Source organism: Boleophthalmus pectinirostris, unplaced genomic scaffold (assembly GCF_026225935.1).
Source record: "Boleophthalmus pectinirostris isolate CB_2022bp ecotype Guang Dong unplaced genomic scaffold, ASM2622593v1 HiC_scaffold_16, whole genome shotgun sequence".
NCBI lineage: Eukaryota > Metazoa > Chordata > Actinopteri > Gobiiformes > Gobiidae > Boleophthalmus > Boleophthalmus pectinirostris.
In genome coordinates, this window is record NW_026571095.1 from 14,168,495 (window position 1) to 14,312,673 (window position 144,179).

General features: G+C 39.9%; 2 protein-coding genes across 4 annotated transcripts in view; both read left to right on the forward strand.

The window, feature by feature from the left end:
- Positions 1-1,155: 1,155 nt before the first annotated feature.
- On the forward strand, positions 1,156-71,712 carry gpc1b (glypican 1b). 2 transcript variants are annotated; one of them, XM_020922404.2, is made up of 11 exons: positions 1,156-1,506; positions 1,594-1,890; positions 37,210-37,368; positions 53,505-53,732; positions 54,425-54,588; positions 64,014-64,179; positions 64,286-64,416; positions 66,015-66,143; positions 66,329-66,462; positions 68,476-68,651; positions 69,747-71,712. In XM_020922404.2, the coding sequence occupies exons 2-11, from the start codon at positions 1,728-1,730 to the stop codon at positions 69,959-69,961; spliced, it is 1,665 nt and encodes a 554-aa protein (XP_020778063.1). In that variant the 5' UTR covers positions 1,156-1,506; positions 1,594-1,727; the 3' UTR covers positions 69,962-71,712. The 2 variants fall into 2 exon arrangements, with proteins under 2 accessions (XP_020778063.1, XP_020778055.1); XM_020922396.2 differs by having other exon boundaries at positions 1,156-1,440; positions 1,543-1,890.
- A 14,959-nt stretch (positions 71,713-86,671) lies between these two features.
- LOC110159937 (ephrin type-B receptor 1) overlaps positions 86,672-144,179 on the forward strand; it is a 282,975-nt gene continuing 225,467 nt past the window's right edge. For both annotated transcript variants that reach the window (XM_020924537.2, XM_020924544.2), the window contains exon 1: positions 86,672-86,895. In XM_020924537.2, coding sequence (XP_020780196.1) covers positions 86,835-86,895 — 61 coding nt within the window. In that variant the 5' untranslated portion in view covers positions 86,672-86,834. The remainder of the gene's footprint in view (positions 86,896-144,179) is intronic.

Here is a 144,179-nt window from a genome sequence, read left to right on the forward strand (position 1 = left end):
CCATGTTTTACTTTTTTCTGTCCTATCCTCGCTCAGTTTGAATTAAAAATAACATCTGATTTTATTTATTGGTCTGTTTTGACTCAAGATGATTGAAGTGGCGATGAAAGTGCTCTAGGCCAGTATGTCTCAAACTGAGCTCCTTCAGGTGGTACTTGCACAGCTCTTCAGTATGTGCGTTTGTCTTATTTAGAGTTAATTTTTTCCACTTTACTCTCCTCTTTGGATAATTTCTTGTTAAGAACAACAGTGGAAATTAGGTAATCACTTTTAGACCTGGTTTAGCTCTATTAGACCTGGAGTAGTCCTGTTAAATCTTTTCTTTGGTGTGTACTTGTGAACATTTTGAGTCTCTGGTATAGGCTGCATCCAGCCAAGCCAGAAAAAATAAATACTGGAATAACAAAGAATCGCCTTTCCCTCTTTTGATATAAACATAGTTGGTAGAGCAGTCAACAACTGACCCACAGATTGGCAGTTTAGTCCTAGCTGCCACATATGAATACTGTTGTTGTGTCCTTGGGCAAGACACCTAAACCATTTTTCTCCCAATGTCTGCATACATTGGTGTAAATATAAATATGAGTGCGCTGTATCATTTACTTTGGTCCAAAATGACTGAGAGAAATATTTCACTATCACAGGCCAATTCAGGAGCAAAAGATTTCATGTCTGGACTTGGTCTCTTCTTCAACATATATTGTCAGTTTCACTAAATATAACAGTTTATACTTTTTTGGGCTCAAGGATAAATAGTAATATCAGATAAAGATCTCTTATACTGTCTTATTATGTCTTAGCATGTCATGTGAATAATCAGTCTATTATGCTTCTATTCTTTGTCCATAGGGAGTTTGACAAATGAGCTGAATCAACTCTTTGACAGTTTTTTTTGTTGGCCTCCCATTCTTTAGCAGCCCTGTCCAAGTTTAAGTTCTTGGCCAAACAGTGTGTTCACAGGTATAATAGAGGCATTCACCACCTGACAGGTAAACTCGGAAGAACAGGCGCGCACGGGCTTGTGGAACGTCCGTAATTGCACCCCGAAGAGTGACGCTGGTTACGCTCGTGCTGGAGAGGGCGAACCTGCGGTCACCTGTGGATGTGAGGGGGCGGGGCATGAAGCGACAGGACACGCCCACAGTTCATCAGCGACACCTGGCCCGGGGAGTTAAACATGTCCCTCGCGAAGAGACTGTAAAAGTAGATCATTTCAAAAACTTGTGAGAAGAGATATAACAGTGACGGGAGAAAGACGCCAGCAGCTTTACGCACACACTCCCTCTGTCTCTCTCCCGCCTCCTCCTCCTTCTCTTGCCCGCCTTGTCAGTCCGCTCTGTGGCAGCTCTGGCATTGCATCGCTCCAAACGGGACACACAGTAGCAGGCAGCAGCGTGAGTCCGCACGTCACTAAGAGCCGGGTTGGTACAGGCGCGCTCGGTCAGTACAACAGTAGACACCAGCAGCAGATACATGTGCCTCTACGGCTGCTGCAGTTATAAAGCGGTAATTTGGCTGTGTGCTTTGCCCTTTCTGTCGTAGGTGAAGGCGGACAGAGGAATTTATAACTGTGGACTGTGAATCTCCGCGCAGGGCTCTACTCTTGGTGTAAGAAGAAGAGAGGAAGAAGGTGGAAGGGTTTTCGTGCTCTTGTGCCCATGACAAGCGGCTGTTGATCTGGGACTCTTCGCATTTGCACTTGTCTCGCTAAAACAAAAAGACTCGTGATGGATTCCTACATCGTGGCATTGTTTTTGGCACTGTCCTCTCTTACAACAGCGGTCCTCGGGGAGAAAGGCACCAGCAAAGCGCGGAGTTGTTCGGATATCAGACAGTTTTACAGCGGGAAAGGCTTCACGTTGGAGGGAGTGCCACAGACTGAAATATCAGGTAAACCTTCATTTATTTTATTATTTAATTTCAAGTGGTCTTGTAGCCTACATTTTAACGATGTGCCAAAATCCGACGGCTTTCCTCCCTTGAGTCTATCGCACCTGCAGCAGTACAATTTATTGAAAGATCCTCTTGTGTTGACACATTTATATAACTGCGTCTTGTTTGACTTCTCAAACTTTTTTGCACTCCTGTGTAAACAGCCATTAAGCTGTAGAGTTGAAGGAGAAAATTGTCTCACATCAAACAAGGGTCTAACGTTGACTTGTGTCAGCGGTTCTCAAACTGTGGTGTAAGGTCTACTGCAGGTACGCAGGCATATTATCTGCTATAGGTCTAGTACATGGCACTTAACTCCTGCTTTAGTTTATTCTGTTGTCCATGTCTTGTAACCCATTGTTTTGGTCTGGATTAAGGTGTATTTTAGACGCACATTAGTGTTTTAATACTCAGACACAGACATGGGTTTAACAGACACAGATTTAGGTTCATATAGTCCATGACTGGGGTTGACCCAGTGGTTTCTAGATGTGCCTGTGTGTGATTATATAAAAGTAGGCTATAGGCTATAGTTTAGTTTAGACTGGCCATACACTTGCAGCTGCTTGGTGCATTTATGTGCTGAAAACTGGCTGGTCACTTGACTGTGCTGTAAGCGCACAGATCTGATGTGTGCGCTCTATCACTGATGGTCTGATGTCAGTCTCTCACAAAGCCCTTCTCTGGAACTCACTTGATTACATGTGTGCCTTCCTAGGAATTCAGCCCAGCAGTCTCCACAGACCAATAGCTCCTCACTTACAGTATACTGTGTGCAAGCATGGACAAAGCAGGAGATTCTCATGAAAGCGAGTGTTAAATAATGCATTAAAGACAGCTGTGTGAATGTGGAACTAAACAAAGTTCTAAAATATGGCATACTACAAACATTATTTCACTATATTAAAATTTTGTACTGTTGATTAAACTTTGTGATTTACCACTGTCCTGTACTTCCATCAATAATACTTCATCCCTCCCTGAACTATGGAGTGATGGTGTTATCTTTAACATGCAGGATGATGAGGAAGAGAAAGGGATCCAGGCTCCACTTGGTTTCACACTTCCTCCTATAGGGGGCATTATACCCTCCAAATGTTTTTGTATGTTACCTGCCATTGTTCTGTTAAATATGACTTGTTAGTATTAGGAATGATAATTATGGAAAAGGTTACACAAGTTGCTTTCACAGAAGTTTATCGCAGCCAAGAGAGCCTTTTCCAAGGAGTAAAAATGTCCAAACTTTCCTATAAATAACGCTGGTGCAGCCGGTTTAGCCCTGGCCAAGCCATGTCAGGACCTTAACCTCTGACTGTCTTTAACATTCACCTGAAGGGTGTTTGGAGTGAACTCAAAGTACAAATCTTTGTGTTCTGATACAAACAGCACTGAAGCGGCCTGCACCCAGCACGTCCCCTGTCTCCAAAGCCTCATAATTACTGGTACTTAAAGGGGACATTAAGACACACTGTAAAAATCTCCCGCAGGTCCATCTGAGTGATTATGCTGATAGGAGATGAGACTTGGGCGGGGCGGTAATGTGATGAAACTGTTAGTGCATGTCGTTGCGCTGTAGATCATAAAGTAGTCAGCGCAAAGTCGTAACTGGACACTTCTAATTGAATTGATTGACCGCACTGAATAAATCATCCCGCTGAATTAATGCCAGACCGGGACCTCTTTGAAATCCCCTTTTGGGTCCAAACGCCGGTAATCCATAATGCTTTAAAGAGCAAATCTGTCTTGTCAAGACACCGGCCCGTTCCTCTTGTTTCAATCAATGACGCGGAGCTTACTTAAGCCCGGGGTCAATGCATCCTTTGTGAGAGAGAAAATACTCGTGTGAAACAGCCACTAGAATTGTTACAGAGATAGGAGCAGGCTTGTTGCTCCTGCTCATCTGTGCTTTGGAGCATAAACAATGTGGCATATGAAACACCTCCCCTCGGCCCAATATGAGGGCTTTCATTTCCACCTTGAGTTATGAGCCTCGGTGTTGTGAATGGCATTTGGACAAGGACGTTTCCTGTTGTGGGAGAGGCGTGATCAGCCTAATGCATGGACAGGGTCTAAGTGAAGGTCACACACAAGCTTCCTCTCCCCCAATTCAGTGTGTGTGGGACCCCAGCCCTGCAACCCCCCTCACAGTAAAATCATATTAACATGTTTGAGTTACACCTCCTCATTACCAGCACTTTGTATTTATGAGACAGTTTGCTGGCACAGATCTCTATGATACACACCCCTCTGAGATCATATCAATCCATTATCAAAACCATCAGCTACTCTTCTCTACAAATGTTCTATAACTCTGTGTCATGCATCCACTGTGGGCTTATCTTTGTTTTTCTACAAGCCATCTTTGAAGGAGCTGTGCTGTTATCTTAACTTATTGCTAAAGCTAATCAGCCTGCTGAACAATGTCACATGACTGAGACTTTTTACGTCAGACTGCGCACACATGATCTGACTGGAGGTGGGAGGCATGTTGAAGTCAGTAATGTCGCAGTTCTTGTGGAGATGTGCAAACTTTGATAATAGTAATGATGCATTCATCTTATACAGCCCTTTTCCAGATGCTCAAAGTCACTTTACAATTTTGTGCATTATCATTCACTCTACGATCAGTGACGGTATTGTATATTGATAATATTGTAGCCACAGCCTACCTGGGGTAGATTGACAGAAGTGAGGCTGGAAGTCTTTCCTAAAGACACAACTTCAGTTTTTACCACTAGCGCCCCACTGTGGCACCTGGAATTCCCAGCGGTCTCCCATCCAAGTACCAGACACAGCCTTGTTTAGCCTCTGAGATCTGACGAGAGCAGGCTTTGACAAGGAGGTTGGCCACTGTAGGTATGAGCCAAATATTTTTCCCTCACATTTTATACAATTTTTTGTCTAATTAAAAACAAGTGGCTCAATATTTTGATTTTCATTTATTCTCTAAATATAAACATGACAGACTTTTAATAATTACTAACTGAGAAAAAAAGTCTACAATGTGTCAGTGTGATCCATCCATAGATCTGACATCTGCTCATTTCACTTGAGTTGATGTTTATTTTTTAGGGCTTCAACATGTTAATTGATTAATTGCAACTAATCAGTGATTGAGATAATAATTTATTAAATGAGTAATTATTAACTGGTGGATAAACACACTGAAAACAGGCCATGAGCTGACAGAAGAGTTTCATGACTTGTACAGAGCAGTAATTACATGAAAATGACTTGAGAATTTCGTGCTTTAGATGAAATGGTCTGCTTTCAAAGGTCGTCATCTAGACAGTGTTTTGAAATCGAGATGAATCGACTGCTATCCAGAAGTGATTTTCATGTCCATAGGCCAAAATTACCTCAAACGCCTTCATATCAGCTTTAAGGGGACTTGCGTGTTCTAAACAACAAATCAAAATGTCTAGATTAATCAATTACCAAAATAATTGTTAGTTGCAGCTGTATTTCATTTAGAGATGTATAATGATTTTGAAAGCCAGTTTTCTCACTTTGCCACCAAAAACTGTTTCTGTAATCAATGACAGTCAGGAAGAGTAGGTCAGGCACAGGGATTACTGCATTTATAATAGTAATTATATGAGGGTAGAAGTTAAAAGATGTTCAATGACACTGATGACCACTATACTTGATATTACAGTTTCTGGCATTAATTTTAAGCCTTTGAGTCAATAAGAAGTAACTAACATTTTAGAGAAATAAACTGAAGAGTGTCATTCAAGAGGCTTTCAGTGAATGAGTGCTGGGAGCACAGGACACATGACGAGTAGCGCAAACCATAAAACTGTCTAATGGTCGTCTTTCTGTCATCATTTACCAAAAAGATTGATTTGTACGAGACTCATCTGTCTCCTGGTTTACTCCCCTGTCTGCCCCTTCCCATTACACTGCCCCATTGTCTCATCTCTTTTTCTTGGAGTCTCACCATTTACCTTGTTAGTTTTCTCTGCAGTTGTGGAAAGGGGATGCAGCATGTCATGTTTTTCAAGGGAAAATTAGCTGAAGAAAAAATCAGAAGTGATCATATCATTAAACTAATTTCATCTTTGAGCTTTAACATCATTTTGTAACAGCGACTACACCATTTTATAACATCTGCTGTTCAAATGAGAAAAAAAATCAATTAAATGAATGTTGAACCTCATCTAGCTAAACTGTTGCATTCCTAACTGTGGGGATCCATGTAAGAGCTCCGGCGTTCCTTTGCTCTCTGTTGTTGTTGATTGCTGGTTGCTACAGGCTCTCTGCTGTGAAGTGTCATCCCTAACCAGTGTTTGGCTAATGATACAGTGGGAATGGTGCTCTCCAAGCAGGAACTGCTGCTGTCGAATACACAGCGGCTTGTGGCTGGAAATCTGGGCTGTGACAGGACGCTGTTTGCCTGTGAAATGTGTGTGTGAAGATTGTGCAGTTCATATATTCTGGATGCATCTTTGAAGCTCAACAGTCTAGTTCAAGTCTGTGGGCAGTGGTGTACTTTATAATACTATGATGGTTATAGTCCATTCACGTCCACTGCAGTTTTACATTTCATTCCTCTAAAGCGTAAAGTGCCAGAATTCCAGCTAAGTAGGGTTTGTTCAAGGATTTGAGAGCAGGAAATGGCAACCATAGCAACATGTTTGATCTTCAAATGTTGATAAAGAAGTACACAAGTACACATTTAGACATTTTCTTATACTGCCTTCTCCAAGAGGCTCCAGCCAATCAAGGTGCTCCCTTAACCCGGTCAGAATCTCTATTAAGACAGTTTCACCAGATTTTCAATAGAACCATTTGTAAACGTTCCCAAAGTACAGTAGCTTAGTTGCTTGGAGTGCTGCACAGACCCCTGCAATACTGACCTGATGATTCCAGTTGAGTAAACTGCAAATTCTCATGAAGGCTGCAGTGGTTGTTATTGTTCACCCATAGACTGTTAAAAGCAGCTGCCCTGTTGATTCTGAGTCCTCACGTGGCTCTATAGATCAGTGCTAGTGCCCTGTCTCTCTGTGGGCTCGCTGGCCGCACAATCCGCTGAAGTCAGTAAGAATGCTCCTGAAGCATTAAGCTATAATGGAGTCCAGAGAGCATGAAACCAACCACAGTCTGTTTGATGTGCAGCACAGACAGACAGAGAGAGAGAGAGGAAAAGGCCAGTGCGACGAGGCCAGCCATGCCCTCGGTCAATCCTATAATGACACAATACAGGAAGAAACCAAAATAAACCAAAATATAAATTATCCCAAAAAGGAAGCTGCACGTCGCCTGATGATTTAAAAAAACATGTGGCACATTTCCATTTTTAATTACTTTCATTTCCAGGTCTGGAGAAGGCATGAGAAAATGTGTGAGGCAGCTTATCCAGAGGCATGCATTTGATCTGCGCATGTATATATCATTTTGATTGTCTCTACAGGGTGCAGCTCACTTTGAAGGGTCTGGCAGAAGTGGAATGAGACAAATATGCAAAAGCGTGCCCGTCATGTGCATCTGCAGACGGACTCAGAAGTATTACAGCAGGATGAATGTAGGATTCTGTATGTGAATGGTTTCTTGAATAAAATGGATGGATGTGAAGTGCTTTGTGGAGCTGTAAAAATGCTATATAAATATGACAAATGCCATTTACCATTTTATTATGTCTTCTGTTCTCACTGAGTTCTGTTTTTTTATTTTTTTCATGTGTGATGAACAATTGGACCATAAGAAGAAATCATACTTTATACTGAAGCGATCAATTGGTATAATAATCACTACTGAAATAATCATAATCATATTTTGACTCTAAAACACAAGCCAGATGACAAAATGTCAAAACAGAATATGCAATTTGTTATTTTCATCAGCAGTCCACTTTATACGTAAATATTCTATATCTAAAACTGCCATCTGTCACCTTATCTCAACATGTTTTTGATTATATATGTAGAAAAAAAGCTTAGTATGCAGCAGAAATAATCTTTTAACTTGTCAGCTATTAAAAAAATAATGTTGACTACTAAAATAATGGTTAGTTGCAGCCCTATACAGGTAAAGTATATGTGCTTGATGATGCTGTCTCATGGTTGTATGGTCTTCTCCACAGTTCATACCAAACATATGCTGTATATATCGAGGCCAGTCTGTCTGTCCCATGAGCCCGCTGTGCCATGTGACCAGTGTGTGCATTCAGTCAGAGGCTTGCTTCCTCTGGTTCTCCACGTGCTGTTTAAGACTCCCCCTCGCACACGCGCGCACACACACACTAGGTCGATGTGATGTCTCCGTAATGCACTTTCTTGGATGTGTGTGTCCCAGATGCATGTCCTCTGTGTAGAACATGAACGCGACCTATTGAATCCACAATCTGATTGTCATCATTTTAAAAGGAGGGCAGATATGGGAGGCCTATATAAGCCTATGGAAGATGCACTGTTTTTTGAAAGAACTAACCATACTTTACAAATTTGTTTTATGGGTTGGATCCACAGACTTGCCATATTAAAGGTGCATTGTGTAACTTTTCTGTGGAGGGTCCATCACCTGCTTGTTTCTATGGATATGTCTTTACTCTGCCTTGAATGTTCCATAGTGTGACATTAAATAGCTTGACATTACATTTATTCAACTACAGGTGTTTTTTTAGCTCTAAAATACGTAGATAAACAGGCATTCTGACTGAGTGGGGTTCCCTCTCCACAGATCTGACCTATAACTCGATCTGTTTTGGTCTCCTTGAAGATGGGAAGGTTTAGTACCATACTGTGAAACATCTCAATGGAGAAAAGCATTTGTCCCCCAGAAAAGTTACATAATAGGGATGTAACAACAACCGAAATATTGTTATATTGTATCGTCAAAAGTCTCATAATAATATTGTTGACAGTCACAATATATCAAATCAGTTTCCTTTGCTTAAATGCATGGTTTTATAGTAGCAACAGCTTATAAACACAGGGAACTACATATCCCATGATGCATTTCAGCGCAGACAACATGAAGACATATGTTTTTTACTTGAATTCTTGGGATTATGACGGTAATAATTCACACCAAAATCTTGTCAAGGTATTTTAAATGCAAAAAAGTGACCTATCTACAATTATATTATCCTCTTTAAAATATTGCAATAAATATCGTACCGTGAGATTTGGATATCGTTACATTCCTGTTACATAATGCACCACCATCTTATAGCTTTCAACTGAAGACATCATATTTGGAGTTGAATAATGACACCCATTTCTGAGGCTATTGTGAGGAAAAAAAAAAAAAATCACTTCTGTTCCATTATGCTGACAGATGACATTGGACTTTGAACCAGTTGTTGTTTCACGTGGATAGCCCAGAAATTAACCATAAACCAAGTCAACAATTTTGTAGTCTCAGTGTAAAACAGCAAGTTTCACCTGAGAATTTAGACCTGTCCTCCAGTCCAGTTTTCTAGAACTCTATGAAGCCACGTGAACACAACAAAACATCTCTTTTGAATGGGAAAAAGTCCTCACTACTCAGAATGTTGCAGTACAAGAAGAAACCCACGAGTAGAAGGTCATTGATGACTTCCATTCCACTGGCTGTCATTGTGTTTGATGTATGTGTTCGTATTCTCTATGTAAATCCATGAGGACCGTGTAGCCCCCAGCAGTGGACCATGTGGGTATCAGAATTGGCTCACTGCTCCCTCTCACCCCCCGCAGTCTGAGCAGATGGCATAGATCCAAACCAGGATGCCCACCGCTGAGTTAAGTAAAGGCAGGCTGCAGGAGCTGTTCTGGGCGTCACACCACGTCCGCAGCTGTGGTCCACTTTTTGTTGGGAAACTCCTTGGCATCTTGTGTACACATTGCTATGGCAACGGGACCATCACAGCAACATAAACACATTACATCTTATTATAGTGTCACAATTAGGGTTATTTTCGTGTCCTGCATTGCTCTGACTCGCCCTGGTTTATTCTTGTTTTAAAATGCAGATGAGTTGCAGATTGTTCAACCAAGTATGTCTGCCTAATGTTTCTAATACGAGAAGTGGACCATATCCTATCATGAAGTACGCCTTATATTTAGTGGTTTTAGCTGATGGAATAAAGTGATTTTAATAGTGAGTTTGCATTCTCAGTAACCCAATACAGTATTTTAAAGGCCTTACATTACACAAAATGGACCCTTGTGAGCTTTAAGTCATGTTAAAATGACGTTAACTCCTCAGAACATACCTGAAACTGTTTTGTTGCATCCACACGTTTGAGTAATCTTTCATCATTAGTCTGTCTACATCTTCAAAGCTAAAAATGATCTGTTGAATCTTGTGATATCATGTAGTGGTAGTCTTCAAGTTAACCACTACCTTTTATCTTTTGTTCAGTAGGGATTGGCAATTACAGAGCTCAAATCCTCCAAATAATTCCAGCGAAGGTGTATAGAGTTTAAAAACAGTGGAGCACTTCCTGTATTACCACATGACATCACAAGGTGGAACAGAGCGTTTTCAGTTTGAGAGAAGAACTTAGCCTAAATCTGTAGGGTTTGTGTGTTAAACATGTGTGAATGAACCAAAACACAACTCCAGATATGTTTTTGATAAGGAAACATTAGAACACAGATTAGAAATGTCATAATATGGGTCCTTTTTAACTATTTCATTGCTTCGAAACATTTTGTAGGAGCAAAGTCTTGTTGGAAATTATAAAAATTCTGTCAGGAAGAACACAAGTGCTGCTATTGAATGTGTGGAAATGTCTCGGTGCCAAGGCCCTGCAAACACAGTCCAGATTTAATAAAGACATTTGCTGATGCGAGGCCCAGCAACACTTCCCTTTCAAAACACATCAGTAGTTTTGGGCTTTGTTTTACTCTGACCTTTCCCCACACTTGGTTATTGAAAACTTTACAGGTCACACCTCTTTGTAGCAAAACAACACAGAAGGCGCTTTTGTCAGGCTGAATGTGTTGGTGCACGAGTGAGGGGCTGACGCACAGGTGTTTGTGGACTGTGAATATACTCTTTGTCTCGCTCCTTTTCCTGAGGTGTAAACATCAGACTCCCTAATCTGTTCCAAACCAGGGCCTGAATCGTGCTCAGACCGAAGCAATGTCTACGTTAGAGCTACAATATATCGAGCATGACCTCGTGTTATTGTACAGTGCCGTACACAGCTACAGTGGCGTCTAGAATCACTTGAATAAGATGAATTGCCATCGTAATTTTGACTCGAGCACAAATTTATTCACTACAGAAAATATCCCATATTACGCTATTTTCTGATCTATGTTATAATGTTTCATCATCACAAACAAATCTGGAGTTGTTTTGTTTCATTCACACATGTTTTAGGCTTCCTCTCTCAAATAGATAACACTCTGTTCTACTTTGTGATGTCATGTGGTTATACAGAAAGTGCTCCACTGCTCTATCAAACACCATACACCTTCGCTAGAATCATTTGGATCATTTCAGCCCTGGAGTTGCCGATCTTTACCGGGACTAAAGGTAGAAGGTAGCTGTTTTAATATTATTGTCTGGTTGTGGTTTCTTTGAACTTCAAACTGTTGCTACTCAACAGAGCTGCATGAAAAATACGCCATATGTAACATCATTTGACTGTATATAGCATGGATATTAAGGCTTCTTTTTGCCTATTGCAGTTGAACAGAATTTATGTAAGTACTTGTTTCTGAGAATATTTTCCCATTTTCAGTTTTCTCCTTCAGTTCTCGGGAGGATTTGAACTCCTGCATTCATAACTGGTGCATTTCCATCGCTTATGACAGCAGGCTGAATCACATTTCTGCAATCCATTTGACCATATTTTTTTTAAAACCCGGAACATAAAAGTGCCTCTTAAAAGGGCCTGCCATTACATGTGATTTAGGGATTCCACAAAGAATTCTGAACAACATTACCAAGGCGCTCCGCTGGGAATTCATTTTCTCACACTTGATCCAACACTTTTCCAACTTCCTCCTTGTACTGTTTGAAAGCGAGGTTTTATTAGCTTCCTGTGCTTGAGCGACGTCGACTTTCCATGTTTTGAGTGCAGCGCGATGCTCCTTCAAGACTATCTACTTTCAGCTCCTCTGGCCTGTTTAGTTTAGTGCGTTCTAAGCACATTTCACAGTAATTAGATAGCGAGGCTGGTTTTGTGTGACATGAAGCGTTACTTGTGGTGAAGGAAAGCCCCCACGACTCGCAGCGCTCTGAGTCGGCACGGCTATTTACCGAAGGCTGAGTGACCATGTGGAGATAGGGTGCCCGGAATGACCAGCCTCTATATTAGACTTTCAAAAATAAACTCTCATCTTTCACTTATAATAGAACAGTGCAACTTCAGGTGTTGAAATGTGTGTACAAGTTAATGTAAAAATAATGGCCCACTGCAATTATGACGGCTGCTGCAACATAAACCCTCATTAGATTTATCAGTGCAATTATAGCGTAAACACTGAATCATGTATCCTATTTTCTTTCACTTCTACCTTGGCCGAGTTTATAAAATGCCTTGGTCTATTTCTGACCATAAACTTTTACTACTTTTAATGGGTCCATATTAGAGCTGTAACAATAACTGAAATATCGTGATATCGTATCGTCAAAGTTCCCACAATAATATCGCGGACCATCACAATATATTGAATTCACGTAAATTAAGAGTTATGGTGCAGCAATAGCTAAAAAAAAAAAAGAGGGAACTACATAGACCATGATCCTTTTGCTCCATTTCAGTGTAGACTACATGAAGAAATAACAGATCTAAGCACTTTTAAGTCTTAGTTCTTTGGATTAAGTCTTGTCAAGGCATTTTAAGAGGAAAAAGTAACATATTAACAGTTTTATCAGCCACAAAATTTTGCAATAGCGTACCGTGAAATGTATGTCATGAAAATATTGAGAGATTTGGATATCGTTACATTTCTAATCATGGACCTCCCCACCATATCGTGAGCTTTCCCACGATACAATAAATATCGTACCGTGAGGTTCATACCATGGCAATATCGTATCGTGAGACTTGGATATCGTTACACCCCTATTCCATATGATTTTTTTGGTCTATTTTTATAATGTTATCTCACCACAAACATACCTGGAGTTGTGTTTTCTTTCATCCACACATGTTTAACACACAAAGTCCTGCATTTTTAGGCTGAGTTCTTCTCTCAAATAGAAAACGCTCTGTTACACCTAGTGATGTCATGTCATACAGGTAGTGCACCACTGTGTTTTTAAACTCAATACACATTCACCAGAATAATTAAGATGTTTTTAGCCCTGGAATTGCCCATCTTTACTGAACTAAAGGTAAAAAGATGCTAACTTGAAAATGACTGCCTCATGACATCACAAGGTGGAACAGAGCATTTTGAGCTTTGGAGATGTAATATTAATAATAAAGAGAAACAAAACACGACTCCATGTATGCTTTTGAGAAGGTAAGAGCATTAGAATGTGGCTTAGAAATCACAAGAGTCAAGTTTGTGTAATATAGGACCTTTCTGATACGTATATAGTTTGTACTTTTTTTAGGATTTCTGGTCTGTTCAACTTTGTAGTGCAACATTTGCTTTTACACTTTGCAGATAATTCCTTATATAAAGAATTCCAGTGGAGCTCTACTTGCTGACCTGTTCTTTCCCACCATGTGAATATATATCTCCATTACCGGAGTGTCCGAGAGGGTTATTCCACAGTACAAACACTCCTCTCCGTGCTCCCTCTCCTCTTCCCAGGAGGCGACTGCAAGCGGCGAGCTAATGAACTTGAAATGACAATGACTTATTTAGCTCTGAGTTTTCTCTCTCTGCCAGAACCCAGGGCAGCGCACCCCAGCATACCGCCTCACCATTTCTGACGTGCTTTCTCTTCCCTCCCTCTCCCCCTCTCCCACTCTCTCTCCCTCCCACCCACCCATCCTCCCCGCAGAGTCGTCTTCTAAATATTTTACATCTTCCAAATGAACTCTGTCAACTTGGGCTTGGCTCCTATCTCAGCGCCGTGTATGTGCGGATGTGTGCATGTGATTTGAACTGTTGCAGATTAGTGCATTACGCAGACACTGTTGTACAAATTGCTTTTGCATCATTTATGGCCTGTTATTTTGGCACAAGGTGAGCAAAAACAAGCTAATTATATGGGTTGGTTAAAGCATTGTCGATCGGGCATTATTATTTAATTCCATTTAACTGGCCGTGGCAGTAACGGCCTCATTCAAAAGGCTGGACAGTGCACTGCAAAATAGACAAAAGCTTTTATCACCAATGCTCTCTCGGCCTTCTTTTCCTGCCGACCTTTTAGCCCCCTCCACCTATTCCAAAGTGAATGTATTCCGACGTTTTTGTTCTCCGGCCTAGGCTTTTGTTCTATATTCTGTGTTAAGTGCACTGTCTTGGAGCCTGCCTCTGTTTTAACTAAAAGCTTCTTCCATTTTGAATCTTTCATGCTTTAGCTGTATCCTGGGATGAGGGAGATCCTAAAAGGGACATTAGATGAAGAAAAATACCCCTATTGTTTACTTAGGCTAATTTTGTTTGTTCTGATTATTTGCCAAGATGCTTCAAAGAAATATTTGTTTTTGAAATTACCCCAATAGGACGCCATTAACGAGTAAAAAAAAATTACAAGATTTTTCATAATTCTGAAATAGAGCCAAGTGTGCTAACATCGGACAAAAGATGGTTTCCTTCCAGTTTTCATTTTTACCTCCGCCAAGGAGATTATGTTTTTGCCGGCGTTTGTCTGTTTGTTTGTTTGTTTGTTTGTCTGTTAGCAACATAACTCAAAAAGTTATGGACCGATTTTGATGAAATTTTCAGGATTTGTTGGAAATGTGAAAATGAAGAACTGATTTCATTTTGGGGGTGATCCGGAAGAAATCCTGGATTCTGGATCACTTTGAAATTTTAGTTAACATTGTGGTAAATGGGGCCAAAAATTTGGTTTCTCAATTTCTCGGTTAATTATTGACCAAACCCCATGAAATTTGACTCAGGGATGGACAATGGGATCCTCTTTCATATTCCAAAGGCTGATCCGGATCTGAAGACAGATTTTATCGCAATTTATATAAAAAATGGGGGTAGTCCTTGGCGGAGGTCTGCGCTCTGAGTGCTTTTCTAGTTGTTTAGTTGATTTAAAGATGCACTATTAACTTTTTTTGTTTGGAGATCCGCCACCTGCTTGTTTCTATGGATATGTCATTGCTCTGCCTGGAATGTTCCACAGTATGACATTAAACAGCTCTATCTATTTATTTATTCAATTACAGATGGTTTTATAGCTCAAAACACATAGAACAACAGGCATTCTGACTGTGGTTGCCTCTCCACAGATCTGACCTGTCACTTGGTCTGCTTTCCTTGCTGTTCTCCATGAAGATAGAAAAGTTTAATACCATACAGTGAGACGTTCCAGATGGAGAATAGCACTTGATGGAGCCTTCACCAGAAAAGTTACACGATGCAACTTTTAACAATAATTAACCTCTAAAAATGCATTTGTGTATTTGGTTTTACATCAGATGCCCTTCCTTACAGTGTCTCCTCCTCTTTGTGAACATTTATCATTGCACGTCTGTTTTGGTGGCAGCGGTTGAAGTTTGTCCCTTACCAGAGCCCGTACCCCGCCGCCCCAGGCCTTCAGATCAGTCAGTCAAATTGAATCACAAATCCTGTTTTGGGCTGGGAGGGCTCGCTGTAGACGGCTCTGCTTTCTCATTTGATGGCCACTGATGAATGACCAGGCCTCAGGTAGCGGCCAGATACCCAGAGTACACAAGGAGAGCTCTCCACTCCCAAACTCATCAAAGCCAGTAAACTTTGTGCCCCCTTGTGGCAGATACTCAACAGTAAATCATAACTTGTTGAATAATGGATGAATTCGATGTTGGGGCCTTACAAGAGGTTGCAGGAGGTGTGAAGTGGATTGGTTATTTGGGCTGCATCACAAATATAAAAGCAAATTGGTATGTGTCTATGTCAGATCTTAAACGATGTTGGAACAGGCTTTAGTCTCATGAATCAAAAATATTTATTGATTAGAGATAGACTGATATTTTTCCGTTTGCTTTTTCCATTAGGACCATAATTGGACTATATGGGCTAACCTTAAAACCTGCACAGGGCGATGTTCTGTTTCGGTCAATCTCATGCCTAAAAAAATACACACAAAGCTTTATATTAACACTTTAACATGAAGAGATAACTGGCGGCAGTAGCTCAGTTGGTAGAGCATTCGCCCACTGACCCACAGGTTGGCTGGTGTGATTCCAGCTCCCACAGATGAATGCTGCCGTTGTGTCCTAGGGCAAGACACTTAACCCACCTTGCCCACAGTGTCTGCGTACACAGGTGTATGAGTGTGTGTGTGAATGGGTGAGTGGTTCCTTGTTGTAAAGCGCTTTGAGTGCCTTGAAGGTGGAAAAGCGCTATAGAAAAATGTGACCATTTACCATAACTGCACAAAACATGACTATGAGCTCTTGGTGAGTTTGTAGTGAATTTAAATTATACAATTTGGGGAAAATAATCAAAACCTGCCCTATATATCAGCCCCAAAATATTGGCAGAGCTCGTCAGCCACCAGTTGCTGTGTAGTCTAAACAATCAGCATTGGCCATGGAAAAACTCATATCAGTCAACCTCTAATATCGATGTAATTTAAATATTTATTAAATATAAAAATGAATCATTTTGATACAAATGTTCAAATGAGTTATTTTTAATATTTTCCTTTTGCAGCTATTTCAAATTCTTGCATATGTCTAATAAATACTATTAATAATTTTGATATACTGTCCTTTTTTTTATATATATTTCCTCCTCACACCTAAACATAAAAAAAAAAAAAGATAGAAAATCACACCTGCTACAAAAGAAATGAATGTTACTGACCAAAATGAGCATGTTTCCAAGTATACACAGTACCCACATTAGCCAGGCTTTGATGGCTCATTTTGGACAATAAGTGCTTTGTATCAAGATGTACGTGTTGCTCCTATGGCAATAATATAAGTACGATAAAACAAAGGTATACTTGTGGTTATCCTGACCGCTCTTCCCCTCCCTCATCCCTCTTTGTATTGGCTTAGTTCCTGTGATCGAGCGCAGCTGTCGCACTCATTGCAAAGAGCGTTTTTGTAGCATGTTGTGTTGTATAAATTGGCTGTGTCTCTGAGGCCCAGGGCTGACGTCAAAATGTCTTGTTTGCACATTGGACACATGTTCAGACCAGACAAACACCATTTTAAATACTGAAAAGTTGAACTAGTTTACATTTCATAATTGCTGCATAAGGCACAGGGCCTTTTCAAGTTTTCTGAAAATGTCACGTATAAATAGCGCTCTTAGAATTCTCACCTACCTCTTGAAATCACCACCTTTTTCTTCTTTGTGTCTGGTCTGTTTGAGTTGTTCTTTGAGTTCTATCAAATTTGATTTCCAACAATGGAGAGTAAATACAAGACATTTCAAGTTTGAGAGACATTTCTTGTCCGTGTCCATTATACCTGTCAAAGTTTGACTCTTTTACATAGAGCTATGATGAGCAATATTGACACATAGGAATACTTGGTTGTCTATTACCTTTTTGGATTATCTCTAACCATAACTAGACTGCATAGCACACATTTAGGTTTGATCAATTTTTTTATTTTTAATTCACTCTAAGAGCTGCATTTGAAATAGCTTTTTATAATAAACAATACAACCAATTTAAGAATAATACCAATTCTGCATATCTTAAAAAAACATGAAAGACCCTAATGATAATTTGATGCATTTTGTCCCTCCTCAAATTCTACAAGAGTGCAATTGCTACCCTATAGTCAGTCTATTGGTTGAGTAAAATATTTGATTAGTCTGATGTAATATATAATCTAACAGAGCCTATTTAAGAACACCGCTTTAGAATAATTTTGTGTCAACTGTTCTTTTACTGAGCGATGGTGTAGCTGAATTCAAACAAAATGACATGCGTCGCTTAGAACGGCAGCTCCACTCCTCCCACAACAACCATTTTGCAAATAGTAGCTATCTGTGTTTCTCAGAAGAGCCCAGGCCTAATGCACCATAGCACTGCAATAAATACAGCTCTCCCAGTCAGCGCTCCCACTTTCACCGTTTTATTGTACGATCATTTGCACCCACAGTTTTCCACATCGAGGCCTGTTATTACCATAAAGGACAGTGAAAGAGCAGTGCAGCTGATTGCTTTAATTGTATACCAGTGGTTACAGGATTATTCCACCATAGTCAGTTTTGACAAAGTGAATTTCAAATGGTCTGTATTTTATGAGTCCCAGTTTAACCTTGTATTAGTTCCTTTTGTTGTTTTGACAGTTCTGACTTTAATCCATACAACAGTTTTATTGCACTTATTGCTACTTGGGCTGTGCTTTGAGTAGAGGACTAGAGTGTCTACTGTGTTTTGCATGTTACATTGTTCTAATATTCCAGATGCAACTGTTTCATGTACTTTATCACGTAGGGTTGTGATGGTGTGGTCTGATTTTATTGCACTTCGTTTCTATAATTTTTAATTTGCATGTTATCATTTTTTTTAAGCACCACTTGACATTACACCAAGTTTTGCTGGCAGTCTTGTTGCAGCTTCAGTGGTTTTGCAGAAGACCATCTTCTCCCCCGAGTGCTGGATTCTGTGGATCAGGATGTGATTTATGAACATATTCACAAAGGCAGATGGATCACACAAGCCACAGTTCCCAAGGGGCTCCTGCTTATGTGCATAGAACCACACCATACCGCTGTTTACCAACACTCTCACTGACAACACAACCACACGGAGTCATTCTTCTGACATATCACATTGCAGAGAGAAGGCAGCTCAGGTTAGATTAAAAGTCGTGCTTAGATCCCGCAGTGCATTTCTTGCCTTCTGTGTTTAGCAATTTTAACTAAGTGTCTATGCAAGAGACTGCTGTCACAGAAATATTGCTCATGATTTGATTTACTTGGTTTTTGGCACAACCTTAGTTGAGTTAATTCAATTCATCCATGTTTTATGCTGGTCACTCTCTGTAGCAACTTAAAATGACTCCATTTGATGAGTCAGTTTTGTGTGTGTATTGATGTAGAATACTCATGAATGTCCTCCCTCAGGATCATGTTTCTTTTTGCCTTATCAGCCATCTTCCAAAATCCCCTTCTACAAGTATATGAAGTAATAAATGTGCAGGGCAGTGTGGCTCATCTCTGGCCCTCAATGAACTCCTGTGAGATCTCTATCAGCTCTAATAGAGGATCTGGGGAATGCTCCATAAACATTGCATGTTCACTAGCATCTGCACAAACCCAGCCTCTTCCTCCTCCTCATTTAGCCCCAGTAAAGCTCGCTGACAACAGCGCCGATGGATAAGTGTCTTTTAAACTGTAAACTGTAGTCCATTCAAAACCATATTATTTTTATGAGGCTGCAGAAAGGCTTTAATGAGAACTTACAAAAGGCGATGCTGGGATGCGGACTTGCTCTGCCCTGTCCTTGACGTCTGTGATATTCTCTCGTTTAGCCAACACACTCTGCTCTGGTCCTGGGTTTTCTCATTGCTCCAGGTGCTTTGGTTTTGTTTGTGAAGTCTGTGTGTGTTGTGTGAGATTGCATTGTTGTAGATCTCAGGCCCTGTCCTTGTAGTGGAGTAGCCCGTGGCCCTGTAGACCGGCCTCAGTGGAGTTCAGAGATGCAGACGTCTGCCCTGCCGTTTACTGGTCACTCCCTCCAGTTATTATTGTAGTGTGTAAAGAGGCGGCACCGGCCCCTCTGCAGACTTAATAACACTGTCAGCAGCTCACAGCTCTTTCTCTCTTTCTCCCGCTCTCCCGCTAGCTGAGGATTTAGTTCATTGTCTTTTTTTTTACTTGTTTTCAAGTCCGCACATCTCTAATAAGAAGTTAAGTTTTCCAAAAGTCATTAAAAATTGGCCTTTTTACTTTTAACTCCAAACTGGGGTACCTGATTTTAAAACCATGCAAGATATTTCAGTCTAAGCAGCACAAACCCTCTGGCCCTTCAGCGCGTGCTCAGTTTGAGAAGAGCTTTTTCATACGGCTGTGAGAAGCAAGGTGGACTCCAATGCACAACCAATCAGCACTCTTCCTAAAGTCACACAGTCACACACGCAGCTCAAGCAGATGGTGGCCCCCCAGTAGAAAAGCTACATAGTACACTCTTCATTTTGTTCATTTAAAATGATTCCACTACTCTTTGTTTTGATATTTTGCCCTGGAATTTTCTATAAAAAATCCTGGAGATGAAATGAGTCCAGCTCTGACATGCTTTGGCAGGGCGAGGTGGTAGCTGACAGATTTGAAGTTAATGAAAGTGCTCTTTTGTGCTCTGACTGATGTTGTGCCGCCGGTGTGGGCCCGGTGCGACTGACGTGGGCGCAGCCATCAGCTGGACCACACAATAGTGCACTCTGTAGGTGACTGGTTCAGACCTGTGCCACTCACACCTCTGGACATTTTTGTTTAGGTAACAGTAGCAGATATGTGTGCCAGCATGGAAAATGTTGCTGAATCTGATATCAGCTAAAAATCGATTCAGCCGATATCTTTATTGTTCGTATAAATTGATGTAATAAAACTATTTACTGGTTGTAGTTGGTCCAAAAATTCTCATGATGTTTGAATTTTTATTTACACAAAGTTGTTCAGTATTTACTTGAGGGATAAACAATAGTTTTGTAGCACATTTGGATTGGTTTTGTCTTTTAATTTATTTTAGTTTAAAGGAAGTAAATGTCCCTACATAGGTATCGGTTGATATCGGTACAGACAGATACTTAAAGGTGTAGTAACAGGGTTTGTGTCAGAACTGAAAAAAGCTAGATTGGTACATCCCTAGTCCAAACACAGATGGACAAGTCTGCTCTAAAAACAACTGAGCATTCCTCATAGGACTTTTGTACACCCAATGGTCTGCATCAAAAGTCTTTCTGAACATGAGGGTCTAAACTGTGTTGTTTACGAGTGGAACTGTGCACTGCTGAACTTCGCCAATTATCTGACCTCATTTCAGTATTTTGTAGTACATGAACTACTTTAGATGGATTTGGCATTCATTGTGCATACTATCATTCCCCACTGTCCTCCTGGTTGATGTTGCTGATAGTTGTTCCATGTACAGCCAGCCGTGCCTTTGTCCAGTCCGTGCTTCACCCTGGTGTGGTCAAGGCTGCAGATCTTCGAGTCGCACACATCGAGGAGGGCAGATAACGGCAGAGGCACTTTCTCTCCCTCCCTCCCTGTGCCACTCTCCCTTTCTACTGCCCTTGGCCATAAATCCTCCCGTCCTCTCCTCTGTGGTCAGGGGGATAACCATCTAGCCTTTCAGCAGAAGTCACCGGCCTATCGCTCTCCTGGTGCTCCCCCCACCACACACGCACCACACACACCCACCAGTGCCTTCTTCTGCCTTCATCTTGCTCTAGGGGATAACCATCTACCCTTTCAGCACAGGCCAGCTCTGTCTAAAGACCATTTCCAGTGAGGCAAGACAGTGGAGAAGCTTTGTCACATTGAATTTCAGCACAAGTGAATATCTAGTCACTCTTTAAATCTGAGTCATGCGTCACAGAACTTTCACATATCAGGAAAAAGTTCACTTCGGAACTGTTTGTACACACACATACACAATTTTTGCTCTAAACTTTGCCAATTAAGTGATCCTCAATTGGATAATTATTTTGTAATGTCTAACCATAAATGTTATGGTTTATATCTTCTTAATATGCGGCACAATTTTTTCAAACATGCAACATTAACAGAAATGATTGGATGTCTTCAGTAATAGGCCTTTAAATGAACTGAATGTAATAATTGGATATTGCAAGTTAGTCCCTCCAAAGTTTCCCAAACTCATATGTCTGTTTTTAATAGAGTCAGCTTGTCTATTGGCAGGGCAGCATTAGATAACCTGACCTGATCTCACTGGCCGGACACTTATTTACTTGCCTGTCACAACTTCTGAAGACACCAGCTCAACAAATTGAGTTTCTTGCTCCAACTTTCTTGTTAAATGAAATCAAAATCTCTCTATAAAGCGTCCAACTTTGAAGTCTGTTTGGATGAAGTAAAGGCATTAAAAGCGATAAGTCAGCGAGCGGTTGGAGCCTGGAGAGAGGGGTTGCGTCAGGCTGAGCGATGGCTAAAGAGAGGCTGGATGTGTTGAGTTCAGGAGTGCACTTTTGACAAGCGTTTAGGGCCTTTTCCGCACAAGACACTGTGAAAAGCTCTCGTTCACACACGGACAGGGGGAGGATTACGCACAAGCGCAGCCAGTGAAAGACACAAACATTCCTTTACACATCTCCTGCATTTACCTGTCAGAGGCCTCCACAATAAAGCTGCTCCCAAACGGGCAATATGCCAACGTCCACAACCCCGCAGGCCTAAAGGGGCTACCTGTCACAGTGCTACCGCTACGGGGCATCTTTGGAAACTTCAGAACTGCAGTGAAATGATAAGTGCTCATCGCCATTATCACCACTCTGTTATTAAAGGTACATTGTGTAACTTTTCTGGTGGAGGGTCCGCCACCTGTTTGTCTCCATGGAGGTGGTACTGTTTGGCCTTGATTATTTCACAGTGGAAATAAACAGTGGTCAGATCTAAGGAGAAGCAAGCCTGCACATGGTAAGAATTCATGTTTTTAAAGGTATTTTTGAGCTATAAAGCACCTGTAACTGAAAAAGATATATTTAATACCCTACTGTGCAACAAGAACATTCCAGACAATTAAAAATATCTATGGAGCAAGAGAAAAATATCCATGCAGCAAGTACACTCCACCAAAACAAAAACAAAAAAAAACATTCATTAAAAAAAAAAAAGAAAAAAAGTGTCAGTTATATCATTATGTAAAACAATTGGGTAGGACATTATAAGTTTTTTTTAAAAACTTCATCATACTCCTTTTGTAGCCAGACTGGGGCCACCTAGTTCTTTCTCTCGGAATACAATAGACGGTTCGCAAAACCCCGGAAGTGCAGGTTTGGGCACTCAGCGAAGAGCCATACATTCTGTGTTGGCAACAATTTCTGAGATCGAGGATTTAAAGCCGGAACAAAGAGAATGTTTGAATTTTATCAAGGGGAAAGACGTTATTGCCCTTTTTCCTATGGAATTTGGGAAAAGCTTAATATCCCAGTTCGCCCCGTTAGCGGCGCATTACATACGTCACGACCAAATAGTAGCGACTGGTTAAATAAAAAAGTACCCGCCTACCATGGAGCCAACAAATCCTAACACTGCAAGGTCAGACGGTTTCTACGACATGAAACCGGCTGACCGGCCGCTTTTGAGCACCAGGTCCCAAATATGTACATGTACGTATCCTTGTTTTGTTTTTTGTTAGTGTTGTTGATTTTGTTTTATCTTGCTCAAACAAATACATAAAATGAAAAAAAAAAACTTTGAAGTTACACAGTACACCACCTTTTAGAGACATATTATGCTCTTGTCTACTTTCTTTATTTATTACAACAGTAATTTTGATGTATTACGAATGCCAAATATTATGATTACAACATTCTTTAGTGGTCTAATTGGCCTGTCACAGTCATTCAATAAATCATAGCTAGAGCTGGTACGACATTATGACTTTATACATGCTAAATAATGACTAAAATATTTCATTCTGCTTTTTTTTTTTTGCATGTCCTGTTTCCCCCCCCTTTTTTCTATATATATTTAGAAAAGGTTTTACTGGGATTATCCTGCATTAGGGAAACTGTGCCAGTCTGACATGAATGCTTCTTGATCTTTTCTGTGTACACGTATAAATGTATTTCGATGTATAAATGTATCACCCTTTTAAAATGTTATTCCAAGCCTACTATCTCATGTTAAAATGTTCATCCAGTGGCCATTTTCCTCAACATTAATTGCCGTTGTTAAATGTGTGATCAGTCAAGCCTCACACTTTTCATATTAACAAGCCCAAATCCGTGACAAACTTAAGTGTTCGGAGTTTTGGCATCAGCTGTGGAATGCGCTAAATCCTTTTTATGTCCATGTTTTTATCCGGCTTTTTGACACAGATTAAATGATGCGCTCTGAACCTGCCCAGGGTAAATCTCTTCCATTCTGGGAAGGCCTTCTCTTTCTGCCTAATGATTATAGTGGCATTGTGCACTCAGATGAACTGGTACTGGGTAATATGGGGAAAAAACCCACAGTCATGTCTTTAAAGGTGAACTATAACTTTTGTGGTTGCTGGTCTGCTGCCTGCCTGTCTCTTTTTAAAGATGATACTTTTTACTTTCCTGGGAATGTTTTACAGTAAAGTAGGGCCTGACCGATATGGATTTTGTTGCAGCCAATATGATACCGATAAATTGAGAGTTGGAGCTGACGATAGCTGATATAATTACGATATATTTAGTGATGTAAAAATTCACTGTAAATCTGAAATTGTTTATAAATTTTGATTTGGCTCTAGTGGATTTTAAATTGGGTTTATATTGTCAACTTTTATTGTTGTTCTGCCTCTTTACGTCATATTTACAGACAGTAGATTGATTGCATTTTTGCACGACATGCTAGCTACTAGTAAAGAAAGCAAACTACCACTATTAGCCTTTAGCTGTAAATGCATGTGCGCCACAGTAATTAATTGTATAAGTAATTAAATGTATGTAATTAATTGTATGAGTAAATGTCGATCATTCACACCTCTATTCACAGCTCATTTACATAACAATGCAGGTCCAGTAACACATATATACGCCCAATATAGTCACTTTACAATAGGCCAACAGAAGCGAAAACAACCTGTTTATGTGTGGGAGCTACAGCAGCTAATCGCTAACTAAGAAAAAGAACCAAAACTAGCTGCAAAACAGACACATTTCCAACACTCACCGCTCACACAGGCTCCTCTCAGATCACAAGTCTGCACTAATAAATGTCCTTTTAATCCAGACTCAAACTGATTGTCCATAAAAAAAATGTAGTGTTGCACATGGATTTATGGCTGTGGGTTTAAGCAAATGCACGTGGGTGACAGGACTCTGGGGGTGTGTTCAGGGACAGTGCGGACAAAGACAGACAGACACAAATTACTTTGCAGATAAATATTGATGCGGAGTCACATATTAGGACATTTGTCTGTCTGTAAATTGGATTAAATTAACATGATGTAGAGAGTTAAAGCTTTATAACAACGTATAACATGCCCACGTGAAATATCGATCCATATCGGCAAGATTTAGGCTGATGTGTTTCCAAGTGCCCATATCAAATGACCAATCGGTCGGTCCCTACAATAAAGCATTAAACTTATGTTTTCTGAGTCGCCTCTCCACAGACCTGACTTGTCATTTGAAATGTTGGAGTCACCTGCTATTTTACATACATGCAGATTGAAAAATATAATGGTTTACTGTGGAACATCCCAAGCCTTGCAATAACATGTGCGTTGAAAAAACAAGATGGCGAACCCTTCATCAGAAAAGTTACGCAGTGATTCCTATACTTATTGGCCTTTTTATCTTTCTTTAAAATTATTATTATTTGAATGTATTTTCCCGTTTTACAGACCTGGTAGTTAAGACTCCACCCACACTTGCTCTTGAAGTTGCTTGACAAAACATACCCCGGGGAAACTGCGCCAACAGTAAATGAACAGTTAAACATTACGGGTGCCACTAAATGCATACTATAAATCAAACGATAAGTCACTATTAGCATAACATAACAGCTTAAACACATATTACTGCAGGGACCCATACCAGATGCTAAATGTCCATGTAATTAAAGCAAATATATTTTATTACTCCGCGATTCCTTGACATCTCCATGGTTGTCAAGTGATTCATTTTCCTTGAGACTGCACGTTTTGTCCAAGGACCGAGTGGGAGGCTGTGGTTGTCCTCTTATCTATCGGTCAAGACCCACGCTGCCTTGCATCACGCAGTCTGACATCACGTATGGTGGCCTAGAAAGGACAATGGTGTGCTGGCCTGGCTTTAAATTGTTCTATTGTGTAGGTTTGAATTGTACAGCATGTATAGGGGCTGAAATGAGGTCTTGAGTTTATGGTTTGTCAAATGTTCTGACCTGTCCAAAGTTACAAGAATCGACTTTTCGTTCAATATATGAAAGCTGGAATAATATTTTTTGGGTCAATCTTTATCGTGTGTACTTTTTCCTAGCAATAGTAGGACATTTTTGGTTATTTTTAGGCTATACGGTAAGATTTAAGACCTAAAAGTTTTAATTAATCACTTCTATGCCTCATTAGAGATACGAACTAAGTACTAAAGTGTTTGTTTCTGCTGTTTAGGGTTTCTTTTTTACGATATTGTAGATTTACAGTAGTTTTTGTGGTTTAAATTTGTGGGTTCAATATCATTGTTTATCATATTTACATCAGCAATATATCACACTTCCAAGTTTCTGTGGAAATTTGTAGGCCTGTCACAACAGATCTACAAATTTCCACTGAAAGTTTCATTTTGACATAAATAATTTGAAAAGGTTTACTGGAAAAAATAAAAAAAACATGTCTCATCTCGCAGTGACAAAGATTCAGTGTCCTGACCTGGTGCTAAAACCTAACTAATAAATTAAAGGACAAACGCATGCTCTTTTGTTGAAAACTTGCGTTGTTGTAAAGAAGAAAATAACAAATTTAAATAAAACTTAAATTAAAATAAGAGTAAATATGATTATAGAAGTGAAAAATGACAATAGGGCAATTTGGCAAACGCAAAACTCGTCAATTTCGAGGAAGAACCCAGCTTTGGTAAATTGCAAACAGCGGGGGCTTTTAACTTATTTTTTCATGTTTTAAACCTGGATTCAATGACTCAAAGTTGCTGTGAATATTCCAGCTCAGAAAAGCTTGACTTATTATACCTCCGCCAGCTTCATATCTCAGTAGCTGCCTAAACGTCCACAGCGGCGCTCTTCTTTGCTCGGAGAATTTCTCGTCACTTCGACACCATCCTCCTGGCCGCGTCTGTCTGCCTCTTGTCAAACCTTTTTCTCATTGACTCAGTGTGACTCAGAGGGGCCTGAAGTGCGAGCCTGTCCTGACCTGACTTCAAAATAGACACTTTGGCACGCACGTTCGCATCTCCAAAAAAACAGGGCTTTCCTTGTACACAGCAGCGCCCAGTTCCCATGTCAAACGCTTTCTTTCACTTCCACTGGCACCGTGAGTCACTGGTTATGAGCCTAAGAACAATCCGCCATCGTTATAATGCTGCCGATTGTTGGGAGCACACACACACACACACACACGAGTCTTTGTCAGATAACTGCACACACACACAAGCCGACTTCACAACACGGGCTCAATACAATTCGAATGCGCAAGGTCGACAACTGAAGATACTACTTATGAAGATTTATAACCCGAGACAAATGGTATTAAATTATCCAAAATTCCTGCAAGGTACAGATAGTTGTCTCGCCGTGAATAAATCATTTGAGGATTGGAGCAAGTAAAGATCTGTTCTCTGGAAGCACAGTCCCTGGCCGCATTCCCAGCCGCAGGCAAAAGGGGGCGTGGGGGGGGAGGTTGACTGGAGATGCTTTGATGTCAAGACGCTCAACATCTTTTTTGTCCCTTCTGCGAATCCATCCTCCATCAGATTATCTCACATTTCTGACTTATTACTGCAAAGGCTAAAGTTGAGCCTGTGGTGGATTTGATAGCCCTTTCAGCCTCTTTGAAAACTGTTGCTCTGGGAGTGGCCTGGGTGTATGCTGCTGGATTTCTGAATGGTGATTGATGTATTTGGTCTGAGTGTATAAAGATATGGATTAAATAAGTGACACTGATCCCATGATTTCCTTTTTTTCTTAGAACTTTCTCTTTCATGCAGTGTTTATAATGTAGCCTCACCTGTAGATGGATTTAAATGGGTGGTAGCTATTTCCATTACTTTCGAGGTTAATTGCTTTTTACTTTTGTGACTCTTTTTGTTCAGATTGTTTGAAGTTTTTGTAGTAAACTGATTTATGTTGCCTCTATTCAGAAAGTTGTACTGTCGTGGGATGGGAGGTGATATACATCCCTTGAAACAATAAACAAGACATACAAGACAATAGTGGCTCCACAAAACAAGTTTTCATTATAAAAAATTACAAATGCTGTTTATTTTATATTAGTGGTTTATTAGAGTTTTACCATAACATATTTCTCATGCTATTGAATAAAAGAATATGTTCCCTGGGAAATTACTCATGTGATTATTGCAGTTGGCTGTTTCATGTAAACTAACCTGTACTGGCAAATTCCAAAACGAAAAAATATCACAAGGGGACAGGTAATCTTGAGGTATTTTGATCTTGTCCTTGCCCTGATCAGCTTTCTGAATACAAACTTACTTTTAAAATGATTTGTTGTTTTCATTCTGCTTTAAGACGCTTTAATAAAACTTGAAATATGAAGAGGTCCGGTCATCTCCAGATCGACTGGCCAGTAAAGCTGTTGAAGTATTCCTAGAACTGCATTCTTTCATTCATTCATTCTTGTCAAATATGATTTCTTCAAAATAGTATAATACTTTGCACTGCACTAAAGGTTACCACATTCTTTCAAAAATTATAAGTATTATTTTACGTGGTTGAATATTTGATTTAGTAACAGTATCTTGTAAGTTACAAAAATACATACTTTTCCTTGACTCTTTGTGTGGCTTGCTGATACACCTTTTGTCAGTTGTGTCTGTCCACACTCAAATCCCTCTGCGTGTGGATACGTGTGTGTGTGTGTGTGTGTGTCTGGGGCTTGGCGCATCCCTTCTCTTGTCACTGTGACAGGTCATGGTCTCCTCGTCACCCTCACAGCTCAGTGTTTGTTCTTCAGAGCGAGGAGACAGCTCTGGCACAAAGGAGAGCTTACAACTGATAGTCTGCCGTCATAACACCACACTGCAGATACATGCACGGCCCTGTCCTGTCTGCCCACGGGAGTTGGAGATGTTCATGGAAAGTTTGTGTAGATTTTCAACACAATTTCAAGTTTTGTGTATTAGCAAAACTACTGTAGTTTGATCTGCCTCAATACAGTTTGAATGAATAACTAGATTCAGTTAGTTTCTGTATGTATTTTGGAAAGCCCTACTGCAAATACTCTGCAACATTTGTTTTTAGAGCCGCTCCGATCTAGCTTTTTCAGCTCCGATCCCAATACCATTTGTGTTATGTAATTTATCCTGCAAGTAACTACTGAACAGCTTTTGTATGAACAAAAGTTCAATCATTATGGGATGTCCTCGGTCTACATCAGTCAGACAATAGTCTTTGTACATCAAGTATAAGGCCCAACCAGGAACCAGGTCCAAACCAATATCAAGAGACCAGTATCCGATCTGGCAAAATTTCCCGGATTGGCATCGGTGCATCCTGATTTGTTTTACAGCCTAAAGCAGAGATAAACATAAAAGAAATCCGTTAAATGCCTGTCATTTCATCCCTAAGGCTTTTAAAAGATTCTGACAAATGATCTTTTGATTATATTATTGACACACCCTCATTCCAAAGTTTTATACTAGGCAAGGAAGACCAGTGCAATGATTTTAGCCATTTGTTTCAAGAGACAAATGATTATAATTTTCTTTTAAGAGCTAATAGATTCAAGGAAGACTGAACAGTTAAGTGTGTGAGTCATGGTACATTTTTGTCTAATCTTTGCTGTACCACCAACACCTACAGGCCAAAACCCATTCCTCCAGACACTGAATGAGGTCAGGTCTGCCCCTTGTCTCAGTATAGTTTAAAGACGTCACTGGGATTCAACTTCACAACTCACGCATTTGAAACTCACACATTCACCTTCGATGTGTCAATGTTCAAGTTAAGACCTGCTTAAAATTCTAATGCATTTTTATTAGACCGTGCTAAAGGCCAAACTGTTGAATACGCAGTGTAATAATAAAAGAAAGGTCTTATATTATGCAATATTCTGTTTGGCATTGGTATAACTTAAAATAATATCTTTCAAATGCCTTCGAAGGCTTAAGTAGACATAAAAAACAGCAGCAGTGGCTGTTTGGACTGCATCTGCTTGCATACTGAAATGTCTAATAGATTGTATGAAGCTCTAATAATGTCAGTCATTTGTCCAAAATGCAACTTGGGGTATGCGTTGGACTTTATAAAATGGTTGAAGTTTGTGTGGGAAAAACAGATATGGTTGGTCCAAACATGAACCCATGTGACAGCCATGCATAACACCTGCTAAGTGAATGGGACAGTTCACTTGCCTGTTAGATTTGTGCAGGCTCCACCGAATAGACAAGTGAAAAATCCCACTATATGAATTTGTGAGCATGTCTTTCTGTAGCAGTATTATCAGAACGGGCAGTCAAGCATGTATCTCAAGCTACAGCAAATTAATTACAAACCTGTTGTAATCCATCACACCCCTTGCATTGCAGTCATGCACAGTCAAAGCAAAACTGTTGCTCAGTGTTGCAAGACTCTCACAACACATAATTTCCAGCGAACGAGATGTCCTAAAAAGTTTATGCTCTAATTGTTTGGTTAAGCCCACTAACATTTTCAGTTCTATAAAAAAGGAAAAGCCATTGCTGATTCAGTCCAATGGGTAAACAATGACACGATCGCTGTTGTTTTGAGAGCAAAGTGTCCCGGCATCTGGCGCACATCTGTTGCTACAGGAGATGAGATAAACCATCAGAGAAACACAGATATGAAGCATAATGATTTTATTAATTTCCTCCGCCTCGAGCAAGAGCGGTTATAAAAGTTGGATTGCTGTTATTGTAAGCTTTTTCAACAGATTATACGCATGGATTCCTTCTGGACTGAAGAAGTGCATCTACATTGTCATCAGGGAATGGGGAAATTTGTACATTTTGTTCCTGTTAGTGATTTTAGAAGCTATTAACATATCTTAGTTTTTATCTTGTCTTTTATTTGGTTTGCAACACTTGTGATCTACAAACAGATGAAGAGGATTTAATTGTACCCAGGACTATTCTTGACTACACTTATGGGGGCAGTAAGTAGAGACATGCACCCGCTAACCTTACCACATGCTGTTGTGTGTCCTTGGGCAAGACATTTCCTGCACCTTGCATGTGTGTGTCATTGTGATTGTACAGTTACCTGTGATTGAAGGGGCAGTTGGCATAAACCAAAATAATAGAAGCGTGAAAAGTTTACAGTATTGTTTTTTTTTACCAGGATCTGGATTTTGTTCAAACTCGGAGTGCACATTCTAAACAAGTCCAGGGTTAGGTTTAGCCTTTGAAAGAAGAAATATGAACTGCTTAGCCATCAAATGCATTCCAGAAAACGTGTTTTATTTGAACATTCAATATATTTCAGATTTACATTTGTAGTAGACAGAGAATGATTTGCTAGCTGTAAATTTGATTGCAATACCTTGACAGCCCATGCATGTGTGTACATACACTTGTACAGTGTCACCTGCAGAGAGAATGAGCTGAGCCTGTCTCCGGGTGTGGGCTGCAAAGGGCAGCCTGCAGATCAGCTGGCCTCAGTTGTGATGTGTTATTAATGTGTTGTGCGGCCGCCACCTTGTCTGGCTCTGTGCTGCTATTTCTGAGACTTTGGTGTGGGCTCACATTACCGCTCTGTGCAGTGTTTAGGGTCTGGGGTCACATTACCGCTCTGTGCAGTGTTTAGGGTCTGGGTTAGAGGCACGCTGCCCTGCGTCGTGTTCTTGTGTGGGAAAGTGAACACAACATGCACACAGGAGGCCTGCACTGCTCAGACTGGGCCCTGTGACCATTTGTCTGGTCAAAGTGCAGCCGTACAGTCAGTGCAGCTGACCTGTACTTTTTATGTGGACAGCCTAAGCCAGCGTTCAAGTGTGAGGGCGTGTGTGTGTGATTCCTGCTGCTCCATGCCTGTTTTCTTTGGCATTGGCAATAAGCCACAGAGCTGTGGACACACATGTATGCATTCTCACCAGTGACTGGATTAGGCTGCTAATCTCTTAAATCCTGGAGAATGTGTGCATGTACATGCAAAATCACACACAATGGACACTTGGATCATGCCCAACAGTTGAAGCTGTGGCTGTTATGCAACAGAGTTATTACAAGCAGCTATCAGTCCTACGTGTCAGTGTCATGACATTTCTTCAAATGCTCTCGAGAAAGGATCCTGGAGATTTGCCATATGTTCAGGAGTCATTTATTAAATTCTCTGTGACAAGTTTAATTGTTTGCTTGATAGCACAACACTGTAGTTCTTTTGATTTACCATGTATGGCACTATACAAGTCTCATGTTGATGTATATCAATCAGAATCTCTAAATGCACACAATCATTTCACTTGTAGATTACAGAGTTGTCATTAAAAATCAGTCTTTAACATAAATAACCCACCCACTGCCTTATGTAATCCTTGAAGAATGACATGAACACCAGACTCATATGAGCCTGAGACTCTGGGGTTGTCCTGAACTGCCCACAGCTGATTGTCTAGACACTGTTGGAATTTAAATACTTTGTAGCTTTGACTTTTAGGAAATCATTAGCAAAGGCAAACATTACATCTTTATTAAGGAAGGGAAGACTGCAATAATGTTTTCTTTAATTGTCCTGCTACTCTTTAAAAGCCTCCCTTGCTTCAAATCCACTTAAAACACCTAGGTATAAAAGTAAGTTGGCATATTCTTTTGACGGCTGCAGTCACGGTGGCTTTGTCTGATTGCTGATTTCCTGTCATGTCTCAGATTCCCCAGGCTCCGAATGTCACTCCTCTGGCTCTTTATCACAGCACGCCCACGACCTTACCATGCCCTTCCAGATTGGTGCTTAAATATGAGCCTTCCTCCCTGGAGACCACTGATAAGCTAATGGTTGTGGAATTGCTTACCATTTCGTTAGCCTGTCTGTCACCAAAAATAAAAGAAGACGCTACTGTTTGTGTTTGGGTTGGTGCGTCGAAAAGAGGCTGGAGTATTGTCTGCTAAAGCTGATTGGACTCTGAAGGTGGTTGATTAACACAGAATACCGACTGTTATAATGGGAGCATGTTTGAAGACCTCTTGATTTTTCAAAGAATTGTCATGCCGAGATTTTGTTTTTAACGCATGCTGTGCAATCACTTTAAACTAACAATTCACCTCAGTTTACCTCGAGAAGGACATCGCCTAATCTGGATCAGACAGTTATTATTGCGGACACATTTACGAGTTGGTCATGCATTCCACTGGGTTTCTAGGGTTCAGGAACAATAAAGGCAGGAAATGGAAGTAGCAGCATCAAAATTGGTAAATGTTAAAAATAAAGCAGCAGTGAAGAGGCTTGAGATGTGATGAAAAGATGTTTTCAAAAGTGGGATAATAATGATTTGTTATTGTAAATACAGAAAACTCTTAAATGTTAGTATTGGCCTGGTCAGCTGGTTCAGTCTCTTAGCCTGTTTGTTTTGCCTCCTCCACTGATTGTTGAAGAATTCTTGAGTCACAAAACTACAATGTGAACCAGAAGGAAAAGATTATAAGCCAATAAAGTTATTGTTGTGCTTTTTCTCATGAACATTTTTGTTTGGATTTTCAATTGTTGCATGGGATGGATGAGAATAAAATTTTTTTATAAACACTAATCTCCTAACTCCAGGAGTCCAGTGGGTTGTGTCATCATCTACAAACTGCAAAACATATTTGCACATCAAGAAACAGCCCTTTTGGACTTTTGCTGTAAGACTGTATAGGACTGATCCTAATATGATTTGGCATTCTAAAGACTGTATTAGGAGTTTCAAATGTCATATGCTTTTGCAACTCGCTCAAATTCTTGCTTGCCAAAGATTGAACCAAAAGTGCAAACATTGTCTTATTGTTATTGTTTATTGATAGGATCCCCATTAGTGCAGACAAACTGACGCTATTCTTCCTCGGGTCTGAATAAGATTGTCATTTGATTGATGAGCTGGTTAGAAGATGCCAAAATATCAACAAAATACTGCATATCAAGATGTTTGCCTTCAGAATGTATTATATTTGTGTTGATAAACCTCCTTTTGGTAATGATGCTTGCTATCAGTAATGTAACCCCTTCCTCTTATTTAGTCCAATATCACCAATAGAACAATCTCCCCTCTACATGTGACAGGACTATTGGTCATACCTGGCTTGACTTGGATGCCTCCCACTGCTCTTGTGCTTGGCCCATAGCACACAGTGCTCTGCTGTCCTTCACACATCAGCCAGAGACAGACTGTATACCTGTGCCCACATGAGCCCCCACACCTGCTCAGGCTGCTCAGACTGCCCAGCTCTGTAATGGCCGTCCTGTGGGCTGACAGATTGCTGCTGACCCCTGATAGAACTGCACACTATTCCCCCATCAGTCATCCTCTCGCTCACAATTCTATTTTTCCTCTGTTCCAGTCTGGACTGAACAGCGCAATATAAGAAAGCATGCAATATGCAATAACTGAGGATTGGTATAAACACATAACTGATGATGTCTAGATTCCATTTTAGGAAGTGCACATGAAATTTAAAGAGAAATTTCGGCTTTACTCATTTACCTGGTCAAACCTGAGGTCAACTGATGAAGCAATCAAATATGAATGATACAGTTGCCTACATAATGTACTCTATTCTAGCCTTCCCTCTTTAAAAGGCCTATATTACACTATTTTTTGTTCTATATTATGATTACCTCATTACAAACAGACCTGGAGTTGTCTTTTGTTTCATTCATTACATGTTTAACACACAGACCCTACATATTTAGACTGAGTTTTTCTCTCAAACTGAAAACAAACTATTCCACATTGTGATGTCATGTGGCAATATAGGAAGTGCTCCACATTTGGATAATTTCTGTCCTGGAATTGCCAATCTAAAGGTAAAAGGTAGCTGCCAACTTGAAAACTACTGCTTCATGACATCACAGGGTGGAGTAGAGTAGTTTGAGTTTGGAGATGTAGACACACAAATAATAAAGGGTTACTCAAACATGTGTGAATGATACAAAACATAACTCCAGGTATGTTTTTGATGAGGTAACATTATAACATGGCTTAAACCTAACCAATCAATTTAGCATAATATACATTTTTAAAAGATCAAATGTCTGTGTACACTTGCTCTGAGTACTGAAGTGCTACTATTACATATCATATCACTTATATTTAATTAATTAAACATTAAATTTAATGTGTTAATCATAATGGAAATCCCTTTCTGGCATGTCTGCTTTTCTATACCCTCCTCCTGATCCACCTCCATATGTCCAGACTCTGTGTGCAAATCAATGTCAAGATGGAACATTTTCTGAGCTGCTTGTCTTCCACTTGAGTTTAGCTGAAGTGGAAAATTACCTCAGATTACAGCACTTTAAAGTTGCCCTATACAAAACACTTGGAGGACAGTTGGAGACGACTTTGACACCCGATCAGTAGAATGCGCGCGCTCTTTTCAGGGAGGAGAGATGCATCGGCAGGTCGGTACACAGTGATTAACTCGGGTTTGCGCTACAGTAAATAAATGTGTATCTCGTAGAGGCAAAAGGACAGCTGGATCGATAGTATCAATAATGTCTACAGAACAGCCCCTTCTGTGGCCTCTGCTGCTGCATCGTAATGATACACGGATATGCTCCACTATTCATCTGAATCTACATCTTCTCAAAATTCAAATAGGAATGGTGCCAGTGACCTCCCACAGTTTCAAAGTTACACTATACTCTGGTGACTTGAGCTACTTAAGATGTAAGTATGTAGGTAGGAAAATGTGCTGCAAATCATCATGCGGTAAAGTCAGCTAAACTTGTCGTATAGTGATCATAGCTAAATGTTGTATTCTTTCATCCTCTGATTAAAATGGAAACAATCAAATGAAGTTTACTCAGTATTGCAATCTTTTGGGTGTTGGTAATTGATTTATTTTCCATCCATTCCTAAAGTACACATGATACCCTGGTTGTTTCTCTATAGTTTTATAATGTGTTGGAAATTTCTTTGCTTTGTTTGAGTTGCTGTCCCTCATCAAACAACTATCCAGGCTAAAGACAACAACAACAAACCAATTTCCACAGAATAGCATGACAAATGAGCCCACTGTTTGTCAGGCTAAACGTCCACGAAGCACCATGTTGCATTTACGTCCTCCTATTTCCAGCTTCACTTTGAGCACTTTTTGACATCCCTTGTTTAATTACCCTTCTTTGGACTCCTCTTTGGCATTGGCCCCTCCCTTCCATGAAAGCACATATTTCCAGTGTGTACAGCACAGGCATGCGTGTCCGACAGCTCATTAAAAGTGTATGGGAGCACTGCTGCTGTACTCCAGCTTCATCGCTGCACTTGTCACAGTTGAACCCAGTGGTGCCAGGTACTGAAGAGGGCACCCGGCCATTCAACTCTGCTCACATGCTTTAGAATCTACTGTACTCACATGCCCACCCACAGCTCTTTGATTTGTATAGGCAATTAGGTTTTCAGCTCTGTAGTTAGGGAAACGCATTGTAAAAGTATGCACCAATATTAACTGTGATTAATACTACAGCTATTACTACATATTTGCTAGTACCTCCAATGCTATGTATTGCTTCTCCTACTGTTATTACCATATGTACTATCAGCAGCACTAATAGCTTACTTCTGCAGTGCACTTACCATCATTAGGGATGTAACAATAACTGAAATATCGTGATAACGTATCGTCAAAAGTCTCAATAATATTGTGGACTGTCAGAATATATCGAATCACAAGTTCCTTCGCTTAAATGTATTGTTTTATAGTAGCAACAGCTTATAAACATAGGGAACTACATATCCCATGATTCATTTCAGCTCAACAACATGAACAAATGTGTGTTTTACTTGAATTCTTGGGATTATGACAGAAATAATTCACACCAAAATCTTGTCAAAGTATTTTAAAAGCAAAAAAGTGTCCCATCTACAATTATATTAGCCTCTCCAAAATATCGCAATAAATATCGTACTGTGAGATGCATATCGTGATAATATCGTACCGAGAGATTTGGATAATGTTACAGCCCTTGCGGTCACTGGTACCTCCACCACTACTGCATTAGAAGACTACTATGTCAACATATATTTTTCAGTTGGCCAAGGAAAAGTGCTTATACTTAAAAAGCATACATTCTATAAAATGCGGGTGAATGTATAATGTGGGTTTTGTAAAATGCTAACATGACTCCTCACCTGTTTTCACTGCCTTGTGTTGTGTGTAGAATAAAACACCACATTAATTATCCTGAATGCAGAGCTGCTTGCTAACTCAGTGCTTTGTTCTCTCTCTCCCCCCTCCCTCTCTCTCTGTGTCCCACCTGTGGGCTCACCCTGTAGGAGAGCACCTGCGGATCTGTCCCCAGGGATACACGTGCTGCACCAGTGACATGGAGGACAACCTGGCCACACTGAGCCGCAGGGAGATGGAGGGGCTGCTGAAGGAGGCAGGGCGCGCTCTGCACACATCGCTCGCCGGACAGTACAAGGCGTTTGATGGTAGGTCTCATGGGACTCAAGTGTGGGACAGGACTTCTTTTGAAAGTAAATATCCCACTTTTACCCAAACTGTAGAAATATGACAATGTGGCTTTTTTCTTTTTTTTACATGTGTTCCAAACAGTAAACTACTCAAGGCAAAGGTCAAAATTCAGAAAAAGCATATTAGAAACTGCTACCAGGAAACCTAACATTATAACATGATTATATTCAACCCAAAAATATGCCAAGTTGAAAAATCTAACTTTACAAATAGCCAGATTTACCAAAGTGCTCCAGGATTTAAAAACAACAAAAGTGATTAACATGTCTGTGGATTTCATAAACAAATTTCAGAAGAAGTTATCACGAGTTATAGCCCCCATTGTGCTTTGAAATTCAGTATTTTTTGAGTCTATGCAAAAAAAAAAGACAATTGCAAGCATAAGTCCCCACCCACTGCTGAGCTGCATTCGTTCACTCTATTATTTTAGGACTGATTTGGCAGACACTGCATTTGTTGCTAGAGAAATAATCACATCTGAAATTATGTCTGCAAACAGAAAGTCTGAGAAAAGAACACAACATGATTTGATAATAGCATAATAATATGTTTTGGTTACAAACAAGATCATGTTATAGTAGTATAAATTGCATTTTTTTTGTTTTGTTTTGTCAGATACATAGAAATACATAACAGTTTTAACTAAGAGCCAGAGACATAGCCCCTTTAGTCAACAAATCAATGCACAGGTCTTTTGTCAGCCAAGAATTTCTTTAGTTGACTACATCCCTAGTCTTCTGAGAGTTTCACGAAGTCATTACAATTTGGTTTTATTTGGTTTTACTTTTCCGCTCAAATGTAATCTGATAAAAGCTCACTATTTTTCTTGTTAATAAAATGTTTCCCAACTTCTCCTTGTTCACTAGACAAGTCTTGGGCTCAGAGGTGCTTAAGGTGAGGGAGAGGACACAGAACAAAGTCAGGATGGATTTTCAGGCTGAGAGCAGCGGCACGGCGAGCCCATTATTTGTGTGTAATGATCTGCTCCAGTTAATAGAAGCTTGTTCTTCTGTTCCCACCGGCCGATCACTGACAATGCATTTGTCAGCGGGCACGGTGATCGGGGCTAGTTAGGCTGACCTTTTCACATCAGTGATTAGTGACATTTGTTTACTCTTCTTCACTACACGCTCCAGCTTTTTTAGAGTCCCTTCTTTTCGCACAAGCCACTTTCTCCAAATAATGATTGTGCTGAAAAAGTCACTCAAACAAACACATAAAGCTGTCCAAGAGACCCACATCTCTCCAGCAGAGATTTGTCCGTCCTCGATTTGTTGAGCTGTTGTATTCTTTTGAAAGACTCCCCTGTTAGAATGGCTGTAACGGTAAACGCTTACGAGCACTCAAGCACCACTCAAGCTTTTGTTACAAACACTGATGCGTGCACCAAAACACTTGTGTGGGTCACTGCGTTTCTGTTTGCCATATACATGCCAACATACATAAAAGCTGACCTCAACCAAGGCACCAGTCTGTTGCAATAGGGGAGTAGTTCCTGACAGTCACTATGTTTTTTATGTACAGAGAATTTAGCTCCAAGCAACCAAATTCAGATTGTTGTTGCCCCAAAACCTGTGAGACCACTCTTCCCAGTTTACATGCACTTTAAAGTTCTCATGATTTAGCATTAGCACTAATACTTTGCAGCCATACTCATAAAAAACTGCTATCACACATAAAACCACACTTTTGGCATACACATTAAGCATATGTTATAAGTTGTAGCAGTCTGCAGCACCAATGGACACAGTGAAGCTCTGGTAGGTTTTACTTTCACTTTAACATAACGGACCAAGACAGTGACACAGATGTGTTATTGGGAGTGGTTTCAGCTGAACTAGGCCAGTTATCCAGTCTTTCTGGCATGCAATCTAATGTTGTTAGTGACTCAAACTTACAGCAAAGGGTAATTACACTGAGATTTCAGTGAGATAGAGGGGAAATCATTGCAATATTCCACAATATACTTACAACTAAACACGTAATATTTGTTTTCCAAAAATATACAGCTCATATGTTTTACTAAGTTTTATCATGTTGCCCTACTTTGAGTTTGTATTTCCCTGAAGTCTGCGTGATAGTGTAACCCTAAAGAACCTTGGATGTAGCACAGCCTAGCAATGAACTTTGTCAGTGGGGGTTTGTGGTCCAAAATTTGTTGTTGACTACACCCTCACAAGAGGAAGAATAGGCTGGGCTTAAATGGACCACGGTAACCATTGGCACCTCCGTTAGAATAGGCTATTTCCACTGAAGACATCCTGCTATTAGCCTGCGTACTGTGGCTGTGATGGTTAGCACATGTTTGACCAAACAAGGTTACCTTATCTTTTAAAGCTCTAATGTTATGCCAAAATGATTTGCCATACTGTAGATGGATCATTCAAAACACTTCTAGAGTTGTTAGGACTTCTTCCTTTCGAGAGCTCCAAAAGCTTGAGCATATTACTTCCTGTATTGCGCTGAGCCAATTCGATCAGTGACCAGATTTAGCTTAGATGATCTTTTATTGGTCTGCAACAGAGCGGAGTCATGCTGCCAGGTCATGCACATCTGGCTGCATTTAGCAGGGTGTGGGCAATAGCTGGCTCCATGTGGCTAAATGCAGGGTGTCACTGCTCCAGCTCCGGCAGCCCAGGCCTTTATAGTTTCAGGAATCTGGGAGAAGACCCAACCAGACCACAGATTAGAGGACCTGAGTTCACATACAGCTGCACCGCTGCATGTGTACAAGCTATACAGTGAATAATGCATTGTATGTACAGGCCAATGTCTACAATGTAATTATGGCTCATTGTAAACCAAAGTCCATCCACCTAAACAAAGTAAACAAAGAGATGTGCTTATTTAGGCTTGTTCTCTGGATTGTTATTTCAAATCAATATAAAATGGTATTGTGATGAAAATGCTTTGTTCACGTTTTATTTACACAATTTATCCATAAGTACTGACAAAAGAAGTATTGTTCTCTTTTTGCAATACTTGGCATTGACCTGCCTGCGGCATACTCTAATTTATAGTGCGCGTTACTAGTTTATTTAGAGATTTAGTTGATGTGTAATGCTTTTTGAACAATAAGTAACAGTAAAATGTGTGTGTATTTGAGTCAGATAATGTACTTTGAAGAACCTGTGTGTTGTTAAAATGTTGTGTTTTCATATTTGTGTGTTTATTTAATTTGTTGTAGAGTGTATTTGGTGAAGGTTACTGCCGTAGTTGTATTTGCTTTGACTAATCTGTTTTTATATAAAGAATGGAGACAGATGGAATGATAAAGCACACCAAGGACAAAGTGATAAGCACAAATGGTGTCCAAAACAGAAAGTTGGGAGAGCCGAGTGCAGATGAAGCGGATAGGGCGAGAGGACAGGCAGAGTGATGGAGCTAGGCTGTCGGGTGGCAGGGGCAGCCAGGTGCGAGAGGCAGACAGGGGCAGAGTCTTGGCAGGTACTCGCGTGCGTGTTTGTGATGGGGACGTCTCTGGCATCTGGGCTCTCCCTCTGCACTGCTGTCTCACACGGCTTAAGACGTAGTTCATTTGGATAGACCTGAGACTTCACTGCAATCAATAACAAGACTTCATTTGTCCAGGCTTTCTTCTGACTTGATGAACTTGAAAGGGCAAATGAGCAGATTAGTTTAAGCCTAATGCTATCTCTATGGACATTTAAGACAACAATAGAGCAACTTTTACGATAGAGCTGGGTGATAGGGCAAAAAAATCTTTTAGTTTTATTAACTCATTAAAACCAAATAACATTGTTTTGAAAATGAGACTTGTTGTTTAACCCGTTCAATAGCCAATGTTTTCTTCTTATAACGTCCAACTTCTGCTCCAAACCACATGATTACAGACACTGGATAGGCTGCAGACCTTTCCATTATACAGACTCAAGAATATCATTGACAATTTGAAATGAATGAATGGATCACTCAAATTTAAGCATAACATACTTTTTGCTTGGATTTGCATTCCCGGTTCTGTTATGTCCATCTCTGATCAGTCGTCATCGTTACATAGATCATGTGGTAAATGGTGATCAGTCGTCCTAGATACAGTTACTGCAGTAGTCATATTGTTTTGCCTGGTCGAGAGCTTAACAACCAAGGAAAAACAAATTTGGGAAATCTGTTAAATGGCTGAATACTGCTCCCTTGGTTTATAAAGTCTGATTTGTCTTCCCCATGTCAGCGTTCTCATGCATGTTTAACACTGGTTAGTTTAGCGTTGCCAGATTTTAACTTGAGGGTATTTAAACATACCAGAAATGATGAAATCTTGGCTTCGTCTCCTGATTATCTAAGCAATCAAATGATGGTTCAAAACAACTCAAACCACATTCACATTCCGACTAGTTTGGGAGCGATGGGACTTTTATTGAACCAGAGTCCTGGACCATCACACGCTGCAGTCTCTCTTTGATTTACTGGCACAGAGAAAGAGCAGCTAGTCTTCCCATCCGTGGTTTTGGAGTGTAATCTCATTCGAAGTGGACTGGTCATAGCTGGCTCAAGAGAAAACCAGTTTCTCCTCGACCAGGCAGAGACTTTCTGTTTTATTCATTTACATTGAGCTCTGAATTTCTCCCCTGCATCTCCCATGTAACACAAGACAGCCGAGCCAAAACCGTGGTCTCGCATCAGCAGCAGAGTAGGAGCATGATTTAGTTTAAATACTGTAGGCACCGGTGTTATTTCTGTGTACAGGGTCCGTCCGGGTATGTACTTGTAAACAGCTTCGGTCTTTGTTCCTTTTGATGTTCAGACGCAGTTAAAGCTATTTGCAGTTAACATAAAAGGGCCAAATTAGAATTCATTTCAAGTTACGTAATTGCCAAGTCTAATCATTGCCATTTTACAGTATGCATTTACATGGCAATTTAGGCGGTCAAAAGCATCTATTCATACAACTGTGACTGCTACTTCTGTTACTTTTCAATCTACGTAATTTATCCTATACTATATAAGCAAGACTGCAGAACCATTACCTATATGCACTATTAGTACAATGCTTGCAGTTACTACTTCTTTAAAGGTCCTTCCATCGCATGTATTTGACACATTGTTTTTCCATTTCCTCGTTAGCCAGAGACTTGGAGACGTGTGGAAACACTTTTTAAAAGAATCCATCCAGTCCTTGTATTTGCAGAGGTCGCTGGTGCTAGGCTAGTGCATGTCAATGGCCATAGTTAGCCTGCAACTAAAAACAGTCTTACCCACTCCACAAAGCACCCGAAGCAAATCTATTATTATGCCAGACTGTTGATGTAAATGTCTGTTGATAGAATAATGTTTGAAATAAAACTAACCTTGCATCACATGAATCGTCACATGCTGAGGGACTATTTTCTCAGCAGCAGTGGAATTTTACTTTGCCAGTGTGCTAGGTGATATCAGTCTGCCACTGCCGAGCTTTCTATCAGGAAGTACAACTCGTTGCTGCTGCTCAGACATAAATGCAAGGTTGGTTTTACTTCAAAAATTATTGTATTGACACACATTTACATCGATAGTCTGGCGTAATAATAGGTTTGCTTCGGGTGCACTGTGGAGTTAGCCTGATTCATCAGCCGGTTTCACTTCATGGAAACCGTCTGACCTCGCAGCATTAGGATTCATTCGCACCACAGTAGGCGGGTACTTTTTTAAAATTTAACCAATCGCTGCTATTTGGTCATGACGTATGTAATGCTCCACTAATGAGGCCAACTGGTATATTAAGCTTAATGTCTATACCCTTGATAAAATTCACCAAACATTCTCTTTGTTCTGGCTTTAAATCCTCAATCTCTGGAATCGTTGCCAGCATAGAATGGATGGCTCTTCCGTCTAGTGTATTCCGATTCCTGACCTAGTCACTGGAGGAAAATGAAATTGAATGGAGGCACTAGGTGGCGCCAGCCTGGCTACTGTGGAGTAGGTAAGAGTGTTTTTAGTAGCAGGATAACTATGGCCATTGATGTGCGCTAGCCTAGCACCAGCGACCTCTGCAAATACAAGGACTGGATGGAATATTTTAAAAAGTGTCTCCACATCTCAACACACTGACTCACTAGGAAATGAGGTCCTATGTCCAATATTCCATCCCTTTGAGCAGCTCTTGAGGTCAAAATGAATATTCAGTGTATTTTTATCTTAAGATTGTGTGAAAACTTCTCTCTCTCAATCTGTCTCTTTCTCTCCTTCTATATCTATATTCTTATGGATTTATTTATTTATTTTGGCAATCTAATCGAACCTATTCTAAATAAACATTGTAACCAATTTAGAGCCTCAAAAGAGCAACCTCTGACCTGGAAATTTTACTGTTCACCAACATTTGTATGTTCGTGTGTGACACATACTTTTAAAATGTATGGCGTATCGGCAGGACTGTAGCACCTTGCATTTCATTAGGCTCCCCCCTCCATTCTATTCTCACATTACAGCCCGCCCTATCACTCACTCTTGTGTCAAAATTCACTCTATTATCAACAAATTGCATTCGTCGCAACTTGTCTTTCATGGTCACCTCTTGACAACACCGCAACTGACAAGGACGTCCGCTCCCATTGTGGCTCTCAATTGGCCCATTTTCTCCCATATGCAAATCAGAACCTGAATATATACGCCCCAATTACTCCAAACACATTAGTCATTCAAACCTATGACTCCTCAGAAGGATGAACCCAGAGAAGGGGAAGAAGAAGAATGCTGTGTTCCTGAATCGTGGGCACAGGACTGGAAAGTATGTCAAGATAAAGGAACCAAATGACACTCGGGTTAGAACAGTGTGCGGTCCGTGCGGGGAAGAAAAGGGGAAAAAAATCTACGCAAATGGTTTGAAAGGAGAACCAGATGGGCAGGAGCGGGCTGGGTAAATGGTGCATGATGCCGTGGAAGTCAAAGCGGAGAATAAAGACTTCCACTGGGGGGCTTGTTGATAGATGATGTGCATTATGTGACACGTCAGCTTGTTTAATACACGGGACTTTTTAATAGCGGCTAAACGCTAGCTAAGGAGCGCGCGGCGTTCCTGGGGGCCCGGCCTGTGTGTGATAAGGCTCCGTTATGGATGGGAGCGGCAGAGTGACACAAACAGTTTAATGGCTCCCAGATCGGCACGCTGCAAGCAGAGGGCACCCGTGTTTGTTTGTGCCAAGTGCCATGATGAGGGTGGCAGGTACAGGAATGTAAAGAGAACACAGGAGGAGACTCGGAGCGCAGAGACGTGAAGCAGAACCTGATCTATGACCTGAATGAGAAGAAGCCAGCCGTCCACAGCAAACCTTTCTCAGTGCTGGGGAAAAACTGATCACATACTTGGTCTCTTGTTTTGTTTTGTTTTGTTTTTTTGTTATTCTCCCCAGTATTATTTTGTTCAATTTGTACAATTTGTTTTAATAGTCCTATTATTAATCCTTCCTTCCCACTCGAATCACCTGAACACCTGCCCAAGGGTTGTCAAAAAAACAAAAACCCAGATGCTAATCGATACTTAAAATAGTACTTGAAAAATACTGAAGATGCAAATGAAGATCTCATCTCATTATAGGGCAAAATTTGAATAAAAATGAAGTTCTCTTGATCTGTATCAGAGCTAGTGTAAGACCATATGTTTATATTGACACTATTATTTTGTATTTCAAATGACATTCAATGGTCTCTGTAGTATAGGGCATTGTTTCCCAAAGATTGTGTCGCAACCCTCAGGTGGGTCGTAAGCAATTTTTTTTGTGTGCGTGTCACGATCTGTATGTAGGTCTGGAATATACAGATCTGACACATGACATTTTCTGTGCTCACGAAAATGAAGACAAAGCACAGACACCGACTGAATGCTGCACCTGATATGCAAGCTGCTCTGTCCTCTTGCAGCCGGACTGGAACACACTACACAGAATGCAGACAGGCCCACCTATGTCATTAGAAATGTTGAGATGTTAAGACATGTTTTGTATAATTTCTAATCTTTTTGTAATTATTTTACTGACAATTTTGTTCCAATTTTGCACTTTCAATTGAATGTTGAAAAGAAAAAGAAATGAGCTACAATTAGTGTCCAAATAGGCGACTTATGCATATCTTTAATTGTTGATTCTATTACTGTTTAACTTTTTTGTTTTTTTGTTTTTTTGTTTAGAGAGACGGTCACTCACTCAACAATAAAATCTCCTCATTAATGTTTAGTAATGGTCAAATCCACCTTTATTTTGTGATTTACAAATAACGTCTATTGACTTGAGTCACAAAGGTTTGTGACTTTTAAAATATGGGTCCCCAGAAAAAAGTTAGTTAAACACTGGTATAGAGGACTTCTAGGACCCTGCAGTCCAGGGCCCTGAACCTGTAGCTCAGGAGCTACCAGCTTTCTGCCTCCTTACAAATACCTCGCCAAGGGACTTCTGAATTATACATATTGCGCTGAATTACTCAGATTTGATGGATTAAATCGTTTTGATGCCTGTTTTATAGGCATCTAACTGTATCTCATCTACGGCTTGCCATGACTTTTATATTTACTCAATTTCTGGCAACCGTTAAACTGAGTAGCTCTTTAGTATTTTCATTTTACAGAAAGTAGCTCACTATAGGAAAAGGTTGGAGACCCCTGCTTTAGGTACCCATTCAGTGCTCAAAATCTTTCCACTATGTATAGCTTTTATAGCACATAATTAACTTTTCAATGTGATGCAAGTATTTCATATACACATGCCTTACTTTGTGCTTTACACCAGAAAATGGCAAGACTAGTGGTCCGTAGTTGTTTAAAATGTTTAATACAAAACCAAAGCTTGAACAATGCATTGGTAAAAAGTACCACTGTTGATTCAATCTGCAGCCCTCCTCATATGTCCTACTTTCTCCATATTTCATTATGGAGAACAATCCCAGATGCAGGTTTGTCCGGCGCTCGATAACAAATGGTGCGGGCTGCGTGTGCCCTGTTTTATTGAATGCACATCAGTATCACATTGTGCCACTCTCAGCGCGCCTGCCCATAATTCACCCTGCTCCTTTGTGCCTCTCTGCTCCCTGCCCGAGAAGACCGCTGCTAATCTAATAACACTGCACTTGTGAAATGGACAAACACAATTAGAACGTCCAGATACGAAACAGATCTACAGCCCCTGCTTTTTGTTCCCGTTTTTTTTTTTTTTTTCTATTCAGTGCAGTACTACCTTGTCAGAGTCTGGCATAGCTCCAACCGTTAGCTCATCTGTCATGTTCGTCTATAGCTGGATACCTACCACTGTGCCATTTGATCTTACAGACACTTTTGCAATTTGTAACTTTAGAAATTTGGTATATTCACATCAGCTCTGACCTCAGGTGCTTTGAAATGATTTCTGCAATTAATAATTAAAATCCATTTTTGTGTTAGGACAGGAGTCAGCTGAGATAAGACAAGTCGTGAAAAAGGTTGGCTCTGTTTGAATTTCAAAATGGAAAGACAAATTAGGTTTCCATCACATTATTTGATAAATGGAAAAAAGTGAAGCAACTTGGGCTCTTTTGCACAGCCAGAATGTATGAGAGAGTAACCTGCAAAGCTTAAATGTCCCTATAATACTAAAGATAGATTTTAAGCTCAGAAATGGACTCTGAAAGGCCTTTTGAGGAAAGTTCTTTGAGCTGTTAAGAAGCAGTCATAAGGATATAATCATTACTTTTAGCAAGTATATGTGAGGTAACGGTGAGACCCGCAATGCTTAGAAAATTGAAGAAAAGAAGGAAAAAATAGATTTAAGATGTACTTAAGATATTAGTTTTTTTGAGTGAGAGTGAGATTGAAGTGTGTACATTAGCGAATGATTGTGCTATTTATAAATAAAATCTTGAATTTGTTATAAGGGATGTAACAGTAACCGAAATATTGTGACATCATATCGTCAAAGTTCTCACAATAATATCGTAGACCATCACAATATATCGAATTATTAGTCATTTTGCATAAATTAAGAGTTATGGTGCAGCAAAAAAGACAGGGAACTACATAGACCATGATCCTTTGCTCCATTTTAGTGTAGACTACATGAAGAAATAACAGTTCTAAGCACTTTTAAGTCTTAGTTCTTTGGATTAAGTCTTGTCAAGGAATTTTAAGAGGAAAAAGTAGCATATTAACTGGTTGTTTGTAAGCGTCCACAAAATATCTCAATAAATATCGTACCATGAAATGTATATTGTGAAAATATTGTACCGAGAGATTTGGATATTGTTACATCCCTAATTGTGAGCCTCCCCACCATATCATGAACTTTCCCACAATATCACAATAAATGTCGTACCATGAGGTTCATACTGTGACGATATTGTATCGTGAGACTTGGATATCATTACACCCCTATTTGTTATTTATTTTATATCCAGATTATTGTCAAGGAAAGCAAATAAATAAGAATGATCACATATGTACATGACAGTATGTGTATTTGAATCTTTGCACATACAGAGCGGGGAGTGTGAATAGTATGGATAAAAGGATGAAAACACTTGTAGACAGGGTAAAAGGGCCAACACTTTAGAGATGCAGTGAAAATAGTTCGTGGAGAGAAGGGGATGAAACAGATGATGTTTGTTTTTTGAAGTGTGCTCACCGGTGGTTTAGTTGTTTAAGGCGTTAGTTGTTTTAACTCCTGGCTATGACCTTGGGGGACATCTTTATACTCTCCCCATTTCATGCTGTAGCTGCCCTGTACTGTAAAGCCTTTAGACCAGGTCATTAAAGGTAGAAAATTAGACAAGCTCCCACACTAGAATTTCATGACACATTCATGATACTCTCAGGAAGATGGGAAACTCCATTACCAACTCTGGCACTTTGGTAACACTTTTCAGCCATTACGCACTTCGTATAGTTGTGTAATCCCCAAAATATCCTGCAATTTATGGGTTCCTACACTGCACAGTAGAACTTTATTTTATTACTGATTCCGAAAGTGCCGTGGCAGAGTAGATAGGGCAACCATTAATGGTGTCCAGTAACGCCATGTGTGAAAGAAGGTGACACTAAGTTGCTAATGAATGAATGAAGGTGTACGTGTAAAGGCTAGTCACCGGTGATCCATTAGTAGAAAGTATCTGCAGAGGAAAGGAGTGAAAGATAGAAGCTGTCCAAAACCCCAAATATTTGCTGCCCCTCTGACCACATAAGGAATGACCAGCGCTCTGTCATCAGTCGTTTTGGGGGGGCAGGGGAGCTGGAGGTGAGGCCCATGAGTGATAGAGGACTCAGGAGCAGGATGCATTGTGGGTAGAAGGGAAGCTTACTCTTTGAAGACAAATGAGAGGAATGGGAAAGGTCAGTGGTACACACAGGAGCGAGTGGGCACATCGGGGCATTGTGTCAGCCTAATGACAGCCATTCTTCAAGTGAAGGGCACAGCCTGGTGTGGCACTGCTCAGGCCTGCCTACCTCCTGCCCACCTCCTGTCACACTGCAGCGGGTAGCAAGCGTTTTACACTCATTTCTGGATCCAGAGGGGACTGGGCTATTTTATTGTAATGTTCTGAATAAAATGCATGATTATTTAAATGTTAATCTGTTCTATATTTGTAAATGTACCAGGTTAACTGGCCATAATGCAAGAAGCTTTGTGTAGGCTATACATTTTCCAAAAATTAGATTTACTGCATGGACAGATGAGCTGATACTCAAACAGGCTACATGCTCGGCTCACTCAGTTAAATGATACAGCAGACAACATTCATACCATACTATATACTCATGTACAGGAAACATATACTTATGTATCAGATAACCTTATGTCATGTTAAAGCTCACATGTCTGTCTTTGCACTGTATTTCCTTACCCCATCTCTTGTATATAGCCACCCTTTTGCTCACCCTATGACCTTCACGATGAAGTCACCTGAAAAGGTTTTCATTTCACAGGTGGGCCCTGTCAGGGTGTATTAGTGGAATGCCAAGAGTGTGCACATCACAGCAAAGCTAAGGCTGCCTATTTTGAAGAATCTAAAATACATATGTTATGTCACTTTTTATTTACTCCATTCCATGTTTGTCCATCCACACTTTTGATACATGCAGTGAGAATCTACAATATAAATATGAAAATGAAGAAAAACCTTTGACTGAAAAAGTGTGTAAAAACATTGGTAGTATAAAAATCAGATTTTATTCATCCCCTTTTTGACACTTGCTGGTTACTACTCTTATTCAAAAATGTGTTGACATTCTATTTGTTAAGCAAAAAATAAGAGTTCAATATGTAGTATAAATGATAAACTAGAATTACATCATGACTTTATAAGTTGTGTCTGTGCATGCGCGCGCGCGTGTGTGTGTGTGTGTGTGTGTGTTTGAGCCTGTCCAGACATGGCTCATGTTCAGTGTAAGTCAGTCATAGACTGTGCGCTGCAGGGGATTAAAGCTGCACTGCACCTGTCACAGCATCTCTACCATGTAGCCTGTGTGCGCATCCATGTGATCCTCACATACACCTGTCGTCACAGCATCCGTGCACACACGCACATGCACATGCTTTGGTGGGTTTTCATGCTTTGTGGGGACTTTGAATTGACGTGTCGTTTCCTTGAGACTGATCCTGACTTTTACCATAGTCACTACAAAGTTAATTTAATAGTCATCAGTCACAGAATTTTTTTGCAATTTGTCGACTAGTCAAACTATTATTTCTGTTGCAACTTTTTTAATGCATTATCAACCAAATACAGTTTGAAATATGGTCACTGAAGGCTTCGTCACTTACGAATAAAGTGTATTATTAATGAAAACAAAAAAAATCTGGCATCTGGATTTAATAATAAAGTATTTTCGTTTTAATTGTTAATTGTTGCCAAGCTGAACCCTAACTTTACCCTGTTAACCTGACCTTGTCCCACTAAGTTTAACAGGTCCCCATGATGTGAGTGTGTGTACAGATTTTGGTCCATGCAGTATGATAAATATACCTGCACACACACCCACGCACTCCTCTGCTGACTCGTCAAAGCAGCGTTCAGAGCCTGTGAGAGCAACAGTTAGATTTCCCTGTCTGCTTTGAAGCCGGGCCCTGAGAGCAGTTTGGAGCCGTGTGAGTGACAGGAGGTCGGGGACTGAGGGAAAGATCCGTGGGCCAACATGGAAGTCTGACGGCCTAACCACCACCAGACACACACTAGCGTCTCTTGCTCTCTCCCTTTCTCTTTCCCTTTCTCACTCTTCTCAGCATATTAATTCACAAATCGACACAGGCAGCCCACACTAGTCTATGCCACTCTGCAGCCAAATCCTGTAACTATAATTTTCCTGCCAGGATCGCTATAAATGTATGTCACTGCTGTTTGTTGTTTCTCCTTTCAATTTTACGCTGACGGGAACATACGTTTCAGCTTTGAATTCAAGAACATTTCTGCTTTTTGCTGTTTCTTCTTAGGTTGTCACATCATCTGCTGTTCGTATAGTTTGCATGTAGGATAGAAGAAGATAGCATAACTCTTTTCCAACTAGAGTGCTCATTATAAGAGTACCCAGGTGCCAATGAAAAGATCCAATGGAAAATCTTGGTCTTTAAAGGATCCGTTTTATGTTACTGTATTTTATGATGTTGTGTCCTCATCACAAACATACCTGGAGTTGTTTTATTTCAGATGTAGACTAACTAATAATGCAGGTTCTCTCAAACATAAGTGAGTGAATCGCTATCATCCTAAGCCACAAACTTATTTAAAAATAATTGAGACTATATTTAGTGTGCACAAAATCCTTCTGAATTAGCAGTGTTCTGAAAAAGTTAATAGACATAAAGCTGTTACTACTTTTTCCAAGGATAACAGAAACTCATCATCCACAAAGTCCTCAAGGTAATTATAGTCTTCAAACTGGACCATATACTTCAGAGTAAATGTCTTTATTTGTTTAACCAAATGACTTTGTTAGAAAATTGTGAATTCATGAAGCCAACCCACAGTCTGGCAGACACAAATCATTAATTCCGCCTTTTAAACCGGAGAATCAAAGCATTAGGACGCAATTAGGCAGAAGCCAGCACGGCAGTAAAGTGTCTGGAGTTTCTGTAAATGGATTTATATTTGTTGAATAAAGAGAAAGTGGTTTTGTAAATCCACTTGAATACAACGACCAAAGACAAGTGGTTGGAGACAAGAATGTGACCTAATGTTCTGGCCTCCAAAACTTAAGGAGTGTCACTTGAAGTTTCCAGCGAGAAGAACATTACAGATGAGGTAAATGTCTCAAGTATTCTCTTTCTGGAAATGCCAGCGTGCCACTCTAACCCTTTGTCACATTTCACTCCTTTGATGGTTGAATTAAAATAGAAAGTGTTCGCCGAGATGTCCTCAATTCTTAAGGCTATACACATTTTTAAAATCAATATCCAAAAAAGGCCAGAGGAAAGTGGCGCTAAAGAGGAGCTCACCGTCTGGTGTTTGCTAATGAATACAGAATGGAGGAGGACGGGATGCAATAAGGCCAAGGCTGAAACTACTGGGGCACAATTAGCTTATATTATATGACCATAGCGGTCTCTGATGTAATTAGTCCATATGTAGAATCGGAAACATAAAGGAATAGTAGATTACTTTTTGGAGGTGGCATGTCATCTTGGAAAAAAAAAAAAAAAACATACTTTGGAACATAGGTTATAACAAATGCAATACATTTTAATTAAAGGTTGAAGTGTCTTGCCCAAGGACAGAATCAATCACATATATATCATCTCGCATATCCACATCTACAAAAACTGTATTTTTGAAGCACTCCTTTTTCATCCCATTTCCTATTTTCTGCAGTGATGTACCTAAACATTGCTGCTTTTTTGTGGTTGACGGAGATAAGACACGCGAGAAATAAACATTTGCCCAAAACAAACCCACAAGCCCCTGCATTAGGTCTGCTTCATTGTGGGGCTGCTGCATTGTGGGGCTCTGGGTTGGATGGACAGTCTGGGCTCAGAACTACAGCTATTGTTACTGGACTGAACCTGCTCCAGCCGCGGTCTTGGCAGAAAGCACGCCCCATTTGAATAAACATTGTAGACGACACACAAGCGGATGTAAAATGTTTATGCCTCTGGCCATAGAAAGCAGAGATTCATTTAAAAAACAATGTGATTCATGAATACAGTGGATGCACCTTAGAGGAGTCTCTCTTTACCCATAATGCTTCAGTGGTGCTACCGCTTACGATAGGGGCTGCATTTAAGAGAAGATTGTGTTTCCCTGCAGATTAGTCATCCTGTTGTGTACACTGAAGAGAATAAATAGGCTGCTTTTGCCCGTCTCTTTTGCTTTCTAAGCCTAATGCATTTGGTATTTATATTGACATTGAAATGTCATTTCAATTATTTGCAGACTCATTTAATGTAACTTAGTCTGACTTGTCATTAAAAAATTTATTGTGGCTATGTTTTCTATAAGGGATGTTTTTGACATATTTCAGTTGTCAGTTCAGTGGTCGAGAATTTAAATATTTTTAAATCTATGGCAAGGTCCACAAATTGAAGTGTAGTTGTGGTAAACATACAGACACCTATTTAGCTTCATTGCTCTCCTTTTTCAAAATGTGCTTTCTACTTCTGTGGCACATCATATATATTACCTCCTATTTACCCAGTCAGCAATGATTAATTTAGTTTATTACCATCACAACATCAAGTTGTCAATGCTGTATCAAGCAAGCTTTCATGAAGTCGGTCATTAACCAAGTGACATTTGTTTTAAAAGACATTTTCTGCGATTGCCATAAGATACTCTTACTACTTTTTTTTTTTTTTTTTTACATCAACACTTAGAATATATATATATAGAATAATATCCTTCTAACATTGTTAGATTAAATCTGTAACATTTTTTCTTTACCTTCCTGGCCAGGTCTACACACTAGCAGGTAACCCTCATATATGCAGGGGGTTATATAATGTGCTCTGAGTTCTTTGACATCTCCCAGTGGAGCAGCAGCTCTCCTCTCTCCAACTTTAGCTCATCTCTCCCCATAAAACAGCATGGCACCCAGATTCAAGACAAACGATTCAAGAATACTGCACACAGAGGGAACAGCTCGTAGAAAGCGGTTTCAATGGCGTAATACACTGTGATAAGATTTGAATGTGAATGTCACTTTTTGTAGGTTACTTCCTGGAGTTGCTGAACCAGTCGTCCACCTCGCTACATGAGATGATGATGTCGACATGGGGCACGCTGTACTCCCAGAATGCACCTCTGTTCTCAGACCTGTATACAGACCTGAGGCACTACTACAGAGGCTCCAACATCAACCTGGAGGAGGTGCTCAATGAGTTCTGGGCCCGGCTCATGGAGAGGGTCTTCCACCATGCCAACAAGCAGTACAACATAGGTACTGTATATACTGTATACATTCACACTCAGATACTAATCAATACCAACTACTTACTTTAGTGAAAATACAACATGTAAATAGCTTTGAATGGTCTTGCTCTACCTATTTAATAAAATCAAGTTCAAAATGTTAGTATTTTGACATGTGGACATTGAAACAACAAAATATTTTAATCAAATCTTAACACAAACACTTCAACTTCGGGGCTGATATAATGCAAGACATATTATGCAAAGCCTTTGTTTTATCCTTGTTATAATGTTATTCACACCTCACAAACATACCCAGAGCTTTGTTTAATTCAGTCCTATTTAAGTAAGCCTTAATGCCATTGCCATCCATAAATCTTCATCTATCAGTGTTTTAAGTGGCCTTCAATATAAAGCAACATGCTCCTCTCTCCCAGCTATTACCAGAAATCGCACACACGTAAACCAAATGTTTTCAGTCTGGGTGAAAGCATTAAAATATAGTAGTGAGTTTAGTTGAGTTAATTGGTTTATTTTAACAGGAACCATGTGCAAACACATCAACCTCATAAAAGAAGAAATACTTTACACCAGATTTAGCTAAAGCTAGTTTCCATCTGCAGTCCCTAGGCAAATGAACCATACTATATAAGATTATACTAGTGCTAATTATGAAAAAACATAGAAACCAATTGACTTTAATGTTAAACTTAATTGTAGGGGAGGACTACCTGGAGTGCGTGTCCAAGCAGATGGACACGTTACGGCCCTTTGGAGACACTCCCCGTGAGATGAAGCTCAAAGTCACTCGGACGTTTGTGGCATCGCGTTCGTTTGTCCAGGGGCTGATGACCAGTGGAGAGGTGGTGCGCAGGGTGTCACAGGTAAGGGCTCAAATATGACTGGGGACAGGGGGAGACTGACAGTCTGTACATTCTGGAAAAGTCCAGAATGGCCGTATGACTGTGGGACAGAGTCGGGCTGCCACTGCGCCCCTCCCCCCATCCTCAATTGTCTTTCCGTGGGTCGACTTGAGTGGAATGCTCCCGCATTAGAGCATTAGAAATTCTGAGAAAAACTGGCTTCAGTAGGATTTAACAATTTAACAGAACAGTTGTTAAGAATAACATGGAATTCTTGTTTAAACTGCAGTGGTGTAGGCAGGTTTTATTCATATTACTGCTATATTTTCTTGTTTACACAAGACATGATTTTACTTCTTGCAGCTTTTGTATCTGCCAATTGCAATCCTTCAAACTGTTATTAATCTCACTGCCTTTATTGATCCTAATCTTCTCTTCCATTTATAACAGACAAATCTGACTTTCAGTATTACTTCCATGAACATGACAGACATCCAAATTTAAGTTGTAAATGTCAGAAATTGAGTACCATGTTGATTAAAAAGCCCCAAGTTGATCAATGACAATTACTTTTAATTGTGAATTCCTGAGCCTCAATTAGTTAAAAATGTTAGTTACACTGCCCTAAGTCCATCTCATGTCAGCATCAAGAGAAAGTCACTACACAATTAACATACACATCTTAACAGATGTGGTGTGTCTGAAAATGACTGCCTATTGAACTATACAGATAGCGATGTTAACTAATTCCTCTCTCCTCAGTCGTCCCATTACTCCATATGACAGCACATGCACATGCACACTCACACTCCGGTCCTATAACTATGACAAATGCATGTCGGTACAGATGAGTGGCTCCATAAAGCACGGCCCAGGGATCTGCCAATCAGCTCCTGTGACCACATAATGTCAGGTGCACTCTGAAGAACGTCTGTGTGCGCCGCGGGGAGGGTTAATGCATCCCCCAAGAAATAGTCCCCTCGGAGCAGCAGACAGGAGCCAGGTTACGATCCCTGCCGCATCACAGAGAAATCATGCTAGTGAGGTAGCACGCATCGACAAAAACTCTCCATACTCATCCATGAACTCTTGAGAGAAAACTTTTTATATATTTATTTATATATTTTGTGTGTGCATATATATATATGTGTGTATATATGTATATATATATGTATGTATGTATGTATGTATGTATGTATATATATATATATATATATATATTATGTGTATATATGTGTATATATGTATGTATATATGTGTATGTATGTATATATGTATATATATATGTATATATTATGTATATATATGTGTATATGTATGTATATATATGTATGTATATAGTATGTATATATGTATGTATATATATATGTATATATGTATGTATATGTATATGTATGTATATATATATATATTGATAGAATAAATCGTCTTTTAAATGGAACCTACCTGAATGACTGATACTGGGGGATTATATATATGTGTGTGTGTGTGTGTGTGTATATATATGTATATATATATATATATATATATATATATATACATACATATACACACACACACACACACACACACACACACACATATATATAATCCCCCCAGTCATTCAGTCATTCAGGTAGGTTCCATTTCAAAAGACGATTTCATTCTATCAACAGGACAAAAGTAAATAGGGGTGCCAGCCACATGCTTGCTTCTATTCAGATATTAATGCCTGGAATGCTCCACAGTAGGGCATTACATATATCTGTCATTAAATGCATCCGTTTCATTAGGAGTGTCTTTACTACTCAAAAGTAGCTTGAAATACCTATTCTTAGAGTTTGTCTCGCCACAGATCTGGCCAGTAAATTGACCTGGTATGACCGCCTGCTTTCTCCAGGGAGATTAATGCTGTACTGTGGAACATTTGAGGCAATCTTCATAGAAACAAGCAGTTGGCGGACCCTGCTGAGAACTTACACCATGTACCTTTAACACAAACAAATCCATAACCTAAAATATTAATAAAAACAAAAACAGTGTGAGCGAAGACTTCAAAACCAAAACTCAAACCGCTTTAGACAAAAACAAACCAAAACTATTCCGCTGCTCTACCACTGCCTCTACCCCACCACTGACCCTTCCCAGCATCCCCTCAGCCCCCTGCTGCATTCTACACCATCCACTCTTTCTACAGTTTGATCGCTGGCATGCTTGGCTCTTTCCTCATTGCCAAAATCACACACAAGTCACCAGCCCAGTACTTGGCACTCGAAAAGCAGTCTTGTTTAAATATGCCACTTGTCCTTTGTCCCCCAGTATATACACAAGCATACACACAAGTACACACAGCCTAGACGACTGGGCAGGTCACGTGGCCACCAGCCCTGCATGCAGTTTAGTATACTTTGGTTCATATTGGAGAGGGCAGAGGGCACTCCCATAGAGCATGTATCTGTGCTATTCTGCATCTAATAACATGAAAAATTAGTAATTGCACAAATTATGTTAACACTCTATTTTGGGATCCGCTTGTTAACATCTAACTGTTGATTTGTATAAAGTGGTTCATTTGGTGTTTAATATTTCCTAATAAAATGAATGCATGTTAGTATTAGGTTAGGAATTATTGTACATGACTTATGGTAATAAAGCTGTTAAGGGCTAGTACCACAAGTAGTTTTTTTATTTATTTTATTTATTGTTGACCCTTTCCATGTACAAAAAAGTCCAGACTGAGTTTATAGCCTTGACGGTGTAAAATAATACTTTAAAGATGCACTGTGCAACATTTTTAGTGGAGGTTCGGCCACCTGTTTGTCTCCATGGAAATACTTTGTCTATATATACTATAACTTTGTCTAGAATGTTCCACAGTATAGATTAAACCTGTCACCTATCTGTCACAAGGAAGTCAAGCAGGTTACAGCATTACACTGCATTACAATTCAGATCTGTGGAGAGTCGCCTCTATTCACAGAAGGAACTATTGTATTTTTGAGCAATAGAAATCAAAATAAATGGATATGTTCAGTGTCTTACTATGGAACATTCCAGGTAAAGCAATAACATCTCCATGGAGACAAGTAGGTAGCGAACCCTCCACAAGAAAAATTTACCTTTATAATTTGTTACAACTTTGTACTGAATAAATTTTCCCGGTGCGTCTCTGACAAACCCTCCCGTCATCTGATACCTCTCCCATGGAGTTTTAAGGACACAGACAAATGCTACAAGTTTAGCCAGCTGAAATATTGCAAGGTCAGACCATGTTTTAAACGTTAAAAAAGCATGACAAAGTAGGCGGTGGAGATGTCTGCGCACAAGGCCACATGTTGGGTTTGAGAGATGGATCAATGCTCGCTGTGATGGATGCGAGTGGTACTGGCCGAGCTCGCAGACTGCATCAAGATGAGGGAGAAGAAGGCCTCCAAAGATGTGCCTCTGCCTGCAGCAAGGTCCCAGGGTGCAGGATCAGAAAACATGAGGAGTACAGTGGATACAGCTGATGACAGTTCAATTACAGGCAAGTGAGCAGCTAAAGGAGTTGGAGATGCTCTGTGGAATGCCCATTAAAGACTGCTGGCAGAAATTAACAAGATTGTCTGTAAGATAAGTGGAGTGAATGTATATATATAGCAAAACAAACAGTAAAAGAAAAGTAATGGATGATTTATGATGGTGCATAGTGGTAGAAAGTAAAGATCTAAGATTGGACTGAAAAATGTAAGTGAATCTTTGTGCATGTTTTTCAATGTATTTGTTTTGCTATGAGAAAAACAAATAATGACATGGTATAGAACATTCCTAGCCTCATTCATCAGCTGGTTTCATTTCATTAAAACCATCTGACCTCGCAGTATTAGAATTCGTTCACTGGACAGTAGGCGGGTACTTTTTTCAATTTAATCAATCACTGCTATTTGGTTGTGATGTATGTAATGCGCCGGTAATGGAGCTAAGCTTTTCCCAAATCCCATAAGAAGAAGGGCAATAACGTCTTTCCTCTTGGTAAAATTCACCAAACTGGTGCCCGGACTCACACTTCCGGGGTTCTTGCAAACAGTTTAGTGTATTCCAATTCCTGACCTAGTCACTGGAGAGAAATGAAATTGAGCGGAGGCACTAGGTGGCGCCAGCCTGGCTAGAACATTCCATTCAAATTTCCATGGAGACAAGCAGGTGGCTGGACCCTCACCAGAAAACATGCTTCTTTAAAGCCCCATTCACACTAGTATGTATTAGAATCCGATGGAAAACAGCTCCAGAGATGGAACAATCTGGTGCCGCCTCAGTACGGATCTGATCCGGCACTGTGTGGACACCTGAAAACGCTGATGTAGGTCTATGCACTGTGAAGTAGCTAATTCACCGCCAAAACGCTAAGAGGCTAGCATATATTCATATATATGGTCTATGCGTATGACCTTTAGGTGTATAATCTCTGAAAAGTTTAACATGAACCATCTCCAGTGCAATAGAAGCACAGATCAGACCACATATATTGCACTGAGTTGTGTCCTCTACACAATAGCGAGCTGTTTTGAGCACTCTTTTTATGCAAATTAGCCAGTTTTGTTTCTGTAAAATGCAAAAATATATGCTATGTAGATAAGGAACGATTGCGGACACAGAAATGACGATGTGTGGACGCAAATTGTTTCTGATACAGTGATACACCGATTCGTTTCAGTGTAAACGGGGTCTAAGTTACACATTTACCTGAATTGAATTTTGAGGGAAATTTTCCATTAAGCATTCATTTTTTTATTATGGCAAAGTACACAAATAATGTTTAAAAAATTCTTCCCTTGTGAAAACATGTCTGGTTTATATAAATTGTAAAAATCTCACCCAGATGAAATTGCAAACAAATGACATTATGTAAGAACATGCTTTACAATGTTGTATGTGTTTTATGTATTGTAACACTGCAAATGTGTTACTATAGCAGAGATTCTGAAAACAAAAAAGTACAGGTTTTTGTATTAAATCCATACATTTTCTAACAGCAGCCACATTATAGCGTGGCTATGTGAATACTGGAGCTTTACAGAATGAAATCCCGGCACAGCAAACACACTTATTATGTTGAAGTGTTATAGACTTTGACCAACTGTTCTGCTTTATATTCATAACTGGGGTGTCTGCCCTTAGCAGTGTCCTTTGCTTATGCAGATTAAAATGCCAGAGATAGGAACAAATGCAGGAGTGACAGAACGCTGGGAAATTAAAACTCTGGAAGAATAACTATCTTCTCATCGTCCTTTGGATTTTTTGTGTGCAAAGAATTTTTCATGGGATTGTGGAGGTCCGTCCTGGGCTGCCCTCGAAATGGTGTGAATGTGGTACAAATTAAAAGCTTCCACCATAAATGTATCTGATTCCTTCATTGATTTTTTTCCGCTGTAAAGAGACAAACCAAACCTATTTTTAGACTCCTAGCTTTTAGATGGCTGACACGCTATTGAACTGCTCCCATAAAAAGAAGAAATAATGGCACACATCATTAAATTGGGATGGGGTGAGAAGGTCCAAATTCAGTATTGTAATGACTTGCAAATTACAATGACAATTTTCTGGAATATTTGAATGTTTTGAAGATAAGAACAAATCTGAGTATTGGGTATATTGTTAATGAAAAAGCAACAACACAAGTAACACAACAAGTAACATTTCACATTTGTCAGACACTTAAACTTCTTCTTGGGTCTGGGTCTTCGGGCTGCATTTGAAAGCACCTTTACTATAGGCACCAGTGCTTTTTATCAAGACTTTACCAAGTGCTATTCGTTTTTTTCCTAGTCTTAAAATCCGTCTCTTTCCAGTAGTTGCTGTCATGCCCTTAACTCTCTCCTCTCTCCTCCCTGCGGACAGCTTTATTCCCAGTGGAGGGGGAGTGGGGAAGTAGGCCACGTGCCACATGCATAACTGGCTCTGGAGGCGAAGAGTCTGGATCAGCTGGCGGCCGAACACAGGGGGAGAGGTCGACCATATATCCTTACTAATTAGAGGGGAGACAGCGGGAAAGACCAAACCCAAAGATACAGGGCTAACCAGAGCTTAGCATTTCTGAGGTTATGTCGAAAATCAAATGTTGCATGGTAACAAGTGAATCAAGAATCACAAATGTACATTTCATCAACTCTTGACCCAATGTCTGTCTGTTATATAAGCAGCACTTTGTGACAAAATGTTTGACAATTACATCCAGACAGTGTAGTGGTCTGACTAATGATTGCAAACCTGAAAAAGTATCCAATCCATTGCTTTGTATGTTTGGAGATGAGATGAGAGTGGGTTGGTTATATGGAAGCTCACCGGGATTCTTTAACCATCTGATAAATCAGTTCTAAAGCTGTGCTCGTGCCCACAGATTGATGCATAATGATGTGCCAAAAGTTTTGTGAGAGCCAGAAACAAGTTGGTCAGTGGAAGCTTTAAACTCTTCCAATCTTTTTATCTTTTTATCATTTGAAAATTGTGTACCTCAGCTTTAAAGATTTAAAGTAGGCATGGGGTGATACAGAAATTTGTTGTCTCCATTATCGCATATCAACAACAATGTTCTAGAAGAAAACCACATGGATAAGTATATTTTTTCAGCACATTCTGGCGATAAAATGGTGATTCTCAAGATTATATAAAATGCATGAACGATTATTGTCTCCCCGTTTTTTTATCACGATGAATTATATTGTTTATTTTCTACTTCAAAATCAAATATATCAAATTTGGATCCTAAGAGCAGGATAATCTGGCAGTAGTGGAAGGATTTTGTTAAGTAAAAGTACAGATACTGGAGTAAAAAAAACAACAACTCAGAAGTATCACATGATAAATCTCTTAAACCTTTTAAAAAGTAAACTTATTTTGTACAGATTTTGAGATCTAATGAAGCTTCAAATGTAGTGATTTTAATAATGATTTGTATTTATTATTGTTGAACAGAAACAACTGAATTGTTTTTTCCTCAGTTTCCGCAGTTTTTATTTGTGTTTTTTGTTTGCTCAGACTAAGTGTTAATGTGTGTTAAAAACAAACCCTCAGCCTTTTCAGTAGGTCTCAGACAATAATACAAAAAACTAACTTTTCAGACAAATTCAAAAATATAGAGGAGTAGAAAGTACAGATACCTGAAAAAGTATCCACTTTAAAATGTACTTAAGTAAAGTACAGATATCTAAAATGTATTCTAAGTACATTACTTAACTTTGTTACATTCCACCACTATCTACAGGAGGAATTGATCTTAAGGAAGTGAGGAAGTGCATCATTTCGTACTTGCACAACTGCGTATTTCTCTGTCAAGGACACAACTGTGCAGGACTGATGATCCAATGACAACTTAATCAGCTAATAATGAAAATGATGATTAGTTGTCAGCCGAGGTCAATGAGTCCTATTACAGTCTCATTTGAAGAAGCCCCTCCCCGCGCTCTCCCGGCCTCACCACAACTCCAAGGTTACAGAGGAAGTTGTCAGCATCCGCCCCCAATTAGCTTCGCCTGGCAGTGTTTGATGTCACGATCCCCGCGTTAATACTGTACTGCTGATGTAACCTCAGCGTAAGATTAATACAGCTCTCTTCATAACTAGAGTTTGATTAGGAACACAGCCCAACCCCCTTCTGCTCTGTGGATCATCCTCATAGATTTGTGGACTTCTCCCTCTTCACAAAAATGTGGCCTGGGTCTGAGTCATGTTGGGCTAATGAGCAACAGGCTAATGGAGGGCGGAGACACACTCTGACTCATCCCACTTTGGAGATTGTTTGACGCTGATCCGCCTCGTCATATCCCACTGAGAGTCAGTTTTTAATGATCATGTGCAGTTAACACTACAAAGCCCGCCGCTGGCAACAGTGGGATGTTTAATGATCTGTTAATATGTCGTTATTTAATACAATTAGCACATAGCAGAGGCAGGAGATGTATCAGGGGGAAAAAAATGACATTGCAATTGTTGTTTTGTAAAGTTAGAATATTGAGTACAAGGTTCATAATAAAAACTAATCAGTGCAGTGTAATCTTCCAGACCGCAAATTAGAAGACAGAGACTGTTCTATTCAAAAAGCCTGATTAAATAACGGAAGGAATGGTGGTATCTGGCATAACCGTGCTGAGTCGATATGCAAATCATTGTATAATCATGAATTTAACTGTGATAACCTGAGAAACGTCCCCAAAAACGTGTCACCGTGACGACTTCTGTCAAGTGTTCTATAGTGTCCCTGTGATTCCTATTCTTATCCTGTTTCAGTGTAGATTATAGTAAATCTGATCTGAGCAACAGACTTTTCTGTTGGAAGAGCAGTTTCCAGGAAAAGCATCAGGCTGGCCCAGATGTCAGCTCGGAGCACTTTTGTATGCGTAGCTGGGCCTCTTCCACACATACACACACACATACACGAGCACACACTTCCTCCTGGTTCTGTATGCAGAGCCCAACTCTCCGGTGAACAGAGCTTACTGGTATTAACCCAGTTTCACTTTTCACGCACGAAGGCCTGTTCCTAGGGGAGCAGCCTTGTGGGATGGGAGAATCGGAGGAGGCAGGAAGGAGGATGCGGCGAGGAGGAATACTTGTAGCCCATGAATGTCTGGGGCCTTTTCATCTCTTGGGAGACCAAAAGCAAATTCTCTCAAACTGGTTACCGCAGCAACTGTACAGAATAAAAGTCCATGGGAAGGAGAGAAGTTTAAAAAAAGGTCACTCTGGGAAATGACCTCCCACTACTTTAAGTCTGTCACTTTGTAGACATGTACATGGTTATACACTCCTAGAACTGAGGAAATTGGACATTTCAACATGCTTCAATCACTCTTTCCCTTATCATGTAACAGTGTGGCTAAAATTAGAAGTGTGACTATTAGCTTATGGATGTTATAGACTTGCCTGTTAACATTTTAAACTTGATTTTCATACTGTGGAAATACTTCAGTACTTGATATCTGTACTTGTGCAAATGATGTGTTTTAGTGTCTTTTAGTATCTGGGTGTTGTTTTCTGTGACAATAAAAGATCAATTGTCAAATGTTTTTGCACAGCGACTAACAATGTCCTCTATTGGCTCTCCTGCCATTTTAATGATACCTTTTCACCTTTTAACTTCTCCCTCTTACAAAGAGGAAGGAAGCACAGGCACACATCTCAGTTCTGTTCTTTATCTCCTCAGTTCCTTTATTCCTCAGTTGTAAATTCTACCCACTGAGGTTTAAGGGCAACATAGGAGAGAGATGGATTATTTCTGATTGGCTCTCTTCCCATTGTAAGCACACGATTTACAACTATGGCAAAAGGAAAGGCAAGGAAACTGAATTAGCCCTGATGACCAGCTTCAGATTTCACACTGAACATAAATTGCCTTAACGAGTTTGCATTATGATGACATTAGACTTTTAGAATTTTTATTTAGGCAGGTGTTGGCGGTCGTTGATGTATGGTTACTTCCTGCTTGTGTCCAGGTGCAGCTGAGCCAGGAATGCATGCGGGCCATGATGAAGATGACGTACTGCCCCCACTGTCGCGGCATGGCCTCTGCTCGCCCCTGTGCCAACTATTGCGCCAACGTCATGAAGGGTTGCCTCGCCAACCAGGCTGACCTCAACTCCGAGTGGAGGCATCTGGCAGGTGGGCACCTCAGCAGCATATGGAGCTAAGCACACTGTTAATTTAGTAACTGGAATGAGCCCAGTGATATGTTACTAAACTCTCACTTGCAATCTGTGTTTTGCAGACACACTAATACAAGTGGCCAATCGCTTTGAAGGGCCGACCGGAGTGGATGTGGTTGTCCTGTCTCTGCCTTTTCGCATTTCAGAAGCCATGTACACCATGATGGACAATATCGAAAACATTAACAGCAAGGTACAAGAATCCCACAATATGATCTGCTCACATCATGCACGAGTACTCTCCTTTTTGCTTGATCTTAATAATGTTGAATAGATGAATAGTTGAATAGTCATTCTGAATGAAATATGAAAAATAAATCTTAAGGTCATGCAACGGTTAGGAGTATAACAGCATAGGGGCATAGAAGGCTACATTTCACACAGTAACAGCTGTGCAATGCATTGACTCTCTCCCTCAGTTAAGTTAAACCTTTAAACCTGATTCTATTTCTGTATGTGCCTCAACAAATATATCTAGGCTGATTTGGAACATGCCTGTGCAAACACCTAATTGAAAAAGTAACACATCAGCTCCCCTGTTTTAAGTCCAAACTAGTGAATGTGAGACCTGGGTGTGCTGCAGCTCCTCTTCACTACCTAATGTGTTTGAGCTACGCTTTTATGTGGGCCTTAAAAGCCACTGCAGCACTAAAGTCTGACTGATGTTTGGTGAGGGTGGGAAACAGTTGAGATTGGATGGATAGGAAACAAAGGCGCTTCTGTGCCGCGCTACTGTGAGCCATACCATGGACTGGCACCACGACCTTTGACCCTATTCAATACGGTAATCACTGCAGCTTTGGTCAATGCTATCATTACTGCTACTCATCTCTAGTCAGCCGATGTCTGCTTCTCAGCTGGTACAGGACAAATGGACAATCATTTTCTGTGTGGGAATGTCTGTTCAGTTATATGGGTACATATTTACATGGCTGCTGTATATTCGTTTTCACCTAAAAATATTAATTAAATGAATCAACTGATGATTCTCAGTATTTGTATTATGTCATGAAAATGTTTTTAACAACCAAGCATGAATTTGTAATAACAATATATTTTAGTAAATTAGACTGGATTAAACACCTTTTTACAATAATGAGTGAAAAACGAATTCTGTTCTGTAACATAGTGACTCCTCCCTTTTGAGCCATATGTTCATTTTCACTTTGATTGCGAGCACCAACCTCTTAGCTTCTGTACGCACTTTAACCTATTCTGAACCGCTGTGCTTTAGAGAAATGACTGCAGGCTAAAGACAGGATTAGTTTGCGGTTGCGTCCGAAGGCTCAGATGTTGATGCTGCCGTAAACAGGCCAGATTGCATGACAGATTGACTGCAGTTTTCGAGCGTATTCCTGAGCTCTGTTTATAAAACGTTAAGGCCAATGGGGACACGTAGTTCTTTCTAAAAGTGTGATTCATTCGCTCGCTGTTCTGTGCCATTCACTCCCGGGTTATGTAAATTTCTCTCATAACTTGTCCCAGTTGGTTAGCAGATAAAGTTTGGCCAAAATGTTCAAAGTTTTCTTGCAAAAGCACAGATGAAAGTAAATTGGAAGCAGGGAATTGGTATATGAGTTATTGTCACTTATCCAAAGACGTGATGTTAAAACTGCACATAAATGGAAATATGCAATATGTATATGGTGTTTCCCCTCTTCAGTTGAGCTGTATGTTGAATATTGCACACATAACAAGCAGGCTAATGACAGGGTCAAAAACAAGACTAAATGGTTTGGCACCATTTTTATTCTAATGAAGATGCATGAGTCTTGTTCCTTGTCCCTGTAGTTGTTCCAGAAATGTGGTGACCTGCGGACAGGGGGCAGCAGCGGCACAGGAGCAGAGGAGGAGGTGAAGAGAGCCAGGATCACCGTGGAGGACAGCCTGGGCCCCAGCTCCAGCACACTCAGTGTCTTGGTCAGTTCTCTGACTGCTTTTCATGCCCTTTGTATCATTTGTTAGGTTCACTTTTAGGCAGCTTTTTACTCCAACAACTGCATAGCCAGAGATTAGTTATTTTTATGAATAAAAATGTAGACAATATTGGGTGCTTGTTGACCCCTGTTGAAAGGCTGAGCTGATGTGCAGATGTTGTGTTGTAGGTGTCAGATGTGATAGTGAGGCTGAGGAACATGCAGCCGTACTGGGTGACTCTGCCCACTGTCCTGTGCAGTGACCGTATCGCCACGGGAACAGGAGCAGAGGATAAGTGCTGGAACGGCATGAGCCGAGCCAGGTACTACTCACCAACAGCTATGCACTGAGGAATCTGAACCATAAAACATAATGGTTATTATCGTAACACAGTACTTTTGCAAAATGAAAATATTTTCCAATTAAATTAAAATACCTCAAACACCACTAAAAAACTAAACATTCATACTTTTTACATTCATACTGAACAAGTTTTGTGTGCAAGATTGAAATGATTCAAGTTCTGTTTCAGAGAACTGGACATTATTATATGGCTATGAGTGCTAACATAGTTTAACTAGGGGTGTCAAATTATCGCGTTAATTGCGATTAATTAATTACAGTCATATTTAGCGCGTTATGTTTTTTAATCCCGTTAATCTCATTTTTAATCTCTAACTTTACTGTTTCTTTATGCCAGTTGCTTTATTATAAAATCTGTTTTTATAACACATAAAAACAGATTTGGGACAACAACACACACACACACACACACAAAAAAAACACATTTATAACATTTTTTATTTCGGTAATTCCACTCATTGCCGGAAACCCACACAAAACGTGCGCAGTAAGAGCGATGCAAACGTCATGTTAACATTGGCGGCGTCATTCGCACAATGGACGAGGTGGAAGAGCCAGTAGAACAGAGGCAGCAGTGCACAGGTAAAAACACATTCGTGTCTTAGAAATTATTCTCCCGACGTGAAATATGAAAGAAAATAACAAATATAAAATCGCCTACAACTTAAATGTCACTGGTGAAAACAACCTGCATAGGCTCATGATGTCTGCACTACTGTCCTATAGTGACCTGCCACATGAGGGGACACACACACAAACACACACAAACACACACACAAACAAACACACACCTTCATCATCGTCATTAACCTGAGAATGCGCGGACCACGTTTCCTTCCGTAGTTACTGCGCGGACACCACTGTCCTCTCGTGTGTTTTCTCGCGTACGCTCCGTAAACCGCGCTTCCTCCTGTGCGCCTCTAAACCAGAACTAACACCAAAACTAAAACCGGAACTAACCCAGTCCAGGACTAAACCAGAACTAACACCAGAACTAAAACCAGGTCTAAACCAGGACTAAACCAGAACTAAAACCAGAACTAAAACCAGGTCTGTATCCAGGTCTATACCAGGACTAAACGAGAACTAACACCAGAACTAAAACCAGAACTAAAACCAGGTCTAAACCAGGACTAAACGAGAACTAACACCAGAACTAAAACCAGAACTAAAACCAGGACTAAACCAGGACTAAACCAGGAACTAAACCAGAGACTAAACCAGAACTAAAACCAGGTCTAAACTAAACCAGGACTAAACCAGAACTAACACCAGAACTAAAACCAGGATTAACCCATTCCAGGACTAAACCAGCTAGGACTAAAGTAGGACTAAAGCAGGTCTAAACCAGGACTAAAACAAGGACTAAAACCAGTGATCTCATATATAAAGCATTTCTCTATCAATAATATTTTTAATATGGTTAAGGAAAGACTGGACTTTTTATTGTCTTTAAGTAGACAAAAGTTATTATGTTCAGATTTCCTCGTCTTTGCTACTTTACAGCAAACAGTTTCTTATTCATGGAGACTTGGGCTCAACAACCAATTTGGAGAGATTTGTTAAACAATAAATGACTTTATAAAGGCACTTTTTTTTGTTCTATATCAGTCTTTTGATCTGCCACAATAATGCAATAATGAATTTAAATGAAAATACCTCAAATTGAAGGCTTTTCTCAGCAATTTTTAGGTGAGATTAAAAAGAGATTAATTAGATTAATTAATTACAGATCATAATTAATTAATCTCTCAATTTTTTTAATCGCATGACAGCAATAAGTTTAACATAACATTTTAAAGGAATACTTTAAAATCCAGCTTTTTATAACACTGATTTCAGTTCACTCAAATGCGCATAGTTACAATCATAATGAATCCCCAAGTGACCAAACACATGCATCTATTTACATATCAAAAGTCTAACTCATGGACATGGAAAAGAAATTTAATAATATTCTTTTGTGTGTCAGATACCTTCCTGAAGTGATGGGCGACGGCCTGGCCAGCCAAATCAACAACCCCGAGGTGGAGATGGACATCACCAAACCAGACATGGTTATCCGGCAGCAGATCATGCAGCTCAAGATCATGACGCACAGGCTCAAGAATGCCCTTAACGGGAATGACGTGGACTTCCAGGACACCAGTGAGTGCCTCCACCACAGACCTCTATACTTTAAAGACCTCAAACTTTATCAAAGCCCTACTACATACTTTAAAGGTCTGGATTAAAGCAGATAAACAAGTCAGCAGCTCATTCCGTAAGCGAAAAGGCATCCAAAATGAGATTACATTTGAAAGGCACTGAGCATAAATTAGAGACTCAATTTGAATTATTCTGTTTGTGCATCATGGGAAATGATTCATAGGAACAAAATTAGTGGGTGCAGCATGTAGACCCTTGCTGCCTTGTTTGGTAAATACTCTAAATCTTTCAACACTTCAGCCTCCACAAAGTTCTCCTGTAAATTGTACAAGAGTTTGTTTCTCTTGTTTGGATCAAGCTTGTCTATACTTAAGTAGGTGGTGAGTTCTAAAATGTAACACCTTTACATATGTCCTCAACACAGAAAATTCCATCTAAAATGCAGAGGCAAAACACACACGGAACACTTTTTTTTTCTTTTTGTATGTAACAAAGTAAATATGTGACCATTTATTTGTATTACTCTAACAAATGATTGTGCGATTTAGATGTTTTTGGGCTTTTTAAGGAATTACCGCTACATATCTGTCCAACCAGGAAGTCAAATTATAGACTTCACCAGAATTGTAAAACTATACAAAGAAACTAGATAAGATTTTTAGCAAACTCTTGAAATTAGTAGTCTAACCTGTCATGTGGTTTAAGTAACATCAACAGTATTCGAGTGTTGAATCATACATATTTTTACTGGGGTTGGACAAGACGGAATTTCCAAGACAAGAATTTGGCATAAATTTATAATGACTAAATTGTGTAGTTCAGTTCAGAATATTGTCCCTTACCATTTTTGATTTATTTTTACACTTTTCTAGCACTTTTTGGAACAGCAGCTTCCCAAAAAGTAAAAGGTTAACTTGCCGGCATTTCGACCTTTTCTGTACAAACCAAAGGCTAAGACATAGGGGAACAAATCTCTTGAGATAATTTTCCTCCTTTGTGAACAATTTTGTGGCAATTTAATCTCGCGAGATCGTGTCCCGTCCCAAATTTTTACATATTCTTTAAAATTTAACCATAACCCATTTTCTCTCACAGGTGACGATGGCAGCGGATCGGGGAGCGGCATGTGCGCCGACGAGCTGTGTTCCCGGGGTCCGCGCCGAGACACGCCCATCGCCACCCAGCCCAAGCACTACCCCAACCCCCCAGAGGACGGACGGGCTGTGAAGGCCTCAGCCCACTGTACCCTTCCCTCTCTGTCCCCCGTCCTCCTCCTCGCACTGCTCACAATGCTACTGCTGCGGCGATAATGGACTGGAAAGCGCTCCGAACTGGGACTAAGTACGGAACACGGGCGCGGGAGGGGGAGGAGTCTGAGAGGGGGAAGGGGAGGAGTCTGAGAGGAAGGAGGAGGAGTCTGAGAGGAAGGGGGAGGAGTCTGAGAGGGGAGGGAGGAGGAGATGCCAAAAAACGGAACAAGAAGAAAAGAACTGCTTCAAGGATAAAATGGATGAACTTGGAAGAAATAGAATTCTTCAGACTTTCTCTTGCTTTGATTTATTTTTTTTCCATTAGAGCTGGTCTTTTTCACATTGTATACCATTTACCGGTGTTTGGGCTCTTTCAGAATATATTTGTACTAAAAGATTGTAACGTGTTTCTGACGGTACGTTGGTGTTGACGCCATGAGAAAAGAACAATTTGAAAAGATGCAACCGCCTTTGTATCGGCCACTCCTTTATAACAGCACTTTCAGTAAATCAAGCCATCTGACATTTCTGACAAACTGCAAAAGAAGGTTTTATTTAGGTACATTTATTCTACATATTTGTTCATAGAGTTCGAGTTTTGCAAATATAACATTTTAAAGTTACAGTTTCTAAAATGTGTAGCACAGATTCAACAATTTTGTTATGTAGCACTTTTTTTCAGTAGTAAATCTTTTCCAACATTGTTCTGATAGTTCTGTGAAACATGCAGGTTACCCATCTCACCTCACGCTTAGTTTGCGTTGCATACTTTGGCTCAGAAAATGGCTCACATCCAAATCTCTGGTATTTTTGCAAAACATCTTCAGGACACCATGATTTAAACTGCATGCACGGATGAGAAGAAACTGTTTTGAGTAAACAAATTTGATGTTTGTTTTTTTTATTGAAATATATTGACTTGGGAGTACAGCAGTGTGTGTATATGGAGAAATATGACTGTAGGAATTGTAAGTGAGCATTGTGAATCTTGTTTGAGTGGCAAAAGAAATGTACTGGACTGATTTAAAATACAGAAAGAAGGAATGTATAGTTTTGAATGGAGGATCTGCTTTAATGCAACAGTGAACTGATATTAGGGATATACATGAAAACTCTTCATCAGGATACTTCAAATTCACTCTGCAGATGGTTTGACACAGCTCATCTCAGCTTGTCATTTTAAACGTATGTTGTCAGAACATTATTAGAAAACCCTTTTATTTTCCAAGTGCTTTAGTCGTGTGTTTTTCTCATCCTTGCTTTGAAACTCGACTTGCCTGTGACTGCCTTTGCCACTTTGTAAATGTGTGATCATTTCTGGGAGATTCGAAAGTTTGTCGATGGACTCTGCAATGGCGACATTCCATTTTTTTCCAGTGCGCGGCCCGTGACGTCATCCGATGAAATTTGCACAGCTCCTCCTTCTCTCCTGTCCTGTCCATGTGTCCCCCCCTCCTTCCCCTGAATACAAACTGCACTTTTACCAGGTCTGCACAGAGACACCACTGGTCCTGAGCTTCCACAGGCCACTATGGGCTGCTGTGGATGCAGACACTGTACATAAATGGCACGTGTGGGCCACTTGAGCCACACCTTAAATGGGAGAATGCCAATTCATGAGGAAAAAGAAAACTTTGATTAGTTTTTTGGGGTTTTTTTGTTTTTGTTTTATTGCTTTTATTTTGTTCAGAAATCTATCAAGAGTTTGTGCTTAACAGTGACAATAGATGCCAGAAAGGTTCAAAATACAAAAATGTCTCATTTGCTGTTGTACCTGAATTCTTGTGTCAATTATATACATTTTAAGATTTTCAAGATGTCTGTCATCATTCAGTTTGTTTGGGAGAAGGAGATTAACCGGTTCCCAGAGTTCATTGGGTTTGTAACTAAAGAAAAGCTAGTGGTTTCGTTTGTCCCAGTGGCTTCCCAGAATGCATTGGGGCAGACTGCCACCTAAAAAGGGCTGGACGCTCTAGTGATGATGTCAGAGGGACAGCTGCTTTTTGGTGTTGCCACTTTGAGCCATTCTGCCACATGTTTGGAGCGCAGTACACTGTGCTCTTTGTGTGAGGAAAAGACAAATTAGAACACAGATTATTGTGAAATCAACTATTCATACTTAATTATTACAGATCACTGTTTTCACCACCAATTCTTTTTTTCAACCAACATTCTACATGTCTGCCAGATGTTTGTTTTTAATTCTGTTTTTAAAGTTCTGTTTTATTCTCCTAAACAGAACTTTCTCCAATAGGACTTAACTATATGTAAGTATTCCATTATAGCAAAATGATAAAAGTACATTTATTATTCATTTTTTATTAATTCTTACGAGATTATCTTTTGTTTATATCCACTCTGTTCGTTCTATTCTCAGTCTATAACCATGCATACACTGCCATCTACTGGAGAACATAACACATTACAAATTAAAACATAAAATGTATTTCTCCACGACATTGTTCAAGATGTCAGAAGCAAGGCTGAATAATAATTATTAGTATTTTAAACGGATCTATACAATGAAAATACGTCAGCTCGTTGGCCGTAACTTGTTGCATAGGTGATATCAGTCTAGAATGATCATGCTCTAACTGCATCAAGGACATGTAATAACACAATAAGGTGCTTAGATGGCGCTGTTGATGTACATTATGAATCTATATTAGAACGATCCTTTTGGCCTCACACAGTTCACCTGGAGCATGCCAGGCAACATAAACTGAGGATTGTCACAGTGTCAGCGGGCTCCCTGGTATCCATTTGACATTTATGAAGCCTCCTGGGAGTTTAGCGCCTCTGTCCAAAAGCAATCCACGATGACCTTTGACCCTTGATCTCATTTGTAGCATCTTATGAAATCTTAGCAACAGCAATTTACAATGACCTAGTTTCTTTAAAGGTTGAAGTGCATAACATGAGCTGGTAAATGAACAAACAAAGTCTACATTCAAGCCAGATGAGTTCTTGTTTGGTCCTTCAGACATTTGGAAAAACTTTACATATTTACATTATATCTACTACAGCATGTCTAATAATTTACTGTCAATTCATCAGCCCTTCAGAGAGCTCTGGGGAAATATATTTAATAGTTTTTTGTGATGGAAAGGCATGCATTTATGCATGTCATAGTTTAAAACATTAAACATAGACTATTTCATGTGATGAGTCACGGTGCATGCTGGGAGAAACCATAGCCTCGTGAGGTCAATGTTAATAGCAGGTTAACTGCAGTATTTATGAGCAGAGGAGCAGCTCTGTTGTGTGAGTGTGTCCTAAATGAGGCTATCAAAATGAAATAGGACATGGTCGTTCATTCCCACTACAATGGAAAACAACACAGAGTGTGGGTTGTTTATGCAAAATTGATTGGCTGTAATTAATTGTTCACTGAACATGGGAATTCAAAATAAATTGGGGACATAAAATTAGTGTTGCAAAAATAAGTCATAATTGAACTATAATTTTCTCAGCACCCTGTGAAAAATGACAAACAAAAGAGCTGTACAATTACACTTTAATAATATCTAAAATTCTCGAACAATGAGTCGTTTGGTCAAACACTGGTTTATTCATTTTATTAATACATCATATTTTAGGCCTACAACAGCACACATTCACATTCTTTCATTGTAAATGTGAATACATAATATAAACCTATAACCACAAGAGGCCACTAAACAACTGGACAAGTGCCCTGGTGAACATATGATATTCTGGGGGTGCTTGGTATGTGTTTAGGTGGAGGGTCTAAAACCTTCTCTTTTCCATGAACATGTTTCATGGATGACTTAAAGCAACAGGTAAATACAGTGACCTGAATGAGTGTGTGAAAACCAAGTATAATTTGAATATCTGAAGATATGGCAGCATTACATATCAGTAAAACATGTAACTCCATAATGTAAGCATCACCGCTGACTACATCCAAACAGTCTGGCCTTTGTGTTCCTCCTGTCTCAAATCTATATTCTGAGTGTTCCCTCACGATGAACCTACTTTTGGATCTCCTCTCTGGAGCTGTGACCCAGAAACAGCCTCTGTGAGTGTGTGCGTGCGTGTGTGTTTGGGAGTGCTACCTCTTTTTGGGGTAGACTGCTCCAGCACACATCTGTATTCTGGTCCAGTCTGTGTGCTCATATTGTCAATGGCCTGCACCCAGACTGCACAAGATGGATGGAGCTAAAGCCCAGCCTAATAACCAGTCCATCCCCGGGGGCGGCTGAGGCGCTCCTCCTCTGTCACCTGGGTCCCTGCACTGTCCCTGTATTGACTCAGGCATTTTATTTCCAACCATTCATATTCATCAGAACATCCCCAGCTACCAAAGACTCTAGGAAATGTTTTACCATTTTCTAGGTTGAGTTATAATAATAATTTGGCCCATTTCGGTTCCAAAGATGTTTTCTATAGAGTTCAGGTCTTTTATGGGGGAATATATAACAGACACAATGTTCACACAAATAGAAGTGCACTGAACATTTAGTTGATAAACAGCAGTATTTGTGCTTTACAGTTTCATCAAACAGACCATTCATTGTGTCATCCAACTCATCTATAGCAGAAGTGTGAAGAATGTGAATTGTTTTCAAAAGCACTGCTATAGTACAAGCTTATGCAGAAATCATAGCTTTAGAATTGTAGGAGCATTGACCAAGCATTGTTTTTTGACATTGTTGTAATACAATACACAGCACAGTGGCAGCTGCGTTTGCATTTTCTCCCTGTGTCTGGGTGAGTTTCCTCTGTTCACTCCAGTTTCTCCCATCAACCCAAAGCAGCATGCACCATATAGATAAACTCCTCCAGTCCTGGCCAAGTCCAGCTCCAGATCTGGAGATGTGTGCCCAAGCTCAAACAACAGCAGCTCACTGCTCCTGACAGGCTGGCCTGGCAGCACTGGGTGAAGGATGGGTCAACTGCAGAGAAAGCATTTCCCTCAACAGGGATCCATAAAGTACCTCAAAACAGTGCAATAGGCCTAATAATAGTGCACTGGATTTCAAACGCTTTAATGTTCACCTAGATCTCTTTGCATTACATTATTCACTCAGTTCAGTGTCCACACTGTAATGATAATGTACTGTAAGGACAACAGCACAGTGTCAGTCTATGCCATCTGCACTTTTGAACCATTACATTACAACATCACTTTTTAAAATCTATTTTACAGATAGTCAACACAAGACCTTTTATGCTCGAAAAGAAGTGGAAAAAATAAAAGTCAATAAACCCCACCCCTGGCCATTTTCATTTAAAAAACATTCATTTATTTATTTATTTTATGTAATTTTTTTATACATTTTTTTTACACAATATACACAGTATACCATAAATTCTGTTCTATAATAACACCTCACTCACATCACATTCAGGCACTGTGGCTAACTCTCATGTGTTCCGAGGTCATTCTGTGTGGAGTTTGCATGTTTCTCTCCTCTGGACACTCAGTTCTTTCCATCAACCCAAAATATGCACCACAAGTACAATCCTTCAGCTAAGGCGCTCCTGACCAAGCCTAGCAACAACATCATGGAGATGGTCCCTGACAGCTCCTGATGAGGTGCCCCAGTGTCACTGAGATGCAGAATCAAATGCAGAGGACACATTTCCCTACAGAGACCATAAAGTGTACCTTAAACTTAAGTGTCTTACCCAAGGACACAAAAACAGCATGCGCATTTCCAGATTAGGATCAAACCTCTGAGTAGTGGGTTATTATGAAGGTTTCCATTTTTTAGAACATAAACAATCATGGAGAATTTCTTTACACTGTTGTTTGGTGCGTGTTTGTGTCCCAGACAAAGCCCTCGCTCTCAGTCCTCTTGAGTTGGTTTGGAGCAGTTCTTGAGGTGGAGTATGTCTGCTGTTTGGCTCTGTGCAGGTCATTATCAGAGCACTGCTGCTGTTACTGTTTCTCTTACTGTTTGTGTTACTGGTGTGTGTGTGCAGTAGTCTCAGTGATGGTTCTGCTCAGACGGAGGATGTGCACAGGCAGCAGGGCCATTGTTCACACAGATCCTCTCCCGCTCTTCCTTCCTGTATGTGTCCCTGTAGGGCGAGGAGGCCACTTTGTTCTGCTGCAAGAATATTGTGTACTCAATTCAAAGTACAGTGCTGCCTGTTACTCATGCTACCACTTTTACTGCTTCTACAATACTTTACTCCTTTGAACTACTTTGTATTACTTATTACAGTCTACAACATAATAATATAAGGAGCCAACACTATAAAAACTTGTTGTAAAGAAGCACTTCTGCAAAAGGGTTAAGGGCAGGCCTATTCCTGGATTTCAGCTTCTTGACCTATGCAACATTTTGAGGACTGTTTCTTCATTTATTATAATACTTAGTTTTAAAGGTCCTATATCATGCAAAATTGACTCTTGTGAGCTTTAAACTTTAATAATTTATGACCTCATCAAAAACATACTTATCATTCAGACATGTTTTCGTAATCCTGTATTATTGGTCTGTCTACATCTCCAAACAGCTTCCTTTAGTTCAGTAGAGAGAAAGGAAATTCCAGGTCTGTATCCAAATAATTCTAGTGATGCTGTAAGAAGATTAAAATCACAGTGGAGCACTTCCTGTATTACCACATGACATCACAAGTTGGAAATGAGCTTTGAGAGAAACAAAACACACATAGATCAGAAAATAGTTCAATATAGACCCTTTAAATCACTATGGTGATCCAAATTTTTCATCATTCTTATACATACTTTTTAATCACCTTTGAGGGAAATTCTCTGCATTTGACCCATCCTTCAGTCCTGTTGGGGCATCCTGTCTGAAACCCACCTCCAGATCACCAAGATGGAAAATTGTGCGTTTGAGTTATTGCAGTTATTACAGTACTGGTACTTCTACTATTAATATAATAACTGCTACCTGCGAAAGTTGTCACTTGTTCAAGCCTGTAAAATGGGAATTCTAGATGTGGCATGAACGACCCGAGTTATGACAATAATGGTGCTGATTGGTTGAAGTCAAAATAAAGTTTTCAACAAATAAGATAGATTGTCATACATTTTGTATCAAGTGGACATTAGGTTTGGGACAACTCCTGTAGGCAACAGTTTTTGTTCAAAATGTGCTGAGCAGCGTGTTCTCAGTGTCCAAGCCAAAGCTCATGAGCACACACAGGCTGGGACATACATTGTCTTTGAAGAAATCTCCCATCCAAAATGCAACTACATGTACATGAAAGCAACATGTTTTACTTCAGCTGCAACTGTGAAATTAAAGGCCGCCACACACTACAGGATATTTCTGTCTTAAACATTTTTTTTTTTTTAATGCGACAAAAAACACACACCACAGACACGAGGAGAATCTTATGAGACTTAAAATCTCCGATCACAAAGTAAGTAAGTAAGTAAGTAAGTCTTGATTTATATAGCACTTTTCACAGACATTTTCTGTCCCCAAAGACGCTTTACAGAGCATTATTCAGCATTATTCATTCAGCATTATTCATTCATTCAGCATTATTCATTCACTCTATACCCTGGTGATGGTAAACTACAACTGTAGCCACAGCTGCCCTGGGGCACACTGACAGAAGCACTGCTGCCATGCCAATCGGTCCCTCCGTCCACCATCGTCACTCTCTCACACACACACGCACACACACACACACACACACACACACACACACACACACACACACACACACACACACACACACACACACACACACACACACACACACACACACACATTTTACCTGTTACACAACACACAATGATTGTACTGATTGTGCACAATTTGCAGACCACAGGCCTAAAGTTGCAACTTGTGTCAGCTGTTTCTTCTTTTGAGTAAAAAAAACACTTGCTTTAAGTGGTCAAAAGCTTCACAGATACAAGTCAAAACTGATTATTATTATTTGTGAAATGTGGTGCAGTATTTCAGATACATGATTTTTAAAGCATAAAAGATTGCCGCTTAAGGCCACAGGAAGTAGAGTCTCTGCAGCTTCACCCGATCCCTGCGCTGTGGATGTAAACAGACTCACGTGTGAAACTATCTCGCCTTTACTGGATTAACAGTGCTGTTTTGTGACTGGGAAGTCATTATTTGCGGAGCACAATTTCTATGGATAATGTGGATGAAAAGATGTTACAGTTAAAATGTACCAATTTACGACAGGTGAGTAATAAAGTCCTCTCAGTGTTTTCGCTATATCCCGAGTTTGTATCTTGCGTTTGTGTGTGTCACTCCTCTGCTCCTGATGCTCTGTTTTACCTGTTACCACCCACCTCATTTTGGTGTGGCCATAGCTTAGAAACATGCTTGTGTGAGGCACCATTTTAAAGCTTAGGCTTCTAGTTTCTGTAGATATGTACATGAAGACTGTGAGTGCTGCCTAACCTACAGTACAGTCAATTAAAATTTGAAAAAAAAAAATTTTTTTTTTTTGCTTCGAAAAAAAAAAAAAAATAGAAAAAAATAAAGGCCTTAGCTTGGGCATACTTCATGCTATGCATTTGTGACTCACTACACTCATTGTTCACGTTGTTGGCAACAACTGTGTAGAATTTCAGATCTCTAGGACAAAGGGTTTTGATGCTGTGAGCCTTTGTGTATACAAAATGACAATTCGGCACAAGATTGCCAAATTTGTGCCAAAATAATAATAATAATATAATAATAATAATAATAATTGTTATTATTATAATACTAATTCTTCTGAGCTTTAGGCATGTTTTCTCAAGAAAAAAAACTAAAAGTAGCCAAAATCGTTCTCCCTCTCTCCTTACGCTTATAAACACAGGGTCCGTTTCAAATACTATCTGAATGTCCCACCTACTGTTTGAAAGCTCTGGTGATAGGCTAAAATAATATGTCAATCACTTTCTGGAAGATCCAATGACTGAAGAGATTTCCCGTAAACAAACTGATGACGCGTGCGTAAAGCCAGGAAGTACGTGGGTGCGTTAGCTTCTTCAGCGGCTTGCCCCACCTAAACCCCGGCACCGACAACAGCGGGGAGGGTCTCATTTTGAAGCTAAGAGTGTGAGGAAAACAAGCGTACCCAACAGTGCTAGCAAACCTGCTAGAAACGCAGTGGATTGAGGGAGAGAAGAGAAACTTTTTCATATCATTGTATCCATCGATTCATACGGACGAGGGTTTTTTGGATTATTTCCCCACATGGAATTATTTTATGGAAAAAACAACTTGATATTCTTTTTCTGTGGATGATTACGGACTTATTGAGTACAACTGTTCATGGATTGAACGCGTTTTGGACCGACAGAACCGGCTCAAAGGTAAGAAACGCGTATTTTATTCTTTGATTATGATGTGAATTTTTAAGTTATAGCGTTTTGGGCTCGTTGTATGGCATAAAATGAATGATATGGTTGTTTTATTGAGAAATTAAGCTTTCAAACGATGTATGGCATGCCAGTAGTGAAAACAATAATGAAGGTGAAAATACAGAGTGAAATTTTTTTTTTTTTTGGAAAATCGCCCGCCGGCGGGCTGGTGGATGGTAAGTGGATTTATTGGCTGTTCGTTGTGTTGCTTATGTTTGGTGGTCACGGTCTGACAGTGACACCACACAGGAGTTCAATGGCTTTAAAATCGCACACAAAGACACAAAGTCGGTCCCCGAACTCGGAGAAGAAATCGCAACCAAAATCAGGCAACTTCTTCTGTTTTGACAGTGTGTGGCGGGCTTTATGCTGGACATACATCGTGTGATATTTTCAATTAGTGATGGGCAGATGAAGCTTCATGAAGCATTGAAGCCTTTCATCCAATTGGTTCACTCTGGTGCAAAGCTTCCTGAAGCTTCATTTGCTCTAGTAGGACATTGTCAGGGAATTTACCCTAAGACATCAAAATACATTAAATAAAGACACACCAAAACGAGACAGTTAAAAGTAATCACTTGCGCAAGGGAGAGAGAGCTGTCAGAGCCGTCAATACCACTGGCTGAGCCTACTCTACTCTGCCAGCTCTTCTCCCAACAGCAGTATTTATTGCAGTCATTTCACAGATAACAATACAGTACATTATGTTATATCACACAACGTTTACAATGATCACATGCTAACAATATTTAGGCTAAACCACCCTCCCATTTCACACTTGATTACAGGCTCCAGGTGATAAACAATTTGGTCAGTTTTCTCCCAAAACTTATGCTAACCACATGAGGGGAAAAACCCTTAGCTGTCTTCTCATGGGTGACTCAGTAGATTAGCTTAAAGAGTCAGAAGTTCTTGAACTAGGACATATGACATACATATGGAAAAACCCAAAAAGCAATTGTTGATAACTTTAATCACACACACAAAAGATAAAGGAATTTAATGAACACACAAATGCTTATGCATAATATTTAAAATAACACATAAATTCTTTCACAGACATCTACTGGATGCAAAAAATATCAGTTGACATGAATTTGAAGTGTGTTGCATTTTGCAGAAAGCCTGTGAATAAAACTGTCAGCAAAGTAAAGAAGTATGCAAAACATGTATATTGTAGTGATGTATACTGTGTGTGTGTATATATAAATATATATAAATATAAATACTTTTATATATATATACTGGCAGTATGGAAAATTATTATTTGGAAATTATGAAAAAGCTAATGATCATTTACAGTGAGGTGAGGGTGGTTGGGGTTGGAGTATGGACATTGATTGTGCTTTTGTAACGTTGGGTGATTATGGTTCAGGGGACACATCATTGGTTTTTATTTAAAAACAACAGTTTCTCCACTGTGGCAGGTCTCAGGCGATTTCTTTTTTTTGACAATATTTCTCCTGCTTTCGAAAACACCCGCTCACAGGGCACAGATGAGGCAGGCGTACACAAGAATACCACTGCTAATTTATATAAATGGGGATAGACATATTTCTGTCTCTCCCAGTATTGAAGGGGGTCCTCCAGCCTTCCAATATTTGGCTCCATCATGTACCGTTGGACCTCAATATTTGCATCTGCTATTTATTATTATTATTATTATTAATTTATTTATTTGAGACAGGGACAGCGCACAATTTTCGCATTAACCTTGACAGGAGAGATGCATTGTACATCAGGTTGTAGCATCAGTGCTAATTTCCACCTGTAGTCCCTGGGCAGGTTCATTGATTGATTGTATTTAACTGACCTTGACTATCAGCTGTTCTGGAGACCTGGAGCATGTTTTGGGTTTTAGTGCTGGTGTTAGTTCTGGTTTAGAGGCGCACAGGAGGAAGCGCGGTCTACACAGAGTACGCGAGAAAACACGGTCCACACGCGGCGCGCGGGAGAATGACGGTGGTCCGCGCGTTCTCAGGTCGATGACGATGATGAAGGTGTGTGTTTGTGTGTGTTTGTGTGCGTGCCCCCTCATGTCGCAGGTCACTATAGGATAATAGTGCAGATATCATGAGCTTATGCAGGTTGTTTTCACCAGCGCCAGTAGCTCCGGTTTGACATGTAAGTTGTAGGCGATTTTATATTTGTTTGGTTTTTTTTATATCTCACGTCGGGAGAAGAATTTCCAAGACACGAATGTGTTTTTACCTGTGCACTGCTGCCTCTGTTCTACTGGCTCCTTGACCTCGTCCACTGTGTGACTGATGCTGCCAACATTAACATGACGTTTACATCGCTCTTATTGCCGCGTTCTGTTTGGGTTTCCGGCAATGAGTGGAATTACTGAAATAAAAAAATAAATAAATGGGATGTAGCACAAAATGTGAAAACAGGAAAATACCGCCTTGTAATCCACTTATTTCAGTAAAGTAACTGTAATCCAATTACCACTCATTGAAACAGTAACTGTAACTGAATGCAGTTACTCATAATTTGTACTCTGATTACGTAACGGCGGTACATGTAATCCGTTACTTCCCAACACTGCCCCCATGTATACTACAGTCCCTGACAAAAGTCTTGTCGCTTATCCATTTTGTAGAAACAAAAGCTTATAACCTGACTTTAAATTAATCGATTGGTTTTAGAAATGTCTCATATGAAAACTAAAACCCTCCCAAATCATGCTCAATAAACTAAAATACATTTGCTTCACTGAAGAAAGATTGATCATTTAATGAACACAGAAAGGTCAGATTTTGGCAAGACAAAAGTTTTGTCGCCTACAGAAAATTGAACAAATAATTTACTTCAAATACAAAAATATGTTGCATAACATCAGTGAATTAAGTAGTGGTGCTGTGAGATCCATATTTAATATCTTGTATGACTTCCATGAGCTTGAAGGACGCATCCATGCGGTTCGACAATGATTCATACAATTTGTTGATGAAGTCATCAGGAATAGCAAAGAAAAAGCGTCTTACATGCCTCCCAGAGTTCATCAAGATTCTTTGGTTTTGTCTTCCATGCTTCCTCTTTCATTCTACCCCAGACATGCTCAATGATGTTCATGTCTGGTGACTGGGCTGGCCAGTCCTGGACCACCTTGATCTTCTTCACCTTGAGAAACTTTGATGTAGAGATAGAAGTATGTGATGGAGCACCATCCTGCTGCAAAATTTGACCCCTTTTATGTTTGGGAATGTAAGAGGAGCTAATACTTCTTGATATTTTAGGCTATTGATATTGCCTTCCACCCTGCAAATGTCTCACACACCCCCCATACTGGATGTAACCCCAGACCAGGATTTTTCTGCCACCAAACTTAACTGTTTTCTGGGTGAATCTTGGATCCATATGGGCTCCAGTAGGTCTCCTGCAATATTTGCGGCGGCTGTGATGTAATTCAACTGAGGATTCATCTGAGAAATCCACCTTCTGCCCCTTTTCCAGTGTCCATCCTTTTAGCAGGCTGTGGGCCTCGGCAAATGCCACACGGTTTTTTAATTGCCTTTTGTTTAGTGCTGGTTTCTGTGCAGTGATTTGACCATGGAGGCCATTTCGAGACAGAATTCTACAAACTGTTGTGGTTGACACAGGGACTTGAGGTGACCAGGCCTGGTGGAGTCTGCTGCAGTGGAAAAGGGGCTGGCCTTGGATTTTCGAATCAACAAACGGTCCTCCTGAGCAGTTGTCTTGCGGGGTCTGCTGGACCTGGGCTTGTCAAAAACATCTCCAGTCATTTCAGATCTTTTTCTTATTCTTTGTACTTGACGCTGAGACACATTGAAGGTGTCATTCACCTCAGCAGTGGATCTGGTCTTCAGCCTCTTGATAATTAACGCTTTGGTCTCAGGGTGGATCTTAGGCATGTTGTCAGAGGTCAAGTTGCAGTTGATGTGAAGGTCTGGTGTGCTGGGGTTCTTTTTATACACACCCACTAAGTGACTGATCAGTAACTGATCACAGATGAGGCTGTAATCTAGGATTGGGTGCATCATATGACAAGGCGACTAAACTTTTGTCTTGCCAAAATCTGACCTTTCTGTGTTCATTAAATGATCAATCTTTCTTCAGTGAAGCAAATGTATTTTAGTTTATTGAGCATGATTTGGGAGGGTTTTAGTTTTCATATGAGACATTTCTAAAACCAATCAATTAATTTAAAGTCAGGTTATAAGCTTTTGTTTCTACAAAATGGATAAGCGACAGGACTTTTGTCAGGGACTGTACACAAAGCACGACACACGATTAACACAGCCTGATCCCAAAAACAGCCCCATGAGTGAAAAATTTACTCAAAAAGGGCCAAAAATTGCATAGTGTACACCGGGCTTTGGGCTACTGAAATGTATGTCACTTTAAAGGTGTACAACTACTAACACTACTATATACTACTGGTACTATTAATCGTAGTACCAGAGTGGAGTAAGAGTGAGGCTTTTCCTGTTGTGTTCACCTAGTCCCCTTGGACACTGCTGTGTTGCCTGGGCTGCAGGGCACAGAGGAGGGACGCTTTTGTCCTGGGGTCACATCCTCTCCTCACACTGCCCTTACACAGATCTACTGACCCTGCTTGACCAATCCTCCTGTTTAACTGCACTGAGACCTTTGACAGAGACTCACAGGTGAGTGAGAAGTGTGCTCTCCCTTTCTGCTAAAAGAATATATATAATGTAGGCCTAGTAACTCGCTGCGTATTCCCTTTTAAGAAATATTTTGATCATCTAAATGTACACAAAATTCCCATGTGTAAATAACCTGCAGATTCCTTTTCTCTCTCCGGACCAGAGGTGAAGAGGAGCAGACTGGTAAAAAATAAGTGGAGCTTGTATCACGGGGCGACGGGGCACCAGACTCTGATTTCGTGCCGAGCTGTGTGACACAAACGCAGCACTATTAAAAATGACTAATGCGCTCGTCAGGCTCTCTCCCCTGTTAGACACCTCTGCCTCTGCTCCACACGCCTGGCCCTCATCATCTGCTGGCCCTCACACCATAAACCACACAGCCATTTATCAACACTACGGGGAGATTTGTGCCATTATTACATCATTCATCTTTATCTAATACCAAATGTGGATTTTTTTTTATTATAGAAAGTCACTGTAGCTTGGGTTTAGATTTTTCCATTGTGTTTAGCTTAGCCGGGTGTAGTGTTGGGTGGTTAGTTTGTCAGAGTGAACAGTAATGAAATTTAAACTGAAGCAGCAATAAAATGCAATAACATGGTTTGTACAGCATGTTGTAGGTATTAAAGCAGCCAGCAGTTTGCCATAAGTCTGTGTTTGTGCACTTTGACAAGTCCAAAATGTTATGCTTGTACAAGTTATAATGTTATACTATATCTGTTGTTCTATTACTCAATGGCACAAGTGAAATGTTATTAAATAATTGTGCCGATAGACTGGCTAATACTTTGCTTTACTCAAAAAACTGACAAAACAAAACCAAAAAAAAAAACAAAACTTCATACAGCATTTTTTGTTGTAATGCTTTGTAATATTTTTCAATTATGGGATATTTCAGTAATATGGGATATGTTTTATACATATCCCATATTATTTTTTTCTCTTATGAGGTGGATTACCAAAAAACTCCATCCATCTGCTCCTAGTCCGACCCTTCCACCAAATTTTAGAACCCTTTGTGGCCCACGACTCAAAACGTTTGCCCACCCCTGCTTTAAACCTTGAAAAATATGCTTGTCTCTCAACAGATTTGACCTATAACTTGCATTTACTTGTGTCCATGGACACATTCACTGCCATGGTACGGGGCATAAAGCAAAAATATTGACAGTACACCCCCTCCCTAAGCGACTAGGTCAGGAATCGGAATACACTAGACCGTTTGCAAGAACCCCGGAAGTTGTAGACCGCGCGCTGTCCAATCAGCGCAGAGCTTTGAAGCCATGACATCAAACTCAACTGCCTGTCTGGGTCCCTTTTGTGGTACAGCACAACAGTAAACAAAGCGGTCAAGATGGATGTAGACGAAGCCATACATTCTGTGTTGGCAACAATTCCCGAGATCGAGCATTTAAAGCTGGAACAAAGAGAATGTTTGGTGAGTTTTATCAAGGTGAAAGACGTTATTGCCCTTCTTCCTGAGGGTTTTGAAGAATTACATACGTCACAACCAAATAGCAGAGATTGGTAAAATAAAAAAGTACCCGCCTATTGTTGAGCAAATGAATGCTAATGCTGCAAAGAAAAGTTACAAAGTACACCGTTAATGATTATTCTTAATTTGCCATAACCAATAAGCTATCTCTCTGTTTGTATTCCATAACTTGTGTGGAGTTAGGCTGGTAACAGGTGACGTACATATGAGAATATCTGGGCTAGTAGGCGACCAGGGGACAGCGCTGAAGTATGAGGCCAGACCATGTCCTGGGGTAAAACTAGTCCCGTTCAGACTGAAGATGAACAGCCCTGTACCTCTCTGTGGCTCCAGGGACCTCCAGAGGGGAGCGGATTGGGTCCAGGACAGGTGTATGGTTTTGGGCTACACCAGGCGGAACATGCACACCTCTGCCTGTGCCGGGGACTGGGAAGTGGGGAGCCATCTGTCGCAGTATGGTTCTCACAAAAGAGGTGACAGGGCCAGACACTGCTCCTGGTGTAAGGAACATGGTTCAGATCAGTATGGCTGAGGTGAAGAGTCTGCCAGAAGAATTTTGTTGGCACAGAGAACCAGGCAATAGGTCTGTTGGTTCCAATGGATATATTTTCACTTGTATAAGCCTACTATTCTCCAGATGGGCTATTATTGTATTTGTGGGAACAGTTTTATTCTTCAGCACACATGCTTTTGGAACAGCAGAAAGAGCAAATTATGAGTAGCCATGGTTTCATTTCGGGTGTTGCAGCAAAGGAAATTAACATTTAGACTACTTATTTACTTACTTGTATTGACAAAACAATTTTCTCCATTACTCTTAATAATAATAATAATATTTTTTTTCTGATTTCTAGTGACACAATTTTATTTTCTTGTCATATTCCACAAGTGTGAAAACAAATGCCCATTTGACCAATTCAGGGGCATTGAGGAGATGGCTCTATTATTTTGTTGTTAGTAAATAACTGAAGAAGAGAGATCAATGAAAGACAACCCCCTTAGTAGAAGAAGTCAAAGCACAGGCTGACTGGAGCTGCTGCTGTGACGGCTTTGGTCCATGTGGGGGTGCTATTTCTCTTCTATAGAGCGGGCACTGTCTCAAATAGGTCAAGGAAAAAGTTTGGTGTTTTGACAATGCGAGAGAGAGAAGCAGGGAGGAGCGGAGCGCGGTGTGATTGGCTCGGTGAGTTTGTGCTCCGGGCTCGCTGATTGGCTCCTGCTCTGCAATGGGGGGCTGTGTGTCAGGCCCCCCTCCCTCCTCCACGCGCCCCTCAGCCCCGGTACGGCGCACTCGGCTGTTCCCCTCGCGCACGCTGTCACACATTGTTTACTACGGCTTGAGATGGGACTCACTTCGTCGCGGGGCTAGCCTCTGAGAAACGGACGGATTCTCGTGTTGTTTTACGCGCACCTTGCGTGTTCCTACTTGTTTTTGGGGGGACCGTGCTGTGGAGACTATATCACCCTCCTGCCATGACGGGGGATTTGTGTGCGCTTTTATGCGCGCTGGTCATCACGTCCTCTGCGATGGAAGGTAAACGGCTCATTCTCACTTGTGCTGGCTGCTTATTGGAAATGTTTCTCTCGGGGTGTTTTGGCGCACACGTGGATCACTGTACCACTGTTTTATAACTCTCAATGCTGTCACTGAGCTCTTCTATGCCACAAGCAACTTTGTGTGAATGTTGTGCCTGGAGGCGGCTTTCCTTTCAGGATTAGTTTCAGGTGTAGAATATGTGACTGCTGGACAAACTCTGTTTTCTTAAAACATAATAATATAGGCCTGCTTGGTTTTTATTTTCTCTGGACTACACCTTCCCTTATAATTTCAATAATCTGAATTTCAGAAAAACAAATCAGACTGTTTGAATGCACTGTAGCAGGTCTGGTGTGTGTCTGTCCATCACATTAGTCAGTGTTTATTCTTGATACCTTCTCACTCATAAGACACTGGATCCATCAGTGGCCACACTTTCCTGGTTAAACATGTTTTTCATTTCCGCTGGGGCACCACAGGGACCTGCATTGGCGTGTAGCCTCAGACGTTGGCAGCTGAGAGCAGGAGATCCCAGCAGCATCATGGATGTAAAATGTCATTTTCTATTTTATTGTAGTGTTATAGCTCTGGCTGGCCAATAAAACCTTCATAGGATTACACACGGCTCAATCTGGACTCACGGGCCCTTATTACAGCATAAATTAGAAGCTCAAATAAAGTTCTTATTGCTTTCCTCTGTAATCTTACACACATTTCTGTCTCCCCTGGTGCTCTGTATTTCAGCAGTGGTTTTTTGTTTGTTCTCATCAGGTTTCAACAGGATATCAAAGTCAGGTCCAGATTGCTATGTCTGTGTGGATGGATATTTGAGGCTCTGGTGTTTACATAGTGGGCAATGACATTCGCAGAGAAGCTGGGACGACTGGGACTAGATTGTGCCAAAGATGTGAAACAGAAATCTGACCTATAGGTTATGAGAATACAATATATTTTCATGTTTGGATTTGTTGTGGAAAGGTGGTCTTTTTGTTTATTTTTGTCTGTTAAGTCTGTTGTTCTTCTCCAGAGAGGGAGACTGTGAGTTTATGCGTCTGTGATCTTATTCAGCTGTTTGAGTATACAGCATTTAGTGTTGGTTTCTGTGATGAAAATCTAAAATTCACTTTAAGCGTCCTGTTTTTGCGAAACTTAAAAACTTTTCTCTGAAGTCTCTGTCGCCACAGTGGTTGTGTGTAATTCTCATTTTGGAACAGCCCCTTATATTTTATTTTACATGTCTACTTTCATTGTGTACTGTTTTTTATATACTATAACTTTATACTATGTGTGCTTAGATCATCTCGACACCTTCACTCATATGTTCCATGACAGATTGGCTGTTATGTTCTCAAATCCATACAGTGGCAGCCCACACTTCATTGCAGAGCTGATGACCTGTACAGTGACATGCTATGAGGTGTTTTGTGCTACGGCGTCAGGATGCTGAGCTAACAGACCATTTCGGTGAGAGCTGGCGTTGTCCTCGAACTTATTTGCTTACTGTATAAACATGTTGCAGCGGGAAACACCCAAACACCCTTGCACAGAGATGCTATCGAAAACATCCTATATGCACAGTATAGGATTGTAAATAGAGATTTGCATATCATTACGGGAACAGCTATACACTCATTTGTTTTTAACTTTGATATTTTTCTAGCGCAGTTATAGCCATGCAAATCTTCCTATCTTTGCTGTGTATGTGTCTGCATTTAAGCTAACAGCAGTAGTGATTTTGACTTTGCACAGAGTCATTGCTGATTTCTGTTTGCCCTTAAACCAATTAGGCTCCGATAAGCCTGCTCATTTAACAGAACTGGGGTAGTGGAGTCGGCGGCGCTGCTGTGGTGGCGGAGAGGGAGGGAGGAGTGACAGCGAGATAAAATAAGCAGCAAAGACAGGATGGAGGTCAGGGAGATACGATACTTTCTCTATGTGTTTTACAAATGAGGAGGCTGTAATTGAACAAGGCTGTGGGAATGGCTGGTTTGGTTCGACTGTCATGCTACAGTAAAAGTGATAATGCTAATATGATCCATTAGTAAACAACAGGCTTGACGTGAAAATGTGCTTTAATGCCGCTATAAGACAGTATAAGAGAATGGTGTCTTACTGTAGTTCTACTGAAGTACAATTTTTGGTTGAATATCCAGGTAGTATCCGTATACTTTGGCTAAATGTTCTCATCAATTTATACTTTACAACAACAACAACAATCAACAGAAGGCACTACTCTATGTGAATCGGTATTACTCAAAGTAGACTTTAATTTGAGTTTTTTACCGCAATCTGATCTGTTTTTTTTCCAATTAGTCGCTCTCATTTTTTTTGGAAATAAAAAATGTCACCATAGTAACTCCTGAACATTCTGACATAGACATACATGAAGACCACACCCAGCTTGAAGTATCAATACCAATTAACCAATATCAGAGTGGAGAAAAAACACATATAACTTTTCATTCAACATTTATTACTCTTCTTTTCTATTACTCTTAACCTTATGCGATATATCCTGGAACCATGACTTAATTCAATATTTTTGTCCCAATTCCAGTATCAGTTTAGGGTTATTTAAGGTTCAAATTGTCATTATGTCATCAGGAAGTAGCACATGAAGTATCCACTCTTGTAGTCTCTCTCTATCCAGGGTCCAGGACAGTTAGTGACAGTATAAAAAGCATTATGGAAATGGCTGTTTTGGTTCTGCCTGAGTCATAGCGAAACCTCAGAGGTAACAGATGCATCATAAAAACTACTGCACCGACTTAAGTACATCTAAATAGCATTGGTCTCAAGGGCTGAGTGGTTTGATACAGCCTGGCCTGGAATAAACAAATAAAATCATAAGTGATCATAGATATGGGGGTCAGAAACGCACCGCTCGTATATATTAATCAGGGCTGTGGTATTGATTAGAGGGCAGAGTGGAGAGCCTCTTTAAGTAAGTGTCCTTGAGCAAGACACGCCCAGAGCAGGAGGCATTTGCATCTCGCGTTACAGGCTTCGGGTCATAGCTAGGCCTATAAGTATAATTACTATATCGACTTGTTGTTTAATATATAAAAAAATTGAACAGTATATTTCTGGGATCAATATTTGTCCTCTATGCATTTTCTTTGCAATAATGGGGAGATTTTAGTTATTTTAGTTGTAATATTGAGGTACTTTTATGCCTCATTATTGGTTAATTCTGTTATTTATTTGTTGCATCTAATACCTTTAATGATACTTAGGGATAGGGATTATCTTATATTATTGTTATTGCCTCAGTAGCACAAAGTACTTTCAGGATGATCATTTTTTAAAGTATATCTCTGTAGCAAAATATTGTGCGTCAAAATTTGTTATCGTGACAAGACTAGTTATACGTTTTTTACTCTTAATTTTTACCATTGCTGCAACCTGTTTTATGTTTTGCTTTTTGTAAACGAGAAAGTGTTTTTTTTATCCTAAATTGTCCGTCTTCTCCGGTTATTCCACTCTGTGCTGTTGTGGCATAGCGTGTAATCATTGTGTGCGCATCTATGGAGACAATTTATCCACTTACCATTAGATCTTAACCCCAGACAGGAGACAGGTCAAGTCAGGGCCATAACCTTAGTCCTGGTGATAAATGAAAAACTAATTGAAACCAGCCTCTGCGCACGGTCCCCATAATGTCTGCTCATTCACCACCACGAAGGATGTTTTGATCATTCTCCACAGCGGTTTAGTAGTTTAGTTCTGTTTGTTGTGTCCTTTGGCAAGACTCTTTGAAACTTAGACACACATAAGCCATCACTGGTGATAGCTTATTTGCAACTTTTGTACCTGATGTTTTGTGTAATAAACATGAAAACTAGAACCAGATCATTTTGAAGAGTTTGCAGTGGTTCAGAGTTAGTCCTCGCTTTTCTAAGGCATTTCTAGAATCATAATTATTCACAGCGCTTTGCACAATGTTCAGATGAAAAAGTGGACAGTTTGCGGACAATAAAACGCTTTATAATTGGTTGAAACAGAAACACTGAAAATATCTCTACTGGGGCAAAATAAATTTAACTTTATGACACGAAAAACATATACAGCACCATTTTCAACATTATGCATTGCTGTTTTCATTGCACTAAAATATACTGCACTCTTTATAATTGAAACCCCAGCCCGTGTCCCAGCCTAAACATCGCTCACTTTTAAGCTTCATATTAACCGCTTTGAGAGAGAAAGCTCTAGTTGTGCATTTAATGAGTCATTAGGCTGGTTGGCAGTAAACAGCAACTTGTGACTTGAACGTGTCTCCTGCAGGGAAGTCATTTGTCTGAGTCCTCATCCAAAACCAAACCCCCTTAAAACCAGGATTCATCTAGAATAACAGTAGACGAAGTTAATGCACGTCTGTTGAACATCTTGAAAACTGCAACCATTTATTCTGAGTTTTCAAATGTATGTGTACATAAGATGTTCAGAGGTACTGGTGTGTTTTACGCTTTTGTGTACATAAAGTTAATTGAAGAAAATGGCTTCTTATTGGCTTATTAGTGGCCAGTCAGCTTTAGCAGAAGTCCGACCACTTAAGTGAAATCAATCTTGTACAGTTTTCCAGACTAATGTATTTGCGTATTGACATAAGGAACAATCTTTACGCTTCTAAGGTCTTAAGATTCAAATGCGTTTCAGTGTCTTTCCACAATTCCAAAAGAAAATAAAGTTCTAACAATATCAGCTTCTATAGTGCAGTCCCGGGAGTTAAGGTAGCATGATGGAAAAGCCATAAAGACTAAGAGAAGTTTGTATGCTTCAGTGTATTTTGGCCACCGGCTCTACTGCTGACCTGGGACCACCTTAAGTAGATTTCAATTTTCCACTTGTTTTATACTGCTCTGTGTGGTACATTTGGGTGCGTGTTCTGTTGGCAGAGGGAGCACCGAGGCCCGTTATGGCTTGCAGGGGCCGCAGACATGGCCTCATCCCATAATGGAGGCTTTCTGGTGCCCACAGAGGAAAGACTATTCGGTGTTAAAGTGAGCTTATGTGAGCTAGTCATCTATGACGACCCCCAGAGCTGAGCCTGGCCTGCAGACAGTGAACCGGCCGGGCAGCTGTAAATGTGGAACACTGCATGGTTATACAAGAGATTGTCATGGGACTGGATGTTTAGTCACCAGTTCTCACCAGTGCAGTGGTTTTAGGCAGAACATTGTGCATAGAAAGTGCTCTAATAAATATGGAAATGATTTCTTGTTTTATGGATGAAACGCTATAAAACACAGATAAAAGACCAGGGATAAAATTAAACGCACTGTATCTGATTTTTACTGTCTTAAAAGCGTGAATAACAGTTTGCAATGGTCCAAAGTTATTCCTCAAACATTTTAAGACATTCCTAATGGTAAGAACATTTAACATTGTGAGATAGGGTTAGTGTCTTGACAAGTTTTGATCTAATTCCTTGCATATTTTTGCATATATATTCTTTCCTCATCACTCTTTCCACCATGTGATATCATGTGGTAATACAGGAAGTGCTCCACTGTGTTTTTATACTCCATACACCTTCATTAGAATCATTTGGATAATTTCAGCCCTTGAATTGCCAATGTCTGCTAGACCTGGGTATCATTAAGAAGTTGCTGATACGATACATATCTCGATACATATCTCGATACACAGGCCACGATACGATACATATCTTGATACATAGGTCACGATACGATACATATCACGATACATAGGCCACGATACGACACATATCATGATACACAGGCCACAATACGATACATATCTCTCGATGCAGTGCACTTTTGATTTGATACGAGATATTTCAAATCGATTCGATACGTTTCAATAAATAATAAATACTAAATCATGGCTGTGATACTGAAAGTCCTTGCTAAACTACCTCTTGTGCAAAGTTTATTTGAATCGCAAATATTTTACTCATAAAAACAGGGAAAAAGTCAAATGTGTCACATAAACAAGTTTCCTTCCCCTAAACAAGCAACAAAACTGTAACGCTCTAACAAAATATTTTAGTAAAATAGACCAAATCGATACATTGATACAGCAGCCCACGATACTGATACTCGATCATCACATTAAACAATACGATATATCGATATTTCAATATTTTTGCACACCCCTAATGTCTGCTGACCTAAAGGTAAAAGGTAACTGTTAACTTGAAACCAAACACAAGTCCAGATATGTTTTTGAGGAGGTTACACCATAATAACATGACTTAAAGCTCAAAAGACTCAGTTTAGTATAATACAGCACCTTTGACACTAGAAATTTGATTCTATCCAGTCTTAATAGAACTTAAACTATGGTTTTTGCCTCTTGCCTGTCCTCCATCTTCTATTAATTGAATTCTGTGGTTCTTCAAGGCTGCCTGTCTTCTAATGTAAACCTATGGGGACCCAGACTGACACACGCGTACATGCTCACGGTCCCTCCTTCGCTCACCTCGCCCCAGAGACTCTGAGCCTGAGGCGGGACAGATGGTGGGTGCAGGTGGGGGGCTGCTCCGCTCCTGTGCGTTTCTGTGCATCTCAGTGTGAGGGTGAGTAAGAACAAGAAAGAACACACACAAGAGCAGCAAGCATTTCTCATGTTTATTTTAGTTGGGTTATTATTTGGTTTTGTAGGATCGCCGCTTAATTATACAATGTTTATACAGTTGTCATAAAAGAAAGACGTGACCTTAAAGACGCCATGTTACGCTGTTTTCTGATCTGTGTTATAGTGTTGCGTGTAGTGTTTCAGCGTCACAAACACACCTGGAGCTGTGTTTTGTTACATTCACACATAATTTTATACACAAACTGCATATTTAGGCTGAGTTCTTCTCTCAAGCAGAAAACACTCCACTTGTGCTGTCATGTAGTAATACAGGAAGTGCTCCATCATGTTTTTAAACTCCATACATTCTCACTAGAATCATTTAGATGATTTTGGTCCTGGAACTGCCTAACTACTGGTAAAACTACCACTACATGACATCACAACGTGGACCAGAGCATTTTGAGGTCTGGAGATGTAGACAGACTAATGAGGCAGGATTAGTCAAACATGTGAATGAAACAGAACACAACTCCAGGTATGTTTTTGAGGGGCTAACAAAATTATCACATGGCTTAAATCACACAAAAGTAATTTTGCATAATATAGGACCTTTAAAGTATTTTTATATGTATTTTGACTAGGTAAATTTAACGAAGTGCATGTTCTTGCCTGTGAAAGGACATTTTTATATGTGTAATCTAAACTCCTAACAGAAGGGGAGTTTGCTTCTCTAAACTTGGCTTTGTAATATAAACCTAATCAGTAATTTTTCCACATAAGGAATAAGAAAATAAGGATTTCCTCCAAAATACATTGTACCTAATTATAATTCCTTCATTACAGTACAACAATATTATCTGAGTTGTAACAGATTATACCAATTACAAGTCTGATCATCCACCATCTGTCATATCTTTTTCTAGTCAGCCCTCATGACTTTGCCCTCATCCTAACCATGTAGTGTTTCCATGTGCGTTCACACATAACAGTGCGGAGGATTTGCAGAGGAGATGCTATCAGTGGTGTTGTACTGTGTTGGTGCACGGCCCCTATCGGAGCAGGTGGCTGCACGTAGGATAAAGCCCACTCTTATCAGGCTCATCTCGGGAAAGGTACATGGGCCAGCTTCAGCTACATGGGAAGAACAGCACAGGAGAGAGCAGGGAGCAGGGATATTTAAGGGCAGCACAATATATTACTTAGTGTTTGGTTTGATTTAGCCCTGGTTTAGATGGGGTCTTGTTTTTCTCTGACCAGTAGACCATAAGTTTACTCTGGTTATCACTTGGATCAGCTCTGGTTTACTATAGGTTTATTGCAGGTTCATAAGGCCTGTCACGATATTTTTTATTTACTGTATCACTAAAATAGAAATTATTAAATAGAACTTATTTGTTCATTGCCAGGCTGGTTCCACCTAGTGCCTTTGTTCAATTTCATGTCTCTCCATCGACTAGATCAGGAATCGGAATATACTAGACGTTTCGCAAAAACCTTGGAAGTGCGAGTTCGGGCACCAGCCAATCAGTGAAGAGCCATGCATTCTGTGTTGGCAATGATTCCTGAGATCGAGGATTTAAAGCCGGAACAAAGAGAATATTTGGTGAATTTTATCAAGGGGAAAGACGTTATTGCCCTTCTTCCTACGGGATTTGGGAAAAGCTTAATATACCAGTTAGCCCTGTTAGCAGCGCATTACAAATGTCACGACTAAATAGCAGCGATTGGTTAAATTAAAAAAAGTACCTGCCTACTGTCAAGTGAACGAATACCAATGCTGCGAGGTCAGATGGTTTCCACTACATGAAACCGGCGGTTTCAGGCTAATTTATTCTACTCTCTGCAGCTCAAAGCTTACATTATGACACAAAAATGGCAAAAATCTTCCAACTATTAAAAAAATACCCACAATAAATATTGAACCCGAAAATATATTGTCCCAGCTTTCATATATTGAACAATAAGTCGATATAGTAATTATAGTGACAGGCCTGTGAGCACCACTGTTAAAAACTACAAGAAGGCCCTTTTCTCAGGCTTATTGCTTTTGCAGACAGAAAAACTCTCTCTTTCTGCTCCTTCCAGCCGACTTGCTCCCTGTCGGCCGGGATAGCCCTTCAGACACACCTAGTGGAAAACGCCAGTGCTTGTAATTGATTGGGCGCAGTGACCCGGGCTTCCGTACCACTGGAGGACGGTGGTGTGAAAAATGTGCTTTTTCTCCTCCGTGTTTGGGCCCCTGGTTCCATTATCACCTGTCCGCGGGATTGGGCGACAGTTGTTCAGTCAGCAGGAAATGGGACACGCTTTGATATTACTACAGGCTCTGACAGAAAGCATTGATTATTGAGGCTCATTTGTCTTTTAGCGTTCAGACCCGAGAACCATTACACCAGCCCATGACCAGCCCCCCTCTTCTTAAGTGCGGATGCATCAAGCCTGATTTGTCCCATGTTTACTATTTAGAGCAGTTGTGTATGTCCGTCTTGCTTGTCAATAATAATTTTAGTTTTAGCTGAGATTGTATTTCAGTATTTGACTTAAAGGTTTACTGTGCAAATTTTCTATTGGTCCATCTTTAAGCTGTTTAATTACCTGTGTTTTTATTGCTAACAAACGTGAAAAACATGCATTCTTACTGTGGCCACCAGCTTGTTTTCATGGAAATGGGTATGTTTAATGCCATACTGTGGAACAGACAATGTAGAAACATCTCCATGGACACAAACAAGTGGAGAACACTCATAGTAGGGACATAGTTGGGATGTAATAACTGAAATATTGTAATATTGTATCATCAAGAGTCTCACAATAATACCGTGGGCTGTCGCAATATATCAGATTACAAAATCCTTTGCTTAAATGCGCTGTTTTATTGTACCAATAGCTAATAAATATAGAAAACTACATACCCCATGATTCATTTCAGTGCAGACAACATGAAGAAATATGTTTTTTTCTTGAATTCTTGGGATTATGACAGTAATAATTCACATCAAAATTTCAATGTCAGAGTATTTTAAAAGCAAAAAACTGTCTTATTTACAATTATATCAGCCTCTCCAAAATATCGCAATAAATATCGTACCATGAGATGCATATCGTGATAATATCGTACCGAGAGATTTGGATATTGTTACATCCCTATTACATAGTGTGCCTGCATTTTTCTCCGTATAAAAAAGTCCTGGGTTTTGAGCAAAATGCTTTTGTCATGTATAGTTCAACTTTTAAACTTTTAAAATACTTTTCTAAAACACTTCAGACTTCTGAATTTTTGACCTGCCTGGGAACTTTTCATCCATTTTTTTCTTGTGCCCTCCTTAACCCACAGTGTTCTTGCATTTTAGTTAAAAACAGATGCATTTATGAAGCATTATGGGGCTTTGTGGAGGGAAAACATGAAACGTGAGCCTGTCTCTGATGAATCCAGCACAAGCAGAGAAGCGGCTCTTGAGATGTTGGACTGCTGGAACAAAGAGACTCATTTATGATTGTTCTAATGAGATCTGTCTGCGAGCTGACACAGGGTGATTTCATTCAACCTAAAGCCCACCAGCTTAGCCTATAGGCCTGCACAGGGCAAAGGTCACGGCAAGTTACTAGAACCAGACATCCACTGGCTACAAGTTTGTCTTCTGTTTTTTCTGTCCATATTTCAACATGTTAGATGAGATACGCTTTTCAAGACATTTTTTTTTTTAGTCCTTTACCTTTATTAGCTGAAATTGTATTTTCAGTTAGCTCAAAAGCTTCAAATCAAATCATCAAATGCAGTTCTTTATTTATCAAATCGATTGTAATATCTTATGTCATGTCAATCACTATTTCATCTTTGCACTGTTTCTCCTTATACACTGTTATAACCCTAACCCTAACCCCAGATATATTTACTATATTTTTATATTTAAATCTTTTCTTGTACATGTACAATAATTCTGCTTTATTTGACCACATTATCTTGCTACTTTTTTGAATTCACTATTACCATATATTGTTGCTCTTTGTTATTATATTATGTTTTGATACAGGAGCTACTGTGTCCAAATAATTTCCCTTGTGGATCAGTAAAGTTTGTCTAAGTGTAAAATATCTGTACTAAGAGCGTCTATATACTGTATTTGTGCATGTTGCTGGGTTATTTAGTCCCAAATCTTATATACATACTATATGGGAAGTTGCCTTCAGGCCTGTGTGAAGCTAAAAATAACTTTGAGATAATTTTGCATTTTAAGTGTAAATGGGCTGCCCAGAGGAGGCTGACTGGTGCTTGGAGGAATTAAAGGCACTGAGTTAATAGGTCTGAAATTGCGGACTCTGGAGTTCAAAACTGCCTCTGTTCTGGTTAAATAAAAGTCCACTCCTCCACAGGCTGTTTCTCATTGGGCCTGACTCACACACACATACACACACATACACACACATAAGCACATACATACACTGCACTAGCACAAATGTGAACGTGCTAAACGCTCACACGCACACACCTAGCTTTGATGTGTGGAAAGGAAATGAGGTGGAGTGCTTAGGGCTTCAGCCTGGAGCTCAAGCAATTATTAATGAGAAAGCGCCATTGCTGCTTTCCACTTTAGGACATAGGGACATGCAGGATCACCTATATAACATTACTACCACCATGCTTTAAGAGACATTACTTTCAGTTCATGGAGACTGATCTTATACTTAACCATAAATACTACTTGCTCAGGCTAAACCCAAACGTTAACCTAAATCAGCCAATAAGGTGTGATAGCAAGGAAATTGTGTCATCTGGTAATTTGCCCACACTTCACTCCATTTCATGCTTACATCTTTTCTATTTAGTAAAGCCTGAATGAATATGAATAATGGACTTCATCATCAGTTTCTTCACATGTACTTATACTTATCGAAACAAGGAATCGAAATTGGACCTGTCACGCCGTCTGTACATTACAAACACGTAACACAATATGACGTGGAGAGACTGGACACGGACCGAACCAAAAGACACTACAGTTTAAAGGTTGTATAGAGGATTTACCAAGGAAAAAGAAATACAGCGACTGTTTATCCTTTTTCAAATGTTGTGCATGCATCACACCAGCCCCCTCCTCCACAACTCACTAAGTAGAAACGCCTACTCCCTCCTTCTCCTTACGCTAGAAATCATGCTTATTTGCAGCCGGTGTGCGTTCAGAATTCCTGTTGAAGTGACCCGTCCAGAAAGAATTTCGCAGCCAACGCATCAGTCTTTAGACCCTTAGCCTGCTTCAGCGCACACCATCGCTGGAACAAATCTCTAAGAATCAACTTAGTTTGGGTTTGTTCCTTTTCGCTTTCGCTTCTTCTTTCAGTGACCTCAAAAACGGACTTTCTTTTGCGGCTGACTGGTAGTGGATTCTTGTCGGCCATTGCAACAAACTTTGTGCCAACTGCGAAGAAGCTACAGTTGGAAAAAGCCGCTAAGAACCGCTGCGTTGGTTGAGTAAATGGCGTCTTGCGTACGCGTGAATGCGTGAGAGGCTTATGTAAACCACGTAATACCAGCGCTCAGGCAAATCAGTTACGCTAGAAATGTAGGGAGTTTGACTGTCAACCTAACAACCAGTAGATAACGAGGTATTGGCGAATTTTTTGCTGGCCCCACCACGCCCACAGTTGATGGATTTTCATTCTTTGCTTTTTTTTTTTTTTTTTTTTGGTCATCATAATTACAAGGCTGCTGCATCACAATAATGCTAGTTTGAACTTCCATGGACAACTTAAAACAAACAAAAAAATCCTCCTTACAACCTTTAACAAGAGGATCGGGAGAGGAGAGTAAAAAAAGAGAACCGCCCCAGACCATGCTCCTTAACTGGGACATAGTATGGTATGAGTTACTCAAAAAAACGCCACGTCTGTGACATCAGCACATAGTTAAAACGGTACAAATATTTCACAGGACTAGCAACAGGGTAGGTCAGGGGTGTGAAGTTAACCCAACGTATGAAGGCGGCCATTCGGATTCTGCAGCCATTGAGCTCTGGATACAAGAGACTCGCCCACCAGGCTGGAGGTGCACAGCTATGAGGGGTAAAGGAGAAAATATGTGAAATCAAAAGTTACCTAATGAAGGACCTAGTTATTAGTTTTACTTTCCTGTCCTATCTGCCCTGTTGGGGACTCTTAACCATTCTCGTATTTGGTTTAGATTTTCACTGTTATGACAACGGTCCCAATCCTTCATCTCTCTAAACCACAGACTGTATATAAATGGCGCTTCCGGGTCCATTGATTTTGGCTCCAGTTGACTTCATATTGAAAGATTGTCACCCCTCTCTCTGTAACTGCTGCAGTGAGCCTTGTCATTTTGGTCTTAAAATGTTCGTAATAACCCGCTCTACATGCTCCTGGTGTTTTTTATTTCGCAATTTTGTGCATATCCTCCAAATTTGTTCCTATACCCTCTAGCCCCTGTGAGCGTCACATGTCACTCTCCCTCGGTCCACTTTTTTATACAGTATATACTCCAAGCCCATAGGTTCATTTACCTGGCTGCTGCTCCTCTCATCACCAAACCAAAAACTATTATCGAGCCAACGTTTTCTCTACAAGATGGATCTGAACCGAAAACTGGAAACTATTGGTGCCATGACGTCTAGCATGAAACACTGTGTGAGAAATAAAGTGAGCTCAGTGCAGAGTGGAATAGCACGGGCACTGACTGGCTGATAAGTATCTGTGGTGGGAGGACGGTTTTAACCCTGTGTAACACTCAATCTTTCAGCCAGGCAAATTTCTGTCTGGCCAGCTCTGCCCACTACAGCAGGGTAAGGAGAGCGCTTTTTGGACGTAATTAACTATTGATTAGAAGTACAGAGGGTAATGAGAAATGAGTGGACAGCATTGGGAGCTCGCGAGTCGCCGAGCTGTCTGGAGTCCAGCTAAACTGACATAGTATAACAAGCTCCAAAATGCCTTTAAAAGTGTGATTCAAGTAGTTTCTTTATGACAGGTTACATATTTACATCTATTTGCATGTGACCTTAAATGAAGAATGCCATATTATTTCATCATGACTGCTTAATTTCAGTGAATAAAGTATGTGATTATTGTGTTTTGGGATTCATAAATTATAAAGTTGTTTTGTAGAATCTTTTAGGTCAGGAATAATTTAACAGGCTTGTTTATTAAGACATAAACTGCACTGCACATTAAGAGATCATTAAAACATTTGATTTCTTATGCCCAGTTTTTCTACAGAGGTGTAGTTAAGGTGTAGGCGGTTTAAAATAAAGTTCCTTAATCTTAAAAAATAAAAAAAATATGACTGGGTTTCCTACTGTGGTCCAAAGCAAGAAAAGTATCTGACGAAGGCTTTTTTTTTTTTTTTTGCTGAAACGTTATTTAAAAATAGAAAAGCTTTTGGACATCGGCCATCTGAGTGTGCTATGCATTTTTTCGCTTTTGTCTTGCTACTCCTCACATTTACACCTCTACAAGAATTTTGGTGTGCGTTTTCTGTTTCTTTTAGACTCCTATTGGCCTCAGTTAAATCGATTTTTGAGGTGGAGATACTGAGATGTCTTTTAGTATTTTTCTTATGGTCTTTGCTCAGAATTAGAGCTCACTGCGTTTTAATTTTTGATACTAGTCGATTTTTGATGCCATTCTTGTTTACTACTAGATTTTTGCAATTTCTGATGCTCTGCTTTGGATGCGGTTTGAATTCATCCCATGTTTTCATATACAGTATGTTGATAAAAACTTACTCGGGAGCATACCTATGTTCCGTCAGCTTTATGTTCCCTCATTTGTACTTTTTTTTTTTTTTTTTTCAAAAATTAGGCCTAGATTTTATCCCCATTTCTCATAATTTGTCAGTTACACCCAAACTATTATCCAGCAGCAGTTGTCTACAGATGTAATGTAGAGGTCATGGTGCAAAGGACCTTAGGTTGAAATGACTCTGAATCATCCCTTTAAATGTGGTATAAAAATAAAAATGACTTATTAGAGTTTCATTTTGAAATGAGAAATGAGGGAACATAGAGCTGTGGGAACATAGGGCTGACCCCAAGTACTCTGTGTGACTTAATAAAGAGGGGGTACTATGCAAAAAATAGAATAAAAATTGAGCTTTCTACCATGCTATAATGTTGTTCCCTGATCAAAGCATGTCTGAAAATGTTTTAGATGTCATCCATGCGTGTTTAGTTAAGTAATTTAGCAATCTCTTTCTTTTCCCCCATGTATTTAAGCTTTTGTCTTGCCCTAGTACAGATATTTTGCAGCTCTTGAGGTCAAAATATGTAATCCGCTTTTTGTCTATATCTAATTAGAAAGTGCTCAAACTGCTTAAAATTAATTTGTTCTATATTTCTCTTTTTTTAAACACTTCATGTAAGAATGGCTGAATCACAATAAATGTACATAAAATCATTTCTTCCATTACTGACCTCTACCTGTAGAAGTTTGTGTGGCCCTCTCTGACAATTGCAGACTTTTTTTATAGACTTACTCTTCCTTGGCCCACTGGTGACCCCTGTACCAAAATATATGCATTACTTTTTAAGATCTTGCACATAGATTGTTTTATTGTCTGTGTATATACCTTTTGATTAATCTTCTCAGCAGTCTGAGTCCCGTCTGACCCGCTGACCTCTCCTCCCCTCCATGAATAGTTATAGCGGCCTATTTCCTGTAGCCATTTTAATAACGCTCTCCAAGGTCACCTCCAAACTGTAGCAAATTTAATTCCTAATAAAATTGATGCACTGGAAAATATGGTGTGCTACGTGCTACAAATGCTGTGTGGATTTCCCTTGTGTTGTCAGTGATGAACCGAAAGATGAGGTTTCTAGACTACTTTGAAAACACAGACATAGACATATATACTTTTTTGCTTTTCTATTTGTGCTAATGAGGACTCTGCATATGCTAACCCTTAAGCACAGCCATCCCTCTGTATATATATAAAAATATGTCTCCATTGTTATCTTTGGGAAGCCAAATTTGCCTTTTTGTAAAGATCTATTCACTGCGAGATAATTGGAGAGTCTGAGTGCGTATATATAGTGTGAAAAATTCATGAAAGTTTCTCGTGGAAAGAAGTACTTCTCATCTGACTAATTCTGCTGACCTCAAACTTAAAGATTAATGGGTCTAAAGATTGGGAGGGAACGTTAAAGCGGGTCGGAGTAGACTATTTTGGCACATTTTTGGGATTATTGGCTGCTATGAATAAATACAAGTGTTTCAGAGTAGTAATAAATATTTTACTTCTAGATATCCACAGTAAAGCGTTAAAGGTTATATATTATGCAAAATTTACTCATGTAAGAAAAAGCAGTCTGAGCCACAGCCCATGTCTTTATGTGTCTATCACGTTCACAAAATTTGACTTAAATCTGCACAATTTGACTAAATTGTCTCTAAGCCTAAATATGCAGGGTTTATGTGTTTAAACATGTGTGGATGAAACAAAACACAACTTCAAGTATGTGACAAGGAAACAACATTACTAGCCTGATTCATCAGCTGGTTTCACTTTGTAGAAAAAGCTTTTCCCAAATCCAGTAGGAAGAAGGGTAATAACGTCTTTCTCCTTGATGAAATTCACCAAATATTCTCTTTATTCCAGCTTTAAATCCTCGATCTTGGGAATCGTTGACAGTGAATATATGGCTCTTCGCTGACTGGCTGGTGCCCGAACTTACACTTCCGGGATTTTCGTGAACCATCTAGTGTATTTTGATTCCTGACCTAGTTGCTGGAGAGAAATTAAATTGAGCAGAGGCACTACGTGGCGCCAGCCTGGTTACAACATAATAACATAGATCAAAAAATAGCGTAATAGACCCTTTAAACTTATTGTATCTCCTTGGAGACCTGTGACTTGGACTGCAAGTGACACTAGCAGTTATGTTATGGGTCTACAGAGAGGTAACCCTGCTCATAGTAAAATAAAATAAAAAATCTTTGTAGTTTTGTAGCAATAAAGCAACCTTAGATTGAAAACAAAATGCAAGAAATACAAGAAATATCAGTTTAACGCAGTACTGTGGAATACTCTTGCAGTTTGTAAGCCGCTTGCTCATAAATTTTTTTCATGAAACAACTTTAAGTTCTGTGACATTTTTCCAAACAGGATCATCAAATGGTACTAGTTTAAATAACTGTTGGCATTCAGTGAGACTAGAATACAGCCTGTAGCACTTATGTCCCCAGCCATTTAAAACGTACTATCTGTATCCATTCCGACATAAAGAGCTGGGACATTTCTCAGCACCAACCGCCGAAGACCGAGCTCCACCTCCATGTTTGTTTGGCTCTGAAGTCAGGTTCAGTCCTGTCAGTCACGTTGACATTCCAATGGTGTGGAATCATCTGTGCCCAGTATGTGGTCCTGACTCATGCCGATGTTTTTCATTTAAATCTGAAACATTATTTGGAGTATAGTATATTTCTTTTTTCTCACACAGATGGCATGTGTGAAGGGATGCACTGAACGGTAACTAATCTGTATCCCATTCTGAAGTGTCCCGCCCTCCTCATCACTTATTCCTATGAAGTCTGAGCCCTCCCTCTCTCAAGACCGGGGCCATTTACGATGCCCGTGTTTGATGTGAGCTTCACACACTGTTAGACACTCACTCAGCACGATGACAATGAAGTCTGGGAGAAGAACTTACTCCATTTGAATCCATTTGTGGGGGCTATAGGGGCACCAGTCAAATAGGCTATGTTCCAGTATACAGTTTAATGGTGAACAGTATCAAATAGTCTTTATAGTTAAATTAAGTTACACGTTCATCTGGCCTAACAGAGACAGCACTTTCTCACTGTTCAAATATAGATCTCAGCATGACTTTTCCTGTTATGGAGGACTTTTTGAGCTCTTCTGCCACATTATTTCTATATTTATGTATGGTTAATTACCGTGAATATGCTCCTAACTTTTCCTCACTCTGAAATTTATAGATATCATGAACATCATACTAAAGATATGCACTTAAACTGTCCGTATTATCTTACCAGTCTTAGCAGAACGTGAATGAACCTCTTCCTGTCATATGAAGTAGCACTGAGGTGGTATTTAAATAAAGTCTTGAATGAGCAGATGTGCAGTGTGTTCTCCACACCACCGCGCTGTGCTGCAGTCAGCCGATGCTGCGTCAAAATGACAAACACTCCACAACAAAGCCGCACTGTAATTGTACAGATTCTCTTGCTTGTTTTACATCTGTTTTGCACCGGTTTACAAGAAATCCCCTTCTTTTCAAATACCTTACTGACACAAGATTATTCAATTACGCTGTTGCAAAAGTCTTGGACAGGGTGTGAATATCTATGCATGTGGGCAACCTGCACTTGTCAGTCAAAGCAGGGCAGAAGGATATGTATTTAACTAAGTGCTAGGATTGTCAAAAGTATTGAAAATCAAATACTCATCAGTACTAAAGCTAGTGTTGAATAGGGATGTAGCAGTAACTAAATATGATATGCTATCGTCAGAGGTCTCACAATAATGTCATAGGCTGTCACAATATATTGAATTACAAGCTCCTTTGATTAAATGCATTGTTTTATAGTAGCAACAGCTTATATATACAGGAAATTACATGTAACATAGACAACATAAAGAAATATGTCTTTTTACTTTAATGTATGGAATTATAACAGTAATGATTACCACCAAAGTCTTGTCAAAGTATTTTAAAAGCAAAAATTATCCTGTCTACAGTTCTATTAACCTCTCCAAACTTTTGCAATACCGTGAGATGCATATTATGAAAATATCCCTAGTGTCGAAACTAGATACTCATTTGAGCAAGTGTACTAGAAAGTCACATTCACAGGACGGAAATTAGCTGAAGATCTTTAGAGTTATCTTGAGCTGTAGAACAGATATATGACACACAGACATGGTAATATAAAGCAACCTACTATTAAAAAAAAAAAAATTCTATTGTTTAAGGAAAAGGTGTTTTTATTATCACTGGTATCATTGGTTAACTGTTGCAATAAGAGTTAACTTTGTCACCAAGCAAACACCCGTGCCATGATCTCATTTTGTTGCAATCTCAAACGCGATAAATTACCACACTCCAAATGGATGCAATCCCTTTTACAATCACATAACTTAAAAGTAATCCTTCTTCTGTGAAATAGTGTAATTGCATGCAAGGCTGTAGATCTAGATTAAAAGCAGATAAAGGTCGTGTAATTCCTATAATTAAATATTTCTACTCATAATGTAGCCGAAGAGGTCTTGGAGCAGTTGTCAAGCGTTTGAGACTGCTTCATGTTTCAACCTGTGCTAATGTCAATACAGTGTGTGCAATAGAAATAATTTAAAGATTAACCTGAAAACTAAAGCCAAGCCAAGAGATGAGGCCTTTAACCTTTTGTTTTTCATACCAGTTGTGTCGTCTAATTCCATAATCACTAAATGAGCGGTGTTTTGTGAGTGCCAGGCAATTAAAGATGGCAGATGGGAGCTGATGGTACTTAGTTGGTAAACTCTTCTGCCTCTCAAAATGAAGGTTGTGGGTTTGATTCTAAGGCCACAGTCACATGAGATAATTGTGGTCTGAATATCCTCACTGTGTTACGAGTAAATTGACTTTCTTGAATTGTTTTAAAATTGTCTTAATCTATGTCAGACCTGTCACAAAACCACACAATGATACTGTTAAATAAGATTCATTTTGTGCATGTTTGTGCGTGTGTTTTCTTTTTACTTTGTATTGAAATTGAGTTTGTAATTTTAGTACTGATACATCATAGTGCCTCATTGTATGTGGTTTTATTTCTGTTGTGTTTTTGCCGTTCATTGAAAATAGAGGTGAACATACAAACACTGCTAATAACAAATACTTCTTAGGTTTTTTTCTATCAGTTGAACTGAACTTATACCGATGCAGCAGGTAAGACTTGATGTGACCGTGAGTGTTTCTGACAAGGCCACAGTATTGTGCTTGAGTGTGTGGATATGGAAGGATGCCCTCCCTGCTCTGTGAGGGACATATAGACACTGGTCAATAAAAAAAAAAAAAGACACCTTCTTTTCAGTTTTTATTGAATTTACCTTTGTGCACCCGCTCTCCGTCATCTTCCAGCACTCAAGAGTTGTGTTAGGAGGTGGCAATACTGTTATACTACTACTGCTTCTACTGCTGCTGCTGCTGCTGCTGCTGCTACTACTACTACTACTACTACTACTACTATTTCTTCTACTACTACTACTGATACGTCTTCTACTTCTACCACTACTACTCCAAGTACTACTACTACTATTACTACTGCTACTACTACTACTACTACTTCTACTTCTCTACTCTACTCTACTCTACTACTACTGCAAGTATACTGCTACTACTACTACTTGTTCTTCATCGGCTTTCAAGACTTAAGAATTGAATTTGGAGGCCGAATACTACTATGCTCACTACTACTACTACTACTACTAATACTACTACTAATACTACTACTACTACTAATACTAATACTAATACTTCTACTACCAATACTTCTACTACTACTAATACTACTGCTGCTGCTGCTGCTGCTGCTGCTGCTGCTGCTACTACCACTACCACTACCACTAATACTTTTTCAACTATTATCAGTACTACTACTAGTACTCTAAGTACTACAATTACTTCTCCTACTACTACTTGTTCTTCATCGGCTTTTAAGACTTAAGAATTTAATTTGGAGGTCAAAGTACTGCTACTACTACCACTACTACTACTACTACCACTGCTACTACTACTACGACTATTACTACTACTTTACTAGATTTTACATGTAAAATGTTAAGTTTATTCCTTTAATGTCGGGAAGTGTTTTACTGACAAAGAAATTGGTTATGGACTTTGATTAGTAAAACAAAACAAAGCACACACATTAAAAAGCGGATCTGAAATTTGCATAGTCCTCTCATTTAAAAAAATAAAATAAAACATTCTCTCTTGAAATCATATGTGTTAATTGTTTTTTAGGCTTTGTAGAGGATAGAAGTGGCATGATTTATGGTCGTGCTTCTATGTCTACCAAACCCCAAATCAAAGCCTGTAGTGGTCCTTGGTGGTGCCTGTGGAGATGGATAGTGAATGGTGTTGTGAATGGTCTCGTGGGTTTGAATCATGGATCACAGCATGAGCACAGAATGACAGGTGTCGCCAGTGTGAGCTGTTTGTCTTCAGGGCGACTGTGTGATGGATTGGTGTCTTTTGGCGCATAAGGACGGAAGATTTGTGATCCTCTGTTTTTGTAAATATAAAACTACAACAGTCTTTTGCAGCATCATAAATAATCATTAAACTGACAAAAAGACTAAGGTTATTTCAGCATTATACTGCACTGTAAGATTGTAGTATGATCATATACCTGTATAATGACAAACAGTGATGTGCTAAATAGAGACAGACTGACTTTTTAGTGTAACTGTCAACCTTAAATTTCCAGCAAAGACCGATATCTAATCAATCTGCTGCCTAAAAATACACACAAAGCTTTATCTTATCATTGTAATACAAAGAGACAGCAGCACAAAGCATGACTACACCATTCTCTTAAAGGTTTATGGTAAAAAGGGGCTGTGAGTGAGTTTGTAGTAAATTTAAATTACATCATATGCAGAAAATACTCAGAATTGACCCTAATATATTGGCGATTGGTTGCTCTGTACTCCAAACGATTGGTATCAGTATTGGCCATGGAAAAACTCATATCGGTCAATCTCAGCTACTAAAATATCAATATAGTGATTAGAGCCCGACCGATATATCGGCTGGCCGATATTATCGGCCGATATGGGCGCCTGGAGACATATCGACCGATATGCTTGCTGATATGGGCCGATGTTTCACGTGGGCATGTTATACCTCGTTATAAAGCTTAGACTCTCTACATTATGTTTATTTAATCCAATTTACAGACAGATAAATGTCCTAATATGTGGCTCCGCATCAGTATTTATCTGCGGTGTAATTTGTCTGTGTCCGTACTGTCCCTGAACACACCCCCAGAGTCACGTCACTTCACTCACGTGCTATTGTTTACACCCGCGGCCGTGCGCAACACTGAGATTATATTCTTTTTACTGACAATCGGTTTGAGTCTGGATTAAAAGTACTTTTATTAGTGCAGACTTGTGATGTGAGAGGAGCCTGTATGAGCGGTGAGTGTTGGAAATACATCAACTTTGAAGCCAGTTTTGGCTATTTGTTATTAGCGATTAGCTGCTGTAGCTCCCGCACATAAACAGACTTTTTTCTATTGGTCTATTGTAAAGTGACTATATTGGCCGTATATTTGTTACTGGACCAGCATTGATATGTAAATGAGCTGTGAATAGACGTGTGAATGATCCACATTTATGCATATAATTAATTACCGCGGTGCGCACGTTTTTACGGCTAAAGGCTAATAGCAGTAGTTTCTTTACTAGCTAGGAGTTATGGGTCGGTCGCGATCAAAGCGGCTCTTAGAGCTGGCACTTTGAAGCGAACAGCGGGAGCATGTTTCTTATTGGGAGCCGTGTTTTCTCCTTTTCTCACTTTTTCTCTTCATGCCGCTTGTAAACCCGTAGTTTGACAGCAGCAGCGGCTGAAAACGAAACTTTCAGAAATATGCGTGTGCATAGGATAAAAAAAAAGTGCATATTTGGCTGCAGTTCAGCATAAAATGAATAAAGCAGGACTAATCTTGGGCTTGAGGGAGAGACCGAGTCCTGACACTCAGTCCGGGTTCTGTTCTGGTTTAGTCCTGTTTTACACATGGTTTAAATCTGTTTTAGTCCTGGTTTAGTCCTTTTTCAGTCCTGGTTCAGTTCTGCATTAGTCCTACTTGCAACAAAACAATCTCAAGAGTCGCTTGGGAGCCGAAAGAGCGAGGTGCTTTAGTGAGCTGAGCCAAAAGAGCCGGTTCTCCAAAAAAAACAAAACTGGAATACCCATCACTAGTAGTTAGAATGTGATGCAAAAATGCCATTAGGCCAATCTACTGTATGTAAATATGACGTAAAGAGTCAGAATAACAATAAATGTTGCCTAAATAAACCCAATTTAGAATCCACTAGAGCCAAACCTAAGTTTTTTAAACAAATCAAGATTTACAGTGAATTTTTACATCACTAAATATATCGGAGATTATATCGGCTATCGGCAGCTCCAACTCTCATTATATCGGTTTCATATCGGCCACAACAAAATCCATATCGGTCGGGCTCTAATAGTGATACTAACTTTGATGACACAGTATCGATATTGAGAGCTGCGGTCTGAGTATTTTTTGGTATGTTTTTCTAAATTAATTTGTGGCAGTGCTATAATTTTGTTGCTAAAGCAAGGAAACCTGTTTCTGTTTTGTATATTCACTGTTTTGATTGATAAAATGCTTGTATTTTATATTAAGTTTGAGAAGGTGCTTTAACAAAGAAATAAATGCTGTTACGAGAATGTGTTTGATTGTATGTATCGTTAAATCATGACCTTTATAGAAAGATGAACCATGTATTGGTATTAAATCATGAAAGACAATGCAATTCCGTACTCTAAGGACAAATAAAGCACTTTTTGCCCATCCACATATAAAGGACTGTTCTTTTAGAAACAGGAACGTCTCACCACAGCCTTGATCATTGGGGTTAAGTTGGCCTCCTCACCACTGAGCAGTTAGACCTAAAACTAGACTGACAGACCTGCTCCCCTCTGATTGGCCAATTCTCAATGGACTAAACACATAGACCGAGGGGCCCGTAGGGGAACCATAGCTCACACTCTCATCTGACACATGACTGGTCAATTAGTATGGCTGGCCATTTCCTCGCTGTTCCTGATTGGTTTACTGGCCCCTCTGCAGTGACATCAGCACGTGTCTAATTGACAGATAATTGGCAATAAGTATGGACTGCATCAGCGGGAGTCCTATTAGGAGGGCACGGAACAGCGGGCCTGGTGTCCTCACGATTCCAGACGCGTCTATCTCCTTAACAGAGCAATGGAAGGGCTGGATTTACTATGGATTCAACATGTGAAAAACTCTTTATGATCTGCACGTGTGTCATAGACTTAAACAGAGTCAAAGGCTGGCTTTGTAGAACCAGATGTTCATGTACCAACCCTAGGATCGTTATTATCAGGACATGCAAGTTCAGAAAACATCAGGTCAGAACCATTTTACCCGAATTATCCCTGCTCTACTGAACTGTCCACTATACGTCCCATATACTGTATTTAAGATTGTGCATTTTCACATTGATTAGACTTGTATAAATCTATCTCAGACCAATGTAATGAGTGCAGTTACATGTACAAATGATTTTCAGTGATGCGTTAGTGTCAAGGACACCCAGGATGAAGCGTGCGTCTGTTCTCGTGTGCAGCTGCTGCTTGTGCCTGGCTCAAAGAACAGACAGGCGTTTGTAATGGAATCCAGTCTGCTGGGAGAAGATGGAGGAAATCAGTGGAAGCCTGAATGTGTGATGCTCCCTGGTTTGCTTGGCAGAGGAAGCCCTGTGTGTCTGTGTGTCTGTGTGCAGTGCGTTGTCCAAAGCTCTGTTTTCTCAGCAATTGAAATGTGATATGAATATCCTCTCCATTCTTCCATGACCGTACCTGAAAATGCCTCTGAAAGGACCCCATTTAGGCGCGCTTGCAGACAATACAGCACAATGCCCTGATGACAGGCTAACTGCAGGAGGAAATAGGTTCGCCATGGCTAGCATAATGGCACAGCATTCTGTATCTCCCAGGGGGGAGCATGAAAGCAAATAGTGTGTTAGATTTACTCAGGGTGAGTATGTGTGGTATATTAGATATATGTGTGACACACTGACCCTCCTGCTGCCTGTGCTGTGAGACGTGTGAGCTGGAGCTGTGCCTAACCCTGTCAATCCAATGAAGCAACATTAAAGGTGTCATGTCTGGATTCATCTCTGTAATCAGCTGTCATCCTAAAACACTAGCTCTGTTTGTCTGTCCACCTGCCACAACTGAGCATCAAACAAAGACCTGACAACTGCGTGAATGAAAGAGGAATCATACACTATCAAGCCACATCATTCAACCCATGTGAGCTTGTGCAGTGAGGAGATGACTTCATCTTGGGGCGCATATGGGCCCATGTTGGACTCATGCTGGTGTCTAACAGTGGGAGAATGGCAATTAGCGCTACATTTGCTGACGATGGCACAGACCCAGACCTGTCACCTCTGCTTCACAGCTCTGTCTCTGCTTTCATGCTTGTGTGAGCGTGCATGTATGTAAGCGTGCATGTATGTGAGCATGCACGTTAGTGAGAGTGTATGCATGTGCGCTGAAGAAGGAAGAGATGTCCAGCACCTGCCTCACATCAGGGTGTGTGTGAGGATGGGAGGGTGTGAGTGAATAGAAAGAGAGCAGCATCTAAATGTATTTAGTTGCTTGTAATCAGTGCTGCTGTCCTTTCCTTTGGGCATGCTGATGTATTCCAAAATGCAAATATATTCTGTGTTAAATCCTTAAGTTGCATCTCATGAGTGAACATGCAGGCAGCCATGTTTGACTCAAAGATGGAGCTTTGCATATTTGACACAATGTCTTGCGAAAATACATTATGTCTGGGAAAAAACATATCAATGTGTGACAAACCAAAGCAGCATGTTTGTTTAAATAGATGTGAGTGCTCATTGACATCCCTGTGATCTTTTAGTATACAAATGAAGCTGAAAGCCCACACCACGGCTCTTATGTGTAAATTGGTCACAGTGGCCTCTGAAGACTGTCCATCTAAAACCGTAACTATGATGCTGTTGTATTGCAGCAAACACTTCATCAGAGGAAATGATACTGACATCAACACTGCCAGTATATGACTTAAGAATACCTGTCCCATTATAGTGTTAACATCTGGTCTGAAGCTTACCTTTGTTTTGTACCTCTACAATCTCTCCCATATGAATGCTGTTCCACCTGCTGTGGTCCATACTAATGGGCACTTTCCATGTATTCTGTTGCTTCTTGTTGATGTTAGTCAGAATGAATCAATATTTCTTTCCTCCTCGGCCCTCGTGCTGCTCCATGCCTGCGCTGCCAGGTTGTGTAACGCGCTGGTCGGCTTTGTGCTTGCAGATGATGACTTCTGACAGATGCCCACATTTCTTGGAATTAGCTCTGTGTAGTAAAGTGTGAGAGTCATGTATGTGTGCTTTGAGAGAAAAGTGTTGAATAGTGTGTTTATGTGCGTTTGTGAGCTGGAGTACTAATGACAGCTGACAGACCCACGCTTCTTAAATTAGCCTGGCTGTCTGGCCGCTGGGGGAAGCAGAGATGTTCAGATATAGAAGCTCCACAATCGAGTTTTTCTTCATATAGAATACATGCTTGATCTTGATCCTGTGCCCCCAAGTCAGTAAGGATTTACTGAACAAGGAACATGGCATATGTTTAATCAGTGGGAATGGCCTGCCTCACAATAATGCTCAGTAATCTATTCATTATGACTGCCAGTAATGAAACCTACTTGGCCAACTAGAAGAACTCTCTGGAAAATCTTTGGTTCATTTTCTGTTTCATAATTCACTTCATCCATTTATGTGCATTTTATATTTTTCAACATGTTTAAATCATTGCCACATTTTTGGAGAACTTTTGAAGAAGAGAATATTATGTTCCTTAATTTTTTTTGTTACTTGAACTTTAAGCCATGTTAGAATGTTTTTACAAACATATTTGACTAATCCTTCTATTATTAGTCTCCAAAACTCAAAATGCTCTGTTCCACCTTGTAATGTCATGAAGCGGTAGGTTTCAAATTAAAGTATACATTTCAAAGTTCAAGTTTAAATAAGTTTAACTTCACCCAACTCACCAAAATATGTGACCAAATGATTATTTATTCTGTCTACAATATCTAATTTTAGCGTTTGATTTATATAAAGATGAATTACTCTCATTTTTGTTCATATTTCAACACTAAATCTTCCATAAGCTGCCTAGTTGCCCTTATTTCACATAATAAACTCGACCGTGTTATCTCAGAGTGGATTGCCAGAGGAGGCGCTGTGGCGTGACAGTATATCACATGTCCCGATGAGAAGAGGAGAGATGAGACAATGGCCCAGTCCCTGTGTGACTGGAGCTCTATTAAAGACAAGTTAATGAGTTCTTTCACTTTCCACCCCTCCAATTATTCTCCGTCCCCTCTATTTCCGATCAATTTAATATCCCTCTTTTTACTGTCTCTCATTTTCAACTTTTGTACGCATAAATCAACGAAAAACAGAATCCAAAATAAATATATGTCATCCTTTTGTTTGCACATTCAATAACAAGACTTTGATCATTGTCTGACTAATGCACGTACTCTTGACATATGTTTTCTTTTATCATATGAGAGCTGGTGATTTGTTTGATGTGTAAAAATGATCTGACAGCGGTGTGTTTTTTACAGTAATGCTGTTGTAGCTTTAGTATTGTTACTGAGAGTCTGTCTTCACAGTTTACCTGGAGGCGCCATACGTGACCCTGCATTCTTTGATCTTTACAAAGGTGTCTGCTGCTCTGGTTGTACTCATGCTTCTGCCAGCCAAACCTCATATTCTTACTCAGATGGGGTTAGATACTTCCCCTTTTTTGTATGGTTTTCTTTGGATAGATACTTAGATATAAAGGTGCAGTCCAGGGTGTAGTGGGTGTGGTACGTGGGGGTACCCTGTCCACCCACTTCTCCGTGAGATACAAAAACATCCGAATGAGAATAGCCTACAACTTAAATTTCAAACCAGAGCTACTGGCAATGGTCAAAACAACTTGCATAGGTTCATGATATCTCTAGTACGGTCCTATAGTGACCTGTGACATGAGGGACCAGGACTGAACCAGGACTGAGTGCCAGGACGGACCCGGAGGTGCACCCGCGTAGACTGTCGGTTGACTGCAGGAGAAAGGACCAGCGCAGAGCTGAAGCACAGCCGTCGCCCGATTGCCCTTTGCGGACACCCTGCTCTGTGGCCTTGGGGTTCTCTCTCTCGCTCTCAAGTCCAAGATTAGTCCTGGTTCAGTCCTGTTTCAGTCCTGGTTCAGTCCTGTTTCAGTCCTGGTTCAGTCCTGGTTCAGTCCTGGTTCAGTCCTGGTTTAGACCTGGTTTAGACCTGGTTTAGTCCTGTTTGGACCTGGTTTAGTCCTGGTTTACTACTGGTTCAGTCCTGGTTCAGTCCTGGTTCAGTCCTGTTCAGTCCTGTTCAGTCCTGGTTCAGTCCTGGTTTAGTCCTGGTTCAGTCCTGGTTTAGACCTGGTTTAGTCCGATGGCATCATGAATCCCACACTCCATTAGACATTTTGAAATTCTTCCATGTTTATAAAATGATAAGTTTGTTTAGTAGTCTAGTCTTTATAAAGTTGTTCATGTGTGAAGATACTTCAAGTAGAAGGGGACGAAGAAGAAATATGTGATTATTATTGTTTTATTTTTGGTGGATGATATGGCAAAACATTTAAATCACTATGTTCTTGCAGTAAGATCATAATTTAGATTTGATCACACTTCATAACTAAAGTCATCTGCTTCTTCCGAGAGTTCACACTTCACTGTGATTGGTCAGATCCACCTGTTGCTCACTCTGACCCACACTGAGTGGAGGGGAAAAATAATCTCTTTGAGTAGACATTCGCATTAGAAAGAGAAATATTCAATCACAGAAATGAGATTTGTGATACAATTTTAATACTTTCTGTCCCAGCTGTCCTCTGGATTTTGCCTGGTCTGGCCTTTGTGCTTCATTCTGTTAAAACCAAACTCGAATTTCCAGAAACAAGATTAATTCTTAATATAAAAAAGCATTATCCAATAAGTTGTACGTCTCAAATTTCTCTGTGTACAAGTCATTGGTGGATGTTCCGAGATGGCAGTACAGCCCAGGGTTAGAGAAGACACACTGGAAAAAGAAAGTGAACAAGATGGAGGAGGACACGGAGACAAGGACCCATGTTCCTCTTCCCCTCTTCCTCCCTGGGGCTGCACGATGTGGCTATGACCTGACGAGCTGGCAAAATAGCACGGTCGCTACAGCATCAATCTGCTTGTCCTAGTGGTGAGGCAGGAAGAGGACTGTGACTCTGAAACACAGAGCTTTGTCATTGCACATTCTGTACAGGGGTTCTCTGTCATGGTCACTGGAGATATTACACACAGAAGAGAAGGCACTGGGCACACATGCTACTGAGCGCACATAGTATATTGGCATAGATTAGATTCTGCTGCCTTACATAACAGAACAGTGTGGGCTCGGCAGGTATGGATGTCTTATGGGGCTTGATTTCATAAGGATTGTAGTTTATTAAATTGTTATGGGCTTGCTGCTTGGATTCTATATTGTTGTAAAATATATAGGTATAAATGTATGTTGTATACACCTGGAAAAAAGTTGACAGTGCACTCTTTCAATACTTATTTTTCAATCATTAATGGTCCTCTATGATGCAAAATTGTCATCTTAGTCATCTTGCAACGTTTTTACCTAAATATGCAGGGTTTGTGTGAAGAAAATAATCATTATTTTTACACCAGATGCCCATCCTGTCCCAACCAGTTCACATGCTCACACATCAGTTTTGCCAAGTAAAGTCACACAAGGCAGATATCACATGAATACTGAGGCAACCTGCACCATATTGGTTCTATGAAATGTTTTTTATGGCTTTTCTCAGGCTTTCACAGGAAAAAACAGCTATTATTCTAAGAACGGTAAATGGTAAATGGTCACATTTTTATATAGCGCTTTTCCACCTTCAAGGCACTCAAAGCACTTAACTCTGCACTTTACATCAAGGAACCGCTCACCCATTCTCACTCACGCACTCATACACCAGTGTACACAGACACTGTGGGCGAGGTGGATTGATGAACAACAATATTCATCAGCGGGAGCTGGAATTGCACCATCATCCTGTAGGTTAGTGGATCTGACCCTCAACCAATGATATTTATGCTGAGAGTGGGATTCGAACTGCCAGCCTTCGGATCAATGGATGATCAATTGAGCTGCTGTCGATGTAATACTGATATTTGCAGGGGTGTAGTATGTTGGGATATGCCATTCACCCACTTCTCTCAACGTGAGATTTAAAAAACAAAAAACAAATATCAAATAGCCTACAACTTAAATGTCAAACCGGAGCTATTGGCAATGGTGAAAACAACCAGCATAGGCTTATGATATCTGCAGTACTGTCCTATAGTGACCTGAGACATGAGGGAACCAGGACTGAACCAGGACTAAACCAGGACTGAACCAGGACTGAACCAGGACTAAACCAGGACTAAACCAGGACTGAACCAGGACTAAACCAGGACTGAACCAGGACTAAACCAGGACTAAACCAGGACTGAACCAGGACTGAGTGTCAAGACGGGCCCGGAGGTGCACCCACATAGATTGTTGGGTGACCACTGGCGAAAGGACCTGTGCAGAGCACCCTGCTCCGCTGGCTTGAAGTTCTCTCTCTTGCTCTCCAAGTCCAAGATTAGTCCTGGTTTGGTCCTGGTTTAGTCATGGTTAGATATGGTTTAGACCTGGTTTAGTCCTAGTGTAGTTCTGGTTTAGTCCTGGTTTAGACTTGGGTAGCATTCATCACATCGATGACATCACGAATCGCATACTCCCACTTAAAAAATCCTCACTACACCACTGGATATTTGGGCAGTTAAAGTTTTCTTTGGAGTTTACATTTGCTTACATTAGAAATTAGAACCAACATGGCAGCAGGTGGCAAAAAACAATCCAAATTCAACTAACTAAACTTATTTTAACGCTTACATTACTTCCACTGTGCTGTTTGCTGATTTTGACCATTATTTCGCTACCACATCAGCTAATTATGTATACACAACCACCAACAAAGGATTTAAAATTTAGCATTGAAGTGATTTTTCATAAACCTCCAGGCTAAGTATCGTTCTGACAAGCTTTAATAATTTAATGATGCACTTAATTAAAAACTTTTAACCAGCTTACACAGTTTGTCTGACCCACTTGTGTACACTGACTTGAATATCTGCCCATTACAGTAAGTGATGTTGCTTTTATAGCTGTAGACACTTCTTCTTAGTACATAACCTTGAATTACGACTCCGTATTTCTCCCACATCGACTACTTGGCTTTTTTCCGATCTGCTAACAATACCCATTCTGGCCTATTGAAGATGGGAATTTTCTTGGAAGATCCATAGCAGTGCTTATAGTGCCACAAAGTGTTTAAAAATACAAGAGGGATAGTGCAGCGGCCCGCAAGATGTGGCTCCTATGATTGAGATGACAGTGAACACTATTTGTTGGGTCTTGGTCGGACAGGCTGGGTTGATAGATCACTGGAAAGAGGCTAGCGTGCGGTGATTTACAACAGCTAACTGCGTGGCAAGAGACCGGACCAGCCAATACAGAAGATATACGGTAAGGACGTATCAAAAAGCAGTCCCACATTGCCACATAAGAGAAGATTTATAGTTGGCCGATTCTAGTGCCTGTTGATAATGTATAAAGTTCTCCTAGATGATGATAGACGCACAAAGTCTCTGCCAAATTATGTCTCTTGAAAGGAAATGTTATTGCAAAAAAGCCAGCTTGTTTTTGGCGCAGGTCCCGCGAAGGTTGTTTTTCACTTTGGTTAGCCTCGCAAAGCCTCTCCCGCTGTTTGCAATAGAACTGTGGTGTCTCTGAAACATAAAATGGCAGTTATGGAAGAAGTTGAAGACATAATAATGACTTTGAGGTGAGGTGACTGAAGCAGGGGAAAAGATTTACTGCAATGGTTGTGTGGAAATCCCTTGACGATACTGTGAATATTATAAATTATTATTTATATAAACGGGCAGCTTTGTAGTACTGAGGGCTTGTAATTTAACTGGCAAACTAATACAAGAGTAACGCATATTTTTAATAAGTTTGTAGAAGTAGAAGTATATATGGCAGATGTTATAGGCCAGTTTCAGCTGATGTCATTGTTATTAAAAGCCCGCGTTGCATGCTGGGAAATATTTTGGTCGGAGGCAAGAAACACAATAGCGGTCAAACACAGTGCGTAACCTCGCGTATTTATCTCCGATAATGGTAAATTCCTGCTGCATTATCGGATGCACAAATAGAAGCACGGAAGAAGGAAAATGTCTTTTTCGTATTCCGAGTGAAAAGAACCACTAACGGCGAATTAAACGGCTTTCAAACATCCGCAGAGCAAACATAGAAGATCCTAGCAAACCGTGCACTCCAACAAGAGACTCTTGTAGACTTTCATCTTTTCTCCGATGAATGGCCCAGGAGTTTCCACTAAGTAATTGTGGATATCGCCGAAGTGAATATTTGACCAGGTAGTTGGCGATTCCGACCAGAAATTTGGTTTGATCCACGCTTTGTAGGGGTAGAAAAGGGTGATTTCGCGTCCATCGATGCTTATGACCAATTTCTGGTCAAATTGTCTCCGGTCCTCTGCCGTTAGAGTGGATAAATAACCAGGATCAATACCCTTAACGTGCTTTCTCGCTCCGTCCGTCATGCTAAATTAGTGTTTCTTGCTGCCGACCAAAATCATTCCCAGCATGCAACGCACTCTTTTGTCAACAATGAAACTCGCCTATAGGACCCCATGACGACAAGATACATTTAGCAGTAAATAAATGTAGTCTTTGCTGCCTTAAAGATGCACTATGTAACTTTTTGGTTGGGGTCATTTATTTGTTTCTATGCATATATCTTTGCTTTGCCTAGAATGTTCCACAGTATGATATTAAACAAGTCTACCTTAAAATGTTGTAAAATTAGGTAGGGCTGTGTATCGTTAAGGAGTTGCTGATACGATACATACCTTGATACATAGTCCATGATATGACACATATCTCGATACAGTGAGCTTTTGATTCGATACAATTATATTTCTAATCGATTTGATATGATAAAATTTTTAAAAATGGCTAAAAATCATGGCTGTGATACTAAAATGACTTTGTTAAACCACGTCTTGTGCAAAGTTAATAGGAAACACACCAGTTTTAAACATTAAAACAGTGCAAATGTCAAAAGTGTTGCATAAACAAGTTTCCTTCCTCTGAGCAAGCAACAAAACTGTTGCGCTGTAACAAAATAATTTTGTAAAATATACCAAAAAATACAATGTTTTGATATTTCAATATTTTAATATATTTGCACACCCCTTATTACAGATGGTTTTATTGCTCAACAAAAGCTAGAAAAACAGGCATTCCGACTGTGAACGGGGTTGCCTTTCCACAGATCCGACCTGTAACTTGGCCTGGTCATGATAAGTTGCACTATGTAACTTTTTGGTTGGGGGTCATCTATTTGTTTCTATGAATATGTCTTTGCTCTGCCTAGAATGTTCCACAGTATGAGATTAAACAAGTCTACCTTACATTTAGTAAAATTACAGGTAGGGCTGGGTGTCATTAAGGAGATACCGATACGATACGTACCTCGATACACAGGCCACGATATGATACATATCTCGATACTGTGAGTTTCGATTCGATATGATATATTTCAAATCGATCCAAAGATCTGACCTGTAACTTGGCCTGGTTTGAGCTCCATGAAGACCGAAAAGATTTAATACCGAACTGTGAAACATTCCAGACAAAGTAATAACATCTGCACGGAGAAAAGCGTGTAAAGCCATTTCATTTTTGCATACTTTTACGTACCATTAACCAGCCATTTTGATAGCCTTTAGTCCCATGAAAGTCTGAGAGAAAAAGGAATAGTTTCTGTAGTAAAAGTCATAGTAGTAGTGATGGTAGTAGCAGCAGCTCTGACAGCCTAAAATAAAACTTGCTCTTAATGCCCTCAAAACATCTGTCCTGAACGCCACATGTTTATTGATGGTGGCAGTTTAGTGAGAGCGGGCCCCTTGTGGTTTGGCCTGGCACCTCTGTGATCTGTGCGTTTATGTACGGCTCTCTTTAACACCCACACGCTGCCAAATGTAAACGTCCTAATTAGTGCTGAGGTTACACAGCGGAGGGGAGCCTGCTCTGCTGGGGCCATCTGCACCGGCCGGGCCCTCTGATCCATAGGTCTCCCCTTTGCCAACATCAGGTTTTACATTGTACCGAGGTAACTGGGCCAAGATCCAGGCAGAAACTTAATCTTAACCATACACTGTGCTGTGCTGATATAAGTTTGCTAATGTACCAAGTCTGGCCTTTTCCACGTGTTACATTTCCCGTTCATGTTGTTGTTCGTGCTCACAGTGAAATTAATGAAGGTTGGAGCAGCAGCAGCGGTGGTCTGTTTTTAATAAATCTCTCTTTATCTAAAGTGATGGAGGACACCACGGCTCTGTTCCTATCTGGATGTCAAGAGCGTACAAACCTTAACCTTATGTTTCCTCTTTTGCTATATAATTATGTTTTTTTACTTGATATGAAATTGGAATGAGTTATGTGTCTGTAAAATAGAAAACTACATTTAGTCATTAGGAACTCAGCAAATCAAGTTGTGCTTGTTTTGTATTTTTGATCTCGTGGTAAGTGAGTTGTGAAAGCATTAAGAGCATAGAAACAGTAGTTATACTTGCAACTTGTAGAAACACACAAGTAAATATACATCACTGTTTATTTCATTCAAGTTCTATTGTTCAAGTCTGTTCAGTTGAATAGACTTCATTTCATGAAGACAAGCAGACGAAGCCACCAGGCCAAGTTACATGTCAGATCTGTGGAAAGCAGAGTAAGCATGCATGTTTTTAAGGTGTTTTTGTAGATAAGTTGAATGTCATGCTGTGTAACGTTGCAGGCAAAGCAACAAAATCTTAAAGCAGATGGTGGGATCTCCTTGAGAAAAATGTGACATAATGCACCTTTAAATAAACCTTTAGCATTGGTTGTACAGGATTTCTTCTGTTCCCTATTGTTGTTCTGTTAGGTCTGCACATTACTGATGTTAATCCTGGAAAGCTGCTCCTATATTTAGCGCACTTCCACTTCCTGTAACACGGTGACATCACATGTCAAGGGACCCATCACTGCACCTGTGTCTCATCGCCATGACGACGAGACTCAGGGCCTTTTGGGCGCTGAAACACACAAACGTGGCCCGGCTCGAACAAGTGAGCTAACGCACACACATACACATTGGATTTTAAAAAGGGGACTTTGAGGCCAAATAAATCACACAACATGCAGTGTGGGTGAGCGGCCCTGATGAGATATAGGGCCTACAGAAATAGGTCATCTCAGAGACCATTTCTCCTCGCAAGCACCACAGTTAATGGCTTTCAGATCTGGGTGCTGCCTCGGACTCTTTCTTTCTGCTCTTTGGCATTGCAGGTTTGTCTTAGTTATCTCACAATCGTTATCTGGGCTCCTCCAGTTCCATCTTCTCCAGTGGATGCCTACTGTGAGCTGCTTGTCATCCGCTTTCTAATAAATGTTTCCTGGAGTTGTGCAGTGTTTGCCAACAACTCACGTAAAAGGACTGTGCATTCTTGTGAGAGTTTATCAGAGCTGTCCAATAACAGAACAAAGTGTACAATACACAACTACTTAGACTGATGTGGATATAGTACATTTACTCAATTACATACTTGTGTAACTTTAGGAAGGATTTGTACTCCTCAAAGTCATTTTTGGACACCATACTTTTACTCCTACTTGAGTCATATTTTATTTGAAGTAACAGTACTTTTATTTGCGTAAACTTTTTGGTTACTCTTCCCAGTGTGAGTTAGCCAGTTTCACTTAGTAGAAACCGTCTGAACTTGCAGTGTTAGACTTCGTTCGCTCGACGGTAGGCGGGTACTTTTTTCATTTAACCAATTGCTGCTATGTGGTCATGACGTATTTAATGCGCTGCTAATGGGGCTAACTGGTATATTAAGCTTTTCCCGAATCCCGTAGGAAGAAGGGCAATAACATCTTTCCCCTTGATAAAATTCACCAAATATTCTCTTTTGTTCCAGCTTTAAATCCTCAATCTCTGGAATCGTTGCCAACACAGAATGTATGGCTCTTCCCTGATTGGCTCGTCCCCAGACTCACACTCGAACTGTCTAGTGTATTCTGAGTCCTGACCTGATCGCTGGGGGGAATTAAATTGAACAGAAGCACTAGGCGGCGCCAGCCTGGCTAAGTGTGAGTAACTGTGATGTGTGATATTTGAACATTTGCGTTTCTTGTACCCCTCCTTCATAAATGATTTTATTTTTCTGTCTTTTAAAAATACCATATCATAATTTGAGCATTATTCATTGTCTTGTCCTTCTAATTACATTAACTTCTAAAGATGAATCAGATCAACAGTTACAATTACTCTTACTACCTTAACTTGAATAATGTCCACTATTTACTTACCCACGTAATAGACATAGACTAGAACTATTGGTAATTAAATAAGAAAGTCGAGCTGGGATTCATAGCGGTAACAGCCATTCATTATGTTTAGAATTCAAATCAAAAAGCAAGAGCCCACGATGGAATACTAAGACACCAAGGCCATACTGCTGGAGTCAAGTGAGCTTAGTAAGGCAGAATAATATGACTACAAATGGATAAGCTCTCTCTTTTCAACTCTCTGCATTTTATATTACCTGTATCCTTTGCAAATCCTTGAATGTTTGATGGCCACTTTACAGTCAAGGTGATCTTATATCAGTGTTTACGAACAATATGAGATGTTCATATTAGATACAAGAAAACTAACAGAACATCTAGACTGTGAAGGTCGACTGCTCGCTCGGATTGTTACTCTATACTTTTGCATGTATTCAATCACGGGTAAACAAAGGGGGTTGCCAGGGGAAACGGCAAGCCTTCTCACGCTCAGTGTTTGCCGAGCAGCCAAATATCCAGCACCATTACCCTCATCATTGCTACATAATCAGGCGAGAAGGAAAGCCGCCACTATAGCGAGGCAAACCTTCAAGGCACAATTAGAAATGTTAATTAAATGTAGCTCAGTCTTGCGTTGGCTTGACACATTACAGAGAGGCCGATATGAGCCGTTCCTCCGTTCTCTGCTCTTACACTGCTGTATCACACAGGATATAGATTAGCAGCTGGGAGCATCGGAGACCTCGATATACCATTTTATAGCTTGGCAAATAGAAGCAATAATTGTCTTTGGGAATGGAAACCCGTGTAATTTCATGCACTACATGACATAATTGCGGAGCTGTGCTGTGTTTACTGTGACGAGATATGTGCTGTTTTGTTTCACTAAATATTGATTTTGTAGGATTTATGTGTTGTGTGGTGTAATTGACAGGCTCTGCTGACAGATTCTCACTTCACTGTGTCTATTACATTTCCTTTTCTATGTGAGCAGAGGTGGTGCTTGCTCAAGTGTTCTGAAATGGAACTCGGCCAAGACGTTTGGTCAGTTTCGCAATGGTTAAAATGTAATCTCTAGATGTGGACTTAAAACATGTTTTTTATGTAGTAAATACTCTTTTAACTGAACCCACGGTCATGGAATTCTGGAAAAGTTGTGCTAAATTGAAAATGTAATTTTCCTAGGCCTGAAAAAGTAAATTTGGAATGGAATTTTGTAAATGGAGAAGTCATGGAATTTTAGTATCTCTTTCATGTGACTGAAGCGTTCTGTTAAGTTCTCATTAGGCTATTATGATTATTTTCGAACATATGTACCTTTTGTTTAAAAGAGACAACAGTAAATGCATGGACAGTATTATGTTGAATGTTAAAAACTATAATACCAAACCATAAGGTGAGTGGAAAGGGTTAACACGTCATATTTAGCCCTAAAAGTATGACCGATTCTACACACGTAGGGTGCTGTAAAATCATGGAAAATTCACTTCAGGTCATGAAAAAGTCATGGAAAAATGTTGAAATGTTGTCAGTGAAAAAGAGTGGGAACCCTGTGAACTGTAACAGTGGAGTACGCACCATTAAACGACCCATATTACACTATTTTCTCTTCTATGTTATAATGTGTCATCATCAAAAACAAATCCTGAGATTTGTTTCATTCATTTTGACACACAGATCTGGCATATTTAGGCTGGGTTCTTTTCGCAAACAGAAAACTCTCCACTCTGTTCCATCCTGTGTGATGTCATTTGGTAATACTCCACTGTGTTTTTAAACTCCGTACATCTTCACTAGAATCATTTGGATCATTTAAGCCCTGGAATTGGCAATCTCTACTGAACAAAAGGTAAAAGATAGCTGTTCACTTGAAAACTACCACTACTACTTTTGAGCTTTGGAAATGTAGACAGACTATTAACATTTTAATATGGCTTAAAGCTCACGAGACAAAATTTTGTGTAATATAGTACCTTTAAAAAACATTAACTAGCCATCTTCATACTTCACTGTGCTTGGTTAAATCGGCATGCCAGAGTCAGATGGGAAAAGGTGTTTTTTGATGTTCCACTGATTTACAATTAATGTAGAATATTATTTTATTTTATTTTTTTTTACATATTACCCAGCCCTACATTGGAGATTATTCTTGCACAAGTATGTATCTTTAAGACTGTAGTACAAAGTAGTAACAAAAAATGCAATAAAAAAGGGGAGCATCATTTATATTTAAACCAATGCATTTGCTTTCCCTTGGTAACACAAAAGCCATTTATCATTTATGTGACCTTCCAGACCCAGGCTTCTCCTTTGAACCATGAAGCCCCCAGGATCAAGCGTATACCCAACTATTGTAAATGTTGTTGGTTTTTTCAGGTTGGTGCTGCACAGCGACAATCTGGCCCGCCCGGCTGAGTGTGTGAAAGTTTTTTAAGTTCACTATAGCTGAGGTAAAGCTCCCTAATTGGATCAGACAGTCTTATTACTATTGATGAAACGTCGGTTACAAGTTCATTGCCTATGATCTGGTTGTGTGCAGATTTGCTTAAGAGCCCTAGAAGCACCTCTCACTTATCTGCTAAAAGCATTTGTAGTTGTTCTATGTGGTCTGGTCTGGAGTGCCTGTATGTCCACTAATAGCCAGCAATAACTCAAAAGAATGGACATAGTGAGCAGCATAATACCACTTTTATTGGATGCTTCAGTAGTGCTTGCATTGCTGCTTTAGCCCAGAGACAGAGCATTGCAATTTATGTGCAGTGTACATTTTGGGCTTGTTTTTGACTTAGCTGTACCCATGGAAATCCCAAAAAACTACAATGGAAATGACAAAGGATTATATTTAGTCAATTTAGACTGGCAGCTCTCTCCCACTGTAAACAGGTGCATCTTATCCATTCTCAAAAAGCACTAAGAAAATTCACACGAAGGAAAAAACGATTAAAACGGGAGCAGAAGTAGACAAAGAGAACGTGCGGGGATGAGTTCGCAAAGACCCGCTCCAAGGCTGGCTAATTTAAAGCGGATTAGAGGAAGTAGTGATGGACCGTTCACAGTAAATTATACGGCCTTGTAAAGCTACTGTACCACCCACACACATCCCACACCTAGATGGAAATCCCAGGGCTCCTGCTTCACGGCATTCTGGGATACTGTAACCGGTGAGCAAAAAAAAAAAAAGATTTCTGTGATGCCTGAATACTTTTCCCACTTCTAATCCGCCCATTCCTGTTGGCATGAAAGACGGGGATTAGCAGACGAAAGGTGAACATGAAGAAAAGCTATGGCCCGGAAACACACAACAAGAGAGAGGGAGAAAGAGAGAGACAGAGAGATAGATGGAGAAAGAGAGAGACAGAGGGGGAACAATCCTCTGCTGCTTTGAGTGCTGCGGTGGAATGTAAATGTAAGTTCTCATTGATCTGGTGATTAGCTCTCGTCCTCATATGTTCCTTTAACTCAGGAAACTTTGGAGCAGTCTGTCCCACAGCTGACTCAAGGAAAGAATATCGACGATTCATTCTAGGGATGGTCAAATATAGGGTTGCACCGATAACAATACTGGTATCAGATATTGGCCTGATACTGGAAAAATCAGCTGTTGATTCCATAATATTGGTTTAGTCGATATCCTGATTTGATCTTAAATTGGATGTAATAAGACTATTTACATGCTGATTTTGGCCTAGAATGTCTCATAATGTGTGAAATTTATTCATACAAAGTTGTTATGTATTGATGTGAAGGATAAAGAACAGCTACAGTACTGGATTAGCTGTGTTTTAAAGAAATAAATGCCATTTTTCATCCCTGCACTGGTTCCAACAGTTCCAATATTTTTCGGACTATAAGTCGCTCTGGAGTATAAGTTGCACCAACCAAAAAATGCGTAATGAAGTTATAGTAATAGCAATAGAATAGAGAACAACAGACTGTTTATGTCACATATGAACAGTTCTTCAGATAAACTATAACATAAACAACAGAACAGAACAAGTTTACCAAACTCTCCATCTCACTCCAAATCACTAAATCCATTGAATTCTTCATTCTCAGTGTCACTTCTGAACAACTCCGCGACCTCCGGAGGTAAACAGAGCGCCACTCCTCTTGTGTGTAGCTGTCATCAGACTCAGCATCAGTTCCAGTTAGAATTATTCCAGTTTTTCTGAATCCCGACAGAATGGTTTCGGTGTCACTAGAGTCCAGGCTTTGTCGATCCATCTAGTGACTTCCAGGAAAATTGCGTGGTGCACCGTCCTGGTGTCACAAGTTTCTCGCTCACTCCAAACTTTCTTTCTGCTGCTCGATTGCTATTTTCGGCTGCATATTTTGCTACTTGCAGCTTGTAATCTGCAAAATATGATTTTCTTTTTGGGGGCATTTTTGTCATTTTTACAAGTTTCTTTACATATTACACTTTCAGTGGTACACAAGTAATGGTGTTATCAACTGACATGATACAGACAGCGGCTCTTTCTGCCAAGTGACAGTGGTACGTGACTAACAGTAGTAGCAAATACTGGCACATAAGCCTAGAACGCCCTCTCACAGCTGTGTGAAAATTGTAATATATAAGTCACACAGAAGTATAAGTTGCAGGACCACCCAAACCATGAAAAAAGTGCAACTTGTAGTCTGAAAAATATGGTAATATCGGGTATTGGTTCGGAAAAAGTGGAACACTGCATCACTACTAATAACAAATTTTTGAAGATATTGTAAAATCCACAGGAAGGCTCACACATTGAGATAAAGTTTCAGTTTAGTGTACAGATGAAATGTTGTTAAAAGTATATCTGATCAAAGTCTACTGGATCAGGACTGGATACTGTCTTGACTTGCCACTTGCCTCTTTAAAACAAATTTGATTTTGGTCACTTGCTTAATAGTTTGAGTCTCGGTTGGAGAGAAAAGTTTTCTTAAGAGAGGTCCGCAGTAAGCCAAGAACCACATTATTATTGTAGGTTACTGTAATTAGATACTTTAATGCCACTACTCAACACTACCATCCTAAAAAAAGGAAAAAGACTAAAAAATGACGACAAAAAAATGAACAATCACTTCGACATGAAATATTAATCTGACATTCTTTCTAATTGCTCTGCCTTGTTTTTAGCATGAATTATAATATTTTATCAAGTAACCTTTTATTTTCCCACTTCTGTTAAAAAGACCAAAGCATAAAAGCTGAAATGGAGGAGCTATTTATAGAAAACCCCTTCACAATGACAAATATATGCATAAGTAAATCTTGAATAAAAGACTTCTTGCTGTTTTCCAATCCATTCACTGGGCTGTAGTGTATTTGATGGCAGGCCTCCCCATCTCAGCAGGTGTGCAGAAAAAATGGCCCCTAAAGACTGGCCCCAGATTTGCATCGCAGCGTGAGCCACTGTGTTTGCTAGTTATCCGGGCTGCCATTGTGGGGGAACCGAGAGCTGGATGCTTTTAGTCTTCTCTGCGTCCAAGGCCTCATCTGTCTGTTGATAGACGCACACACAAAAATAACACAAAAGCAAATGTGCGAACAAAGGGAGGGAGAGGACCACCATCTGGTACAGAGTGGAAATGAAAGAGAGACCATTTTCAAGTGCCGTTCAAAGCCATTTATTACAAGGCATTTTGTCATTTCGCTATTATCATGTGTTTTAATCCAACCCTCTCCTCTGCATTATCTTCTATTACTCTAACCATTGCAATGACCTCTTTCACTACACGCACACAGAATCTAATCATTGGTCTGCCTATTCATCAGTATCAGCTTCCTGTTAGATGCAATATTTTGAAGGCTTTTTGTCATTCAAAAGATGTAATATTTAGTTTAGTTAGACAACGCTGCTAATTTTCTGAGCATCCTTAAACTCATGGATAGGTCTCTGATTTGACTGCTTTGACCTTTTTTTTAATATCTTACCAATATCTACTGCCGTCTTGTAGCAGGTCTTCTCATTTTTGCTTGCTCGGTGTGCTGTGGCTGGTTCAGACTCAGGTTGGATGTGAAGGAGGGCCGGTCCTGTAGAGCAGAGGAGAGAGCTTCGTCCAGACTGGCTCACAACAGCTCTTCATGAGAGCTGCAGGTGGCCTCTGAGGCTTCATCATTTCTAGGCCTTTTTGCTTGAGGTAGTAGAGTATCTTGACTATCTTCTGATGTGTTAGGGTTAGGGTTAGGTGGATATACGATATTACAGTTTCCTGCGGTATCAAAAAGTAGCAACGATATCAGATAAAAAAATCTGCAGTGCATAAGGATCTAATATAATATAATATTTATTGATACCTAAATTTGTTTGCTCAGCACAAATTAATGTGTGGTTGTATTTTCAATTTAATGGTATCAGAATTTAAAACTAATAGTAGTCTAGAATGTTTATGCGTGGGGAGATGACTTTCGATTAGTTTCGTTCCGTTGTCACGTGACGCTCATAAGGGAGACCAAGACAAGCTGGCAAGTCAGGCCGCAAGCGAGTTGGTCCCCAAATATACTAGTACTTTTGCAATTTGGCAGCATTTTGGCTTCAGGTGCACATTTGTTCACGTTTTACAGAAACAAAACTTAAAACCACATGACTCATTTGCATAAACTATAAAGCACTGATAAAAACAGCTCTTTCCTTGTGTGCTGATGCGGTTCAGCTTCTGTCGGACTAAAGGACTCGATTCAGTAGATTATATGTGCTTTTTCTGCGACAGAGGATGTGTGGCTAATGGTGAGTCTGTTCTGTGTGTGTATCGCGTTGGAGATGGTTTATGTGAAATTTTTTGGAGATTATAAGTCTGCAGGTCATACACATAGACTGTATAGTGGTGCGGCTTCGTAGCTTACCAAAGTCATACTAAAACATTTTGGTAATGGTAACACTGTTTACCCTGGTAAAATCCTGAGAAGGTTTAACGGTATCAAAATTTGGATACCGCGCAACCCTACTCTGTACTCACCCCTAACTCTCTTTACTTTTTCAGTTACTTTATTTCTGCTTTTATTATTATTATGTCTATTTAAAACTGAGATAACTTGTCTTTATGTATGGAATTTACAGGCGAGTTATAAGCAGAAATTTGTACTCAAGACTGACTGAGTGTGCTCCTCCATGCCTGGCTTTCTAAATGGTTTTCTTTCCCCAACAAAACAAAGTTAATTGCTTCAATTACTGATATTAATTGCAAATTAGCCACAGTTGGTTGTCTATGCCTCTCTATTTGGAGACCTGTGCGTTCAGATCTTGGGTGCTGTTGTCATGTGCCTGTGACGGTAATGATGTTTATCAATCTGCTCTTTCATCAACACACAAACATGTTCTCAATCTCAGCTGTCAACAACTCCTCAGTGCATAGCAGAACTGAAAGTCTTGTTAGCTACTTTGGATTCATAGTACTGGTGTGTAATATTGACAGAAATGTATAGCGCTATTTTAGGGATGCACCGATCCAGCTTTTTCAGTTCCAATACTGATTCCGATACTATAGCTTTAAGTATCTGTTAATACCCAATATCAGCTGATACCAGTGGAGAGACTAATAACAGGATTTACTATTATTTATATTACAAAAATAAAATAAGACAAACAGATTCAAATGTGTTACGTAGCTGTTATTTATCTCTCAAGTAATTACTGAACAACTCTGTGTAAATAAAATTCAAACATCCTGTGGGGAACCATTTGTATTGTACCCTTTATGAAAGTAAGTTAGTTAATCTATATACATAAAAAAAAAGTCATTACATATATTCTATATATACAAGTTACAATTTATCTCAACACATTTGTTCATCCATTTAAAAAAAAAAAAAAGTGGTCTCAACTGTGCCACAACTATTTTAGGATTTACCTTATATGTTTCAATGAAATACATAGTTAAGACCTTCCTAAAAGTGATTCTGAATGATTTTTACACAAATTCTATAGCTTTTCTTTTCAAATCAGCATTTACAGATGCTACAGGACATGGGAAAAAATTATTTAAAATACGATTTCACAGTAAACTTCTACGAGTAAATAAGGATTATATTTGATATTACATACTGAAAAAATGTGTGCCGCTTTGGCAAGATCGGTAAAATGACATAAACAAGGCCTGACATTTGGTCTCGCTATATTCACATTTCATTTTATTATGATATAGGATGCTGATTTTCTAATTCAGTATATCACATGGCGTGACACGGCCGACTAAAAGCCGGCAAGAACATCCCCCCTCTCCCGGGCACAGCAGTTACCCATGTGCCGCACAAGAGAAGGGGGCGCCTGGAGGGAGGAGGGTGACATTCAAGCCAAGAGAATGGGATATTTGAGCTAGGACTTTCAAGCCAGGGGGATGCTCGAGCCGGTATTCATTCTAAGATTTTCTTTCTGGACTGACTACAATGAGGAAAAAGTCTTCATACATCAGTTTATATGCCCAACCAGGATATCGGCTGAATCGATTTTTTGCCAGCATAATCAAATTGGTGCATCCCTACTCTTTACTACTTTTAGTTTAACCCTAATTCCGGTGATTTTTTTTCAACTGTTAGTGGTCTCCAAAACCACCAGACAACTATATTGATCGACACTTGGCCTCACTTGAGTCAGACTTGGACTAGCTTTATTGACATTAATAAATAAAGAGACTAGAAAACCGCTGCCAACATGAAATATACTGCAGAGTACTTAAGTAAATATTAAAAGTGAGGTAAAGTGTAAGGGATGTATAAAATGGTATAAATGCACTTTGTTGGAGAGGCTGTTGCTGCAGATTGACAGTCCCAGGGCAGTTGTGACTGACGGCCTACTGCAATAAACTCAAGATACTTTTACTTTACTTTTGATTCTAAGATCCAAAAAATGTGACGTTAAATGTGAAGTTAAAGATGTGCCAATTCCTTTTCTGTTGGAGGCTCCACTACCTGAGGCTGGCTGAATTTATTCTGGATGCATTTCTGTTACCCAGATTAACTAACCTGGATATGAGGGTCTCTTAACCCTGGATTTGTTAAGTATAGTGTCAGTGTGCTTAAGTCATGAAACATAGACTCAACTGTATCGTGCAGGACTGTGGAGTGACAGTTGAGACAGTATGGGCTGTCTATTGAATCAGCCTCGCATGTGCTTGTTTGCCTGTTGGGTCATCCTCACTGTGATGTGTAGGTGTAATGTCTGACAGGTTATTTTCAAAACCAGCCCAGGAGTTGACTTGTTCTCCTGTTCTTGTATTGAACCCAAAGAAATAGCACTTAACACCTCCTTTATGCAAAAATGTCCTTACTTGTAATACCTTGTTTGGATAAGTGCGTCATTTCCTTAATCTGGCGGATCAGCGTGTAGTTTGACTGCGGGCTAGTATTCAGACAGTAGAGAATGCGCCGTATCGTCTTGCTAATCACCTGTAATGAGCAGATGTTAGGCAGATGTGTGCGATGTCGCTGGTGCAGGTGTTGCATAGTAAAGTGTCCAGGGTTTGTCTTCGAGAAAGGGATTTTTGTACTGGATGTACTGTATGTCTGATTTGGTTCTGTGACCTTGCTGCTGTTAGGGACACACAGAAAATATAAAACATCTCATCATGAGTCTGTGAGGCTAATGTATAGGCCTGGGTGATATGGTAAGAAACTTTGAAGTGTTTTCTCCTCCCTGTGATGATATGCCACTTAGACTCAGTGATCCACATATCTTGTCTTAAAGGTGCACTGCGTAACTTCAGGTTGGTGGTCCACTACCATGGAGATGCTATTGCTTTGCCTGTAATGTTCTAGTCAGACTGGTGCCACCTAGTGCCTCCACTCAATTTCATTTCTCTCCAGCAACTAGGATCAGGAATCAAAATATACTAGATGGTTCGCAAAAACTCCGGAAGTGCAAGTTTTGGCACCAGCCAATCAGTGAAGAGCCAATCAGCGAAGAGTGTTGTCAACATTTCCCGAGATCAAGGATTTAAAGCCGGAACAAGGAGAATGTTTGGTGAATTTCATTAAGGGGAAAGACGTTATTGCCGTTCTTCCTAGGGGATTTGGGAAAAGCTTAATATACCAGTTCGCCCCATTAGCGGCGCATTAAATACGTCACGACCAAATAGCAGCGATTGGTTAATGATAAAAATTACCCGCCTACCGTTGAGCGAATGAATTCTAACACTGTGAGGTCAGACAGTTTCTATGAAATTAAACTGTCTGATGAATCAGGCTAGTAATGTTCCACAATATGGTATTAAACTTACATAAGATGCATTTATTCAATTATGGGTGTTTTTAATTGCTCATAAAAACATGCATTCTTACTGCACTCTTATATACTTAATAATTCAATTCAATTAAAACTAGCTGTAATTATTAATATGCATGCAGGGTTTTTGTGTAGTCTCATTTCATTCAGTTCTTCTTGCCAAGCATTTAGGATACTGCACACTACAACAGTTCTGGCTCTGTGGATTTGCTACAAACACAGGTGGTTCCCTGAAAGCTCCAGTGTCTGGGAGCAGAGCCCCGGGGGACCATAGACATATGGTGCTTATGATTAAAAGTGGAGAGTTTTACACCACTGTGTGAATAGACATCAGCGCTGGCACCAAGTTTGAAGTTAATCTGCCTCTATGCTGCAGCCTGTAGCCGTATCCTGAGCAGTGCTGTGACTAAAAAGTAAACAGAATTTCCTCTGCTTCTTCCGAGCATGACTAAGTGCATTTTAAAAGTATGATGGAAACAGTGTTGGGCTAACAGGGAACACTTGTGTCTGCAGGTTTTCTGTCAACCTTCTTTTGTTGCATTTCTAGCAAGGCTAACGCTATCTGAAAGAGTTGGAGAGTTGGAATAAAGTGATACTTGAATGATTTATATGTGATGATGTTTTGGATGAGAGCTTCCTTTTTCTGTTCAGTTCTTATCACACTTGAGTAAGAAATATATTTAAAGGTCCAGCAAAATGTAACTTGTCTGCCAGTCCCCACGGTGACGTATTTGCTTTGACTGGAAAGCTCAACTGTCTGGAATTAAACAAATCAGTCTTACCTTTATTAAATTACCTGTGTTTATGTAATTGTTCAGTTAGTAGCGGTGGTAATTAATGAGAAAGCATATGATGTATATATAGTATTTCACATCCACTTCTCATTAGTGGCAGTATGATTGTTTCAGTATGCTTCTTCAGTCTTGACCGTAGCTACCTACTTGTTCATTTCAGCCCTGCGGCCCGTTATGTAAGACGCTCACTATAGCCTCATTCCCCCTGTTTCTTCTCTATTTTCTGGACTAAAGCTTCAGCCTTGTCTTGATACTGTCAGATCACAGGAGTCGTGGGAGCTACAATCAGCTTCTTCTGTGAACACATTACCATTTAGATCAATTCTTTCTATTCTGAAGGGTCCCTGACTGTCCATTTTACACCGTGTTGCATCGGTGGGCATGGAGTAATATAGACCTGTTATCACGAGGGCAAAATGGTAAAAGAACTGTAATCCTCAGTAGTGTGCTTTGATTGGACAATATGGTGCTACCTAGGTGGAGGCTTGTCAAAATGAGTTGGTGATAAGCGTGATTATTTAGATTAAAATATAAATGTAAGAGCTAAGTAATATAATATTTGGCAGAATCCTATGAGCAAAACTGTAAAAAGTAAATTGAGGGCTAAAGTTTTTTCTTACATATTCATAAAGTTTGGATTCATAAAGCTGGGTCTACATGGTTGTCAACACCCAATCTTGTCTTGTTGACTTGGATGGGACGCCGCTGGGACTACCAGGTGCCACAGCGAGGCAGCAGTGGCTCTAGTGGAAACTGTTGTGGTCCTTAGGCAAGACACTTTACTCATTATTGATAACAACAGCCTTAACCCTAAAGCCTTGAATCAAGTCTTTGCTTACCTCTACAGAGTACAAAATGGATGAATAATGCACTAAAAACATCTTTGAGTGTCCAAAAAAACACCTTATAAACTGTATGTATTAGGTTAGAGAAATTGTAGATACAGGTTTTACTGTTGTTTGGTTGTGGTGTCAATAATAATTGTGAATAAGTGTAAAATGGTGATGAATCTTCCAGCAGTAATCATAACACTTCAGTTTATTGCAACATGTAGGAGTATCGAAAGGGTTAAACTTCGTCACGCAATTCAGCATCAAACAAATGATGACAAACGCAGCACTTAATCACTCGCTTTATTTGGGAAGGAAATATGATTTTTATTGCAAAAAACTCATTTACATTTCCCCACAATTTTTACTGACTGCTCGAATGGCTTGTGGCTAAATGGAAAAAGCATCAGCCGGCGCTGTATACGACTAAGAGCAATATTGTGACACTTTTATTGGAAGGCTCGTGAAAGATGCTGTAACTCAAGAAGTGTAATAAACATAATGTGCTTTGATTTTTCCATATAACTCATAATGTGGAGTAGGCCCGAGGTCACATGTGGTCCTTGGTGTTTTATATGAGCCTAGCAGTGACATGTCAATTGAAGCTTTATGCACATTTTTGGAGCAGGATGGCTGGCTTTTATACATGCCATTTGCTGACCCAGTAAATAAGTACAAAATGACAAACTGGGGCTGCGTGATTGTAAATGAAATGCTTCGTCTCAAAAACATGCATGGGGCTGTTAGGTTTATGTTTTCAAATGTCATTAACCTTGAAATATTTTTGGTTTGATGCAATTTCGCTAAAGAATGTAAAAATATGTGTAGAGTGGATGCAGGGACTTTCCTGTTCTGCCTGTGCTTCCTGTAACATGAGGAGATGGAACCAATTTTTCAAGTGTCACCCTCAAATGCATAGGCGTACAAGGAGGTTTTTGGCGAGATTTTAAAACATAACACAGAGTAGAACTCAAACTCATGACTTTCTTTGTTGCTGTGTGGGTCAGAATTGCATGGCACTCTGTTAAACCTATCCTAATGTCTGGAACATTTATCTACAACACAATTGAACATCTTGAAAGACTATCCTCTTCAAACTCTTTTAGACATTCCAAATCATTAGAAGAGAAAGAAGTGCAGTGAGAGTGTCCCGGTTGTGAACCTGCAGCCCTCTGTGCCTCACTTTGAGTTACTGCTTCAGAGCCCTGACCACCGTTCATCAGCGCTTCATTAAAACCCAAATCGTTTTTTCACTCAGCACCTCTGCCAGACCGACCAGCCAGCCAACCTCCGCTCTGCTACCCCCAGCTCGGTCCACTGTACGGCCCCTTTGTGAAGACTTAGTTCCACTTGTGGTTGACTTTTTGCCTTCGTCAGCTGGAGAATAAGGTGCACTAAAGAGTACATTAGCTGCACAGTGGAAAATCTTATTGCCTTTTAGTAGCTGCATTGACGGAGAGAGAGACACCTGGGTGACACGAGGGGGATGTTGGGTGAAGGACATGAAAAGAAGCAGGACTATTGAAAGAAAACCTCTCCAATGGCCTTTTCCTGTTTGCCTTTTGTTTGCCGCTATCTTGCAGTTCCGCGTTATTCAAAGAGGTACAATGAGGTACAAAGCTCGCCGGCTGCCTCGACTCCAGCCCCACACCCTCCCTTCTATCCCCCAACCTCCCTTCTTCTCGCGCTGCAAACTCTGTCCATTTAAAGTGCTTTTCACCAGGTGGAACTGAAATGTTCACAGGCCTCTTGACCAGTTTCGTTCTTGCAGGAAATGAGTCCAATGTGGGTTTGCTGGGGCCAGTTCAGTAGAGCTTAATTCGACATAAAGGCCAAGAAATACAAGAGACCAAAGCCACAACTTTTCCACTTCCATTTGCTTCCTTTTTTCCATCATTGTTTTTCACTTAAAAGACTGTATTACTCTAGCTTTAATCTCCCTATTAATGCAAGGAGTGTTCTTAATGTCACACTGCGCTATAGAGTCTCACAGTGTGTATTCAACTGATAAGAATAATGAGCCTTACAGGTCCATAGAAGCATGAAATGTAGAAATTCACTTCAAGGAAAACATTTGGATTCCTTTGCAATAATGATATTTTGAAATTAGTATCCAAATTTGACTAAACAATTTCATTCTGTTCATTCTTGAAAACATAATGATGGTAAAATGCATTTACCGTATATTTCGGACTATAAATCGCTCCAGAGTAAGTCACACCAGCCAACAAATGCTTGTATCGAAAAAAACAGTATATAGCTTACATTTTGGGAGAGCAAACTCAGTAAAAAACAAAAGAAAATGTTATACCCAGAGTTGTGTTTTTCATTCACACGGTAACACTTTATTATTAGTCTGTGTACATCCCCAAAGCTCAAAATATTCAGTTCCACTTTGTGATGTTATGTACTGGTAGTTTTCAAGTTAAGAGCTACCCTTTGCTTTGAATTTTTTAGAGATTGACATCACAAGGTGGAGTTTGAGAGAAGAACTCAGCCTGAATATGCAGGATTTGTGTATTAAAACATGTGAATGAAACAAAATATTAATTCCAGGAAACCATGATGAGGAAACATTCTAACATAGATCAGAAAAGTCTAATTTAAGTGCTACAACAATATTCCACTATAATAATCTCCTCTTTTCAAAGACTACAAATGCAGACCCAATAAAATCACATATCCAAGTTTGGTGTTGCAAAACTTATTCTAGTTTGATCTAAGCAACCTTTTGTGCCACTAGCTGCATTTCTCTCAAATACAGCCATTACATCTACAGTGACATTTGCCCTTTTCCTCTGGTAAATGTAACAGAGACCACAGGGATCCGGGCCCGCATTGCAAGAACTCCACTGGCATTGTTTTTTTCTTTCTCATACGCTAGGATTTATTACAGCCCGAATAGGTCCTCCGCTCAAGTGTGGAGAGAGAAAACACTCAAATGCTCAATGCCAATGTGACAAACACTTAAGTTCTCCACCCTCTACTCTTTTTTTTTTGTTTTTTTCCGTCGCATTTTGGAGTGGAGAGCCCCGTGTTAAGTGAAGTACGTTGGGGTACGGTTGCCCATATCAACAGCCGCCGCTCCCTAACTTTGACAGTGACTTACTATCTGCCGGCTCCCATTCAAAACAGAGCCGCCGTCGGGGTCAAAGGTTAATCTAACAGTGAGGCTCCGTCGACAACTGCCCCACAGGCCCGCGCGTTTGGAAGAATAGCCTGGCAAGCATTAACTAGTGCTGCCTAAAGGGGAGTGTTGACAGGCGTGCGTGCTGGCTTATGTTAGGAAGTGGGGTGAGAGGGGAGGGAGAGGAGGCTGACGAAGAGGTTTTATGTTCACGATCCATTATCTTCAAGCAGGAATGGCGTTGGGTAAAGGTTGCTCCGTGCCATTTCGGGAAGGTGTAAGACAAATACCAGTGGCCTATGTAAACATTGAGGACAGGGGAGGCAAGATGGCTGTCCTTTGTGTACTATCAATCGTTCTGACAACCCGGTGCCACTGTGTTGTCATGACAGTCCGTGTGGGGGGTTATTTTTAGAGCTGGTCACAGAGGACAGTTGGAAGTTGTTTGTGTTTTGTGGCTTCCTGCGATGTGGAGTGGCAAGGTTAAAGTAGCTGCAAGGTAAACTCCAGTTCAGATGGTAGTGAAGATGGTAAAATCTATATACGTGTAGGAAAAATGACTGTCGTTTTAAGTGAATCAACAGTACTTGTACACAGTTTATGAAGTATTTTATGCACCACGGAAATGTCAAGGTCCTATATCAAAGAAAATGTACTCCTGTGAGCTTTAAGAATTGTTAGAATGTTGTTACCTCCTGAAAAACATACCTGGTGTTGTGTTTTGTTTCATTCACACATGTTTGAGTGACCATTTATTATCAGCCTGTCTACATGTCCAAAGTGCAAAATGCTCTATTCCACCTTGTGATGTCATATAGTGGTAGTTTTAAAGTTAACTACTACCTCTTACCTTTTAATTCAGTACACTAGGGATTCCAGGGCTGAAATTATCCAAATGATTCTAGTGAAGGTGTATGGAGTTTCAAAACACAGTGGAGCTCTTCCTGCATTACCACATGACGTGTTTTCTGTTCCACAAATTTTCTAAATATGCAGTGTTTGTGTGTTAACAGTGTGTGAATGAAACAAAACACATCTAGGGCTGGGTATCATTAAGAAGTTGCCGATACGATACATACCTCGATACATAGGCCACGTTACAATACATATCTCGATACAGTGGAGTTTCGGTTTGATAAGATATATTTAAAATCGATTCGATAAGGTTCATTAAAAAATAAAGCCTGAATGATGGCTGTGATATTAAAAGTCTTTGTTAAACCACTTCTTGTGCAAAGTTAATATGAAACACAAACATTTTAATCATCAAAACAGTGAAAATAGTAAAATATACCAAAAAATACTCTTGGCGATATATATCAATACAGCAGCCCACGATATCAATACTGTATCATCACATTAAATGAAAAGATATATTAATATTTTGATATTTTTGCACACCCCTAAACACAACTCTTGTTTTTTGATGATGAAGCAACATTATAACGGATTAGAAAATAGTATAATACGGGGCCTTCCAATTTTCCTCCATGATGAAATATTTTACATGCAAGAATAGTATTCAGAACCACTGGAAAACAAATGACTTGTTTATACTATGTTGGACAGAGCTCACAAAAAACAGGCCCACTTAAACAGCAGGACATCCTTCCCTTATACCACTTATAAAGATGTACTGGTGTTTGTGTTTCCTTGTATGTCTTAAATCAGCAGGGGTCAGTTAAGTTCACTAGCTCCCAAACTCAAGCTAAGACAGGCCTCTCTTCTCTGGAACACTGTGTGTTTATACTCTACACAAATCCATTGCTTGTACTGGTGTTGCCATATCACCTGCAGTCTTTTTCCAACACTGGAAATTTTGATTTGTTATTTTTCTGATAGTAATTGCAATTGTGATTAGATTTGCATTGTACTTTTAAAGGTGCACTGCGTAACGTTTCTATTAGAGGGATGGCCATCTGCTTGTCTCCATGGTTACTGATTTGTCTAGAATGTTCCACAGTATAGATTAAACCAAGACAGCAAGACAAGCAGGTTACAGCACTACGTTACATTACAATTCAGATCTGTGGAGAGTCGCCCCTGTTCACAGCAGGGATTACTGTATTTTTGAGCAATAGAAACACCCATAATGAATAAATGCTAGATGGATATTTTTAATGTCGTACTATGGAACATTCCAGGTAACATCTCTATGGAGACGAGCAGATAGCGGACCCTACACCAGAAAAATTGCATAGTGCACCTTTAGTGTAGAAGTGTTCAGAGTCCACATGATAAACAACTTCAGGAGCATTACAGAAAAAGTCTAAATTTAATTGAAATGGAATGATTAACTAATCAAAGAATCCCATGAATTTATATTTGCGATTATATATAAACTGCAGCCTTTGTGATTTGATAATTTGCCAACATATATTGTGCATCTCTAACCATAACATCTCTAACCATAACACCAGTTTTTATCACCCTCCCCTCCCCTTATTATTATCCATATTAACTGACACAAAGCTGTGTTTTCCCCTCGAACGGGCCTGTAAGTAATAGTTGACATTTTCCTTTCACTTTCACAGGTGTCAAATGGAGTATGTCGCCCGCCAAGTGACAGTTATAAAGTAGAAGATGATAAATCAAATTCCTCACTCTGGATTTTCTTCAGATTAGCATATTTGTAGTAGCAATAAGCCATGCATCAGCAGTCGGCCGGATATTCTCATGGATTTATGCCTTATAAATCACAATGTGCAAAAAACTCAATTTTATGGATTTGGCCAGATTATCTTTGGGGAGATAAAGTGGAAATTGAAGGATAAATAAGAACGGAGGAAAAGACAAAGCATCATCGGAGTCAATTAGTTATGTGAGATGTGAGATATTTCACTTTGGGTAATGCGTTTTCAAAGTGTGCATGCATGTGTGTTGTCTGCCTATGCACTTCCCAAAATGGCGGCGCTCCTTGTTCTGCTGGGTTTGTTGTTGCTTTCTCAGTGGGTGTGCGCTTCTTTATCTGCTATGCCTGTCGTGTTGACTGATGGCTAATATGCTAAATGGAGTCTGTGTTTACCTCACCTGTGCCACTGGCGGGTGTGTGAATGTGTATGTATATTTATATGTATGTGTGTGTGGGAATGTGCGGGGATGAGCCGTGCTGTCAATAGTACTCTGTCACTCTGTCAGACTTTGACACAAAGCAGAGGTGCACACATGTAAGTGGGATATGTCATATAGTAATGATATTGTACTGGACAATGCAGGTCAGAGATACTAGAGACAGTGAGACGGCTGTAATCTTACACATGTAATTGAGTTAGACTTGAGTTATTCATGTTGATCTATTAAAACGTGAGTTCTATGGATGTTATGGATATGTTTCAGTCACATTTTCCTGTTATGGATGCCATTTTGAAGACTTTTGACATGGCAACAGTTGTGGGTTTACATCACTTGAAACCTGGGGATATGTACATAAATATATATTAGAACATATTAGAAATACCTGTCAAGAAAATGAGTATTGTTAGATATTACCCAAAATCTTAATCAGTACAAATATGAGAACAAATACAGACAAATCTGGTGCCCAGCATGGGAATTTCACCCCGAACCTCATAAAACATCTTAGGCTACAATTATATGATGACAGTCTGAACAAAAGTGGCATCGCATCTTCACTTTTTATTCCGCGTTCAGACAAGCGTTTTTGGGAGGAAATCTGCGTGCATACGGTGACACAAAAGTGTGGTGAATTTGATTGGGTGTGCATGCCAGACGGCTAGGTGGTGATGTATGTGACGTAAACACGTACGTGCAGTGAGCAGATCTGACCAGAATTTTGTGTCTTGAGCAGTGTATACGGAAACTCTACGGCAGAGCATAATCAACTTTTCCACTCTTCAGATTTTTGTGTTTTTAGGCCCCAAAAATGCCATCACCGTCTAAACGAAAGGCACTTCCGATAAAATGTTTTGTCGTTTTTACCCGCAAGCATTCTCGTGTAAACAGGCCCTTAAGCAACACTGCTTGCATTTCATACATCCACAGAGATTTAACCACCAAAGATTTTACTAAAATGAAAGTGTTTTATCTGTCTTACAAGCTCAAAGTTGTTTCTAACTTTAAATAAATAGACTCGGAGTCCATCCTCATAGATTACACATTAGCCTTAGCTTTGTGACTAAAATAGACCAAACAGAGGTTGATCACGGCTCCTCTCGCGCACAGTGTAATTGATGACATGATAACATTTGGTCTCACTTTGGCGTGGTGAGCTCATATGTTCAGGATGTCCCCGTGCGGCCCCCCTCTCCCCAGGTGTGCCACTGTGCTGGGGCTAAATGATGAACAGAACTACAGAGTCTGGTGCTTCTAATGGGGACATTATGCAGGAGGATGGGAGTAGAGCTCACACCAGGCGTCGTAAATCACACAACACTCCACATACAGAGATGGAGAGAGAAGGAGGGAGAGATGGAGGAGGGAGAGAGGCAGGGCCGAACTGCTCCACTAACCCAGCAATAGGTACACAGAGAAGAGAACTCAATAGGCTAACACACTTACATTTAGTGGCATTAAAGGTGCACTTTGTAACTTTTCTGGTGGAGGGTCTTGTCAAATGCTTTTGAGAGGTTATTGCTTTGTCAGTATTTTTTCTCATTATAGTATTAAACATTTCTATCTTCATAGAGACCAAACCAGACCAAGTTACAGGTCAGATCTGTGAAGACGTAACCCTACTCACAGTCAGAATGTCTGTTTTTTTTATGTATTTTTGAGCTTTGAAACCACCTTTAATTTAATAAATCTAAGGTAGAGTTGTTTAATGTCATACTGTGGAACATTCTGGACAGAGCAATGACATATCCATAGAAACAAGCAGGTGACGGACTCCCAACCAAAAAGTTACAAAGTGCACATTTGAAGTTGTGATGTTGTGGATGGTTATAACTGTTGTATTACCCTTTTTAAATTTGTAAAGATACAGTTATGAAACTAAACAAGAGACGAGGACCTGACCTAAAATTTTACTTTTAGGTCAGGTCCTCCTTTTACTCTGTTGCAACTAGTGATTGTTAAAAAAGCCAAGTTTCTGTCAATTTTACCTGTAGTAGCTTACTAACTGGTTAGGGTTTGATAATCTGGAGATCTTGAATTTTTCTTAAATATTGCAGGTTAGCCTCTATTCTAATTTTTTATGCATTCTTGTGTACTTTAAGCTTTGTTATCTTCTTAAAAACATACATATAGCTGTGTTTTGTTTCATTCACACATGTTTGCGTAACCCAGCATTATTAGTCTGTCTACAAAGGTCAAAATCCTCTGTTCCACCTTATGATGTCATGTAGTGGTTGTTTTCATGTGTGCACTGTATGGAGATATGTATTGTATCATGGCTTACCTATCAAGGTATGTATTGTATCGGCAACTCCTTAATGATACCCATCTCTAATCACAAGGCGGAAGAGAGTGTTTTCTGTTTCAGAGAAGACCTCATTCTAAATATGCAGGATTTGTTGTGTGAATGAAACAAAATTCAACTCCAGGTATGTCTGTCTGTGATGAGGAAACAACATTATAGATCAGTAAATAGTGTAATATAGGCTTTAATCTTTCCTTTCATGACACTATCAAGCATCAGGGGAACACGAGAGCTACCAAAGACTTGCGCAGTCACAGCACTGCACGCTTATGGCTTCACACCTCCACATCCTGAGCCTCTCTTGCGTCTTCGTCTCTGGCGTCTCTGTGTTCTCCTCCATGCGTTGTTTGTTTTGGTCTGTCAGCCTCATTATGTGGAGCGGGCCGCTGGGGGACACGTGGGCTAACTACACCCCTGGAGAGGAGGAGGGAGGGGCAACTTTGTGGTATAGTAACAGTGTGTGAAAACTTCTCTGGGAGCCATTCCAACACTCGTCTACATTAATAACCACACAACCACTGATAACACACTGGCTTTAATGGATGTTTACTCAACTAAGTGCTTGATAAATAGACGCTGTATACTGGTAAACACTGCCTTTTGTAATCGTGTGGGAAAACTTGTATTGGTATAATGAAATCAGCATAAATGATTTATAACTTTATAACTTTTCAACTTGTCATAAGATATGTATTTGGTAAATATGGGTTGTTATCTTGCAGTGTCAATATGTTATGGAACTCCACACAAAGGTTATATTATAGTCTGTGTTGGACAGATTGTGCTTCTATACTTGTTGTTCTGTCTATCTCTTACCTATTTTAAGTGTCTGTGGGTGGCATCAAAGTTCTATGGTTCCACTATCATCTGATAAAGCTTAGTTGAGATTTCTTGTCATATAGTTTATAAAGTTTTAGTATATAATCTGCATATAGAATACAGTAACTTAAACTAAAACTAAAGGTGTGGAAGAGCTGAGTTAATCCTCCTCAGGTGGATAGACTTGATTCCAAATGTGATTGGTTAGTGGTGGAGGACAGACCGCTCACCAGTGAGAAATGAAATTACATTTTTGGATGAGAAATTTCACTTCTCAGATGAAATTCCATCTTCCTG

Bases quoted from the DNA above. Each gene is read 5' to 3' on its own strand.
- gpc1b (XM_020922404.2), top strand. From the start codon at position 1,728: ATGGATTCCTACATCGTGGCATTGTTTTTGGCACTGTCCTCTCTTACA. The intron at 64,180-64,285 runs GTGGGCACCTCA...TGTGTTTTGCAG, and splicing joins CGAGTGGAGGCATCTGGCAG to ACACACTAATACAAGTGGCC. The intron at 66,463-68,475 runs GTACTACTCACC...TTTGTGTGTCAG, and splicing joins AACGGCATGAGCCGAGCCAG to ATACCTTCCTGAAGTGATGG.